Raw genomic sequence first — 110,220 nt, 5'->3', positions numbered from 1 at the left:
CAGTTCTTCCCTGTGGCGCCCCCTATGTGAACAGTATGTGGCAGATACAGCTGCTCCTCAGTGTAGTGGTGTACAGCAGTGATGCAGCCTTACATCACCAAGCACAAGGCCGAGGGTCAGATGGAGTGGTGTAAAGCCGCCACCACTGGACTCTGGAGGAATCGTGTTCTGTGCAGTGACAGATCACACTCCTCTATCTGGTGGAGGAGTCTGGGTTTGATGATTCCAGGAGGACATTAACCCCTGACTGCATTGTGCCCCTGTACAGTTTGGTAGAGGAGGATAATGCTTTGGGCTGTCATCAGGCCTCGGCCTCAGCATCTTACTTCCAGTGATGGGAAATCTTAGTCCTCCCTCAGGAGACAATTGTAGCTTCAGCTTTGTGGGAACAGTTTGGGGAAGCCCCATGACTGTGCCCAGTGCAAAAGATTCAGAAAGTCATGGATGGAGGAAGCTTGACATTATTATTATAGCGCCATTGACATGGAAGAACGTGACCGCACAGAGCCCGGACCTCAGCCCCATCCAACACTATTAATGTAGAGTGAGCCCGGCCTCCCCCCAACATCAGGGTCTGACCTCACAGATGATCTTCTGGATGAAGGGGCTAAAATTCCCACAGACTCCAAAATGTTGTAGAAACCTTCCCACAAGAGAAGCCGTTATACAGTTGGCCTGTTTGCAGCTATATTATATGGAAGCTGCCACGTGATTGATGCTGCGGACACCGCTGCCAGAGACCAGAGTGGCCCGAATCCGCCCTAGTCCTCAGCGTCGCCGCTGCAGGTGACTGACATAGCTAAAAACCGCTCAATGTTTTTCACCCATTCTAACAAATGGCATCAAAAACACACATTTCACACAGTTTTTCCTGCAAACATATCAGAATTTGCAGCAGGTTTTCGTACTGCAAATGCTGTATGTGTGCACATACTCCTAGTGTTAAAGGGCATGTGCACACATTCAGGATTTGCAGATTTTTGCCCTGTAAGGCTGGGGTGTCAAACTGCATTCCTCGAGGGCTGCAAACAGGTCATGTTTTCAGGATTTCCTTAGCATTGCACAAGGTGCTGGAATCATTCTCTGCAGGTGATTAAATTATCACCTGTGCAATGCAAGGAAATCCTGAAAACATGACCTGTTTGCAGCCCTCGAGGAATGCAGTTTGACACCCCTGCTGTAGGGAATGTGCACACGTAGAAAGCTCCTCTGCGGATTTTTCCACAGCGGATTTGATAAATCTGCAGTTCAAAACCGCTGCGGTTTTTCCTGCGGATTTATCGTGTTTTCTATTGCGGATTCCGCTGCGGTTTAACATCTGCAGTTTTCTATTGGAGCAGGTGTAAAAACACTGCGGATTCCGCACAAAGAAATGACATGCTGCGGAAAATAAAACGCGTTTCCGCGCAGTTTTTTCCGCAGCATGTGCACTGCAGAATTCGTTTCCCATAGGTTTACATTGTACTGTGAACTCATGGGAAACGCTGCGGATCCGCAGCAAAATCTGCAACGTGTGCACATACCCTTAAAGTAGGGCCAGCACCTGTAAGCCTTCTGTTACAGCATTCTAGAATACTATGTATATGTCCCCCAATCCACTCCCCATAAAACAAAATACAGCTTTTATTAACCTCACCTACAGGGTGGTCCGGTTCGATGGGCGTCTCTGATCTTTGTCCGGTGCCTCTTATGATCGCAATTCTTTTTGCTTAGTGTGGATGATGCTTCCTACGTAGATATGAGCGAATGTGCTTCGATAAAGTGTTATCTGTGCTCCGGATAAGTCACTCGGGTTCTGAGTGTTTTCAGCTTTCTTAAATAATATGTTCGAGTCCCTGCACCTGAATGTGTTGCATCTGTCAAAAAGCCACGAGACTTGCAGCCGTGGAGACTTCGAATAAGTTTTTCGAGTAAGCCGAAAACACTTGGTTAGCACATGAGCATGCTGAGATAACACCATATCCGAGCACATGAGCTCGTCACTAGTCCTACGTCATCCACACAGTGTCCTCTGCATCACGCTCCTGCACAGACCTCTCTCTGTGCCTCTGTAGGAGCAGAGAGGAGCACGGTGCCGTGGACACTGAGGATGATGTAGGACGCGTCATCAGGAGGATAGCGATCGTAAGAAGAACGGAGGAGCTAGACCAAGACCAGAGCTTCGCACCGGACCGTGCCGTAGAAGAGGACAGTTTTGTTTTATGGAGAGCAGATTGGGAACATATAAAGCACTCTAGAATGCTTTAATGGGGGCTTACGGGTGTTGGCCCTGCTCTATATGTGAAAAATCTGGTGACATGTTCCCTTAAAACTTTTTTTAATTTTAGCAATTTTTTCCATATAGCAATATTTCTTATAAATAAAAATAAGGAAGTTGAAGTCTAAAAAAAACCAGGGGCAAAGTAAATATTTCTGTTTCAGGAAATCCACATGTACAAGCAAAGAACAGACTCTGGATCCTATCTTTTGTATTGATGCATGTAGTGAGCACGTGAAAAAGGTCATTGTGAAAGGAGTCAGCAGGGTCTGCTATGATATCACCTATTGTCATTGTTGTATCCGGTGTTTTCAGCTGTTACCTGTCATTGTTATCCTGCCTCTGCTGATAATGAGCCTGCTGAAAACTCTTCTCAAAACAATAGGAAGTATTAGTCTAACATAGCCCCAGTGGCCACTGTGAAAATTGCAGGATAATGAATTTTATTTTTTAAATAAATATGATATAAACAAAAATTTAAACACCAGGTAATTTTCTGATATTTTCATTGTAAACTTAATTGGAGAAGAAGCAACAAAATGTATTTTTTAAATAGAAGAAAAAAAGAAGTTTCACTTTCTAACAAATAACTTTATTGTCGGCAGATGGAAATATATTTATATATGTACATTTCTATGACATTTAAAAAACTGCGCACAATTTTACACATCGGTCATAAAAGCACAAGAGTTTCAAAAAACTAAGTCTGGTTCACAAAATGACAGCACACACAGGACTGTAGTCACTTTTCCATACAATTACGTATTAAGAGGGTCTCCCATCGTTACTATACTTCTAGGTCAGTTACGTCACTCCGAGGCCGATATTCGGATTTATGGAATCAGATTCCAGCCATTGTATCCGGGAACATGAGGTGGTCAATAATGGTTTGAGTAGTGGTCGATGACATCTTATCCCCGGCACAGACTGGCAACGTTTTACCAAACGGCAAGTGGAGTAGGTAAGATGGCGTACAGTTCGGGCAGCACCGGTTGCTCCAGGAGGAATGGATTAACAGGAACATTTTTGCTGCATGGGGACATCAGAGTCTGTAAAGCGCAGGTTTTTCGCACCGGTGGCTGCTGATTGCTCGTTGTCCAGACTCTCCGACATCTTTTCACAGATGATATCCACAAGCCGCTCAAAGACCTGCTTCACCTGTATGTTCTCCTTGGCGCTTGCTTCGAAAAATTCAAACCCTATTAAACGATGATAAAATATAAATAAATTACCATGTCACATGGTCTCGCACTCCAGAGCAGCATTCATACAGCTTTCACGCTTTTTGTGTAGACTAAGGCTAGATGGCGACTTTGTCCACGTGGCTGCAACATCGTAGCATAATGCAGGTGGATAGAGTTGCATTGCGACCCTTAGGGTACTGTGCTGAAAAATTGCAAAAATGTCAGAACCAATTGGGTTTTTGCAACTTGCTTGTCGCTGTACCCTAGGGGTCATGGTTCTCCTGCAAAGTAGCACTTTAACAGCGATCTTTGGCCATGCAACCTGTGTTGTGGCCAGAATTGACGTATAGCCCCACCCATAACCTTACTTCTTTAAGACTTTCCTTATTAAATTGCTCACAGTTTTGAAGATCTTGTAAGGTTGCCATCATCTATTGGAAAACTTGGATGAGGGCTCCTCGGTGCACCCTTGGTGTGGCCAAAGACTCACTGCACCATTCCACCATCTCAATTACAAGTCCCCCTATGGTGAGTGACATCACTCGCTTTGAAGCCTTAATTGAATCCTCATCCATGAACACACTGACACTGCGGGTGCCAAGAGCACACAGGGTCAGCCTAGGCATGACTTCTCCGCCTGCAGGAGTTGCTCGCTGCACAAGGGATCACAGAGTAGCAAGCGGCCGATGCCGACAGAAGAGGAAGATGAGAGTGTGCAAGGGGCAAACAGGAGAGAGGAAGGAGAGTATCCATGCACGTACACGGTGGGCTCTCGGCTCCCGCAGTGTCAGTGTGTGCGGGGCTCAGGATTAAATTCAGGCAGCGCACCAAAGCAAGTGCTGTCAATCACTACATTGGGATGTGTGGAGGATTGCAATGGGGAGGGCAGAATGGTGCACTGAGCTCTTGGCCTCGCCAAGGGTGCACCGAGGAGCCTTCAGTTACTTAAAGAAAAAATGATTGGCTATGTAAAATGAAATGAGCAAAATCAGTGCTACGTGTCCGATTTGTATAGGGGTCCTCTAATGTGGTTTGATTTTAATTTTGGGGGTGACCGACTACTTTTAAAGTCTACCTTATAGCCAAAATTAAAATTAATATATCAAATTTCTGACTCCCGAAAGTAGTTTAACTTTATAAAAAGGTAAAAATAAAATAAAACATTTAAAAAGATCAAGATTTTAATTATAGAAATAAATAAATATATTCATTTTTTGTAATTAAACCTCATCCCGTGTATGTTCAGCTGCAGGCAAACCTCTTTCCTGCTCGTAATCAAACAGTCATTTAGGATTAAAGTCGTTAATAGGAAAATATATTCCTCCATCCAGTGACTAAGCAGATCCATGTCTACTCTACAGAGAGTCAGTGTGGCAGTCTTGTAAATGACGGGACTGTAAAATGCCAAGGTTAATGGATTAGATTATTCATTACAGTCTGTGCATGGCAAGGATTCACTCCTGCCTGTATCCAGATAAAGACTAAGGCTGCGTTCAGACGCTGTAGTAGTGTGCTGCGTGGTAAAACCTCATGCTATTTACTTTGATTTTAAAATGGAGTTAATGGTTGTGTGGTGAACTTTGAAAGGCTTCTGATAGTGATGAGCGAGTGTACTCGTTGCTCGGGTTTTCCTGAACACGCTCGGGTGGTCTCCGAGGATTTGTAACTGCTCGGAGATTTAGTTTTTGTTGACGTAGCTGCATGATTTATGGCTGCATGTGGGGGTTGCCTGGTTGCTAGGGAATCCCCATATGTATTCAAGCTGCTTATCAGCTGTAAATCATGAGGCTGAGGCAATGTAAACTAAATCTCCGAGCAATTACAAATACTCAGATCACCCGAGAGTGCTCAGGAAAGCCCGAGCAACAAGTATACTCGCTCATCACTAGTTACTGATTTTACACGGGTTATTTCGGCATAGGTGATAACTTTCTGATCGGTTCGGGTCTTATTGCCCTCACTGATCCCAAGATTGGAGCTCTGAAATGCCCTCACTGATCCCAAAAATGGGCCTCTGAAATGCCCTCACTGATCCCAAGAGCGGAGCTCTAAAATGCCCAAACTGATCCCAAAAACAGGCAAAGAAATGCCCACACTGATCCCAAGAACGGGGCTCTGAAATGCCCTCACTGATCCCAAGAACTGGCCTCTGAAATGCCCTCACTGATCCCAAGAATGGGCCTCTGAAATGCCCTGACTGATCCCAAGAACAGGCAAAGAAATGCCCTCACTGTTCCAAAAAATGGGCCTCTGAAATACCCTCACTGATCCCAAGAACTGGCCTCTGAAATGCCATCACTGGTCCCAAGAACTGGCCTCTGAAATGCCCTCACTGATCCCAAGAACTGGCCTCTGAAATGCCCTCACTGATCCCAAGAACTGGCCTCTGAAATGCCCTCACTGATCCCAAGAACTGGCCTCTGAAATGCCCTCACTGGTCCCAAGAACTGGCCTCTGAAATGCCCTCACTGATCCCAAGAACTGGCCTCTGAAATGCCCTCACTGATCCCAAGAACTGGCCTCTGAAATGCCCTCACTGATCCCAAGAACTGGCCTCTGAAATGCCCTCACTGATCCCAAGAACTGGCCTCTGAAATGCCCTCACTGGTCCCAAGAACTGGTCTCTGAAATGCCCTCACTGGTCCCAAGAACTGGTCTCTGAAATGCCCTCACTGGTCCCAAGAACTGGCCTCTGAAATGCCCTCACTGGTCCCAAGAACTGGTCTCTGAAATGCCCTCACTGATCCCAAGAACTGGTCTCTGAAATGCCCTCACTGATCCCAAGAACTGGCCTCTGAAATGCCCTCACTGGTCCCAAGAACTGGTCTCTGAAATGCCCTCACTGGTCCCAAGAACTGGTCTCTGAAATGCCCTCACTGATCCCAAGAACTGGCCTCTGAAATGCCCTCACTGATCCCAAGAACTGGCCTCTGAAATGCCCTCACTGATCCCAAGAACTGGCCTCTGAAATGCCCTCACTGGTCCCAAGAACTGGCCTCTGAAATGCCCTCACTGGTCCCAAGAACTGGTCTCTGAAATGCCCTCACTGGTCCCAAGAACTGGCCTCTGAAATGCCCTCACTGGTCCCAAGAACTGGTCTCTGAAATGCCCTCACTGATCCCAAGAACTGGTCTCTGAAATGCCCAAACTGATCCCAAGAACAGGCAAAGAAATGCCCTCACTGATCCCAAGAACTGGCCTCTGAAATGCCCTCACTGATCCCAAGAATTGGCGTCTGAAATGCCCTCACTGATCCTAAGAACCGGGCTCTGAAATGCTGCATTTGGCTTTCTTCTGCAAGCCCTGGAAAAAAGAATGCTCTGTGCAGTGCATGCGCGGACGCCTTTCCATTCTGACCAAACGTTTTAGAGCCTTTTTTTTTTTGGGGGGGGGGGTCTAAGCAGAAAGACCTCAAACAATCAGAAAGTTATCGCCCATCATGTGGCTAGGATATGATTTTCAATGTTGGGAATAACGCTGTTATAGTGAGTGACAGCTGCAGTCAACGGGGTGGCACACAACTATGTCATTCTTTCTACTATAGCTGTAGCTCAAGTGCTAGAAAATTAATTAGTAGTGCTACAAAAAGTCTCAGTAGAGCCCTCGAAAAAGGGAACCTTGTACCGAGGCCAATTTAGAGCATTTGCTTCTGGCAGTCAGATTTTTACGGGATATGGAAGAGAGAAGAAGGCCTACGGCATCTGCAGAACATACAGACCCAATGTGGATGGTTCGTACGTCCTACAAGTCACAGCAGTTCCCATTCCCCCCATAGAGGTAAAGGTAGGATGACATCATGGTTAGGAGATATTAATAAAGGTGTACTAGGTCTCAGTAAAAGGGTAATGAAAAAATAAAATTAAAGGGATAGAGATCAAAGAAATGCTGCTGCTGCATTTCAGGTTGGTCAGTTGCTGGGATCACCGTCTGATGGCCATTTAAGAATCTTCAGCGGTCCCATAGAGAATGAATGGAATATCTCAGAGCCCTTTTCTTGGGATCAGTGGTGGTCCCGGTTGCAAGACTTCCACTGGTCAGAAAGTTATTCCTTATATCCTGTAGATAGATGATCACTTTCCATGTTGGAAATAACTCTTTAACAGTAGCCAGCCGAGCAGTAGACCACACGGCCGCTATGGGACCCGTGAGTCCTGGGGGGCCCCGGGGCCGGCCTGACTTTCAACTGTATCTACATTCTGAATACAGATACAGCTAAAATCGATGATGGAGGAGCGAGTCATGAGCTGACGTTCTCTCCCTCACCATTTTTCCTGCGCGTCTGATGTCAGCGCGGCAGGTGGGAGAACATCATTACATCGTGACAGACCACAAGCTGTAGAGACTAGAGAAGAGGGAGAATGGGGAATTTTTTTTTTTTAATCAATGAGTATTTTGTGGTGGCCATTATACTATGAGGAAGCCTTTTGTGGGGTCATACTATATGAAGGACTATATGTGGGGCCATCATACTGTGTGGAGTGCTATGGTGGGCCATCATACTATGTAGAGGACTATTTATGGAGCCATCGTGCTATGTGGAGTGCTATGGGTGGTCCATCACACTGTATAGAGAACTAGTTGTAGGGCCATCATACTATGTATGTAGAGGATTATTTGTGGGGCCATCATACTATGTAAAGGGCTATTTTTAGGGCCATCATACTATGTAGAGTACTATTTATGGGGCCGTCATACTATGTAGATGATTATTTGTGGAGCCATCATACTATGTGGATGATTATTTGTGGAGCCATCATACTATGTAGAGGAATATTTATGGGGCCGTCATACTATGTAGATGATTATTTGTGGAGCCATCATACTATGTAGATGATTATTTGTGGAGCCATCATACTATGTAGAGGACTATTTATGGGGCCGTCATACTATGTAGATGATTATTTGTGGAGCCATCATACTATGTAGATGATTATTTGTGGAGCCATCATACTATGTAGAGGACTATTTGGAGACCATCATACTATTTGGAGTGCTATGGGGGGCCATCATACTATGTAGAGGGCTATTTGTGGGGCCATCATACTATGTAGAGGGCTATTTGTGTGGAAGGTTGTGTGGGGGCCATTATACTGTCTTGTAGGACTACGTGGGGGGCCATTATACAGTGTGGGAATGCTAAAGGGATTAAATAGGGACAGAATTACTTTGTAAGGGCTGAAAAATTGTAGTATATGCTCTTCTGTGCCCCTGAATTTATTTTTTTTCTTTTGGGGGGTGGCAATTAGGACTTTTGTTATGGGGCCCCATGATTTCTATGAATGCCCCTGCCATTTAATGTCTATGTCTGGATGTGTAACATGTTGCAAGGTGCCGGTATGCAGCACTGGCCTCCCCAATGTACGGTATGGGTCTGTGCTGCTGGATACAGAGTGTTACAATGTAGATTGATGACTGTGATCTTCTATGGAGCGCTGGCACAATGCACACAATCAACTGGAAGGATCAGAATGAAGAGCCGGAGTTTTCAGCTGACTCAGAGCTTGTAACTTCTATACTAAGCCATCAGCTGCCATTGTCCTCAGCTGCTGATCCGAGCGAGCGGAAGAGGATGATGTGGGGACATCAACCCTGTAATAATGATTCTGAAAGGAAACCAATCACGGCAGGACTCAGGCACCACACAAGTCCATTTGTCGCCCTATTAAATGGGATGACTAGAACTTTTCCCAACAGCAGTGGAACATTTGCAGCGTAGAGTTCTGCAAAATCCTACAAACTCAATGGAAATAACGTTAGTTTATGGCGACTATCAACTTTGGAAAACTTTTGCTCCATAAAAAAGTGAGGCGTCCTGGAGACAAGTCAGTGGGAGTGCAATATAAATTCTGGTTGTCCAGAAAAAGAAAATAGAAGAATCACAGCACCCATACAAAATCAACGGATGTTTGTGGATTTAAAGGGACAGATGTAGCCTTGACAAGCCAAGAAAAGTGCATTATGTAACATTCCGCTTTAGTTATTGGCCGTGGTCGGGGTCCTAAAAAGCCAAGAGGGAAAGATTCATTATTGAATCTCTTTGGTGTTTTTCAATTTACACCTTAGACTTTAAATAAGGCACAAATTAAAAGAATATATTTGATATTTCTTTCACAGGTGTGTTTTTTTTCCCTCCAGAATTGCCATTTTGGATGGAATTTGGGGTTTTTAGATGTTATTAGCTGATTCATTGACCGCTATTTGTTTTAAAAAAAGAGGTTAAATTTGCGGCAAATGTACTCCTCCCCCTCCCAAGGAGTAATTTTTTGCAGATCTGAAATGTTTACACATAAATTACAATATTTTAGCAAAACATGCAACTAAGCAAGTACAAAAAAGTTAACAACAAAAATAAAGAACATTTTTTCTTTTCCAAAAAAAATTTGTGAGCCATCATATTGAATAATCTGGAGCAAAAACAAGTTGACGAATACAACAAGACAAAATAAATAAAAGTGACTTAAAAAATGCAAAATGATGAATTGGGTAAAAAATGCTCAGAATCTTTTGTTGTAAAGGTTCGTGTGTATGAGGGATGTAGCAGTAACATCACACCTCATTGTATGTTCTCAAACCTTTCAGCCACATTAAATGGAGTATATAATTTAATGCTCTAATTATTTATATATATATATATATATATATATATATATATATATATATATATATATCGTATATATAATTGTCTAAGGGGTACTTCCGTCTTTCTGTCTGCAACTTCCGTAACGGAAATCCCGCGTCACTGATTGGTCTCGCCAGCTGCCTGTCATGGCTGCCGCGACCATAGTATCTAACACTGGCTGCTATATACTACGTGTCCAGTGTTAGGTACTATGTGGGCACTGTTATATAACTCGTGGGCTGCGTTATATACTGCGTAGTTGCTATATACTACATGGCCAGTGTTAGATACTATGTGGGCTGTGTTGTGTACTGCATGGCCTGTGTTATATACTACGTGGCCTGTGTTATATACTGCGTGGCTGCTATATATTGTGTGGGCTATGTTATATACTATTTGGGCTGTGTTATATACTGCGTGGCCACTGTTATATATTGCGTGGCCTGTATTAACGCATCGGATATTCTACAATATATATGTATGTATGTATATAGCAGCCACATAGTATATAGCACAGGCCACGTAGTATTTGTCTCCTATATACAGTCATGGTCAAAAGTATTGACACCCCTGCAATTCTGTCAGATAATACTCATTTTCTTCCTGAAAATGATTGCAAACACAAATTATTTGGTATTATTATCTTCATTTATATGCCAAGAGTGTGCAAAGCAGTCATCAAAGCAAAAGGTGGCTACTTTAAAGAACCTAGAATATAAGACATAATTTCAGTTGTTTCCCACTTTTTTTGTTAAGTATATAATTCCACATGTGTTATTTCATAGTTTTGATGCCTTCAGTGTGAATGTACAATTTTCAGTCATGAAAATACAGAAAAATCTTTAAATGAATAGGTGTGTCCAAACTTTTGTTCTGCACTGTGTATATATATATATATATATATATATATATATATATATATATATATATATATAATTCAACGCTGGGAGCGTCACTCTGTCCGAAGCCTTTATAGACTGCGCAGGCGCAGTCTGGCCCCCACAGAGTGACGCTCCCAGGAGATCGCGGTATGCATAAGCACTGAACGCATACCGCGATCTCCACCGGAGAGTCAGGGACCGCCAGGAGGGTAAGTATGTTCACCTTTCCCCGTTCCAGCGCTGCGTGCGGCTCCGTCTCCCGGCTCCTCTGCTTTGACAGTTCAGAGGGCGCGATGACGCGCTTAATGCGCGCCGGCGCCGCACTCTGACCAGTCACAGGCAGAGGAGCCGGAGTGTGTCTTCAAGAAAATGGCGCCGGAAAGCGCGGACTGCGCAGGCGCCGATTCCGGCAGCAGGAGGACGAATAAAATGGGCGGAAAGGAATGGCGTAAGTAACAAATTGCTGTGGCATGAAGCTGTGACACTTCATCCTCGTAGTATATTGCCCAGCCACGTAGTATATTGCCCAGCCACGTAGTATATTGCTCAGCCACGTAGTATATTGCCCAGCCACGTAGTATATTGCCCAGCCACGTAGTATATTGCTCAGCCACGTAGTATATTGCCCAGCCACGTAGTATATTGCCCAGCCACGTAGTATATTGCCCAGTCACATAGTATATTGCCCAGTCATGTAGTATATTGCCCAGCCACGTAGTATATTGCCCAGCCACGTAGTATATTGCCCAGCCACGTAGTATATTGCCCAGCCACGTAGTATATTGCCCAGCCACGTAGTATGTTGCCCAGTCACGTAGTATATTGCCCAGGGGACGTAGTATACAGCACAGAGCCACGTAGTATATTGCCCAGTCACGTAGTATATTGCCCAGTCACGTAGTATATTGCCCAGCCACGTAGTATATTGCCCAGCCACGTATGTCACAGGTTTAAAAATAAAAAATAAACGATCCGAGGACCCCTTGTAGTTCTGTCGCCTGTGCGCGGTGCACGCGGCAGCTTCCGGTTCCAGGGTGTGATGACGTCGCGATCACATGACTGTGACATCATGGCAGGTCCTTATCGCATACCATCCTTAGCACCGGAACCTGCCGCTTGCATGGAGCGGTCACCGGAGCATCGCGAAAGGTGAGTATATAATGATTTTTTTTTATTATTATTATTATTCTTAACATTAGATCTTTTTACTATTGACGCTGCATAGGCAGCATCAATAGTAAAAACTTGGTCACACAGGGTTAATAGCGGCGGTAACGGAGTGAGTTACCCGCGGCATAACGCGGTCCGTTACCGCTGGCATTAACCCTGTGTGAGCGGTGACTGCGGGGAGTATGGAGCGGGCGCCAGGCACTGACTGCAGGGGAGTAGGGAGGGACTAATCAGACTGTGGCCGTCGCTGATTGGTCGCGGCAGCCATGACAGGCAGCTGGCGAGACCAATCAACGACTTGGATTCCATGACAGACAGAGGCCGCGACCAATGAATATCCGTGACAGAAGGACAGACAGACAGAAAGACGGAAGTGACCCTTAGACAATTATATAGTGTGTATATATATATATATATATGTATATATATATATATATATATATATTAGAACATTAAATCATATATATTAGAAAATTCTAATGTATATATTCTACTAAATGTGGCTGTGTACATATATATACTGGGTGATATCTAAATCTATGCCTGGAAAATTCCTGATTTATAAGATCTCCTATAAAGTAACTTAAGAGTCCTATGACATTGGCCCTGATATAAGGGATCCATGTATCGGATCGTGCTTTATTTAAAAATAAAATAAAATGGCCATTATCTATAATTTATAGATTTTTCATGTGCAATAAAGCACCTGCAGACTGACGCCAATGCACTGCACAAGAGATACTTTCAGCAATGACAGACTGTAATGCATCTTGTTCTATGCTGCAGCATAGAACATACCGAGCTGATCCGCAAGGTGCCTCCCTTTTTCAGTCGCTATCACCCGCTCATCCTCCATGTCACATTTATTTCCCACCAAAATGACTTGTGCGTTGTCCCAGGAGTAAGTCTTTATCTGTGTAGCCCTAATAAAACAAAGAATAAAACAAATTTAATAAATGAGGGACTGAAAGCATACAGAAAACTCCTTTAATTTGACATTTAAATCTGGGTTTTAGATTTGCAAAATAATTGCAGTTTACTCGTTATTAAAATTTTCAGCCGTTCTTGAGATTTTAGCATTTTGTTATTCTGTTTACAGCTCGTTGCCTTGGAAACCGACCACTGCTGCTTGACAGCTGAACCTGCAAGTTTATTTTATTGAGCTTCTAAGCATCATTTTGAAGCTGGTGGTCTTGCTGGAAAGTGCAATTCCCTCCTAATCCCACATGGTGCCTACAAGTGAGACAGCAGTGGTGGTCGGTCTCCAAGACAACGAGTTTTAAACAAACAGTGGTAATATCTCAAGATCGGTTGAAAATTTTAATAAGCAGTAAATTGCAAAACAGCTTGTTCAATTACAAACTTTGCAGTATATTGCTGCCATAATTGTTTTAGGGGTTTTTTTTGCATTCTTTGGTAGAAATTGCAGGAAAATATATTTTGTATTTTCTATATTTGTGTAAATGTGTATATGCATAGTTTAGGTTTATGAGAGTATTTGTAAGGTTAATATCAACATGCATGAGTGTGTGCAGGACGGATGGGGTGGCCCCAGACAAGTCCTGCACAGGGGTCCTTGGCCGTCAATATCCGCTCCTGCAATATTGATATATCTACAATATGCACAGGAATCGTATGCCGAACACTGCTAAAAAGGTCTGAACAGAATCTTAGGTGGTGAGTAAAAGTAATGGGACCCCCACTGTGGATAAAAAAAAAAAAAAAACTGGACTCTAAAATCCTGTTCTCGGCCAGGGATTAGAGGAGGCTTCTGACCTCGGGAAATAACACCCAACAGGCTCCTGTTCCAGTGCTGTTGGTGCTGTATATGCGGACTTACCACTGATGGAAATATGCGGCTGCCACTATCACTTTTTTTGTGGTTATTGCACCGAGCAAAAAGTGTTGATGGGACCAAGACAATGTAGGGAAATAAGCCATGATGTACTTAATAATTTGATAAGTTTAGCGCTTAGAAGGAGAAGGGAAAAAGGAGAAAGAAGGAGAAGGGAAAAGGGAGAAAGAAGGAGAAGGGAAAGAGGAGAAAGAAGGAGAAGGGAAAGAGGAGAAAGAAGGAGAAGGGAAAAAGGAAAAAAGAAGGAGAAGGGAAAGAGGAGAAAGAAGGAGAAGGGAAAGAGGAGAAAGAAGGAGAAGGGAAAAAGGAAAAAGAAGGAGAAGGGAAAAAGGAAAAAGAAGGAGAAGGGAAAAAGGAGAAAGAAGGAGAAGGGAAAAAGGAGAAAGAAGGAGAAGGGAAAAAGGAGAAAGAAGGAGAAGGGAAAAAGGAGAAAGAAGGAGAAGGGAAAAAGGAGAAAGAAGGAGAAGGGAAAAAGGAGAAAGAAGGAGAAGGGAAAAAGGAGAAAGAAGGAGAAGGGAAAAAGGAGAAAGAAGGAGAAGGGAAAAAGGAGAAAGAAGGAGAAGGGAAAAAGGAGAAGGGAAAAAGGAGAAGGGAAAAAGGAGAAGGGAAAAAGGAGAAAGAAGGAGAAGGGAAAAAGGAGAAAGAAGGAGAAGGGAAAGAGGAGAAAGAAGGAGAAGGGAAAGAGGAGAAAGAAGGAGAAGGGAAAGAGGAGAAAGAAGGAGAAGGGAAAGAGGAGAAAGAAGGAGAAGGGAAAGAGGAGAAAGAAGGAGAAGGGAAAGAGGAGAAAGAAGGAGAAGGGAAAAAGGAGAAAGAAGGAGAAGGGAAAAAGGAGAAAGAAGGAGAAGGGAAAAAGGAGAAAGAAGGAGAAGGGAAAGAGGAGAAAGAAGGAGAAGGGAAAAAGGAGAAAGAAGGAGAAGGGAAAAGGACAAAGAAGGAAAAAGGAGAAAGACGGAGAAGGAAAAAGGAGAAAGAAGGAGAAGGAAAAAAGAGAAAGAAGGAGAAGGGAAAAAGAAGAAAGAAGGAGAAGGGAAAAAGGAGAAAGAAGGAGAAGGGAAAAGGAGAAAGAAGGAGAAGGGAAAAGGAGATGGAAAAAGGAGACAGGAGGCGAAGAGAAAAGGAGAAAGAAAGCGAAGGAAAAAGGAGAAAGAAGGAGAAGGAAAAAGGAGAAAGAAGGAGGAGAAAGAAGGAGAAGGGAAAGAGGAGAAAAGGAGAAGGGAAAAAGGAGAAAGAAGGAGAAGGGAAAGACGAGAAAGAAGGAGAAGGAAAAAGGAGAAAGAATGAGAAGGGAAAGAGGAGAAAGAAGGAGAAGGGAAAGAGGAGAAAGAAGGAGAAGGGAAAGAGGAGAAAGAAGGAGAAGGGAAAGAGGAGAAAGAAGGAGAAGGGAAAGAGGAGAAAGAAGGAGAAGGGAGAAAGAAGGAGAAGGGAAAAAGGAGAAGGGAAAGAGGAGAAAGAAGGAGAAGGGAAAAAGGAGAAAGAAGGAGAAGGGAAAGAGGAGAAAGAAGGAGAAGGGAAAAAGGAGAAAGAAGGAGAAGGGAAAAAGGAGAAAGAAAGAGAAGAAGAAAGAAGAAGGGAAAAGGAGAAAGAAGAAGGGAAAAGGAGAAAGAAGGAGAAGGGAAAAGGAGAAAGAAAGAGAAGGGAAAAGGAGAAAGAAAGAGAAGGGGAAAAGGAGAAAGAAAGCAAAGGGAAAAGGCGCCAGAAGGCAAAGGGAAAATGAGAAAGAAAAAGAGAGAAAGAGGAAGGAGTGAAAAGGAGAAAGACGAAGATGACAAGAGAAAGATGAAAATAGAAAGAAGAAGAAACAAAGGAGAAAGGTTTCTCCAGCTTTTTATGTCCATCAGTCAGTGAAAAATGGACAGCACATGCACGGCATCCGAATGCAGTCAGATATCGTCACGAACCCATAGGGTAAGTTCACACAGGGCGTTTTGCTGATTTTTTTTTCTGCAGCATAACCTGATCTTCTTGGCAGGAAAGAAGCTGCGCCAAAAATGCAGATTCAGGTGCATTCTATGGTGCATTTTTCGTTGCGTTTTTGGTGTGTTTTTTCATGCATTTCTTTTTTCTCTTTGTTCATGCCAATAAAGTTGAGTGCACACAGAGAAAAAAAATCTTCCTGTAGATAGATAGATATAATGAGTAGATAGATAGATTGATAGAATAGCTAGATTACCTGCGGTAACCTCTTCACTGGCATTTTCCCACGGTCCAGAGGCTACCTCAGGCCAGGCTGTGAGGGAGCGCAGGCCCGGTGACATCACCCCTGGACACTGAAGCATCTCCTCATTCCCCAGTATTTCACAGCCGGGAGCGGTTGCATTAGCAGCGATCTCGGTTGTAAACTTTATCTCCCCAGATATGGATTACTGCGTGGGACACTTGTTATATTGGACTACATCGCAACAGGGAGTATTTGTGTTGGTTTATTATTTTTATTTCAGGAGATTGAGGGCTTCTTTGGAACGGCAGACTAATAAAGATGGCAAAACTGTGTATATTGTTTTATTTCATTAAAACACTTTTTTTTCTTACTGTGTGTGTTTTTTCTAACCCTTTATTACTATAGGATTAGTAATGGAGAGGTGTCTTATTGACACCTCTCCATTACTAAGCCAGCTTAATGTCACCTTACAATAGCAAGGTGACATTAACCCCTCATTACCCCGTTTGCCACCGCGGCAAGGCAAGTGGGAAGAGAAGGGATAAAGCGTGAGAATTGGCGCATCTAATAGATGCAACTTTTCTGGGCAGCTGCGGGCTGCTTTTTTTTAGGCTGGGGGGGCCTATATCAATTCTCCCTAACCAGCCTGAGAATACCAGCCCCAGCTGTGAGTTTTAAAGTGCGAGGACCCCTCTATTCTTGATAACTAGCCTTGCTGAAGCCCCCAGCTGTGAGTTTTGTCTGGTTGGTTATCAAAAATAGGGGGGAACCCACACCGGGTTTTTTTTTTTTTTTTTTTAATTATTTATAGAACAGGAGCAGCAGATGAAAACTCCCATCCACCGCTCCTGCTCTCACTGTAATTAGCGGCTGTAGGTGTCGGATGATGGGAGCTGTAGTCCCATCAGCTGACACCAGTGACCAAAGGTAAACTTTACACCTCCGATCACAGCTGAGCGCTCACTCTGTCTTCTAACAGCGGGGAGGAGCGGCTCTCTGACCGGAGGGGAGGATTTCCCCGTGATCAGAAGCGGTGTTTGCGACGCTGTCATGCATATGACAGCATGTCAAACACCGTAATGTCGGGCCCCCATTCAAGTGAATGGGGTTCTGGTCGGCTCTGCTGGGTGACAGGCTGCATGGACGCATCATCTTGACTTTTCTGCAGCAAATGCGCTGCAAGAAAAGTCAACCTGCGTATTTGCAGCGTTTTTTTCACCAGCAATTCAAGTCAATGGGTGGAAAACTCTGAAAAAAACGCTAGAAAAACGCTGAAAGAAGTGACATGCCCTATGTCAAAAAAAACGCAGCAAAGCACAAACTACTGATCACACAAAAATCCAATGTGTGTGCATGAGATTTCTGAAATCTCATAGGCTTTGCTGGTACTGTAAAAAGCAGCTGAAAATTAGCATAAAAAAAAAGCAGCAAAAACGCCCTGTGTGAACTTACCCATAGACTTGCATTGCTGATTTTGATCCGACACTCAGATCAATATCAGACATTTCTCCGTGATTTTACATGGAACGTTCAGTCTGAGGAAAAACATTTGACATGTGAATGACCCCCATGAACCGTCATGGGTACGAGTGCTATCCATGAAAAAAAAACGGACAGCACTCTGACGAGAAAAACTAATGTGTGAATGAGGCTTTACAGGCAACTAGCAGAATAGAAGGAGCTACCAGGAGGACGCACCAGTCCTGCACGGCATTGTACGACTCCTCATTGGCGATGTCATACATCAGTATGAACCCCATTGCCCCTCTGTAATATGCGGTGGTGATGGTCCGGTATCTTTCCTGCCCAGCTGTGTCCTGAAAAAAAGAAAAAATGTATATATTAGTCATATCCCACGTTAAACATTCCCTAACTTCCACAGTAGGGATATAACAGGATTGAAAGAATTTGCAGGAGGTGAAGTGTGAAACTTTACATTCCGGAAACAGATTTGTAGGTTTACATATTCCAATATGTTTGCGCAAGATAAAAATTGTGAAATGTTTCAAAGAGGTTATCCTCTTTGGGAACAATGTTTTTTTTTTACCTAAGTGCATGTATTTGGGTATAAAAATAATTTTTCCTTTTGGGGTTCATGAGAAGAGCTCAGAAAGTGGCAGTTCAAGTTCTCCTGTCAGAATGGGCTCACTGATGGATTTTCAGTTAACTCGTCCTGCAGACTGCAATGGACAGGGCAACACAGAGGATATAGTAGGCAAATGGTACAAAATATTTATTGAAAAAACTAATTGCAAAAATTAGTTTTAACCCTATGCATTTAAGGGGGGGGGGGAGGAATAAATACTCAAAAAGTGGACAACTTTTAAACTAGATGAACTGAACAGGCAGACCTGCAGTGTAAAGTATGGAGGGCAGATCTTGAAAAGGTGGATTTAACAGTACTTTGTAAGGCCTTTTTCACACATCCATGTCTCCAGTACATGTGGTGACAGTTTTCACACTTATTGGAGACACTTGCACACCTAGACCCATTCAAGTCAATGGGTCTGTGCACATGTCCAGGTACGGACTGGGGCTGAAATTCAGTCCTGGCATTTGAAATCACACAGGCCCATGTTGTCCCCGTCCTCAAGAACCAGATGGGATATGTTACTAATATTACCCTGGATGGAGGAAAGGAAGATTTACTACAAGACCAATATGTCTAATGATACCCGTGGCCTGGTGGGGTAAGTGACAGAGTCAGCGACTTTGTGATCCATCACAACTCTTAATAGTATGGGTATCTTGAGAACACCGATTCTGTCAACAACGTAGCAGACAAGGCAGCCCATGACAAGACAGGCCCTTCTGGCATTTGCCAGATGGCCAGTCCGGCCCTGCACATGTCAGTGTGTTTCCACGGACCTTGTGTCTCTGGGCAAAATATGCTGACATGTCAGGTTTTTTTTTTTTTTGTTTTATGTTTTTTTAACAGCAGCACGGACCAGAAAACCTGCACACAGATGATACACAGGGATGTCCTCCGTGTGACACATTCCAGCACCTGGGAAGCAGCGGTACAGTAAGCGCTGTTCCCCAGTGCTGGGTACTAAAGACGGCTCTCATCATTCTCCCCTGCTCTACCGGCGATCAGGGGAGAATGATGAGTGTAAAGTTCAACTGATAACAGCGAGAGCAGGCTGCGGATGATGGGACTACAACTCTCATCAGACTACACCTGCTGTCGCTAATACCAGTCAGAGCAGGTGGCAGCTGATGAGACTACTACTCTCATCAGACTACACCTGCTGTTGCTAATACCAGTGAAAGCAGGTGCCGGCTGATGGGAGAATACATAAACTACAGTGTGGGTTCCCCTCTATTTTCTATAACTAGCCAGGCAAAACTCACAGCTGGGAGCTGCAACCCTCAGCTATCAGCTTCAGAAAGGTTGGTTATCAAGAATAGAGGGGTCCCCATGCTGTTTTTTTTTTTAATTATTTAAATAATTTAAAAAAGGTGTGCCCCTCTCAACACACATAAATTTTTGACAACCAGCCTTGCTAAAGCAGACCGCTGGGGGCTGGTATTCTCAAACTGGTAAGGGTCCATGGATATTGACCCCCCAACCGAAAAATAGCAGCTCGCAGCCACCCAGAAGCGGTGCATCTATTAGATGTGCTAATTCTGGCACTTTGCCCGGCTCTTCCCACTTGACCTGTAGCGGTTGCAAGTGGGGTTCATATTTATGGGGTTGATGTCACAACTTGAGAACCACTGGTGAATGAGCTGCTGCGAGCGCAGTATCAGTGACTAGTGGTGACGTCATCAAGGTTATCGCCGGTCACTGAGGCTGCGTTCCCAGCCAGGCTGAACTGCGGTGACCTCAGCACCATGGGAAAAAGTCACCGAGTTCAGCTGAGTGAGTTCACCATAGATCACCGTGTGCTGCAGGTATTACACACGGACACATATCTCCGGTAGTTTTTTGGTACCGGAAATATCAAGATGTGTGAAACCGGCCTAAATCAACGCTTCCAATGATAAATCCTGATTATGCAGAGCTAAAAAGCAGCCTAAAAACAAATTGATAAGAACTACTTAAAAAATATACTACGTTCTGAAGCCCATCCATGTCCAAGTTTTGGGAGGTTCCCAGAGTCAAAGAATTTGTTTTGTATGGCAAGATTAGCAGATTGTTATTCATGTAGGTCTAGAATATATTCTGTAAAGTGTCATCAAAACTAACTTCAATATAAAAATCTTTAAAAGCCTAAATTCGCATGTAGCATTTCCACTACGGACCCCACAACACCTCTTACAGCAGCACATTTGCATTGAAAAAGGTGAAGTTTGCACCTACAAGTGCAGCATAAATTAACCTGTTGAGGATCTTAAACCCACAGCTTCAGTCAATTTACCCTGCAGATATATTTTGTAGCATGTGGACGCGGTTCTATTAAAATGTCATACATTATTCTTAGGACTGTAAAAGGATGTTGATTTTTTTTTTTTTTGCACCGTGGGAAGTAGCCTACAGCTTAGACCTCAGTTTGTCTGATACAAAATTCCTCTGCGAAGACAAGAGTTTATTGATATAATTCTAGGTCCATACAGCCACCACTAGGGGGAGCTGCGGAGAGAAATGCATACAGTTCTTCTTGAGATCAGTACGTATGGATCTTCTCATGTCTAGCCGTCATGTTTGTAACATCTCCAATAAAAAAAAACTGGATCTGATACAAATAAAACAAAACAGGAAGCAAGATAAACAAACATTTCCAATGTTGAATGTTTAAAGTATTATCTAAAACCTAATACTTTGTTAAAAAAAAAAAGGATGAAAAACAAATCAAATTCATTTTTACTAGAGGGGTCTGTAAACACCCAGACATGCCCCATGCTTAAAAAAAGAAAAAAAAAGTGTATTAACATCCACAGATATGAAAATTTTTTCTACTTGGTCTACTGGAAATTCCAGGCATGACCCCAAACAATCATTGTAGGACCCCCAGCAATTACTGTTGGAGTCCCAGAGAACTTCATTTTTATGATGATTAAAAAAAAAATAAAAATAAACATGATAACTTTCCAAAATACCAAAAGGGTAAAAGAGACCACAGTTCTCCTTTTATCGTTGCATTTAGAAATTTATAGGAATCAAATTATCTGAAAACGATAAACTCCAAAACCATAAAATAATAAAATCCTCATCTAGTTTTAGTGTCTCCCATAGAAGAACCTAAAAGCAGCAGATTCCCGCTGCTCATCTGCCCTTTCAGAAGTTGTAAAGGTCCCTCTGAATTGCGGCAGAGGTCAAACGGAGCTTTGATGAAAAGTCGTTTTGCTAATCATCCGATACATTTGCGAGGAGTTGAAGCAGAATGATTCATACAGATCCAGTGAATAAACGCAGCAATTAGCAGCCACAGAAAAGACTTTTCCATAGCATCTTAATGATGCCAGGATGACAGAAGAAGTGAAAAAAGGAGCCAAAAATATTGGGTCCATCAGGAGCTGTATTGAAATCGGAAATGTCAAGAAATAAAATAATAGCATAAAAAAAAGAAAAAGTAACAGAATATAAAGAAGAGGAAAAAGGTGAATATTCTAGAGATTGGCCCAGTTGGCACTAGATAGTGGACCGGGTAATATTGGCATGTCCCCATCAGAGGGGAGCAAGGGTCATATCACCCATCGCAAGAGCCGCAATCGATATGGATATACGTTAATTCAGAAAGTACACTGCTCAAAAAATAAAGGGAACACTAAAATACAACATCCTAGATATCTCTGAATGAAATATTCCAGTTGCAAATTTGTATTCATTGCATAGTGGAATGTGTTCAGAACAATAAAACATAACAATTATCAATGTAAATCAAAATGAATATCCCATGGAGGTCTGGATTTGGAATGATGCTCAAAATCAAAGTGGAAAATCAAATTACAGGCTGATCCAACTTCAGTGGAAATGCCTCATGACAAGGAAAAGATGCTCAGTATTGTGTGTGGCCTCCACGTGCCTGTATGACCTCCCTACAATGCCTGGGCATGCTCCTGATGAGGCGGCGGATGGTCTCCTGAGGGATCTCCTCCCAGACCTGGACTAAAGCATCCTTCAACTCCTGGACAGTCTGTGGTGCAAAGTGACGTTGGTGGATGGTGCGAGACATGATGTCCCAGATGTGCTCAATCGGATTCACGTCTGGGGAACGGGCGGGCCAGTCCATAGCTTCAATGTCTTCATCTTGCAGGAACTGCTGACACACTCCAGCCACATGAGGTCTGGTATTGTCCTGCATTAGGAGGAACCCAGGACCAACTGCACCAGCATATGGTCTCACAAGGGGGCTGAGGATCTCCTCTCGGTACTTAATGGCAGTCAGGTTACCTCTGGCGAGCACATGGAGGGCTGTGCGGCCCTACAAAGAAATGCCACCCTACACCATTACTGACCCACTGCCAAACCAGTCATGCTGAAGGATGTTGCAGGCAGATCGCTCGCCACGGTGTCTCCAGACTCTGTCACATCTGTCACGTGCTCAGTGTGAACCTGCTTTCATCTGTGAAGAGCACAGGGCACCAGGGGCAAATTTCCAATCCTGGTGTTCTGTGGCAAATGCCAATCATCCTACAGGGTGTTAGGCTGTGAGCACAACCCCCATCTGTGGACGTCGGGCAATCAGACCATCCTCATGGAGTCGGTTTCTAATCGTTTGTGCAGACACATGCACATTTTTGGCCTGCTGGAGGTCATTTTGCAGGGGTCTGGCAGTGCTCTTCCTGTTCCTCCTTGCACAAAGGCGGAGGTAGCGGTCCTGCTGCTGGGTTGTTGGCCTCCTACAGCCTCTTCCACGTCTCCTGGTGTAGTGGCCTGTCTCCTACTAATGCCTCCAGCCTCTGGAGACTACGCTGACAGACACAGCAAACCTTGCCACAGCTCGCATTGATGTGCCATCCTGGATGAGCTGCACTACCTGAGCCATTTGTGTGGGTTGTAGAGTCCGTCTCATGCTAGCACGAGTGTGAAAGCACAACCAACATTCAAAAGTAACCAAAACATCAGCCAGAAAGCATTGGTACTGAGATGTGGTCTGTGGTTCCCACCTGCAGAACCACTCCTTTATTCAGGGGGTCTTGATAATCGCCAATAATTTCTATCTGTTGTCTATTCCATTTGCACAACAGCATGTAAAATTGATTGTCAATCAGTGTTGCTTCCTAAGTGGACAGTTTGATTTCACAGAAGATTGATTTACTTGGAGTTATATTCTGTTGTTTAAGTGTTCCCTTTATTTTTTTGAGCAGTGTATATTACAAATGCAGAGTTTGCATTAACAGAGGGAATGGATACTTCTGCATAAGACTATATTGGTAATATTTTGGCTGCAAAAAAACAATGTTACAATAAGAATAATAACGAATGCTCTTTGTCTCTCGCTACAGAGATGTGTCGGCTCCGGCGGTCTACATGGCACCTGGTCTTTTGAAGATAAACTCAACAAGAGAAAAAAAAAAAATAAGTGTCTCCTCTGCCGAGCTGCCCTTATCTCCCAGACACACACACTTTGTACAATTGGCGACTGGGCGCCCCGATGAGCCATTTACAGCCAGCAACAAATAACCCGACCTCTTATTCTAACAGATGGCAAATCTGGATCTGAATTAGGGGATGGAGGGTGGAAAAAAAATGCATACAAACTTTATTTGGGAGGGCAGAAGAACGGAGCAAGAGAATAGAATCGTACAGGATACACATTGATGGCTAATTGTTGACTAAATTGTGGGTTAATGAGCATTCCCTAAAATATATTTGGACAGAGCTTAGAATCCCCTGATTTTATTCACACAACTATTAGGCCATGTTCACACTATGCGGTTTTTACTGCGGAACCGCGGCGATTTTGCCGCTGCGGGTCCGCAGCCGTTTTCCATGCAGTGTACAGTACAATGTTACCCTATGGAAAACAGAAACCGCAGTGCACATGATGCGGAAAAACCCGAAAAAAAAACGCGCTGAAATGCTGCGGAAAAAAAGAAGGACCATGTCACTTCTTTGTGCAGAATCGCAGCGATTCTGCACCCATAGAAATGCATTGATCCGCTTACTTCCCGCATGGGGCTGTGCCCACCATGCAGGAAGTAATGCGGATAATGTGCGGGTTATACCCGGGGTGGAGGAGAGGAGACTCTCCTCCAGGCCCCGGGAACCATATTTGTATTAAAAAAAAAGAATTAAAATAAAAAATAATGTTATACTCACCTCTGAAGTCTCAGCGCTGCACGCGGCCGTCCGGTCTCAGGTTTGCTATGCGACCAGGACCTTCGGTGACGTCGCGGTCACATGACCGTGACGTCACCGAAGGTCCCGGTCGCACAGCATCTTTGGAACTGGACCGCCGCCTGCAGCGCCCAGGAGATCGGGACGTCAGAGGGTGAGTATATCATCATGATTTTATTATTTTTAACACTACTATTGATGCTGCATATGCAGCATCAATAGTAGGGGTAAATCCCGCAGCGGAACCCGCAGGACAAACCGCGATAAATCTGCAGGGATAACCGCAGCGGGTTTGCCCTGCAGATTTATCAAATCCGCTGCGGGAGAACCCGCAGGATAAAAAGGAACGTGTGAATGTGGTCTTAGGTTAAAAGGAACCTAGAATTTGATTTTCGCTCTCCTAACCACTACCATACGGCTTTACAAAAGCTTTCCCAAACTTTTCCTGTATGAAAACCGCATTTTAGTATTGTGCATACCTTACAATATAACGTATGCGCTATGTGAACTACAGTCCTATGGGCGGTGGTATTCAGGTGAAGAGTCACTCAGTTCCATGCAGGTCAGACATGGGCAAAAAAGGGCCCTCGTGCAAGGACAATATATGGGCCCCTTGCAATCCAATAACTCATCATAATGCACAATTCCACATGTTTTGGAGGTCCAAGTGGACCCCTTACCTCCTGGACCCCTCTGCAGCTACCAGTGTCAGGCTGAAGAACATTGGACCCACCAGAGGACTTGATTCTGAGGGCCCACCTTTCTTCCCCACTCAAGAGCCAAATTGCAGCGGCAGGTTTGCACTATGTAATCTCCTGAAGGAGAAGTTAGGGCCCACCAGAGGATTCTCCGGTTCACTGGTGGGCCAGTCCAACCCTGGTGGATACACAGGTTGTACCAAGGATATGTCCGCCTCTTGTTCCGTGCTCCACCAAGCTTGACTAACAGGACGGAACATGGAGGAACAAGAGGCGGAATATGGAGGAGCATGGAACAAGCCGAGATTTCAGATACATCATTCTAACCCAGTTATGGCGGCATCCAACACAACCAAACAAAGGCCAGTACACCTAACTCATCTAACTTTACAGCGCATGTGCCAGAGGTCACGGGCATTGACCACACATTCAGAAGCGCAACCTGAAGCTACAGGGCTCCTAATTTAAAAACTTGTAACAGTAGAGGGGTGCAGGTGTAGTCACCATCTCTGCATCTTTGTATCCTCTGCCGATAGCGCTCCACGTGCACGGCCAGTTTTAAGGGGCTTGCACATTAACTTCTAGCAAAGGGAAAATTTTGCACCAACCTTGCCAGTAATTCCAATTAACACCAATATGGAATTCCATATAGAGCTCAGAGTACATCATATAATCATCCCAAATAGTTAACTGCAAAGAATTTTTACAAGAGTTTAGCCACTAGGAATGCCAAGAACATGAGGTTCTGGATCAGGAGAGCAAGTAGCAGATGTCCAATGGTGCCCTCTTCAGTGGTAGCAGCAGGTGATCCGCCCAGCGCTTACCCCTATACAAGGAGGGTATATACAATAACTGGATAGACATGCAAGACAAAAAATAAAATAAAAAAAATAATGAAAAAAAAAAGCTCTTTAAAATCAACCATAATAATAGTCCTTTTTTTGTATTGAAAATTCAGGATAATGTCACATTAAAAGAGAAAGAACACAGAAGAAAGAACAAATGTCTCATGAAAAACAAAATGTCATTCTACTCTATAAATGACACTAACTTATTAGATCTGTTAGACTTTCACAGGTAAATGTTGCATTTTTTTTGAGAAATATTAATGTTAGGCCGGGGTCACAAAGTAGCAAGAGAGTAGAGAAATAACCATCCACAGGACTGCAAGGGTTAAGGATTGTCAGAGATATCACAGGTCCACATACAGTAATGGCCAAAAGTATTGACACCCCTGCAATTCTGTCAGATAATACTCAGTTTCTTCCTGAAAATGATTGCAATCACAAATTCTTTGGTATTATTATTATCTTCATTTAATTTGTCTTAAATGAAAAAACACAAAAGAGAATGAAGCAAAAAGCAAAACATTGATCATTTCACACAAAACTCCAAAAATGGGCCAGACAAAAGTATTGGCACCCTCAGCCTAATACTTGGTTGCACAACCTTTAGCCAAAATAACTGCGACCAACCACTTCCGGTAACCATCAATGAGTTTCTTACAAAGCTCTGCTGGAATTTTAGACCATTCTTCTTTGGCAAACTGCTCCAGGTCCCTGATATCTGAAGGGTGCCTTCTCCAAACTGCCATTTTTAGATCTCTCCACAGGTGTTCTATGGGATTCAGGTCTGGACTCATTGCTGGCCACCTTAGAAGCCTCCAGTGCTTTCTCTCAAACCATTTTCTAGTGCTTTTTGAAGTGTGTTTTGGGTCATTGTCCTGCTGGAAGACCCATGACCTCTGAGGGAGACCCAGCTTTCTCACACTGGTCCCTACATTATGCTGCAAAATTTGTTGGTAGTCTTCAGACTTCATAATGCCATGCACACGGTCAAGCAGTCCAGTGCCAGAGGCAGCAAAGCAACCCCATAACATCAGGGAACCTCTGCCATGTTTGACTGTAGAGACCGTGTTCTTTTCTTTGAATGCCTCTTTTTTTCTCCTGTAAACTCTATGTTGATGCCTTTGCCCAAAAAGTTCTACTTTTGTCTCATCTGACCAGAGAACATTCTTCCAAATTGTTTTAGGCTTTTTCAGGTAAGTTTTGGTAAACTCCAGCCTGGCATTATGTCTCGGGGTAAGAAGTGGGGTCTTCCTGGGTCTCCTACCATACAGTCCCTTTTCATTCAGACGCCGACGGATAGTACGGGTTGACACTACTGTACCCTCGGACTGCAGGGCAGCTTGAACTTGTTTGCATGGTAGTCGAGGTTCTTTATCCAACATCCGGACAATCTTGCGTTGAAATGTCTTGTCAATTTTTCGTTTCCGTCCACATCTAGGGAGGTTAGCCACAGTGCCATGTGCTTTACACTTCTTGATGACACTGCGCACGGTAGACACAGGAACATTCAGGTCTTTGGAGATGGACTTGTAGCCTTGAGATTGCTCATGCTTCCTCACAATTTGGTTTCTCAAGTCCTCAGACAGTTCTTTGGTCTTCTTTCTTTTCTCCATGCTCAATGTGGTCACACAAGGACACAGGACAGAGGATGAGTCAACTTTAATCCATGTCAACTGGCTGCAAGTGTGATTTAGTTATTGTCAACACCTGTTAGGTGCCACAGGTAAGTTACAGGTGCTGTTAATTACACAAATTAGAGAAGCATCACATGATTTTTCAAACAGTGGCAATACTTTTGTCCACCCCCTTTTTTATGTTTGGTGTGGAATTATATCCAATTTGGCTTTAGGACATATCTGACAGAATTGCAGGGGTGTCAATACTTTTGGCCATGATTGTACATTCGGGCCGGCGTCACACTAGGTGTAGGGAAATACGGTCTGTATTTTACATGCGCAATACGCAGAAATGATCCCAAAACAGTGATGCGTATGTCATCCATAGGCAGGGTGTGGCAGCGTATTTTACGCATGTAAACCTCCGTCAGTGAGACACATTATATATATATATATATATATATATATATATATATATATATACACACACACACATACATGCAGTACAGTCCAAAAGTTTGGACACACCTTCTCATTTAAAGATTTTTATGTATTTTCATGACTAAGAAAATTCACACTGAAGGCATCAAAACTATGAATTAACACGTGGAATTATATACTTAACAAAAAAGTGTGAAACAACTGAAAATATGTCTTATATTCTAGGTTCTTCAAAGTAGCCACCTTTTGCTTTGATGACTGCTTTGCACACTCTTGGCATTCTCTTGATGAGCTTCAAGAGGTAGTCTTGATATGAGCAGGATATGAGAGCCACCCCAGCAAAGGCACACCTGTAAGATGCGCCTATTCTGGCACTTAGCCACTCTCTTCCCACTCCCGAGTAGTGGTGGGATATGGGGTAATAAAGGGTTAATGTCACCTTGCTATTGTAAGGTGACATTAAGCCTGATTAATAATGGAGAGGTGTCAATAAGACATCTATCCATTATTAATGCAATAGTAATAAATGGTTAATAAAACACACACACACACATTAGGAAAAAGTATTTCACAGGGTGTTGTAATAGTTTATTATACTCTCAATCCGAATGATGACCCTCGTTCTGTAAAAAAGGAAAAATTAAAAAACAACAATATCCCACACCTTTCCGCCGTTACAGTCATGTCCCACGCTGTAAATCCATCTGAAGGGGTTAAATAATTTTACAAGCAGGAGCCTGCTAATGCAGCCGCCCCTGCCTGTAAAAACTGGAGAATGAATGGGAAGCAGGGGAACTTAGCATCGTAGACTTGCGCTGCTGCGCCCCCTGCTGGCATAACCTCATATGAACTCAAGCGTGGGAATTTTTCTGAATATTTTCTCACGCTACAGTTCATATGAGGTTATGCCAGCAGGGGGCGCAGCACCGCAAGTCTTTCCTTCCCGTTGTATGACGTTATATTTTTGCACATAAGGTTTGGTTTTCTTACGTGCATTTGCTGCAATATAAATGCAGATTTTCTATGAAGGTCATTAAACGGAACAAAATGTAATATTTCTGTAAAAAAAAAAATATATAAAACAGAACTTCAGTGGGTCAGTTTGCTCATCACTATGGAACCAAACTTTTTATATGTTCATGTGCGTGAGACAAAAGACTTTTATTGCATTGGTAGTATTAGCAGTTGAGGACAAGTTACCTTTACTCTTATTTTGCTGCTTTAAAAGCCATGTAAGCGGCCATAAATAATCTATTCAGAGTGCAAACGAGGACGAGTCTCAGCTTATTCTAAGCTGTCTACAAGACAGATCCAAGGAAGCCCAAAGTGTGATTTTGTTTTTGGCAACACTTCATTCACTGTTAAAAAGAAGCCGCCGTGCAGTTTTTACTTATTTGGTGATCAACAGAAACTGTTGAAGATTTTTTTTTTAATTTTTCCAGTCTTGTCAATATAAAATTGGCTGCACCGATACTCTGAAACGAGCTCCTCCAACTGTGTAAGTAAGAAACATATTAAATCTTTTCAGTGGCCTGAATAATAGTGCACCCGTTGGAAGATCAGAGCCCTGATATCAGCAGATCACATGAAGAGGCAGAAGGATTTAAGATCTGTGGTGGGTTCTTCAAGGTGTTTGGAACAACTTCCTGACGAGACCTGCAAAAACTGCATGCAAGAAACTAGAATTGAAGGCGGGAAAAAGGGAGTTTACACCAAATATTGATTTGCTTTAGATTACCCTTTTGTTCATTCACTTTTAAATATTGATAATAAACTAAAGAACACATCCATTTTGGAAAGAATTGTTACTTTGCAACATTTTTTTTCAACACCTACCTACATTTTTTGCACAGTAATATACATATCCCAAAATGCAACAATGGTAAAAAAAAAAAAAAATTAGTAACCAGCTCACCCCTGAGAAGGATATTGTAAAATTCTTGGCACGGAGAAAGCCATTCCTGCCCAGTGTGGTTCAATGAAGATTCAAGGATAAGGAAGCTCCTGCTGTTTTCCAAATAAAAAAAAAAAATGGTAAAAACTTTACGCCAACATCTTTAAAATGGCAACACTTTCCAGTATGTCCAAATAAATTGCATTCTTTTCCCCACGCGTTTCAGACCAATAGTTGGTCTTTATTTATGGATTTTAAAAAATGCTATGAAACAGTATTCACCTACTTAAAGATGTTGGAATAAAGTTTTACCATTCTTTTTGGAAAATGGCGCATGTAGATATCGGTGTGAACACGGACAACAATGCACGAACTGACCGCGGCTCTCCCGACCAGAACGTTACAGGTTCATATATGTCCATGAGGCCGTGACGCTTGGGTCGGGAGAACGGCCGGCCAGTCCGTGTTCAGACATTCGCATGAGCCTTAAAGGAGGAATATGATCACCGGATGAAATGGAGGCATCCACAGCCCAGATCAGCTGCTGACATGTGATCCAGATGTAGAAAGCGACTGACAAACATCGCCGTCGTGTCAAATCATCTGATGTTTGAACAGCTGGGGATTAAAAATGCTCAAAATAAAGAAGCCTGCAGATGAGCACACAATGTAACCACGTCCAGAAAAAGGGGAAAAAGTGGTTTGACTAAAAAGATAGATTACGGTAATTAGGCTAGGGTCACATTGCGTTAGTGCAATCCGTTTAGCGCTAGCGCTAGCGGATTGCGCTAACGCAATGTTTTTAAAGGGTCGCGTTTCGGGGTCGCGTTAACGTCCCCGCTCTCGCAGATCCCCGATCTGCGAGAGCGGGGAACGGACCTCGGGCGCGCCGCGGACGCTGCAAGCAGCGTCCGAGGCGCGCTACAAAAGACCGGCGCGTCGCTAGCGCGTGCCGAAAATGACACGCGCTAGCAATGCGCTGGTACATTGCGGGCAATGGGAGCGCTAACGGACGCGTTGCATGGCGTTAATTTCGCCGTGCAACGCTGTCCGTTAGGCTGGGGTCACATTGCGTTTTGGTCAGAGCGCTAACGGACAGCGTTGCACGGCGAAATTAACGCCATGCAACGCGTCCGTTAGCGCTCCCATTGCCCGCAATGTACCAGCGCATTGCTAGCGCGTGTCATTTTCGGCACGCGCTAGCGACGCGCCGGTCTTTTGTAGCGCGCCTCGGACGCTGCTTGCAGCGTCCGCGGCGCGCCCGAGGTCCGTTCCCCGCTCTCGCAGATCAGGGATCTGCGAGAGCGGGGACGTTAACGCGACCCCGAAACGCGACCCTTTAAAAACATTGCGTTAGCGCAATCCGCTAGCGCTAGCGCTAAACGGATTGCACTAACGCAATGTGACCCTAGCCTTAGCGCTCTGACCAAAACGCAATGTGACCCCAGCCTAAGGCTTTGGGGTATTTTTTTTTTACCTTTAATATGTTGGAGGCACAAACCAGACATGTACCTGAGATTTCCCACTCCCAATGTAAATATATATCAAAGTATAGTATAGAAAACTATTCTATAATCAAAGTATTCTGGCTACAGTCGCCACTCCAGAGCAGGACACTAGCAGATACCTTTCCAATATAAGCCTCTGGTTTTAGACTATCATCTATGACTATAGCGGGGGTAACATTCGTCACACCTGCTGCCCGATGCTTAGAACAGGTCCAAAGGCCGTACAGACACTATATGGATGAACGTATTGTGCCCCCCCCACATTACCCTACAGGGGCTTCTCTAACCTCCCATTTTACATCCATAGACGTTAATATGGATGCAGATATAATGACTACCGCTCTTCTGGGAAGGATTTCTACTAGATTTTGGAGGGGTCTGTGGGAATTTTGTCCCGTCATCCAGAAGAACATTTGGGAGGTCAGACCGTGATGTTGGGGAGAGGCCGGGCTCACAAGCTCAGTTGTAACACATCCCAAAGGTGTTGGATGGGGCTGAGGTCCGGTCTCTGTGCGGACGGTCAGGTTATTTCCACCATACTCCACCAACGATGTCTGTATGGACCTTGTGCATTGGGCACAGTCATGGGGAACAGAAAAGGGCCTTCCCCTGTCCAAAATGTCTTGTGCTGAAGATTTAAGATTTTCCTTCATTGAAATGAAGAGGCTGAACCCTGAAAAGAAAAAAAAAAACAACTTCTTGTATTATCCTCCTCCACCATCTGTACAGTGGACACAATGCAGTCAGGTGGTGATGTTCTCCTGGCATTCACCAAACTCAGACTTGTCCATCAGATGCCAGATAGAGTGTGATCCGTCACTACACAGGACACGTTTCCTCCAGAGTCCAGTGGTGGCGGCTTTACACGTCTCCATCCGACGCTCGGCATTGTGCTTGGTGATGTAAGGCTGCATTCAGCTGCTCGGCCATGAAGCTCCTGGTGGGGGCGCAGTGTTTATGCTGATGTTATACCAGAGGAGGTCTGGACTCTGCAGTTATGGGGTCAGCAGAGCGTTGGTAACTTTTCCGTCCTCTGCTCCTCAACGCTTGCCCCACCTCTCTGTAACATTACGGGGTGGATGAATTGCTGCAGTTTCTTCCACTTCTCAGTAATATCAGTCAGAAGTGATGGTGGAAGATTCAGGAGGAAGAAATGTCATGAACGGACTCGTTACCCCGGTGTCTCCTATTGCAGGACTGTGCTAGTATCAGTGAGCTCTGCACCCCTGGCCAAATATTATACTCTGGGGGGCAGTGGGGCGGGAGGTTATACACCAGAGAAGGGGGGAGCAAGGGGCCAAATGTTATATACCAGGGGTAATTGGGATGGATGAGAAACAAAAGAAAAAAAGTATGATAAATTACCGTATATATAACTACAATACCAGTTAAAGTAAATTTATCCTTGACGTTGGGAGGGGGGGGCTGTGTCTTTGAAGAGTCAGTATAGAACTGTACAGTTTTCTAGACGTCGTGATCAGACCTTCCTGAGACTCATCTTGATTTGGATTCACTACATAAAGGGTTACAATAATACAAATTCATGATATGGGCATTTGTCTCGGCAGCTGTTGAGCTGCACCAATCTGGGGATTCCTGACAATAACCCCGCGGATATCTGACGGCTTAATACACGTCCGCTGTGATCTTGTCAAATAAAATCAAGAATTGATGCAGATCCTCCCATCATCTCTAAACTTTCAGATAGAAATAACTGCAAAATGACAGAACCCCTGGGAACGGGATGTACGAGAGCCGAGTGGAAATCTCACAGAATACTAATGAAGTCAACGTGCAGAAAAAGGGAGAAGATCAAGTGTTCAACCAGCGGGTTAGAACTGATGGTTTGTATAGCCAGGAAATAGAATACCTGCAAATTGTAGAATATGGCTTGTATTAACCAAGACATTCACCTTACAACCTTTTGAGTATGCTCTTGTCTTCGTTATAATTACAGAATCTGGATTTTATCCATGATTATCCTTTGGGCTGGGGCCACACGGCGGCTTCAGGTTATATATAAGGTCCCTTGCACACCCCACTTTGCCCTACATTCAGTGGCTCAGTCGGGACTTGTATTCAAACCCCCGGAAAAAAAAACAGGATTTGGGTGTGTGCGCCGACGGGGCCATTGACTATAATGGTGCTGACCGAGTCACAGTGCGCTCTGCCGCTCTTCATTTTTGGGCATCTTTGCCTACTAGAGGTGGACACACAGATGTAGTAGACTGCGTTGGAGTGTCTGCCTCCAATAGGCGTACACACCCGAAAATGATGTGCAACAGAACACACACGGACTCCGTCAGCACCATTATAGTGAATGGCCACATTGGCACAAATACCCAAATCTCATTTTATGGGGAGGTTCGGACTTAAACACCGGCAGCACCCCTGATCGTAGGACAAAGCACACTGTGAAAATGGAAACAAGCCCTACATGTGTCGACTCTGAAGAGCAAGTGGTGGGCATGGTTTATATACAGAAGCCAGTCTGAAAAAGAAGAGCTGCCAATAACCTATATGCCTAAACACTTCCTTTTTTGGGGTATTTAATGACATTTTTTAAAAATGGACAAGTACAGTTAGGTCCATATATATTTGGACAGAGACAACATTTTTCTAATTTTGGTTATAGACATTACCACAATTAATTTTAAACAAAACAATTCAGATGCAGTTGAAGTTCAGACTTTCAGCTTTCATTTGAGGGTATCCACATTAAAATTGGATGAAGGGTTTAGGAGTTTCAGCACCTTAACATGTGCCACCCTGTTTTTAAAGGGACCAAAAGCAATTGGACAATTGACTCCAAGGCTATTTCATGGACATTCTCAATTAAGCAGATAAAAGGCCTGGAGTTGATTTGAGGTGTGGTGCTGCATTTGGAAGATTTTGCTGTGAAGTAAACATGCGGTCAAAGGAGCTCTCCATGCAGGTGAAACAAGCCATCCTTAAAGCTGTGAAAACAGCAAAACCAGCCGAGAAATTGCTACAATAATAGGAGTGGCAAAATCTACAGTTTGGTACATTGTTTAAAATGCATTGTGGTAATGTCTATAACCAAAATTAGAAAAATGTTGTCTCTGTCCAAATATATATGGACTTAACTGTATATAGATCACAGAAAAACCAGGAACATAACATAGGATAATGCCTCTATACCAATTCTCCAAATCTTCCTTCTGTCTTGATGGGTTTATTTAAGATGATAGTGTACAGGACAATCTCTATAAACTTTTGACAGTTCGCTAGGGGCACTCACTAGTGAGTAGTGCTTTATGGCAGTACATAGGTGGTCCTATAACACAATTAGAGCCCCCTCTTTGTGCTAGTTAATGCCACCTCCTACCCTCATCCTAGGACAGAAAGGATGAGTGCCTCATTTGAACTATGGTAAAAGACATGTACATTAGCGGCGTTATTTTTGGACATTAGCGGCATTATTTTTGGACCTTTCTTTATAATCTCAGAAACACTTTTAAAAGAGGTATTGTCCTAACCATGGACCTTTCTGTGGGTCCTACATTAGATGTTTTTTTTATGTATATACACAACTTTTACTATGGTTGCACCATCTGCCGGGCTGCATTTAGGTTGGACTCGACACAGGGCTTAATATTTCGTTCTGAAAAATATGCTGCGGAAGTTTACACCACTATACGTAGAGTTACCAAAAGTGCAATGAAACTGGAACGCCTGCCAGGGCCTTGAAGTACACGGTACCGGGTCCATTACTTAAAGGGATGTGTCATGGTGGCGCGACCCGGTCCGTGGCCCTGGGTACCCATTTAAAGGGAAAGTCTTAACAGGGGTTTGAATTAAGTTTGTAAAATAATAAATGTTCGTGACGCCACCTGTGGTCCTCGGTCAGAGATGACCGACGCTGCCTAAAGGGGTCCTCTGGGGTTATGTTGTGGCAGCAGGGATGGTATGGCTTCCCACAGGTGAAGCTTGGTCCCCCCCAGGGCTCCTGGTGTATATAGATAAAGATGGTAGATGGTGTAGCAAGGAACGGAGGACACAGGGTTGCAGTCTCTTTACTTTTTTATTGTAGTGTTCAGGCAGCCGCAGTCCAGGGTTCCGGATCACAGGTACTGGTATGGTCCGGCCGGCTTGGAAGCGAATTGGGAATCCCCCTAACCAGGTGGGGTTGGAAGCCTTCCTTCTACCACTGTGTTGTAGTCCCTTGCTGCCTTTGGCCTCTCACAAGGTCCTGACGTTTTCTCTCTGTCCCTTTAGGTAGGACACTAACCCGCATGACAATTAACTCGAGCCTTTTTACAGAATATCATGACCCGGGCTCTATGGGTTACTTGGTCTTCTGGTGTTTATGGTGGACAGGTGACTTGCAATCGGCTGTCCGCCGGTTTCTGCTGTGAGACAAAGTACTGCACAACCTCGGTCTTCCGGCTACCGTATCTGCGCTTCAGCTTGGAGAGAGCCCAATAGCAGCTCTTCTCTAGCTCTTCACTCTCCTTTGCTTCTTTTCCTCCTTCACGCTCTCTACAACTCATTCTACTTTCCTTTCTTTCCAGGAGCTGCAGCACCTCACGTGGCTGCACGGCCCCGCTCTTCTTCTCTCAGACTGCCTGCCTCAGACTGCTGTCTGGCACCAACCAACTACTATCCCTTCAGCCAGAATATACAGTGGGGCAAAAAAGTATTTAGTCAGTCAGCAATAGTGCAAGTTTCACCACTTAAAAAGATGAGAGGCGTCTGTAATTTACATCATAGGTAGACCTCAACTATGGGAGACAAACTGAGAAAAAAAATCCAGAAAATCACATTGTCTGTTTTTTTAACAATTTATTTGCATATTATGGTGGAAAATAAGTATTTGGTCAGAAACAAAATTTCATCTCAATACTTTGTAATATATCCTTTGTTGGCAATGACAGAGGTCAAACGTTTTCTGTAAGTCTTCACAAGGTTGCCACACACTGTTGTTGGTATGTTGGCCCATTCCTCCATGCAGATTTCCTCTAGAGCAGTGATGTTTTTGGCTTTTCGCTTGGCAACACGGACTTTCAACTCCCTCCAAAGGTTTTCTATAGGGTTGAGATCTGGAGACTGGCTAGGCCACTCCAGGACCTTGAAATGCTTCTTCCGAAGCCACTCCTTCGTTGCCCTGGCGGTGTGCTTTGGATCATTGTCATGTTGAAAGACCCAGCCACGTTTCATCTTCAATGCCCTTGCTGATGGAAGGAGGTTTGCACTCAAAATCTCATGATACATGGCCCCATTCATTCTTTCATGTACCCGGATCAGTCGTCCTGGCCCCTTTGCAGAGAAACAGCCCCAAAGCATGATGTTTCCACCACCATGCTTTACAGTAGGTATGGTGTTTGATGGATGCAACTCAGTATTCTTTTTCCTCCAAACACGACAAGTTGTGTTTCTACCAAACAGTTCCAGTTTGGTTTCATCAGACCATAGGACATTCTCCCAAAACTCCTCTGGATCATCCAAATGCTCTCTAGCAAACTTCAGACGGGCCCGGACATGTACTGGCTTAAGCAGTGGGACACGTCTGGCACTGCAGGATCTGAGTCCATGGTGGCGTAGTGTGTTACTTATGGTAGACCTTGTTACATTGGTCCCAGCTCTCTGCAGTTCATTCACTAGGTCCCCCCGCGTGGTTCTGGGATTTTTGCTCACCGTTCTTGTGATCATTCTGACCCCACGGGGTGGGATTTTGCGTGGAGCCCCAGATCGAGGGAGATTATCAGTGGTCTTGTAGGTCTTCCATTTTCTAATTATTGCTCCCACTGTTGATTTCTTCACTCCAAGCTGGTTGGCTATTGCAGATTCAGTCTTCCCAGCCTGGTGCAGGGCTACAATTTTGTTTCTGGTGTCCTTTGACAGCTCTTTGGTCTTCACCATAGTGGAGTTTGGAGTCAGACTGTTTGAGGGTGTGCACAGGTGTCTTTTTATACTGATAACAAGTTTAAACAGGTGCCATTACTACAGGTAATGAGTGGAGGAAAGAGGAGACTCTTAAAGAAGAAGTTACAGGTCTGTGAGAGCCAGAAATCTTGATTGTTTGTTTCTGACCAAATACTTATTTTCCACCATAATATGCAGATAAATTGTTAAAAAAACAGACAATGTGACTTTCTGGATTTTTTTTTCTCAGTTTGTCTCCCATAGTTGAGGTCTACCTATGATGTAAATTACAGACGCCTCTCATCTTTTTAAGTGGTGGAACTTGCACTATTGCTGACTGACTAAATACTTTTTTGCCCCACTGTATATAGGGGAGCCACCCACAAACTGGATCAGAGCTCCCCCTTCTGGCCTGGAGTAAGAACATGTTGCATGTTTATGATTACATGCCAAAAGGGATCCTTCCTCGCTTCCAAGCATGACATCACTCTCCCCGTAAGGAAAGCAATGCCACTGTAACAACCAGGAACCTAGGGTGTTACAAATACATGGTTTGCATTTTTGCGTGACATTTTTGGGTGCAGAATTTAATCATGGTCTTCACAAATCCTGAACAGCGACTCAACTTTTTTGCAGATTTTGTGCTGTATTTCTAGGCTACGTGTAAATCCAGTTAATAGAGAGATTTAGGTAATCTGATGGTAATAAAGGAAAAACCCTTACAAAGGCATTTAATCAATGCTACGAGGTAGGGTTGGCACCTCGAAAGTTGCCATGATGTGACCATTTTGCTCCAATGAGTCAATGTTTTATCTGTGCACCTTGCAGCTTATTCTGTGTACACGGTTATTGTATCCAGAGGTGCGTTATTAGCAGCAGTCTGGGAGGGTTGTCCATAGATCTTTTTGCTCAGGAGCAGTTTCTTGATGACTTGGTGCAGATAAGAGGCTTTGACGTCAGCCCGGCCACAGAAACTGCTGCCTGTTCCTATCTGGGCCCCATCTATCACTTAATATGAGGTACTGGCTTTGAGCCACAGCTAATCCATAAGTTAACAGCAGCTGCCAGGACTAAAAATAAGTCCATTTCCAGAGGCACTCGCCTACCAAACACCTTTATGACGGCAGCAGGTAGACAAGAATCACATGTGACGAGTGCCGCTACCTGCAAGGTGAGACTTGTTCTACTAGACGTCTATTCATTTGCAAAGTAACTGGATATGTAGTAATATTATAGTAAGAGCGGACACTAAACTTTCAGAATTTGTCTGTTCAAACCTGTCACCAGGTTTTCCTACCTCATCTGAGAGCAGCATAATGTTGAAGAAAAAAAAAAACAAAAAAAAAAAACCCTGATTCCAGTGATGTATCTCTAAAAACTACCGTTCTCTGCTGCAGATCTCGGAATGCCGAGCCCTGTATAACTCCGCCCACACCACTGATTGGCAGATTTCTGTGTGCACTGTATATTGACAGAAAGCAGCCAATCAGTGATGGGGGCGGGGTTACACAAAGCAGTTGACTAGTAGGCACCAGACACCTAGTACTGTAGTGATAATCTCCTGTTGATAAAACACTGGAATTTATTGAAACAGCAAAATTACAACCTAGTAAGTGACACATTGCTGGAATCAGAATCTCAGCTCCTACATCATGCTGTTCTCAGATAACATAGCAAAAAGCTGCTGACAGATTCGCCTTTAATTCAAGACTATTGCCCCATCATACACAAGCGTGCTCAGCAGTTTCCACGATTCCATTAATTTTAATGGAGAGCCGAGCATCTCTCTTCATTCATTCATTTCAAGAACCGCCTGGGAAAAGCATAAATACAAAAACTGGTGGTCACAGTTGTTGTTTAGGACACCATTCAGACTGTGATTGGGTTGAGAAGAAAATTATTTCACTTTTTAATTTATTTGCCCACTGCAAAGTTCTTTGTTGACTTTCTGCTCAGGAGCCTTTACAAATGCAATATTGTTTACTTTTATTGTGGGTTTTTAGTCTACATTTGTAACAATTATATTTTTTGCAGCTCTTTGTACTGTGCTCGGATGGTTTTATAATCTAAGGGAGGAGGAGTGAGAAGCTGAGTGAGGAAACACCAGAGAGGCACTGAAAGATGGTCTTATCTCATCTCAGATATGGATTCACTTCTACACTGCTCAGTACTCGTGTATAATGTCCTCCATGCTGCTACTGCTTCTCTCTGTGTGTTAAAGAATGAAGAACAGGAATCTCCATCTGTGTAAGGAATACATCATAGAATCTCATCTTTTCCCACTAGCTCAGACTCATTTAAAGGATAGTGAAGAAGGTAAATGTAGGTGAAAATGTAGGATGCAAGTAATATAATGGCCAGAAACAACATTATTCATTATCTACATACATAGGGCAGCACGTTCTGAAAATTTACTTAAGAAGTACAGTTACCCTTTAAGACTCCTTGAAATATGGCTGCCTATAATCATTGCAATATGACGTTAACAATCTGGTCGTGGGTTCATATATTAAGCTCTTACTGTAATACATTAAATACAATAAAGAATTCCATCTTTCTCTGTAAAGTTTAATGGGAAAGTGAAGAGAAGAGGAAAACTTACAAGAAAGAAAAACAAAAAACAAAAAAAAAAAAACACAAGCGCACTGAACCAACAAGTGACTGGTTATCCTGCTCAGGTTCCCAGGTAGCACCTCTGGGAGACTGAAATGAAAAGTTCTACTTGGCTGAGCCACAGATCACATCAGCTGAGATATCACCAGGCGAAGGTCATGGACCAGGAACCACAATGGGGGTGGAAATGCACCCATTAAACCTTTCCGTGGCGGTAATGCAGCAGTGTCAGCATTTCCGTGTTAGCCCAATTAATAATAGAGGATATACTCACAATGTACAAGGTATAGTTTCTTTACACTCCTCTTGATCCATTCACGTGCTGTGTACAGAGAGCGGCGGCTGTAACCGCGGCCCAGGTACTGACTTAAACAATGCAAAATAATCAACAAGTTTTTGAGCCATTTCTCCATAAAAAAAAAAAAAAAAAAAAACCCAAACACCAAACTAATAAAACAAACAAAAGACATACCATAAAACATGGTGGAGGGGGCTGATTAAGACTGGAGTTGTGGACGACAACCTTAGGCTACGTTCACATTAGCGTTGCGCGCCGCTGCGTCGGCGACGCAACGCACGACGCACGCAAAAACGCGTGCAAACGCACGCAAAAACGCTGCGTTTTGCGACGCGTGCGTCGTTTTTTGACGAAAATCGGACGCAAGAAAAATGCAACTTGTTGCATTTTCTTGCGTCCGACGCTAGCGTCAAAAACGACGCACATGTCGGAAAACGCAACGCGAAAAACGCATGCGTCCCCCATGTTAAACATAGGGGCGCATGACGCGTGCGTCGCCGCTGCGTTTCCCGACGCTGCGTCGGGAAACGCTAATGTGAACGTAGCCTTAATGAAGGGCTCCCTGCACTCTTAGTGTAAAAGCTTTGATCAAAATCCATGCTCAAAAACTGTTGGGCATGCTGAAGTATTTTTTTTAATCCATGAATATCAAGCTGAAAAAAACTGGAGCATTTTTTTCTGTCCCCTGCCAACCAACATGTGCCCTATGCCAATAAATCCAATGTACATTACAATGGGAAAAACACAGAGTATTTGAAGCTATTTTTATGTGGATTTTGGAGCAGAATCATGCAATCCATGTGAGCATACCCATATTCAGAAAAGTGGGAGACAAGTAGGGTAACCAGGCGAGATCTTTATAGCCATAGGTTCAGCAGTAATCAGTGTCACCAGCAAAGGAGCATGGTGGACGCCTTATCAACCCTCTCACAATCTTTTTGTTCAAACCAGCCATATGCATGAAGCGCGCGCTCGTGTGTGTGTTTGTGTGCGCACAGTGGCTTGCGAAAGTATTTACCCCCTGGCATTTTTTGTGGTTTGCTACCTCACAACCTAGAATTTCACTTTTTTCTTGGGGGTTGCATAAGTTCAAACATGCCTAAAACTGTGAACATTTGACTTTCTTTTTATTGCTAAGCAAGCAAATAGGAAAAAATAACTGAGAACTTCAGTATGCATAAGTATTCAACCTCCTAAAGTCAGTACTTTGTAGAGCCTCCTTTTGCAGAAATTACAGCTTCAAGTCGCTTTGGATGGGTTGTCCATATCTTGCCACTGGGATTTGTGCCCGTTCCTCAATGGGCAAAACTGCTCCAGCTCCTTCAAGTTAGATGGTTTTCTCTGGTGAACAGATTGGATTAAGCTCTGGGCTTTGACTAGGACACTCCAGATCATTTACATGTTTTCCCTTAAAGCATTCGAGTGTTGCTTTAGCAGTATGCTTTGGGACATTGTCTTCTTCAAAGGTGAGCCTCCGTACCAGTCTCAAATCACTGACAGACTGAAGCAAGTTTTGCTCAAGAATATCCCTGTATTTCCCACCGGCCATCTTCCCCTCAACAATTGTTCCTGTCCCTGCTGCTCAGAAACATCCCCACAGCAGGATGCTGCCATCACCATGTTTCACTGTGGGGATGGTGTTCTTGGGGCGATGAGCTGTGTTGGTATAGTGCCAGACGTAGCATTTACCTTGGTGGCAAAAAAATTTCAATTTTGGTTTAATCTGACCAAAGTGTCTTCCTCCACACAGCAGGAAAATTCTTTGTCAACCTGGTTCTGGAAAGAAGTGCTGGTTCCAGAGGAGAATAAATCAGATTAGCCAAAACATTCTGGAAAAGCATTCACAGGTTTTATTTTAAGACACAATATTACCACACTCACACAAAATAAGAATAAAATAAAGCAGTATACATTAGTAAGCACATCAACATAATAAAATTTTGGAAAACTATAAAGGGACACAGGGCAGAACATATGGATTATACTGATGTACCCATGCTTCTTTTTCTATTGGAGTTTTAGAATTAAAAAAAAAATATATGAAATAAATCTAATATGTCTGTTCCTGGTTTTACACTATATTTACCCTACTCTAATTTATAGAGAATGACGGTTTATTTGGAGAGGTACATCCGCAAGCTAACATCTGTCCTAACGGATGCTCATTGATTACAAGAACCGCCTGGGCACCACATTAATACAAAAACTGATGGTCTGAGTTGTTATTTAGGACACTACTCAGACTGTGATTGGGTTGAGACTTTTATTGTGAATTTTTAATCTACACTTGCAACAATTATATTTTTTTGCAGCTCTTTTGTACTGTGCTCCGATGGTTTTATAATACAGGTCCTTCTCAAAAAATTAGCATATAGTGTTAAATTTCATTATTTACCATAATGTAATGATTACAATTAAACTTTCATATATTATAGATTCATTATCCACCAACTGAAATTTGTCAGGTCTTTTATTGTTTTAATACTGATGATTTTGGCATACAACTCCTGATAACCCAAAAAACCTGTCTCAATAAATTAGCATATTTCACCCATCCAATCAAATAAAAGTGTTTTTTAATAACAAACAAAAAAACCATCAAATAATAATGTTCAGTTATGCACTCAATACTTGGTCGGGAATCCTTTGGCAGAAATGACTGCTTCAATGCGGCGTGGCATGGAGGCAATCAGCCTGTGACACTGCTGAGATGTTATGGAGGCCCAGGATGCTTCAATAGCGGCCTTAAGCTCATCCAGAGTGTTGGGTCTTGCGTCTCTCAACTTTCTCTTCACAATATCCCACAGATTCTCTATGGGGTTCAGGTCAGGAGAGTTGGCAGGCCAATTGAGCACAGTAATACCATGGTCAGTAAACCATTTACCAGTGGTTTTGGCACTGTGAGCAGGTGCCAGGTCGTGCTGAAAAATGAAATCTTCATCTCCATAAAGCATTTCAGCCGATGGAAGCATGAAGTGCTCCAAAATCTCCTGATAGCTAGCTGCATTGACCCTGCCCTTGATGAAACACAGTGGACCAACACCAGCAGCTGACATGGCACCCCACACCATCACTGACTGTGGGTACTTGACACTGGACTTCAGGCATTTTGGCATTTCCTTCTCCCCAGTCTTCCTCCAGACTCTGGCACCTTGATTTCCGAATGACATGCAAAATTTGCTTTCATCAGAAAAAAGTACTTGGGACCACTTAGCAACAGTCCAGTGCTGCTTCTCTGTAGCCCAGGTCAGGCGCCTCTGCCGCTGTTTATGGTTCAAAAGTGGCTTTACCTGGGGAATGCGGCACCTGTAGCCCATTTCCTGCACACGCCTGTGCACGGTGGCTCTGGATGTTTCCACACCAGACTCAGTCCACTGCTTCCTCAGGTTCCCCAAGGTCTGGAATCGGTCCTTCTCCACAATCTTCCTCAGGGTCCGGTCTCCTCTTCTCGTTGTACAGCGTTTTCTGCCACATTGTTTCCTTCCAACAGACTTACCATTGAGGTGCCTTGATACAGCACTCTGGGAACAGCCTATTTGTTGAGAAATTTCTTTCTGGGTCTTACCCTCTTGCTTGAGGGTGTCAATGATGGCCTTCTTGACATCTGTCAGGTCGCTAGTCTTACCCATGATGGGGGTTTTGAGTAATGAACCAGGCAGGGAGTTTATAAAAGCCTCAGGTATCTTTTGCATGTGTTTAGAGTTAATTAGTTGATTCAGAAGATTAGGGTAATAGGTCGTTTAGAGAACCTTTTCTTGATATGCTAATTTATTGAGACAGGTTTTTTGGGTTATCAGGAGTTGTATGCCAAAATCATCAGTATTAAAACAATAAAAGACCTGACAAATTTCAGTTGGTGGATAATCAATCTATAATATATGAAAGTTTAATTGTAATCATTACATTATGGTAAATAATGAAATTTAACACTATATGCTAATTTTTTGAGAAGGACCTGTATAAGGGAGGAAGAGTGAGAAGCTGAGTGAGGAAACAGGCAGAAAAACACAAAGACTGCGTGGAGCTTTCTAACAAGTCTTGTCTCATCGCAGAGATGGATTCACATCTACACTGCTCAATAAATACTGGTGTATAATGTCTTCTGTGCTGCTATTACTTCTCTCTGTGTGCTAAGGAATGAAGAACAGGAATCTCCATCTGTGTAAGTAATACATCATAGCATCTCATCTCCTCCCACTAGCTCAGACTCAATTGCAAATTCAGGGATAGTGCAGAGGGGAAAAGCTGGTGCAGGATGGACATAATATAATGGCCAGAAGTGTTATTCCTTATCTCCACACACAGGACAGATCGTTATGAAAATTTACATGAAAGTACAGTTACCCTTTAAGACTCCTTGAAATACGGCGGCCTATAATCATTGCTATATGACGTTAACAATCTGGCTGTGGGTTCATATACTAAAAAGGTGTTCCTGTAATACAATAAATACAATAAAGAATTTAATCTTTCTCAACAAAGTTTAATGGGAAAGTGAAGAGAAGTGGAAGACGTGAATCACCGAATAGAGTACCAAGAAGAGGAAGACTCACAAGAGGAAAAAAAAACAAAAAAAAAAAAACAAGCGCACTGAACCAACAAACGACTGGTAATCCTGCTCAGGTTCTCAGGTAGCACCTCCTGGAGACTGAAATGAAATGAGAAGTTCCACTTGGCCACAGATCACATCAGCTGAGCCCCGGTGAGATATCACACAGGCGAATGTTGGGGAGTCTCCCACGTCTTTTGGCAAACTCAAAACGAGCCTTGCAATTTGTGTGTGTAAGTAGAGTTTTTTTTCTGCCCACTCTTCCATAAAGACCACCTCTATGGAGTGTACAGCTTATTGTAGTCGTATGGAGAGATACCCTATCCTCTGCTTGGGGGCTCAGCAGCTCCTTCAGGGTTACCTTTGGTCTCTGTGCTACCTCTCTGATTACTGCCCAGTTCTCCGGTTGGCCAGTCCGAGCCTGCATGTACTTCTCAACAATTTTGTCCCTGGCTTGTTTGAATATCTCCTTGGTTTTCATGGAGATCTTTGGTTAGTGATGCCTCTTGTTAATGGTGTTGCAGCCCCTGTGACCTTTCAGAAATTGTAAAGTGTATAAACCGACTGACATGTGACACTTAGATTGCCCACAGGGGGACGTCCGGTCACTAGGCATGCAACTTGCTTGCACTAGAAAATTTTAGGGGCTTCATAACAAAACGGGTGAATACATATGCACATGGTATTTTATACCATAAATTTGATTTATGCTTATATTTTTCTCACTTCACCAATTAAGACTCTTTAGTGCTGATGCATCACATACAAATCAGATGTTTGGACTCAAGTCCCAACGGGACCCACAAACGTGAAGATAAGCGGAATGTCAAGGCACCCTAATAAACGGCATTCAACCTTCAAATAAAAAAAAAAAAATATTTGAAGGAAATCAGCAGGAAGAGAACAGATCTCGTCCACCATGTTATCACCATGGTGCATTACATGGAGCTTTACATAAGACGTTATTATCTCTGCGTTAATATCCTGGCTGCTCGGCCTAAAGCAGTGACGCCTGTTTTCGTACATTCGGCCATTAGCCATTTTGTCTTATTTACACTGTTCTTTTATCTGCAGGCACACAGAGAATATCTTCACGTATTGTTCAGCCTTCGCTGCTGTGATACCACATATTAATGTCCTTTATTTTTATTTATGGGCATTAAAACCATGGCTGTGATGGGGCCTGAAGTGCCCACATCAGAAAAGCTTGTTCAACAAGCTTTATTCGGGCAGTCTAACCTGAACAATAACATGGACTTCCAGAAGAAGTCAGTGTTCGGGGTTCTTGTGCTCCTCGAGAACCCGGGTGCTGTGAACTGAGATAATGTCATTAAGGTTACCTTAGTTCACAGCAGCCAGTCGCCCTCACAAGGGCTGTGCAACTGTCCGGCACTTACCCTGCACTCGTGAGAACTGGCGCATGTGAACTGAAGTAACCTTACTGATGTCACCTCAGTTCACAGCAGCCGGGTGTGGCAGTGGCCGCTGCTCCAGACTACAGACTATGGAGCTGCGTTCTCTGAACCGAGCTCCATAGACTGAAGACGACTAGGATCGTTGTGTGACCTCCATTTGGACTACAGCGGACTGGTGTGCATCTAATTTTTTTTAAATAAATGGGGGAAAGAGGGAAATTGTTGGTGAGTTAAAGTTTAATTTAAAAAGTCTGTTTTCAAATATAGTTTTTTTTCCCAGTGTGTTTTTTTCTCTTTTTACTTACTGAGTTAGTAATGGGGGTGTCAGATAGATGCCACACCATTACCAATCTTTGGGCTTGATGTCAGCAGACATTAACCCCAAAATATTACCCCGCTTGCCAATGCACCAAGGAAAGCGGGAAGAGCCAGGCAAAGCATCACACACCTAATGTATGTTTTTTTTTTCTAGAGTGGCTGAGTGCTGCTATTTTTGGCTGGAAAGGGCCCAATAACTATGGGCCTGCCGATCCTGAGACTACCATCTCCCAGCTCCCTGCTTCAGTTTGGCTGGTCATCAAAAATGTGAGGAACCCATTAAACCCATACATTTATAAAATAACAAAAAAACAAAACAAAAAAAAAAAAAAAGCATCATTTATACCCCTCTCTTTTTGATAACCTGCCAAGATAAAGCAGACAGCTGAGGGCTCCAGGTCGCAGCCATCTGCCTAACCTGCGCTGGTTATCAATTTTTTTTTCATTATTATTTTTTTACATGGTTCACCGGCCAATAACAGCCATGTCAATACTTGACATGGCTGTGATAGGAGCAGAAGTCCCCACACAGCCTTTCAACGAGCTTTGTTCAGGCTGCCAAACCAGAAAAGTAACACAGACTTCCGGGAGAAGTTCTTGTTCAAGGTCTGTGCACAGACACTAGGTGTCCGGTACAGACCTCAAACTTTATCATTCAAATTCGCCCATCACTAGTTAAACAGGTTCTTTGGCATTAGAAAAAAAATAGTTGCTTTTTCTCCCCCCCCCCCCCCCCTCAAAAAAAAAAAAAAAATAGAGCCACACCTATGATTGCCGGGAATGCTTCTGAAAATTTGGCCTGTTGGTACCCAACATCATGGGATGGCAAGGGGGGGGGGGGGGTTGTTTTAGGCTATGTGCACACGTTCAGGAATTCATGCAGAAAATTCCTGTGAAAAAACGGACATTTTCTGCATGAAATCCGCAAGAAAACCGCATGCGGTTTTTGCCGCGGTTTTGACGCGTTTTTGCCGCGTTTTTTTCCGGACACTTCCCAATGCATTTTGGAGTGGGAAATCCGCAAAAAAAACGCAAAAAGATAGAGCATGGCCGGATTTTGTGCCTGATGCGTTTTTTATGCGGAAAAAAACGCATCATGTGCACAAAACATGCGGAATTCATTCTAAATGGTGGGATGCTTATTGTATGCGGTTTTTTTGCGGTTGTATAGCGTTTTTATCGGGAAAAACCGCGAAAAAAACAGAACGTGTGAACACAGCCTAATAATACAGGGTCACACACCGAACCTGCTCCAAACCTGCCAGGTGATCGGCTGTTTAACATTGCAGGCAACCATTGGTTAGTGCTGCGTTAGCAGATAACTCTGATTGCAGAGGTTTAACCCTTTATATTCCGTGGTTATCAGTGACCATGGCATCTAAGTGGTTAGACAGAAGGGCCCAGTCTCTCGCTCCCACGATGTTATCAGTAACCCCTTGGATTGTGGTCAATAGACCTCCATAATAAGTGTCCAAATTCATAGAAAGGGAGATGCAATTCAGACTTTTACATGATTTTTATGTACATTCCTAGAAATAAAATAATTAAATTCTTGTTGCAGAAAATATATGGAAAAAAAGGCACAAGATCCAGATAATTCTGTCACTACCATTAAGGTTTAATTAAAGCAGAAGTCGTCTGTTTATCCAGTAAGTGAGCACCTTCTGCCGGAGTAATTTATAAATTGAACCGTTCATTAATATTCGTGTGTTCCTGGCTCTGCTTTCCATCCGTTGCTACAATTATGGCTCTGCATAATTAAATGTTCCCGGAAAGGATAACACGTGTGACATAAGAGCATAGCCTGTGCTGTAACACGTAAAGTGGTGCGGAGCGCGTCTAACACATAAAGAAAAAGCTTAACCCCTTCATCACTGGAAGTGTGGCGATGGAGCCTCATAATATAATCACTGTCCAGTCTACCAATAAGTAAAATAAAATGAAGCCCCTTCCGAAACCTTTACAACATTGGTCACATGAATAGCATGATGGAAAATTTGCACTATTTGCCATGGATTTTTTAATGAGATTTCCCTTTGGCCCCAAATACCTAATAATAATAAAAAAAATTAAAAAAAATTGGGATGCAAGTTACCCGGGTGCTGATGCTGGCCCTGATGCCAGATAGTTTAGTCTTATCCTAAAGATGGGTCATCAATTGCAGAAAACCCCCTTTAAAAGTTCTGACTTCTAAAACTCTAGACTTCGTATTAAAGATATATTCCCATTTGAACATTTATGGCCTGACCTTAACTAATTCCATAAATGCCAGATAGAGGTCGGTCCTACTTATCTAGATTTCGCTCAAGAATTGGGCCCAGTCATGCACCACCAGGAAAGAAAAAGTGGATGCGCATCTCTCTTTAACTTTTGTTCCAATAAGTATGATTTCAGAGACCCGTGCTTGTGTGGCCACATCTCCATTCCCAGCAACACACATTAGGGCCCCGTTCTCAAGAAATAGAGTATATGGGTCCCTGCAGTGGTACCTGCATTTATGGTGTATCCTGTGCCTTTTAATTTTCAAGTGAATGCCAGTCCAGCTATTCACAGGTGGCATCTTTTCTGAATTAAGTCCTTAATTTTCACTTATCTTCTTCATCCTGCACAGACCTCCATGACAACTTCTCCCAGCCTATCTGAACATTTATGGCATTACTGCAGGATATGTTATAAATGCTGATAGATACAGCTGGCTCCCAGATTTCTCGAGGACGGTGCTTTGTCTTGCACCATCGGGAATGTAAAAGTGGTTGCTCATGAGCTGCTCTCAACATTCAAAGTTGTTAACATACAAGAGTGTGTTAGCGCCTCACACGTATGGCCTCCTCTCCATTCCTGGCAATAAGTCCCTATTTGCAAGAAAGATGTGTGTTCCATCAGTGACAACTGCATCTATGAGGCATATCCTGCATTGCATACCCTTCGAGGAAATACAGTATTGGTAAATCCAGGGACATCTTCAAATTCATCCATTTCCCCTTATCTTCATCCGACACAGACCTCAATGACAACTTCTCCAACATTTTAGGCCACCTGCATTAATGCCATGGATAATGGGCATCAATATCAATCCCTTTAGTAGTTAATATCTGCTGTAGTATATCCAACTGTGTGGGATAATAAACTATTACGATCACCAACCACCCCATGTCAATTTGTGTGACGTAGAACATTTAGAAATTTAGCAATGTGAAAATAATTAGTTAGATTTTTAATGACTCGATCGTCAGCTCCAATGTGTTTGATCCCAGAATAAGTCACTTCCATTCGCTGCAGTTTGCGCTTCACCATGAATCTATATACATAATTGTCTAAGGGGTACTTCCGTGTTATGAAAGGCAATTCAGTTCCACAATGGACATAGCGGTCAGAGCACATACAGTGATCTGACAATAACCCAAAATCATAGAACGAGCTCTGAGACGTGGGAACTCTGCAGACCGCAATCCCTAATCCTCTCCAAACAACACTAGAGGCAGCCGTGGATTGCGCCTAACTCTGCCTATGCAACTCGGCACAGCCTGAGAAACTAACTAGCCTGAAGATAGAAAATAAGCCTACCTTGCCTCAGAGAAATACCCCAAAGGAAAAGGCAGCCCCCCACATATAATGACTGTGAGTTAAGATGAAAAGACAAACGTAGAGATGAAATAGATTCAGCAAAGTGAGGCCCGACTTTCTTAACAGAGCGAGGATAGGAAAGGTAACTTTGCGGTCTACACAAAACCCTAAAGAAAACCACGCAAAGGGGGCAAAAAGACCCTCCGTACCGAACTAACGGCACGGAGGTACACCCTTTGCGTCCCAGAGCTTCCAGCAAAACAATTAGACAAGCTGGACAGAAAAAATAGCAAACAAATAGCAAAGAAGAACTTAGCTATGCAGAGCAGCAGGCCACAGGAATGATCCAGGGAAAAACAAGTCCAACACTGGAACATTGACAGGAAGCCAGGATCAAAGCATTAGGTGGAGTTAAGTAGAGAAGCACCTAACGACCTCACCACATCACCTGAGGGAGGAAACTCAGAAGCCGCAGTACCACTTTCCTCCACCAACGGAAGCTCACAGAGAGAATCAGCCGAAGTACCACCTGTGACCACAGGAGGGAGCTCTGCCACAGAATTCACAACACTTCCGTCTGTCTGTCTGTCCTTTTGTCACGGTTATTCGTTCGCTGATTGGTCTCGGCAGCTGCCAGTCATGGCTGCCGCGACCAATCAGTGACCGGCACAGTCCGATTAGTCCCTCCCCTACTCCCCTGCACTCACTGCCCGGCGCCCGCTCCATAATCCCCTCCACTCACCGATCACACAGGGTTAATGGCAGCGGTAACGGCCCGCGGTGTAACGCACTCTGTTACCGCTGCTATTAACCCTGTGTGTCCCCAACTATTTACTATTGATGCTGCCTAGGCAGCATCAATAGTAAAATATGTCATGTTAAAAATAATAATAAAAAAAAACCTGCTATACTCACCATCCACCGCCTTTCTCGCTCCTCGCCACGCTCCCGGGACCGCTCCATTGCAAGCGGCAGCTTCCGCTCCTAGGGCTGGTGTGCGACAAGGACCTGCCGTGACGTCACAGTCATGTGACCGCGACGTCATCATAGGTCCTGCTCACACCAGCCCTGGGACCGGAAGCTGCCGCTTGCAATGGAGCGGTCCCGGGAGCATGGCGAGGAGCGAGAAAGGTGGCGGACGGTGAGTATAGCAGGACTTCAACGGGCTATAGGTGAGTATGTGTTTATTTTTTTTAAAGTCTCAATACTACGTGTCTCTGTGCTGGGCAGTATACTACGGGACTGGGCAATATACTACGTGGCTGGGCAATATACTACGTGGCTGGGCAATATACTACGTGGCTGGGCAATATACTACGTGGCTGGGCAATATACTACGTGACTGGGCAATATACTACGTGGCTGGGCAGTATACTACGTGGCTGGGCAATATACTACGTGGCTCTGTGCTGGGCAATATACTACGTGGCTGGGCAGTATACTACGTGGCTGGGCAGTATACTACGTGGCTCTGTGCTGGGCAATATACTACGTGGCTGGGCAATATACTACGTGGACATGCATATTCTAGAATACCCGATGCGTTAGAATCGGGCCACCATCTAGTTATTAGATAATTGTCTAGTGGAGGAGGAGGAAGCAGAAAAGACATTTGCTCTTTGCCAGAGGGTTTCTGTAATGCACATTTCTGACAGGTGCGGTGTATGCAGTTCTATCACGCGGATTTGTCTTTTTCCTATTTTACAAGGCGCAGCAGTAAAACTAATGGAGGATGAACAGACACATCCGCCGCAGAATGACTCATCCGCTATATTACAATGATAAAGGGTCCTGGGAAATCTCATAGGACATTTCAGTGATGTATAAACTGCATCAAAGACGTAAAACATGGCTCCGGGTCACTGCCTCGGAGCACGAAACCCCATAAATACCGGGCTCATCACTAATTAATGGTAGGGGGATGCAGATCATTTCAGAAATGGAAAGAAGCTCAATTTTATGGCCCAGCTTTTTTATTGCAAAAAAGTAAACCTGCTTCTAAGGTGGGGGTCCCTCTCCCCCCCCCCCAAATCGCTTTGTTAAAAGGTGACCATACACATAAGAACAAAGTTGACCATATTTACCAGCTTTGCCTGGAAAAGTCCACTGTCGTATGTGTGCCAAGTCCTCCCGATTTCTTCCCTTACAGAAATTTTTGGGGGTTAGGAAGGATTGGGCATTATTGTTTTCAACATGCCCAATCCTTTGCTATCTTGATAGATAAACGGTCGCTAGAGGTGTCAAGTAATGGTCTACTCCCCACTCCAGAAATAGCCCGAGATCGCTCTATGCCATCGCGGCAAAATGCTGAAGAATGGGGTCTGTATTGTTACCAACCAAGAAAGCTGAAACTGGTTTAGGACTTTTCGTAACTCTCTCATCACCACAGTGGCACAGCGCAGGTTGCAAAACGACCCTGTTCACCTCCAATTTTACAGCAGCATAGAGTGATCTTTGGCCCCATAACCGATCAGTGCCCCATCCAAAAGGCATTTTTGCAAACTCTTCCAAAATGAGAGGATAATCCCAAACTTTTGGAAAAATCTCCAGGGCACCATGTAATTCCCCAATAAATAAGCATGTCTAAAAAAAAAATATTTATATTATATATATATATCTTGTGCGTTTACACAGAACTTTGGGGTCCAACTGTGCTGTTGAAGGGGTCCAGAATAGGACATGGCCACACGTTCTCTATTCCGTGCTGCAAAATATGTTGCCACGATACAAATCAATAGTAAGTAAATCAAATAAGATGTAGTAATGTGATTTTCTGGACTTTTGGAAGATGAACAACACTAAACTAAAAGTCCTGAAATTCCAAGCATTCTCTGCTTCCAGCCGTCTGGTCAGCAATAGACTGTATAACAAGCAAAGGATATTAAGAAAAGCCACTAATAGCTGCGCTACATAAAAGCTGAAATGGGACCATTAAGGGCCACTTTATTTTCCTGCAAATTACCATATAAGTCGTCTTAGTGGGTCCAAATAAACCACCATGTTCATAGTCATCCAACAAATGTATTACTTCTTCTAGAAGGAATTTTAAAAGCAAAGTCATACAAAATTATTTGGAAACAGAATAAAACTAAATTCACCCCCCACTATCACAAATGGGTTTCCAGCATATTCAAGTAACTGTGTCCAAGATGGATTATTAATAAGGAACATATTAGATCTTATTCATGTCTGCAATTTAGTTCTTTGGTCTAAAATCCTGTGCGGTTTACATCTATAACATGCCCGTATAGCAATGGTGCCGTTTCTTATTTAAGGCTACATTCCCATGATGAGATTTCGGTGAGTTTTTTATATTACAGATTTTCTGCACCCATTAAGTAAAATAGGTAACTTGCATTAAAAAAAAAAAAAAAAACAACAACAACAAAAAACAAAACTTAAAATGCACCAAAAACTTATCGTACTTCATACTTGAATGCATTTTTTTTTTGTACAGAATGGTCACAATTTTTTTCAAACATAAAAATAAACTTGTTTTTGCCCTAAACTTGATCAAAATTGTCATTGTTTTTTTTTTTTTCTCACATACATCTCACATTGGTGGACAAACACTTTGTGTAGTACCGGCTTGCAAGGTAGAAGCAAAGCTGAACTTTGGTATACTGAAAAAAAACAACAAAACCTACTTTTTGTAAGCAGCTTCTTTACTGCCAAGAGAGCAGGTTTTGCCATCAGAAAAAAAAAAAAGCATAAAAAAATACAGTATGTTTGTATCGCTTCTACTTTGTATTCTTGTTTTTGCTCCCCAAAAAATTCTATGTAATAAAAATTTTAACTAATTAGCATGAAGTCACCATGAGTGTGCAGTGAAATTATATTATACAGCCCCTGATTGGCTGGCGGCTCCTATTGCAGTGCAGGAAACAGGTCCTGCATGGCAATAGATTTAAACTGAACGTACATCAGAGGAAGCAAACTTACTGAGAAAACAGTTGAATACTGTCCCTGTGGCCTGGTGCGTCCTGGCCCCATATGCCAGTAGGGGCAGTGATGCCCTGATGGTAGCCCTGATCAAGGTTACAAGTCCATACCTATATATCTTGATGTTCTTTTGTCCACTGTGCACAACATAATCAATAAGGATATAAGCCATGGCGCTGTAGCCAATCTCCCTGGACGTTAGAGAAAAATTGACGAAAGTTTGCAATACAGAATAGTCTGGATGGTGGATAAGCAGCCCTTATCATGTTCCAAAAAAATTCAAGCAAAATGTACGCAAGCCAAAATCTTTCTGGGAAAAGCATCTTGTGGACAGATGAGACCAAGATAGGGCTTTCTGGTAAAGCACATCATTCTGTTTTACTGAAAAAGGAATAAGGCCTACCAAAAAAACAAACAAAAAAAAAAAAAAACAGTGCCTACAGTCAAATATGGTGGAGGTTCAAAGATGTTTTGTGGTTGTTTTGCTGCATCTGGCACTGGGTGCCTTGGATGTGTGCAAGGCATCATGAAATCTGAAGATTACTGTTGAATTGTAAAGCGCTGTGGAATATGTTGGCGTTATATAAAAATTATTAATATTATTATTATTACCAATGGATTGTGAGTCGCAATGTAGTGGCTAGTGTAAGGAAGCTGGGTTTGTGTCTGAGGTCATGGGTCTTCCAGCAGGACAATGACCCCAAACACTTCAAGAAGCATCCAGAAATGGATGGAAACAGAGAACTTAACATTGCTGTTGGGAGAAGGCGCCTTCAAATATGAGAGGCCTGGACCAGTTTGCAAAAGAAGAGTGGTTCAAAATTCCAGTTAAGAGGTGAGGGTGGCAACAATTTTTATGGCTCATTTTGGGAGGGTTGTGTGAAATTATGTCCAATTTGTCTTTTTTTCCCCCTCTTTTTTTGTGTGGTTCCAATACACACAAAGGAAATAAATGTGTGTAACAAAACATGTGTAATTGGAATAATTTTCTGGGAGAAATACTTCAATTTCTGGAACAATTTCAAGGGTGCCAACATTTTAGGCCATGACTATATATACAGCGGGTACGGAAAGTATTCAGACCCCTTTACATTTTTCACTCTTTGTTTCATTGCAGCCATTTGGTAAAATCAAAAAAAGTTCAATTTTTTTCATTAATGTACACTCTGCACCCCATCTTGACTGAAAAAAAAAAATAGAAGTGTAGAATTTTTTGCAAATTTAATAAAATAGAAACTGAAATATCACATGGTCATAAGTATTCAGACCCTTTGATCTGACACTCATATTTAAGTCACATGCTGTCCATTTTCTTGTGATCCCCCTTGAGATGGTTCTACTCCTTCATTGAAGTCCAGCTATGTTTAATTAAAATGATAGGAATTGATTTGGAAAGGCGCACACCTGTCTATATAAGACCTCACAGCTCACAGCGCATGTCAGACCAAATGAGAGCCATGAGGTCAAAGGAACTGGCCAAGAAGGTCAGAGACAGTTGTGGCAGGGGCAAAGAACTGGCCAAGGTTACAACAGAATTTCTGCAGTACTCAAGGTTCCTAAGAACACAGTGGCCTCCATAATCCTTAAATGGAAGAAGTTTGGGACCACCAGAAGTCTTCTTAGACCCGGCTGTCCAGCCAAACTGAGCAATCGTGGGAGAAAAGCCTTGGTGAGAGAGGTAAAGAAGAACCCCAAGATCACTGTGGCTGAGCTCCAGAGATGCAGTAGGGAGTTCTACAAAGTCAATTATCACTGCAGCCCTCCACCAGTCAGGACTCCCAGAATATGAGAAAAACGATTCTCTGGTCTGATGAGACGAAGATAGACCTTTTTGGCACTGCTCGTCACCTGCCCAATACAATCCCAACAGTGAAACATGGTGGTGACAGCATCATGCTATGGGGGTGTTTTACAGCTGCAGGGACAGGATGACTGGTTGTCATCGAAGGAAACATGAATGCGGCCAAGAACAGAGATATCTTGGATGAAAACCTCTTCCAGAGTGCTCTGGATCTCAGACTTGGCTGAAGGTTCACCTTCCAACAAGACAATGACCCTGAGCACACAGCTAAAATAACAAAGGAGTGGCTTCAGAACAACTCTGTGACTATTCTTGACTAGCCCAGCCAGACCTGAATATGGCTGTCCACCAACGTTCACCATCCAACCTGACAGAACTAGAGAGGATCTGCAAGGAAGAATGGCAGAGGATCCCTAAATCCAGGTGTGAAGAACTTGTTGCATCATTACCAAGAAGACTCATGGCTGTACTAGCTCAAAAGGTGCTTCTACTCAATACTGAGCAAAGGGTCTGAATACTTATGACCATGTGATATTTCAGTTTTTCTTTTTTTAATAAATTTGCACATTTCTGTTTTATTTCGGCCAAGATGGGGTGCAGAGTGTACATTAATGAGAAAAAAAAAAGAACTTTTATGAATTTACCAAATGACTGCAATGAAACAAAATGACAAATTTAAAAGGGGTCTGAACACTTTCCGTACCCACTGTATATCTCCTAATATAAAAGAGAAATCGACAAGTAATGCGAGAATGTTGCTGTGTTGTCAATACCAGATATAGCAATCTGTCAAGTCTGATGGCAAAGTGATGAAGTTATACAGCCCATGTCATCAGGGAATCACAGCAAAAGTGGCAACTAATGATGATTAATTATGAATAGGTAATGGACGCCCCCACATGAGGCCAGAGGGGAGCGTCTGAGTGACCTCGCAATGTTTATTATGTGCATGAATTAGTGAGCATTCGTTAAAACCACAGAAGGGGCAAAATTTGGATATTCAGACTATTTTAGGACACAAAATCCAATCATTTCTTAACCATTAAGAACAAAATCCCATCAGCTGTTAGGACATGCTGGGACTTGAAGTTTTGAAAAAAGGTTAGGGAACTTTTATCTACTCCGATAGGATAAATAATATCACTAATTATTGTAAATGCACCATGTCTATAACTCAGCGATGCACAATTGGCAGACAATGCAGCAGCTTAGGATGCAATGCACTTCCCTGGCTCACAACCAGGCCATTTTTTTTGTGTGTGAAGGCTTTTTTCTTCTTATTGGTACCATTTTTGAACACATAGAACATTTTGATAGGTTTTAGCATTTTTTGGGTGGGATGCAATGACCAAACAAAGTCAGTGCCAGGGTTTGTTTTTTTTAACAAAGTTTATCGGAGTGGCGTCGAGAGCAGAAGAAGACGGTGACCATTAACATTTCTACTGCAGGTGGGGAACTAACCACCTTGGAGGTGAAAATAAAGAAAAATAGCCAGAGTTGGGTTTTAAATAGTCCTGCAGAGCCCCTTTAAGTTTCAGGTTGTTGTGATCTACTGCTTTTAAAGACGATGATGTTGTGGTTCTCCGAGTCACTGCTTTTAAGTAGAGGTTTAGTTTATAAATCTAGATGTTTGGCCTCTGCTCAAAGTACACTTCTCAAAGTACACGTCAGGGTTAGAAATAAAACAGATCCTCAAAAGATTGTTCAGCCAAGGCCACACTTACACGTGCAAGAATATAAATAGGAGCTACAAAAACAGCGTCTCGCAGTCATCCTCGGCTGTTTTTTGATCTGCAACTCCCATTGTAGGAGCCTAGATAGGGTCAAGGCCACCATCAGGGCATTACTACCCTTACTTGTGTATGGGGCCCAGTGAGCTTAAGCAAAGAGGGGGGGCCCAGACTTAGTCCGGGCCCCCTCCTCTCTTTTGCTCACCGGTCCCCAGGGACAGGGATGGGTTGCGTTATACATCTGGGAGAAAGAAGCTTTCTTGAAGCTCCACGACCATTAAAACAGAATCACAGAACGGCTTTGGGGAAACTCGCTCTGCCTTTTTAGTGATGAGATGATGACGACAACGTCTACGATATTTTTTTTTAAATAAAATGAATTAAATGGGTGTATAATGTTGAATAATGATGAATTGAGTGTGGTGGAGAGCACAGCATGATGAATTGAGGGTGGTGGAGGGAAAATGTTGGTGTATTGAAGGGGGGTGAGAAAATGCTTCTGAACTGAAACTGGGGGGTGGAGAACAACAAATGATGAACTGAGGGAGGGATTTTGTTACTGTGCAAGGCATCACTATGTCACTTTTTTCATGATCATAGTGTAGAAGTTGGGGAAAAGTGGAGAATGTGCTTTGGAAGCGCTGCTCTAGGTAACTTATTTTCTGCAGAGACAATTCCTGGCTGGAAGAAGTGATGGTGGCCTGTGATGGATGAAGAAAAGCGAAGATGAAGAACTTCAACTAGAGACATCACCAATGAGTCAGTGTGCTACCTGTACACTTACAGTATACACTGTATACTATGTACAGGGCTCCTGTGTATAATGTCACTGGTGATCACTGTATTACCTGTGATCAGAATAAAAAAAACAAACACAGGTCTCATCTCTATATTCAGGATCCAACCACAATAGGTAATGTCACAGGTCACCTCCTCTCCCTCCATTCACAGTGACCTTTACACGCTCATTAGATGCTTCAATAAAATTGTGGCCAATGTACATGTGAATTACCGGAAAGACCAGGAAATTAGAAAAAAAATCCCTAATGGCTGGTGTGGAGAATGCAGCTTTGTTTAGCAGAATAATCATCCACTCACCCAGATCTGTAGCTTCACTCGCTTATCGTTTCGATACACCGTCTTCACCTTGAAGTCAATTCCCACAGTACTGACGAAAGCCGACGTGAAGGTGTCATCCGCGTACCGGAACAGGAAGGAGGTTTTCCCCACGCTGCTGTTCCCTATGATTAGCAATTTGAACATATAATCAAAATTCTGGTCCGAAGCATCTCGATGTCCGTATTTAGGATCAGTGGCGGAGGCCATCTGCAAAACAGAAACGGTAGGATTTAGCCCACTGGTCAACTTCAAAGGAGATCTTGAGGATCTGGTTAAGAAAATTAGCAGACCATGCCAAGACCTTCCTGGGAGAGGGTGCAGCTCCACAGGTAAAGAGCGAGGAATGGAGAAAACACCTTCCCAGTGGGTCTTCACCCAGTGACTCTCCAGCTGTTGTGAATGGACAGGTTTCAGCATGCAGTAAAGCTGTAGACTGTGGTAATGCTGGAACTTGTAGACTTCCATCAGTCATAGATTACTATTTTTGTGGTGTGCAAATGGGCATCTTTTCCAAAGTTAAAGCAGATTAATCATCATATTTCACAGTGCATTAAAAGGGGGGGGGGGGGGGGGGGGGAGGGGAAGAGGGATCTTTCAGACCTGATGAGGCTGGTGTTCTTTTTTTGAAAAGCCAAGGCAGGACGGCTGTATAATGCCATTTTAAAACGTTTACCTGTCTGATATTGAAATGAACTAGATAAGAATGCTCATTTAGTATCAGAATAAAAGCAATGCTGATGATTTTCACAGTAAGTTCACCAGCCTCATCAGGACCACGATCTCTGTAATCAAGTATGCAGTTTGTATTGCGAAATCTGCCGATACATCCCCGGGTTCACACGCTGAGTATTTGGTGCTGATTTTACACTTTACAAATCTGCAGCATTTTACAGAACCAGCAAAGTGGAAGAGTTTTACATTAATTTCACACTTTTTTTTTTTTTTTTTTAAATCCTTGACATGTCAATTTTTGTAGTGCAGATTTTACACATTCATTTAGTTGCATTTTATTATTTTTCGTGTCTCACATATTTCCAAAACACATAAAAAAAAAATGGCATAAATAAGTGTGTAAAACCATCCAGAAACGCTACGGACTTCAATTTAGAAATCAGTGCATAAAATCCGCAGCAAATCTACAATGTGCGAGCCTAGCCTGCAGACCGCCCTGTAATAGAACCTGCTTTGGTTATACCCCGCTGGTTTTCACCCCAATACCACAGCATATAAATATGACTGAGAATTTGACCTTCTGGTGAGAAAAGTGGTAAAACTTCAGCCGTCATGAAAAATACCGTAACTAAAATTCATCTATTTTAATGAGCTTTTTAAATTCACGATTCTCCATCTAACGACATTCATCAGCTCCGTGGAGCTTCCATCCATAATCAACAGCTAATTTACAGGACCTGATAATGAAGGATCAGTTAACCCCTTCCATGCAGTGCAAGCTTATAAGGATTACTATAACTGTATTAAAACGGGGAAAAAAAAAATTATATAATATATATATATATATATATATATATATATATTTTTTTTTTTTAAATTTCTTGCAGTACCTATCGATCAGAGGAGGCTGAAACGAGTTGATACAATTTGATAGGGGCACATCTAAAACAAATACTAGGCAAAAGCCACAATTAAAACGGGTGGAGAAAGGACGCCTGCAGACTACAGGCTCATTGACTTTCAGAGAAGGTCACACAACTTCTCAGAAGGAGGCAATGAACCACTTAGAAATTTCAGCTTCAAGTCTGTCTATGGCCGGTTTCACACGTCAGTGGCTCCGGTACGTGAAGTGACAGTTTCCTCACGTACCGGAGCCACTGACACACGTAGACCCATTGAAATCAATGCATCTGTGCAGATGTCATTGATTTTTTGCGGACCGTGTCTCCGTGTGCCAAACACGGAGACATGTCAGTGTTCGTGGGAGCGCACGGATTACACGGACCCATTAAAGTCAATGGGTCCGTGTAAAACACGTACCGCACACGGACGTTGTCCATGTGCAGTCTGTGTGCCGTGCAGGAGACAGCGCTACAGTAAGCGCTGTCCCCCCACTGGTGCTGAAGCTGCCATTCATATCTTCTTTGCTGTAGAGAAGATATGAATATTCCTTTTTTTTTGTTTCTCATGTTTAAAATAAAGATCCATGTACCCACCCCCCTCCCACCCCCTGTGCGCCCGCCCGCTGTTCTTAAAATACTCACCCGGCTCCCTCGCTGGCGCTGCTTCCTGTCATGGCCACACCTTCTACTGTATGAGCGGTCACGTGGGGCCGCCGATTACAGTCATGAATATGCGGCTCCACCTCCCATAGGGGTGGAGCCACATATTTATTACTGTAAATGAGCGGCCCCACGTGACCGCTCATACAGGAGAAGCTGCGGCAAAGACAGGAAGCAGCGCCAGCGAGGGAGGCGGGTGAGAATTTTAAGAACAGCGGGCGGGCACACAGGGGGTGGGAGGGGGGTGGGCACATGGATCTTTATTTTAAACATGAGAAACAAAAAAAAAAAAAAGAAGGAATATTCATATCTTCTCTACAGCAAACGCTGCTGCAAAGAAGATATGAATGGCGGCTTCAGCACCAGATGCAGGGGACAGCGCTAAACTTTAGCGCTGTCTCCTGCACGGTGCGTGTGGTACCCAGTGGGCACACGGGCGGCACACGTGTGCCGCACGTGTGCCACACTGATGTGCCGCAGAAACGCACGGGCACACTAACATGGATAATTCCGGTACCGATTTTTCCGGTACCGGAATTATCTGGACGTGAGACTGCCCTAAAAGGAGTTGTCCAGTTTAAACAGATGTGTTGGAGGACCTGATTCTGTGACACCTAAAGGGATTCACCCCCCACCCCGAAAACAAAGTACACTTTAAATCAATAGATCTTGGAATAAGAATAAAAGTTTCACAATTAGAGGAGTTTAAAAATAATGTTCCTGTGCTGAGATATTCTTATTAATGTGCTCCTGCTATTTACTGTGTAATGGTCGTGTCCGACCATGCAGGAAAATGGTCTGATCATACCACAGCTCCTAGGCATGGGGAGGGAGGAGGCAGGTGGACACAAATGAGTATACAGACAGTACAGAATGGGATCACAGATACCGGTATATTCACTTCTAGGCAGTTTATTTTATTTTTTTTAACGTATTCACATTAGTGATGAGCGAGCATGCTCATGTGCTAACAGAGTGTCTTCAGCATGAGCAAAAAAAAAAAAATTAAAAAATGTCCGAATCCCTGCAGTTGCATGTCTCACCACTGTTCGACAGCCGCAACACATGCAGGGATGTCCTAACAAACAGGCAATGATACCTTATTTAAGCACGCTTGCTCATCACTAATTCCCATCTCAGGATCCACATAAAATGCCTTATCTATTACAGAACACTTTTTCTCCAAAGACACATTCACTAAGCAGCAGTTTCCATTTTTTAGTTACTATTACTTGCCTAAAGCAGAATTATATAGTATAGTTATATGACACAAGAATAGCCGCTTTAACCCCTTCACAACATAGGATGTAAACGTACACACTATGTTGTGTTTCTGCCTCTGTTGTGCATCTTTCCCCCCCCCCCCGGCACATGATGGCTGATTTAATCAGCCATCATCCGCCTCTAGCAGCCACAGCTGGAGTGAAGCTCCGCTGGTGGCTGTTAACCAGTTAAATCCCACTGTCAATCTCTGACAGCGAGATTAAAGATGCGCCAGCCAGCCAGGGGCACGTCATTTCACTCTCCCATCGGCGTGCCCGTGATGTGATCGCTGGGCGCCGATGGGTTGTCATGACAGCTGAGGGGGTGGACCAGATGACCGCTGTGCCTGTCATTACAATCCTCCTGAGAAAGTCTTTTTATGTGGATCGCCTGACGAGTGTTGGATTATCCTCTTTCCTTCATATCAATAGTTTAATCTGGCACAGATTTTACATTGATGATCAGTAACTTCATCCTTCGGGTGCCCATATATATATATCAGTTCAAAATGGCCAAATTAAAAAAAAAAAAAAAATTATATATATATATATATATATATATATATAACACATAATGGCATGAAAGGTTCTTTTGGTCAATGAGCTGTTCGGGTTTCAGCAAACCGTGCTTCAGTGCAGGTGATCATTTGATGTATTTGGACGTTTGTGTGGGGACATCACCAAAAAACGATCATCACCTCATTTTCATCTAGTATGTACGGCCATGTGTAGAGTATGATGGCACTATAAACAAAAGAAATGTGCCAAGGAAAAGCAAAAACTGCAACTGACCCTGTCAATTCCTGTACAGACTAGAGATCCTGACCCCGCAGTCCCTATTGGTTCCTGTCTGAGCCAAGATAGCCATAACTACAGACTAGACTATGGCAACTTGGACCTATACTGCCTGAAAGGCCTTCGAGCACTTCACATTCCTCCTAAAGAAAGGGAGGGCAGAGCAGAGTGTGAATTACCTACAGAAGGGAAAGTGTGCTGAAATAGAAAGATCCCAGAGTGAGTAAACCACCACAAGACACATACGTATTTTAACCATGTGTGGTCCCTGGCACGTTCCTGCTTCCTGTGCATGTGCGCACCACAGCTCCCAGTGGCGTGCCTAGTGCATGCCCTCAGCATGTAACAGAGTTATTTAGTTTAAGTTAGTTCACCTGCAAGATGGCTCCCAGTCAATAGCTGGGGGGCATCTTGCATAAAAGACTCCACTGGTCAGGGTCCTGAACCTGTATCCCTGGTCCAGGTGTGGCCAGTCCTGTATCCGAAGTCCTCTGGTGGAAGTGTGGTCAGTCCTATTTCCAAAGTCCCCTGGTTCTCAAGAGGCCAGTGTCTGAACCTCGTCCCCCCTGTTCTGGAGTGGCCAGTGTCTGAACCTCGTCCCCTGGAGTGACCAGTGCCTGAACCTCGTCCCCCTGGTTCTGGAGTGGCCAGTACCTGAACCTCGTCCCCTGGCCCTGGAGTGGCCAGTGCCTGAACCTCGTCCCTTGGCCCTGGAGTGGCCAGTGCCTGAACCTCGTCTCCCTTGGCCCTGGAGTGGCCAGTGCCTGAACCTCGTCTCCCTGGTTCTAGAGTGGCCAGTGCCTGAACCTCGTCCCCCTGGTTCTGGAGTGGCCAGTGCCTGAACCTCGTCCCCCTGGTTCTGGAGTGGCCAATGCCTGAACCTTGTCCCATGGTCTGTGTGCGGCCAAACCCTGACCCAGTATCCTAGCGTGTCTAAACTGAGCCTGAATCTGTTTCAGTAACCGGTCTGTAGAGGTGCAAGAACTTATTAATCTTAACAGAGATCTAGCCCTAATCAGTGTCAGCGTACCTGACCCCAGGGGTCAACACCTGCAGTACCGGGCTCTGCCCAGGAGTGGTCCCTCGTGGCTACCTGCAGCCCAGTCTGTCTCCACCATCAGGAGCTCCAGTGAACACCACGTTACCACTTAGCTACTCCCCTTCCTGTGCAGGTCCGGCCCTGTGGCGCACTGGGTTCACAAATCCACATGTGCCACCATTGGGCGTAACAACCTGAAAGGTGATAGGGCAGATAAATGTGTAAATGAAAACACTTATTACCCTAAAAAGGCTGAAGCAAGGACATCAGAAACTTAAAGGTTTATCTGCTATGGCTCGGCAGACAGAGAAGCCGACCACAAAGCACAGTCTCAAGGGTTCACCAGTGGCGTAGGAAGGGGGGTGCGGGGGGGGGGGGCGGTCCGCCCCGGGCGGCACAATGCGGGGGGCGGCCGGCGCTGCAGGAGAAGAAAAAAAAAAAAAAAAAAGACGCCCCTTTAAATCTTCGGGCGGCGCCGTCCGCCGCCACGGCCAGGGCCAGCTCCCCCCACCACCGGACCCCGCCCCCCGCTCTATACTCACCTCTCCTGGTTCCTGCGGCGCCGGCAGCTGCAGCGTCCTCTGACTCTGCGACGTCTCAGAGCAGAGGGCGCGATGACGTCACTACTGTGCGCGCCGCTCTGCCTCTCTGTCCTGAGCGTCGCAGAGCCGGAGAGACGCTGACTGGCTGCACCGGACCTGCGCTAGGAACGGAAGAGGTGAGGATTTTACTTTTTTTTTTTTTCTTTATGTCTGACTGTCTGGGGCTGGGGCAATGCTGGACACACTGGGGCAATACAGGAGACCATGGGGCAGATTGCTGGACACACTGGGGCAATACTGGAGACCATGGGGCAGATTGCTGGACACACTGGGGCAGTACTGGAGACCATGGGGCAGAATGCTGGACACACTGGGGCAGTACAGGAGACCATGGGGCAGATTGCTGGACACACTGGAGCAATACAGGAGACCATGGGGCAGATTGCTGGACACACTGGGGCAATACATGAGACCATGGGGCAGATTGCTGGACACACTGGGGCAATACATGAGACCATGAGGCAGATTGCTGGACACACTGGGGCAATACAGGAGACCATGGGGCAGATTGCTGGACACACTGGGGCAATACTGGAGACCATGGGGCAGATTGCTGGACACACTGGGGCAATACAGGAGACCATGTGGCAGAATGCTGGACACACTGGGGCAATACAGGAGACCATGGGGCAGATTGCTGGACACACTGGGGCAATACAGGAGACCATGGGGCAGATTGCTGGACACACTGGGGCAATACTGGAGACCATGGGGCAGAATGCTGGACACACTGGGGCAATACAGGAGACCATGTGGCAGAATGCTGGACACACTGGGGCAATACAGGAGACCATGGGGCAGATTGCTGGACACACTGGGGCAATACAGGAGACCATGTGGCAGAATGCTGGACACACTGGGGCAATACAGGAGACCATGGGGCAGATTGCTGGACACACTGGGGCAATACAGGAGACCATGGGGCAGATTGCTGGACACACTGGGGCAATACTGGAGACCATGGGGCAGAATGCTGGACACACTGGGGCAATACAGGAGACCATGTGGCAGAATGCTGGACACACTGGGGCAATACAGGAGACCATGGGGCAGATTGCTGGACACACTGGGGCAATACTGGAGACCATGGGGCAGAATGCTGGACACACTGGGGAAATACTGGAGACCATGGGGCAGAATGCTGGACACACTGGGGCAATACAGGAGACTATGGGGCAGATTGCTGGACACACTGAATACTGGAGACCATGGGGCAGATTTCAGGACACATTGAGGCAATGCTGGAGACCCTGGGCAGACTTCTGGACATACTGGGGCAATACTGGAGACCATGGGGCAGATTGCTGGACACACCGGGGCAATACTGGAGACCATGGGGCAGAATGCTGGACACACTGGGGCAATACAGGAGACCATGGGGCAGATTGCTGGATACACCGGGGCAATACTGGAGACCATGGGGCAGAATGCTGGACACACTGGGGCAATACAGGAGACCATGGGGCAGATTGCTGGACACACTGGGGCAATACTGGAGACCATGGGGCAGAATGCTGGACACACTGGGGAAATACTGGAGACCATGGGGCAGAATGCTGGACACACTGGGGCAATACAGGAGACTATGGGGCAGATTGCTGGACACACTGAATACTGGAGACCATGGGGCAGATTTCAGGACACATTGAGGCAATGCTGGAGACCCTGGGCAGACTTCTGGACATACTGGGGCAATACTGGAGACCATGGGGCAGATTGCTGGACACACCGGGGCAATACTGGAGACCATGGGGCAGAATGCTGGACACACTGGGGCAATACAGGAGACCATGGGGCAGATTGCTGGATACACCGGGGCAATACTGGAGACCATGGGGCAGAATGCTGGACACACTGGGGCAATACAGGAGACCATGGGGCAGATTGCTGGACACACTGGGGCAATACTGGAGACCCTGGGGCAGATTTCTGGACACATTGAGGCAATGCTGGAGACCCTGGGGCAGACTTCTGGACACACTGGGGCAATGCTGGACACTGGGGCAGATTGCTGGACACACTGGGGGTAATATGCTGGACACACTGGGGCAATGCTGGACACTGGGGGTAATATGCTGGACACACTGGGGCAGACTGCTGGACACACTGGGGAAAGGCTGGACACTGGGGCAGATTGCTGGACACACTGGGGGTAATATGCTGGACACACTGGGGCAGATTGCTGGACAACATGGGGGTAATATGCTGGACACACTGGGGCAGATTGCTGGACAACATGGGGGTAATATGCTGGACACACTGGGGCAGATTGCTGGACAACATGGGGGTAATATGCTGGACACACTGGGGCAGATTGCTGGACAACATGGGGGTAATATGCTGGACACACTGGGGCAGATTGCTGGACAACATGGGGGTAATATGCTGGACACACTGGGGCAGATTGCTGGACAACATGGGGGTAATATGCTGGACACACTGGGGCAGATTGCTGGACAACATGGGGGTAATATGCTGGACACACTGGGGGCAGGACTTGAGGCATGGGCAGAATGTAGATACGGGGCATGATTGGAGACACGGGGCAGGATTGGATCATGGGGCAGGACGGATACGATGGAGGATGGTGGGGCAGGATGGGGAGATCATATGGGGCAGGATGGATACTCATGAGGGCAGGATGCGAGAACATATGGCTGGAGCCAGGAATGAGAAACGGGGCCAGGGTGGGGAATATTATTACCATAGGGGCTAATTAAGGGATATTATTACTGCAGTGATGTATTTATTTTATTTTTTGAGTATACTGTTTTAAATGGGGGGGCGGTCCTGTTACTGTGCAGAGTGACACTATATCACCTTTTTTTCTTCATGTGGTGTAATGTAGAAGTTGTGAAAAATTAAGTAATGTGTTCTGCAAGCGGAGCTCGAGATAACTGTGTTATTTCCTGCAGAAACGAGTCCTGGCTGGAAGGAATGATGGCGGTCTGTGCTGGATGAAAGATGAAGGACTTCACCTAGAGACGTCACTGGTGAGTCAGTGTTACCTATACACTGACACTATACACTGTATACTATATAGAGGTCCTGTGTATAATGTCACCAGTGATCTCTGTATTACCTCTACACAGACACTGCATACTAAGTACAGATCTCCTGTGAATACTGGCACTTATGGTGATAGTATTGTGGGTTTTTTTTTATTACTGATCAGTATTGTAGTATTCAGTCACTATGTGGTGGTAATATGTGGTCTGGAAATGGTGTTGTGGTATTTGTCCCTTGTATGTAGTATTATTCGGTCACTATGTGGCCTGGTCATGGTGTGGTGGTATTAAGTCACAGGTGTGGCATTTGGGGGTGACACCATTAGGCCCAGTTTAAGTTCTACAAAACAGGAAAACCGTTTTTGGTAACCTTTGTGTGTATTGAGCACCGCTTTTTTGCTTTTTCTCTGTGTTATTTATTAGACCGATCTGCACAAATTTATTGTCGAATAAAAGTACCGTAAATATAAATTATCGAATTTTACTGTCCTTTTGACCAACTTGTTGTCCACTGCCTGTTGTCGAGTGTAATCCATCTAGCAGCAGAGATGCCAAGAGAGATAGTAGTAAAAAAAAATGGGTAGCCGCCATAGACATAAAGGAGAGCACTTTAAGTCCAGGACAGGCAAATTATTGGATGATAGAAGGCACAATACATGCTATGGAAGGAAGTTCCAGGACCTTTAGTGCTGGCAGAATGCTCATGAACAGGAAAAGAATAATCTAAATAGCATGGATTGCAATTTACAGACCTGGAGAATCAGGACAGTTCTTATTTAGACTGTGGAATGGTTTGCACACCAAAGCAGTTTTAATGTGTTACGAAGGGTGGGGGAAAAGGAAGCAATATTTTTTTTTATAGATTTCACTCCCTTTCCACCCCTACCCCCATTGGTATGTATTAAAATATTTACCGATCATTGCCTTCTACCATTCCCAGCACCATTTTGGCCGTCTTCTGCATTATGACATGGCCACCGATAACCCTAGCGAGATCACACAGCATCTTCCTTATGACCCTTAAGTCGCTTTCCCAATAAAATCCTATGTGAGTCTTGAGGTAATTCTCATAACCCAACATAGAGAAAGTGACTTTTGATCTGGGCAGATCTCATCAGTATCCTCTTATATTGCAGAGGAGTCTTTGGCACCAGACACCAGTCCATGTGCCACCGCCACCTCTACAGCCACGTCAGCGACGTCTCTGCACACTCGAAAATCTGACATCTAATAGCGCATATTCCTGATTGGCGGTCCATCCCCCCACCATTTACATACAAATTGATATTAAGGATATTTAGAGAAACCATATAGAATTTCCATCCCTTTCCTGATTAAGTGGAGCAACGTAAGACATAGACTGGGGAATTACTATTTAAGCATTTTTCATTCTCCAAACTGCTGCTGATCTGGGTCTTATCTGTGATTTTTTACTTATGGCTTGTGACCAGTAAGGAGCGGCCGGGTTTATGTCACCTAATGATCACGCGCTCTCATGTACACTGCTCAAAAAAATAAAGGGAATACTTAGGAAGCAACACTGTTTGACAATCAATTTCACATGCTGTTGTGCAAACGGAATAGACAACAGATGGAAATTATTTGCAATTATCAAGACACCCTCAATAAAGGAGTGGTTATGCAGGTGGGGACCACAGACCACATCTCAGTACCAATGCTTTCTGACTGATGTTTTGGTCACTTTTGAATGTTGGTTGTGCTTTCACACTTGTGGTAGAATGAGACGGACTCTACAACCCACACAAGTGGCTCAGGTAGTGCAGCTCATCCAGAATGGCACATCAATGTGAGCTATGGCAAGAAGGTTTGCTGTGTCTTGTCAGCGAAGAGTCCAGAGGCGCTACCAGGAGACAAGCCAGTACACCAGGACACGTGGAGAGGGCTGTAGGAGGGCAACAACCCAGCAGCAGGACCGCTACCTCAGCCTTTGTGAAAAGAGGAACAGGAGGAGCACTGCCAGAGCCCTGCAAAATTACCTCCAGCAGGCCACAAGTGTGCATGTATCTGCACATACGGTTAGAAACTGACTCCATGAGGATGGTCTGAGTACCCAACGTCCACAGATGGGGGTTGTGCTCACAGCATTTGGCATTTGCCACAGAACACCAGGATTGGCAAACTCACCACTGGCGCCCTGTGCTCTTCACAGATGAAAGCAGGTTCACACTGAGCACATGTGACAGACGTGACAGAGTCTGGAGACACCGTGGAGAGCGATCTGCTGCCTGCAACATCCTTCAGCATGACCGGTTTGGCAGTGGGTCAGTAATGGAGTGGGATGGCATTTCTTTGGAGGGCCGCACAGCCTTCTATGTGCTCGCCAGAGGTAGCCTGACTGCCATTAGGTACCGAGATGAGATCCACAGACCCCTTGTGAGACCATATGCTGGTGCGGTTGTCCCTGGGTTACTCCTAATGCAGGACAATGCCAGACCTCATGTGGCAGGAGTGTGTCAGCAGTTCCTGCAAGATGAAGGCATTGAAGCCTGACCGTTGAACACATCTGGGACATCATGTCTCGCACCATCCACCAACGTCACGTTGCACCACAGACTGTCCAGGAGTTGGTGGATGCTTTAGTCCAGGTCTGGGAGGAAATCCCTCAGGAGACCATCCGCCTCTTCATCAGGAGAATGCCCAGGCGTTGTACAGTAGGGAGATCTTATAGGCAAGCGGAGGCCACACACACTACTGAGCATCATTTCCTTGTTTTGAGGCATTTCCACTGAAGTTGGATCAGCCTGTAATTTGATTTTTCACTTTGATTTTGAGTATCGTTCAAAATCCGGGCCTCCATTGGTTAATACATTTGATTTCCATTGATGATTTTTGTGTGATTTTGTTGTCAGCACATTCAACTTTGTACAGAACAAAGTATTCAATGAGAATATTTCATTCATTCAGATCTAGGATGTGTTATTTGAGTGTTCCCTTTATTTTTTTGAGCAGCGTATTTTAGTGTAGAGGGCAGCATTAGCTAAAGGGAAACATCTTGGGGGTCCAAGAATGACAAACCAAAACTGACTCTAGGATGTGATCCTTCGTGCTAATTGCCCTTTACTGTGCCTGGGTGGTCTCGCCTTCTCCATTAATGCCAAGATGTATACATTTTACACATGAGCACTTTTCTTTGCTCATGGACTGGAAGGCAGAAAAAGTCATTAGGAATCACTCACAATTACATCCGATACACAGAAAGTAGGGCAATAATTTTCAAAGTAAAAAATAATAATTTGGAGGTTTGTTTTTCCTGATACAGACCTCTAAAATTGGCTTATCAACTTGAGTGGAGACCACATAAAAAAAAAAATAAAAAAATAAACAATGGAGTTCGTTCTTATTTACTTCAATAGGACCGTTTGGCAGAACTTGGTAACTGCCATCTATCCACCTCCGGAGCTGATAACATACGGTCGGTGTGGATTCTGGGGGTCAGACCACTTCCAATCTGACATTTCATTAGGTTAGAGATAGGTCATTAATATCAAATATGTTAGTAATGGACAACCCCATTAAAGTGCACCTGCCCTATGTTTTGGGATTCTAAACCACAATCATCATGTCATCCATACGCAACATGTTTTTTTTTTTTTTTCTACAGCAGCTAGTAATAATTTGCTAGACTATTTACAGTTTACCATGTTACAGAATTGCAACGTGTCCGTAGAAAATGGCTCCTATAATGGTTTTTTTTGCTTTTTTAATGCATCCATACACTTGAATGCACTGGTGGACACAGACAGAAAAGGGCCCCTGTGCACGAACAATATATGGGCCCTTTGCCCATAGAAATTGGCTCGCTTACCTCTTGGGCACCAATGATATGTCTGCCCCTGCTTGAATGGGGGAGACTGATCCAATTTACAGGAGAAACTAGTGGGTGCGGTGATTAAAAAAAAAATAAATACAAATTTTAACATTCAAGTTTTGTTATTGGGGCGGAGTCGGAGTAAAATAAAATGCTAATCCGCAGTGCATCATTGATTAACTGGTCTGAGTGCTTATCCCATGAAAAGTGAAGAATGTGCGATTGCTTGGATGATCCTTAGAACGAGGGTCCCAAAGTCTAATATGTAACCGGAGTGCCCATTCACTTCCATGGTACAGAGAGAGACGGCCATTCAGAAGTGTAGCATGCTAACCACCTCTCTATTCCAAGGTGAACTTGGAACTTCCATTCTACATTTTCATTGGGGGTCCGGTGTATAAGTATATATAGTAGAAAGACCCCTTTTAGATGCTGCTGATGGTGCAGATAGGGTGCTGGGTGGTCCCGAGTCTCTGCAAGCCATGCTTTATATTGACAAAAAAAAAAAAAGTGTATTTTTTAAGATATCATCTGAAATAGACCCAAAGCCTGTGTGGTCCAGATCTGCATTATGGCACCCAATGGACCGTAAAGTTTTTTTTTTTCCTAATTGATTCTAACATACATCATCAATGAGAAGAAAAACTCCATTCTCCATCGCTCGGAGAGTTCGACGTATCCGGTCTTAGGAGCAAACAGCCAGTGCCTCGGTTCTATGACCACGGTTGGCCCCTTTGTGAACAAGGCCAGATAAAGCTGTACGATAGCCGCTTACCGAGCAACAGACTAAAAGGTAAATCCAGTTCTACAGACACCAGATGGGAGGATGAAAAACTCGCCAGCTAATCACCTGCAGGAAGCGAAAAGCGTAAAATAGGACGGTGCAGAGTCACAATGGAACAAAGCACGCGCAAAGCGAGGCAAACACATTTATCAGAGTCTGCTGTGTACACACGGAAAGGTTTAATAAGTAAAGATATATAAATACCCACTGGAGCACAAGGTGATTGGAGTTTTTTTTTTTTTATTGGAATCGGTGAAAAAACTCCGCACATGTCACCGTCATTCCAAAAACTGGAAAGGATCCTAATTTACGCCCCAGCTGTCGCCCAAACTCATTCCTTAACGTTGACATTAAAATGAATGGTAAATTAATCACAGACAGACTAAACCCTCTTCTTCCGAAGCTCGTACACCCAGATCAGGTGGGCTTTGTTCCTGGCAGGGAGGTCCGGGACAACACCATAAAATTCAGCGTAGCTTTAGTCTCTTTGTTCGCTCCTCGGGTTGCCCCAGAATTAAATCTAACATATTAACCAGATCTAGGGATATGGGTGGTACAGGAATGCCAGATTGGCGCAGATACTACTGTCGAGTTCTTGACATGATCCACTGCTCAACCTCCAAACTTTGGGTCGCAATCGCTCAAGACATTTACCCATTCTCCATCCCGTCGATGAAAAGTTTGGGGAATAATGAACCAAGGTAAGGCTGGGAATCACAGATTATGTATAAGGCACCATAGAAAAGGTCCTACAGCTGCATAACGTTCCAGGTTATCCCTTACAAAATCATACTCTAGTGAGATGGAACTTTAAATGCAGTAACGGTATCCTAGAAGATGCAGTAGTGCGTAGTGTGCAAGGTCAGCATGGGTATAAGCTATAACTCCCATGGTATTAATGAGATGGACCCCGGCCTGCCGCCTCTATGCGCGTTTCGCCTGTCTTCATCAGGCGACAGAAGGAGACACATGCTCTGGTGACACCTTCATTTCAAATGTCCCACAATATCTCTCCCCTACAATGTAACACTAGGTCCTCAAAGTTGAAATAGACGTTGAGGTTTAGCGAGGTCCTTAACGGGTTGTCCATGGGCAAAAATTATGGTGTATATCTGGGTTGCAAATTGGATGCAGAACTTACTAATATAGTTGTATTATGAATACTGCACCATCATCACCATTATTGGTCCCATTGCCCAGGAAGGTTTGCTTATGTATTTTTTTCCAGTATAACAGACTCCCCCCCCCCCCCCCCCCATCTTCCTACCGGATATTTGGCAATTGGTAAACAGGCGGGCAGTCTGCCTCAATTCATTAGCCAAGCCAGCCTCCTTCCATATGCATAGCCAAATAGGGAGCTGGCTGGACTAAAACAGAGCCAGATAGACCCCCTTCATCACATCACTCTCTAATAGGGTCTGAAGAGCTTGTCTGTTAGCTCTGAGAATTTGTAATCATTCAATTAAAATTGTACCTTTGGAGAATCTGTTTTTTTTTTTTGGACATTTAAGATATATCCGGAAAGTTTGCATCGATCTTCAGAGTAGGGCTCTCCTTCTAATGGAGGCACGGTTGCGCCGGCCCGACAATTATTATTATTTTTTATTATTTTTTTATTTTTTTTTTAACGCCCATGCAAAACCACCTCTTTATTCCTATAATTGCAAAACAGAATGCCACTTATAAAATGGATGAGGGTCCCTCACCTACAACGTCAGACACTGATCGATGTCCGAAGTGGAGCACTGACACATCCCTCCGTATGTGTGTACAGCAAAGAGACCCGTCACCATAGGTGAGCAAGAGGGGACCTGCATTTTGGACTTGTCACCTTGTCCGTGGCAAGAACTTTAGCAAAACACAGCCATTTAGGATGCAGGAGCCGGTCTCCGATTCCTGATGTCCATCGAACTGGGCAGCATAAAGCGACTGACAAGTTCCCTTTAAATTAAAAGGGAAGTACCGCCATCCCTATTTAAATTGAATGGTTCCGTACTGCAATACGTCAGATCAAAACGTTCCTATAACATACTTTCCATAACATCCGGCCAATCATAAGCACTTAACAGTTGGGTCCCCAGCGGGGCGCTGCATGCAGGTACATCCGGATTACACAGGAATAGAGATACACTTCTGCATCAATGATTTACTCTTCTGTACCTGTAATGGCCTTGATCCCGAGGGACTGATTCCTTCATCCATACACTCATCAGTTATAAAATCAGATCTGGTTGTGTCTCCAGTCTGCGAGTCTCTGAGCATTTCGCATTTTCATTTATTTTAGATCAGACCCGGCTGTTAAAGTCTGAGAATCTGAAGCGGAAACAATTTACACTTCAGAATTCCATTCGTTTATTTTAACTGATACATTGGAAGGAGTCCATAAATTAAAATAAAGGGACATTTTTTTTTTACCAAAAAAAACACTTTTACACGGATATAAAAATAGACCCGGATGAGTCTTAGGCTAGGTGCACACCACCGTATTGTATCTCAGCCGAGAGAATCTAGGAGATTATGCAAATCACACTCTGATGAGATTTTGATCCAATTTTTTGGGATGAGGAGAAGATTGGAAAAAAAAAAAAGCCGCCTTCTTTTTCATTTTGTTTGACAGTGAAAATCGAACTGCACTCATATGTCATCCGAGTGCAGTCAGATGTTTTGCACAGACTCACCGACTCGCATGGCCGAGTGCGATCTGATAATCGGATCAAACTTGGACATTCTGCAATATTTTTTTTTTTTTATCTGAAGATAAATAAATCTGACATGTACACAGCCCCATGGAATTAAATCGATCCATCAAAATGACGGATAGCTCTCTCGTCCAATTGTTACATTCGTCTGCAGGAGCCCTCGGTGTGTGACCCCTTTAAGAAGCGAAGTCGCATAACGCATCTGATCATTAGACCATGTTCCGCTTCCATCAGGAACCTGACAAAATGATACAAAATCAAGGTCCATGATATCCTACTGTATGATAGTGTATCACAATTTATAGGATTATTGCATAGTCCCCATCAGACAGTGTTCACATTACGGTGTCATTAACCCATCGTCACCCTGCAGACTGCGAGGGAGCGACGGTGCAGAACCCAGGTGCCAGCAAAAGTAAACATGAGGCAATTTCCTTAGAGGTTACATACAAGCTGATCTCAAGGGAGGAGAGGGGTGAGAAACATAGGAAACAGCAGCATCAATAAATGTATCATGGACCTGGAGCACAAAGACCAGAAGTGCAAAGAGTGCAATGCATCACTAGGACTGCAGATCTGAAGAACCTGCTGTAGCACTACAAGTCCCAGCCAGCTATTGGCATGCTGCTGAGACTCTCCAATGCCACCTATGCCAGAAGTGAAAGAATAGATGAAGTGTCAGAAGTCCCTTACCTCTGTCAGCTGTGAGGCACCTGCTATTAACCCCTCACTCTCTGGCTTTCTTGGTGTGCCCTCCTTTCTCCTGCAGCCTCTCAGCGCTCAGCTCTGGCCATTGTCTTCTGCACAACTTTCCATGCTCTCTCCCTGGTTAAATCCCCTCCACTGACAATCATCAGCTCAGGTTTAAAGGGACCAAACACTTCTGGGCGTGGCCAGCTGTCATGACGTCAGAAGGGTGTGTCCAAGGGCCAAGTCTGCATCCCAGAGAGGAGAGAGCATGCATTATTAACCTCTTGGTTACCAAGTGCTGGAAATCTTGCTGTGATGATGACTCATGCTGGCAATAAAAAAAAAAAAAAGACAAATGCATAGAACAGCATGGGAGTAAAAAGAAGTGAAAAACTATATATATTTTTTTATCATTAACTTACAGATTAAGTAACATCACTTCCTTCCCTTTAAAATGCACCTATATGGTTAATATTACTGATACATTTGTATCTCTGGTTGCGAAAAAATTATTATTACCAATCAGATTTTTCTTGATTACTGGAGCTGATTATTATTACTCATTTACTGCAAAGTAACTAATCCGACAATCCTCTTAACCCTTCCCATGCAGGGAGGCAGCTAAATCTAAATGTCCAGATCCTTTTTTTCCCCATTGAGATTTGGCATCGGGAAAGTCAGTACACCCCCATACACATTAGATGGTTCATGGTATTGGTTACCCGACTCTGTCAAAATCTGAAAAACTCATCTAACGTGTATTGTGGGTGTCAGATGTAAGACAACTTGTTTTTATATTTGTATTTATTTTTCTTTTTATTATTTATTGTATTAATTATTTGTTTTGTAGTTACTATTTATTATTTATTTTATTATGTATTATTTTACTATTGAAATGCATGTATTTGGGGCAAAAAATTTTTTTTTGTTTAAATATGTTGCAGCATTCAGCATTTACAGGTCTTTTGTTTCCCTGCACACTTAATGATGGTGTTATCTCTGGTTCTAAATCAGCTGAGAGGAGCTCAGAGAAAGACAGATAAGGGAGATACTAACTTCCCATCATAGTGAGCTGCCCGACGGATTCTCAGTTAACTCATTCTGTAACCAGCGATAGACAGTACAATGCAGAGCAGGGGTGTCAAACTGCATTCCCCGAGGGCTGCAAACAGGTCATGTTTTCAGGATTTCCTTGTACTGCACAGGTGATAATTTAATCACCAACTCATTATTTGTGTAGGTGATTAAATTATCACCTGTGCAGTACAAGGAAATCCTGAAAACATGACCTGTTTGCAGCCCTCGAGGAATGCAGTTTGACACCCCTGATGCCGAGGGTGTAGAAAGCAAGCTGTGAAAAACGATTAATGAAATTCAATTGCAAAGATTTTTTTTAGCCTCAATTCTATACATTGAAATAAAAAAATTAAAGGTGGACAACCCGTCAAAAATGACATGCGATTGTCTGCTCTCTTTCCCTGTGAATTGGTCTTTCATGGAGGGTTGTTTGTATACAGTCAAATGTTATGGATTATAGCAGCCATCACTTTGCATTGTAACAATCTATAACCTGTATTAGTGAAGTTAGCCAGTTTGCCTCCTAAAAGGCAGATTTTTCGTGAATTAGTTCTATTTTTACCTAGGATTGCATGTTATACTTTTTTTTTGCAATGATTTTACATTTGTAAAGCCTGCATATATTACACTGCATTACAAGCTGCTCAATAACATTCACTGTTAATCCCGACGCCCAAAACCCTGTTGGGTCAGTCTGTAGCCCATCTCTCCTGAATGTTCTATTAAGCTCAAATCTATCTAAAAAAAAAAGAATAATTTGAGCTTAGATTGACTTACAGGAGCAGACAAGGGTGACTGGAGACTGAGCCACAGGGAGATTGGCCATCAGCACTGACACTGAACAGCATTGAGCAGCTTGCAATGTACTTTAATACATGCAAGCTGCAAAAGTGAAATGGTTAACAAATTTTAATTGACATCAATGATAATTTTTTTTCTTTGTAATTCAAGCTTTAAGATGCAATGGTGTTCATAGTGAGTTGTATAATTGTATCTGTAGGTTCGGTGTCCCTTTAAGATGTCGATAAACATTACTTTCCGATATTCCGAAAGATCTGTCCACAATTTAATAGCCAATGTGGGTGGCAGGTGTCTGGATTGTTGATGAGGGAACAGGGATCGAACACGATAGATTTTTCCGGTCTGATCGCTTTGTTTTTCGCAGAGATAAGTGATGCTCGAGTTGTCTTAGCAATTGCTTCTCCGCACTGTATAAGTAAAGCTTTGTATGCAGCTCGGGATGAACGATCTATGGGACCAGATTTCAATGTACGTGAAAAAATCTTGTCCATAAATCGGTAATTCAGGATACATTTGTTAGGCCTCTTTCATACGTCAATGTGTCTGGTACGTGTGGTGAGTTTTCACACGTACCAGAGACATGTACACACTTAGACTCATTCAAATGAATGGAATGGGTCTGTGCACATGTCAGTGAGTTTCCATGGACTGTGTGTCCGTGGGCAAAACACGCTGACATGTCCGTTTTTTGCCGTCATCACGGATGGCAAAACGACCCGCAGACAGAGAACACACTTTGATATCCTCCGTGTGACACGGACGGCCGACGGGGAATAAGCGCTACTGTAAGCGCTGTTCCCCGGCGGCTGGTGCTGAAGCCGGCTGTCATCATTCTCCCCTGCTCTGTCGGCGAGCAGAGAATGTTGAGCGTTAAATTAAAGTCCAAACAACAGCAGGTGGGGGCTTTTGGGAGTGCTACTCCCCCATCATCCGACACCTGCTGTTGCTAATAACAGTGACAGTAGGTGCGTAGGATGGGGGTATTCCTCAGCTGCCGCCTGTGATCGTTCGGAAATAAATTAATGAAAAACCCGACATTGGTTGCCTCCTATTTTATTAACCAACCAGACAAAACTCACAGCTGGTGGCTGCAACCCTCAGCTGTCAACTCCTGCAAGGTTGGTTATCAAGAATAGAGAGATCCCCACACTATTTTTTTAATTATTTAAATAAATAATTTAAAAAAACCGGCATGGGGTCCCCCCCTTTTTTTTTTGACAACCAGCCTTGCTAAAGCTCACAGCTGGGGGCTGCTATTCTCAGACTGCTAAGGGGCCATTGATATAGGCCCCCCAGCCTAAAAACAGCAGCTGTCCAGAAAAGTCACGTCTAAGATCCGCCTTTTCTGGAGCTTTGCCCAGCTCTTCCCACTTGCACTGTAGCATTGGCAAGTGGGGTAATATTTGTGGGGTTGATGTCACCTTTCAGGTGACATCAAGCCCACGGCTTAGTAATGGAGGTGTCTGTAAGACAGCTATCCATTACTAATCCTATAGTTGTTACATGTTAAATAAAAAACACACATCCAGAATAAATTATTTTAATGAAATAAAGCACCACACATGTTGACAATTTTATGATTTCTCCTAATCCATGTGACGCCCTCGATCTCCTGTAATAAAAATAAAATAATAAACCAACAATATACCATACCTGTCCATCGTTCTGTCCCACGCTGTAATCCAAGTCTGGGGGCTAAATCCTTTTCAACCAGGACAGTGCCAAGATGCGACCGTCCCGGCTAAAAACCACTGGTGAATGAGCTGCAGAGAGCGCAGCATCATTCACCAGCGGTGAAATCATTGCTAAATGAATAAGATGTCGCCTCTGTCTGTACATAGTGATTTAAGTATATTGTGCCAAGTGTTGCTCATATAAGAGTCTTGCACAGGGGCCCACCCGATGATTCTCCTTTGGGTCAGTCCAAGCCTGGCTGTCACCCTGTGGGCATAATTATGTGACCAAATAAGTCATGTTTTTATTCTCTTTTTTTTTTGTGTAACAGATTTATGGACTTTTCCCATAATAGAGTAATTTCATAAAATAAGCAGCTGAAGAGCCACTTCTGGGACATGCTCTCAACAAAAGTACCATCTTCTCACAAGTGCTGCGATGCAGATGGTTTTGTACCACAGCCAACACACAAAAAAGTGGATGATGTAAAATTATATATATATAACTTTTGTTCTCCAATTCCACAAGAGTTTATGCCCCATGGTCACAGATACTAAACTAAAAAAAACCCCATCTCTTATAATAAAGTACCGTATATAACAAGTGCCGCTTCCATAAATGTGCTAAAATTATTCGACAAGTCTGTGTTAGAAATAAAAAAAAAAAGTGCCAATGACGCAGACAACGATAATGATTTGAAATCTGAAAGTGCAGTTTTGGCAGAACACAGGCTCAATTTGCTCTGAAAACACAAATCTATATATAGAGCGGTCAAAGATAAGAACGCGTGGTTCAACAAGGTTGTTTATGTACGGCTGAATGATTGTTGGCCATCATAGCGATGAAGGTTGCCGAAAAAGAAAGTGTTTGTAGGATAACATGCCCAGCAATATTATCAATTTTTGTGAGTTTGTAAAGTATGGGTATTATTAAGTATTCACACCTTTTCCAGGTGTCCTCTATTATTGCAAATCTGTCACACAGAATGATTTCTGACATTTAATCACTCAAGGATGCAGCAAATTTCATTTTATTTTTTTGGGCTTCTTCAGAGTCTTCACTGGGGGTGTGCACTCTCACACCTCTCTCACAGCCAATCACAGCTCAGCAGCTGATCCAGCAGCCTATCAGTCTCAGATGCTGCTGTGCTGTGATTGGCAGCATCTGGGAGAGAGAGGTGAAAGTGCACACCCCCTGAGAAGACTCTTAAGAAAAGTCTAGCAGAGATTTCTGACACTGCGCTCCAAGAGCAAAAAATGTAAATATATCTAAAATGGAGTTATGCAGCGCAAAACAAAAAAAAAAGCAGAGGCAGGGGAACTTAAAGATTTTTTACAAAGTGTTTGAGTTGATATTAAAGAACACGACAGGTCATCTTTAGCAGGTTAATCCCATCTTCGTAAATGGGTATTGTCGGATAGTGCTTGTAAATACAAGCAATTTTGCAATTTACTGCTTATTACATTTTTCAACAGTTCTTGAGATGTTAACACTTTTCTTTTGTTTACAGCTTGTTGTCTTGGAGACAGACCACTGCTGCTAGACAGAACGTGCATAATGCTTACAAGCTCTTTTTTATTGAGCTTGTAGGTACTGTTTCAAAACTGGTGGGATCACTGGAGTGCACGGTTACCTCCTAATCCAGGGCAGCTTCAGAGCAGTGGTTACAAACTAGACTGCAGTGGTGGTCGGTCTCCTAGGAAACGTAACGTAAACAAAAGAAAAAAACAGTTAATAGCTAGAAAAGGGCTGCAAATATTAATAAGCAGTAAATTGCAAAGTTGGTTGTATTTACAAACCTTATCCAACACTATCCATCTGTGAAGCAGAGAATAACCCTCCAAGGACAACAAAGTGAAGGTAATGGCGCAGCAATCACAAAGCCCTGACCTCAATCACATAGAAAATTTATGAGCAGAAAAGAAAAAGCCTGTGTGAGAAGGGAGGCTACAGAGCTGACTCAGTTACACCAGTTTTTCCAGGAGAAATTAGCAAAAACTCCAGCAATTTATTACCAGAAGCTGATGGAAGGCTGCACGAGATGTCTGACCCGAGTAAAACAATTTAAAGGCAACACTACCAAAAACTAAGCACGTGTATGTGAACTCCTGATCCGCTGGGAATGTGAAGAAAGAAATAAAAGATGAAATAAACCATTATATCTTACTAGCTATTGAACCCGTTCTACGCTCGGGTGGCGAGCATTTATATTGGTATATGGTCTCCATCCTGGTATGTGCTGCTCCATCCTGCGTCCCCATCCTGTCATGTGCTGCTCCATCCTGCGTCCCCATCCTGTCATGTGCTGCTCCATCCTGCGCCCCCATTCTGTCATGTGCTGCTCCATCCTGCATCCCCATCCTGTCATGTGCTGCTCCCATCCTGCGCCCCCGTTCTGTCATGTGCTGCTCCCATCCTGCGCCCCCGTTCTGTCATGTGCTGCTCCCATCCTGCACCTCCATTCTGTCATTTGCTGCTCCCATCCTGTCATGTGCTGCTCCCATCCTGTGCCCCCGTTCTGTCATGTGCTGCTCCCATCCTGCGCCCCCGTTCTGTCATGTGCTGCTCCCATCCTGCGCCCCCGTTCTGTCATGTGCTGCTCCCATCCTGCGCCTCCATTCTGTCATTTGCTGCTCCCATCCTGTCATGTGCTGCTCCCATCCTGCGCCCCCGTTCTGTCATGTGCTGCTCCCATCCTGCGCCCCCGTTCTGTCATGTGCTGCTCCCATCCTGCGCCCCCGTTCTGTCATGTGCTGCTCCCATCCTGCGCCTCCATTCTGTCATTTGCTGCTCCCATCCTGTCATGTGCTGCTCCCATCCTGCGCCCCCGTTCTGTCATGTGCTGCTCCCATCCTGCGCCCCCGTTCTGTCATGTGCTGCTCCCATCCTGTGCCCCCGTTCTGTCATGTGCTGCTCCCATCCTGCGCCCCCGTTCTGTCATGTGCTGCTCCCATCCTGTGCCCCCATTCTGTCATTTGCTGCTCCCATCCTGTCATATGCTGCTCCCATCCTGCGCCCCCGTTCTGTCATGTGCTGCTCCCATCCTGCGCCCCGTTCTGTCATGTGCTGCCCCCATCCTGCGCCCCCGTTCTGTCATGTGCTGCTCCCATCCTGCGCCCCAGTTCTGTCATTTGTTGCTCCCATCCTGTCATGTGCTGCTCCCATCCTGCACCCCCGTTCTGTCATGTGCTGCTCCCATCCTGCGCCCCCGTTCTGTCATGTGCTGCTCCCATCCTGCGGCACCGTTCTTTAATTTGCTGCTCCCATCCATATGCCCCATACGCTGCTCCATAAGATGCTCCATAGTATATGCCCCGTATCAGGTGGCGTAAGTAACAAATAGCTGTGGCATGAAGTGCCACAGCCTCATGCCACAGCAATTTGTTACTTGCGCCACCTGATTCCTTTCCGCCGCCATTTTCTTGGTCCTCCTGCTGGCGGAATTGGCGCCTGCGCAGTCCGCGCTTTCCGGCGCCATTTTCTTGAAGACACACCTGCAGTGTGTCTTCAAGAAAATGGCGCCGGCAGTGTGTCTTCAAGAAAATTGCGCCGGAAAGCGCGGACTGCGCAGGCGCCGATTCCGGCAGCAGGACCAAGAAAATGGCGGCGGAAAGGAATCAGGTGGCGTAAATAACAAATTGCTGTGGCATGAAGTGTCACAGCTTCATGCCACAGCAATTTGTTACGCCATTCCTTTCCGCCCATTTTCTTCGTCCTCCTGCTGCCGGAATCGGCGCCTGCGCAGACTGCGCTTTCCGGCGCCATTTTCTTGAAGACACACCTGCAGTGGAGCCGGAGTGTCTTCAAGAAAATGGCGCCGGAAAGCGCGGACTGCGCAGGCGCCGATTCCGGCAGCAGGAATCGGCGCCTGCGCAGTCCGCGCTTTCCGGCGCCATTTTCTTGAAGACACACCTGCAGTGGAGCCAGAGTGTGTCTTCAAGAAAATGGCGCCGGAAAGCGCGGACTGCGCAGGCGCCGATTCCGGCAGCAGGAATCGGCGCCTGCGCAGTCCGCGCTTTCCGGCGCCATTTTATTGAAGACACACTCCGGCTCCTCTGCCTGTGACTGGTCAGAGGGCGGCGCCGGCGCGCATTAAGCGCGTCATCGCGCCCTCTGAACTGTCACAGCAGAGGAGCCGGGAGACGGAGCCGCACGCAGCGCTGGAACGGGGAAAGGTGAATATACTCACCCTCCTGGCGGTCCCTGACTCTCCGGTGGAGATCGCGGTATGCGTTCAGTGCTTACGCATACCGCGATCTCCTGGGAGCGTTACTCTGTGGGGGCCAGACTGCGCCGGCGCAGTCTATAAAGGCTTCGGACAGAGTGACGCTCCCAGCGTTATATTATAGATATTATTCTCACATTTCAGATTCTGGATCTACAGTAATGATCCAAAAATACCCAAAACATGGAATGTGTACGAGGAGTAAGTGTCAGGAATTGTGAAAAACTAAGTGTTAACCAACTTTAGACTGGACCATTATATATATATATATATATATATATATATATATATATATATATATATATATATATATATATATATATAAAATCTTTTTTTATGGAGGTGGGGCTGAAGTTTTCTTTTCATTTGTTTTATTTCATTGTTTTTTCCCCCTTTATTTCACACATTGTTCTCTCTACAAGAACCTGTGTGAAGCATTTCAGAATGGAAATACATCTTTTTTTTTTTTAATGCCGATTTCCCTACAGCTGGCACATTAGCCCCAGTTCCAGGTGAAATTCAGTTTCCTGTCTGCACTGCTGAGATGACCTGGTCTTGTTAATACTCAGTAGCTTCTGCTCCCTCTGTTAGGCTCACCTGGTGAGGTGAAATCTCCATGCCCAAGGTCCGGTTGGCCACATGGGCCACGGGCGTCGGTGCAACATGAAAGGGAGGTGAGCGGGAAACAGATGTCAGAGGTACTGGAGATTGCAGGCAGACAGGGAACAGGTAACTGACGTAATGGAAGATGCAAGCAGGCAGGAGACATCCTGGAGACAGCAGAGAGGTGGCAGAGGTACTTCATAGAGTTAAAAGGTGCTGGAAGTCGCAGACAGACAGGAGATGTCCTGGATATCGCAGACAGGTAGCAGAGGTATTGGAAGCTGCAGGTAGACAGGAGACATCCTGTAAATCACAGACTGGTAACAGAGGTAGTGGAAGTTTCAGATAGAGCGGAGGCCTTCTGGAGACCACAGACAGGTCTCACAAACAATAAAGTCTCAATACCGAGATATAAGTGTTTGTCTTGGTGAGCCTAAGGACAGGTTCACATTGCGTTAAAGCAGCCCGTTCTGTTGTGAATTCTGCTTTTGGGCTCCCTTCGGTGGTTGTAGGTGGTAATGCAGTTGTCTCTGGGCTGCAGTCCTGGACAGGTGTATCTGCTGATTGCAATTCTGACTGGGGTATTTAGGTTTGCAGGACTCATTAGTCCTTGCCAGTTGTCAATGTTTCTTGGGAAGTGTTGGATCTCTGTCTGGCTTCTCCTGCTTAGCTGCCAATTCAGCAAAGATAAGTGTCTGTTTCTTTTTATTTGGCACACAAGCTGTGTGCTTGTTTTTTTATTGTATTCCTGCTCTGAGTGTAGGAGTCTCTGGAGTTGCAGATATACGTTCCACGTCTTTAGTTAGATGGAGGAATTTTTTGTATAATCTGCTGTGGATATTTTTGGAAGGGTTTTAATACTGACCGCACAGCACGCTGTCCTATCCTTTCCTATTTTAGCTAGAGTGGCCTCTTGTGCTAAATCCTGTTTTCTGCCTGTGTTTGTCTTTCCTCTCCTACTCACAGCCAATATTTGTGGGGGGCTGCCTATCCTTTGGGGTTCTGCTCTGAGGCAAGGTAGTATTCCTATTTCTATCTATAGGGGTATCTAGTCCTCCGGCTGTGACGAGGTGTCTAGGGTTTGTTAGGTACACCCCACGGCTACTTCTAGTTGCGGTGTTAAGATCAGGATTTGCGGTCAGTATAGTTACCACCTACTCCAGTGAAAGTTTTCATGCTGCTCCAAGGTCACCGGATCATAACATCGTTCAACGCATAGCATTGACAGGCTGCGTTAATGCTATAGCATACACGCCATCGCGTTATGCTATACCGCTAGCGCAGATGACGGCACATTGCTAGCGCATGCCAATTATGGCATGCGTTGGCAATGCGCCCGATAATAGGGGTTAATGGCAGCGTTAATGGACTGCGTTACACCACGTTATAACGCAGTCCGTCTAACGGACTGCCATAACGCAGTGTGAACCCAGGCTGTAAATTCAGGCTGGGAGATCTGCGATCAGTCTGGATATTTATGTCCGTATACGGACTGTACACTACCCAGTCTACGGTGTACGCAACATATGTATGATTTTCACTGTATATAGTGCCGATATATTTTGTATTTAATGCCCCAGAGTGAGGAGCATGTTACACTAGCCATGTCACATGTCTCACTAGCCCCGGCACATGTCTATCGATGGTGGGCAGTCAGCAACCGGTTGGAGCTCCCATTCATTAAAGTTGGAGGTCTGACATTACAGCTACATTTGCTGTGCAGTTGAATGCAACCATCAATTTATCAATAATTACTGACAAATCGACCAACTCCAGTGCCCTCTAATGGGATTATGTGTATAATAATGGACACAGCTGCTGAGGAAATTACAGTCATTTTGCATTCGGCCTGTGCATTTACAGCGTGCAGCCACAAAATAAGCTTCATCCCGCTAATAAGTCTTACAAAATAGAAAGGATTATTATCAGACATATTGACACGTGAAATGCCCTGAAGGGCCATCTTTATGATCAGCTCCTAACTGCACCGACTGCCTGTTATAGTATTACTCGCAATGGCCCAAATGTATTGGTATTTTCATCTACATTTTTGCTGAAATTTGTGCAATTTGTTTGCAAATTTCTCCTTGTGTGCCAGGATTGAAAAGTGACGAGAACGTTGTACGTTGAGTTTCGAAAAGTTTAGTTTAAAAGAAGATTTGCTCCCAGATTCCATTCAATTTACACTGGGGAAAATTAGTATTTGATACACGGTCGAATTTGCAAATTTTCCCACCTACAAAGAATGGAGAGGTCTGTAATTTTTATTGTAGGTACACTTCACCTGTGAGAGACAGAATCTAAAAATAAAATCCAGAAAATCCCATTGTATGATTTCTTTTAAAAATAAATAAATTGCATTTGATTGCTTGGAAAGAAGTATTTGATCACCTACCAACCAGCAAGGATTCTGCCTCTCACAGAGACCTGTTCGTTTTTCTTTAAGAAGCCTCCTACTCTGCCCTCATTACCTGTATTAATTGCACCTGTTATAACTCGTTACCTGTATAAAATACACCTGTCCACTCTCAATCACACTCCAACCAACCTCTCCACCATGGCCAAGACCAAAGAGCTCTCTAAGGACACCAGGGACAAAATTGTAGACCTACACAAGGCTGGGATGGGGTACAGGACAATAGGAGAGCAGCTTGGTGAGGAGGCAACAACTGTTAGCACAATTATTAGAAAATGGAAGAAACACAAGATGACTGTTAATATTCCTCAGTCTGGGGTTCCATGCAAGATCTCACCTCGCAGATAAGGATGATTCTGAGAAAGGCCAGGAATCAGCCCAGAACATTGGAGGACCTGGTCAATGACCTGAAGAGAGCTGGGACCACAATCTCAAATATTACCGTTAGTGATAATGTGTGCAACCTGTAAAGCGCTGCGGAATGTGTTAGCGCTATATAAAAATAAAGATTATTATTATAGTAACACACTACGCCGTCATGGATTAAATTCCTACAGGGCATGCAACATCCATCTGCTCATGCCAGCACATGTCTAGACCTGTTTGAAGTTCACCAATGAGGTGAATGTGGTCATATGAGACCTAAATAGAACTTTTTGGTATCTACTCCACGCGCCGTGTTTGGAGGAAGAAGGATGAATACAACCCCAAGAACACCATCCCAACCATTAAGCATGGTGGGGGAACATCATAGTTTGGGGGTGCTTTTCTGCAAAGGGGACAGGATGACTGCACCTTATTAGAGGGAGGATGGATGGATGGCGTCATGTATCACAAGATTTTGGCCAACAACCTGCTTCCCTCATTAAGTGCACTGAAGATGGGTTGTGGCTGAGTCTTCCATCATGTCAATGACCCGAAAGACACAGCCAGGGTAACCAAGGAGTGGCTTCGTAAGAAGTATTTCAAGGTCCTGGACTAGTCTAGCCAGTCTCCACACCTGGGCCCAATAGAAAATCTTTGGACTTTGGAGGGAACTGAAACTCAATGTTGCCCAGCGACAGCCCCGAAACCTGATAGATTTGTATGGAGGAGTGGGCCAAAATCCCTGCTGCAGTTTGTGCAAACTTGGCCAAGAACTACAGGAAACGTCTGACCTCTGTAACTGCAAACAAAGATTTCTGGACCAAAATATTAAGTTCTGTTTTTCTATTGTATCAAATACTTATTTAATGCAATAAAATGCAAATTAATTATGTGAAAATCCTACAATGTGATTTTGTTTTTTTATTTTTAGATTCTGTCTCTCAAAGTTGAAGTGTACCTACAGTGAAAATTACAGACCTCTGCATTCTTTATAGCTGGGAGAACTTGCAAAAATTGGCAGAGTATCAAATACTTATTTTCCCCACTGTATATGTAGGACCAGTTCTAATTTGGTTTCAACCAATGACTCTGGTTTTGAGTTTTTTTCTGAGGACTTTTCATGGCTTCTTCCTGCGGCGTTTGGAGTCTGCGATTCTCAGACGTTCGCTGCACAAATTATTCATAATCAGACCTGAGACGGAGAAGAAGCAATTCACTGTGGAATTTATAATATTCATCCATCAATCAACAGAAGGCAGATGGTAAGAAGAGCAGGTCGTGAAGGCAGCCTGAAGTTGGCAAGTCAAAAGTAGAGGAGGCAGTAATAATACAGCCATGCCGGGGACTCTGCGCCAACAACCAACAGGAACACAGTAATGATTTTTTTCTCCCTCCAGATTTTCCAGAACGGTCACTATACACGGAGTGAGGACCGTATCATAAGACCTCCTGCTGTCACACACTTATACGTCATTCTAGAGGTTCTCAGAATTGGAGATACCTCCATGTCGTCTAAGTATTTTGCCCCCTTCACATTACACCTACAGGAGCTTTGCATTTTAAAGGATGAAATCAAAGTTTAAATTTTAGTCCAGTTAATCGTAAAATATCTGGTACCTCACTTTTATTTTTTTCATATTTGATAGGTGGCACAATGCCGTCAGACAGGTAACTTTTTCTTACCATTTGCCAAACCCATACTCGCCAGAAAGTGTGATCCATCACTGCACAGAATACATTTCTTCCAGAGTGCGGTGATGGCGGCTTTACACCACTCCATCTGACGTTTGGCATTGTGCTTGGTGATATAAGGCTTTAGCAACCGCTCGGCCATGAAGTTCCTGGCGGGGGCACAATGTTTGTGCTGATGTGAATACCAGAGGTCTGGGGTGATGGGCCCGGATGTTGTACACCAGGGACTATGGGGCTGGATGTTATACACAGGGGGTGAGGGTCTTGAAACCGGGGAGAAATGAATGTGGAAACTGAATTAAATCATTAAGACACGCAGCTCAATACTTTTTGACCACATAGTATTTGAGAAAAAGGGATCATAGAACGTGGACTTATAAAGAGCACCAAAGTCCTTAAACCTCTTGATGATCTTTGGGTCATCGGACCTTTGAGAAGTCCAGATGTTGTGTCTATGAGGATGAAGGGCACATTTTCTGTAAACTAGCCCTGTAAAATCAATAACCATCACAAAATTTACCATCAGGATATAATATAGGCAAAGGAAGAAGTACATAAAGTTCAAAAATAAAAAGTAATATTTTATTGATAAACAGAAAATAAATTATTAACAAAAAAAATATCAAAGAAAGGTGTTAGATAAAAAGATGGGATTCTATTTATATCATCTTATGGTAATCAAAAAACATACAGCAACTGCATTCTGCAAATCATTAATTGCCTTCAAACCAAATTGCAGAAAAAGATAACACCTTATGTTTGGGGTATGTCCGAAGGCCACTAACAATATGCCTTAATATAATATACCGTAATTCAAAACCTACAATAAATGCCTACAAATGAAAGGTAAGGCAGGGGAGGGGGAGGAGGGGGGGGGGGGGGTATGGTGCAGATGCAAAATTTACAAGGCTTTAATATAACACACCAGACAAAAATCAGCACTCTGTGTAAAATGGCCGCTACATAAGCATGCCTGCAAAGAGCATTAGTGTAAATGCCTAGTTAATAAGACCCCTGTCGGGGACAACTGTGGATATCATGTCCTGGCTAAACAAGGAAAAAAGGTAAAATTGCTACAGTGATTGTGTGAGGACACACTGTATTGCACAAGCCAGGTGGATGAAATGAGGCCCCTCTGCCCCGACGCGCGTTTCGCTCTGCTTCTTCGGGAGGCGTCTTGTAAAATCAATGTAACATTGACTTTCTGGTAAGGGTGTATGGCAGCTCACAGTTATTTAATTGAATGGGGCCGATTTGCCTTACCATACACATACCCCTGGCAGGAGCGGCACTGTTTTGAAGAAAAATCATTCTGACCTCATAAAACTATTTCTAAAGAAAAAGGTAAAATCCCATTGAAATATTTGGATTTGCTATCAATTACTGAATTATGGACTCAAGAGGCAATGAAGGAATGGCATTACTTATTTTGCAAAAAAATAGAAGAAAACATACCTTAAAAGCTGCCAAGGACAGAGCCGCATAGATGATTAGTCAAAAAGGCCGGTCCTTGGCGGCTTCTTCCCGTTCCCTGCCAATGACTGACAGCTATACATACAGGCGGGAAGAAGCCGCCGAGGACTGGCCTTTTCAGCTTGGTACTTGTGCAGCTCGGTCTCCGAAACGCCGCAGTGTCCAACACACCTGGGTGAAATCACACCGGCAGTGTCTGACACGCGCTGCCCGGAGCACAGCAGCATGGATCCGCTGTCAGGGTCCCTAAGTATTTTACCTTCTCTCGAATGGATGCGGATTGCATTTATATATCCTAGTGATACGGCCGAACAGTAGAAGATGAAAATATCACTTTAATTGCACACAAAAAAAAAAAAAAAAAAATCACAATTATGAACAACACGGTTTTTACTCTAAATATGTTATAGTAAATTTTTATATGTTTTTTGGGCATTTTTCATCTAAGCCTCATGGGCACACAGGTGTTCCCGCACTGTCACCCCAGAAGGGGACGCTGCAGCTCACCGCCTCCGACTGATCCACAAGATTATAAATAGATTTTCCAGGAAAAGCCTCTTACCTGCGACCTTTTGTACAGAAGCCGCTCGGATTAAGTGCAGGTTTCCAGGCAACTGATTTATTTCTTTATTTTCACGTAGATTTTCCAGCGAGATCGGAGAAAAGAGAGCAACCGAGACGATGAATGAGCGTGTAAACGAATGAACGCTGCGCTGCCCACACGTGCCGATGACTGCGAGCGGGTAACGTCTACTTTCTGCAACTTTTCTGTGCAGTAAAGGTCAATGCACGTAGGGGGGTACGACGGGCACAGATTTCAGGGTGGGCAAGAGATGCAGATTCTCTGAACTCCATTTATACTCAGCAAAAAAGAAATAATTCTAAATTGTTTCATTCCGCTATAGATCCTTTCTGTTGGCTTCATGCACGTTATCGTCCGTTTTACCCCCATATGCCTCCAAATTTCTGAGGTTTTTCATGGGACCAACATAAAAAAATAAACCTTGTAGCAAGTTTACTCTTTTCTGCTCCCCAAGACTGTGCCCAGTGCATAAGGTCCATACAGACATGGTTGGAGGTGTTTCGTGTGGAAGATGACCGGCCGCACAGAGCCCGGACCTCAGCCCCATCCAACGCCCGTGGGGGCGTCTACAAACTTAAGTGCGAAAAAGGAAGAGTGGTGCAAATTGTGCCCAACATAGTAGAATAACACCATGAGATATCAAACACCGACAACACAATATAGGGATTTTTGTGTACTCACCGTAAAATCCTTTTCTCCGAGTCATTCATTGCGGTCTGTGTCCCCCAATGAGGCAAAGGAGAAAAATGGCATAAACTTTTCAACAACTTTCCATTTTCGAACCAGAATTTTTTTCTACCTAATGTATGAATGCGACAACATCCAAAAAATATAAGGTTCCACCAAAGTCGAAAATGTACAATGTTTTGACCCCCATGGGGTTTTGTTACGCGCTGAGGAAAGACCACTCACTTTCTGGGTTGAAATACTGCAGATTTTTGACTGTGTTGTAGAATTAAAGATGCATAATTGTTGGGTGTCAGCACGTTTCTACAGTCTATAGCTGGAGTTCTAGCTGTTCTTGTGGACCATGTAAAATTTGGATTCGCCGCTGGTGCTAAAGTTTTTTTTTTTTTTTCACTTTTTTTTTTTTTATTTAATCAAAACGTTTATTTTTTTTTTCAATAATCAAAACATTACAAATCTCATATGAAGCTCATTAATGAGAACGGGAAAAAAAAAAAAGCAAAAAAATAACAGATCACAATTAACATGCAAGAATCACACAGAGCAAAATAAAAAATAGAGGTTTACGTCCAGCTTCAGGAACAGGTGAGAATTATTATGGCCAGCATTAAAATCCAAAAAAACCAAAAAACAAAAAAACAACAACAAACAAACGAGTTGTCCCTTCAGTTCTACCAATATTGGGAGGAAGTGAACAATCAGGTGTATTATATAGTGGTATCATTTCATAAAACAGTGAAAAACCCCCCAAAAGTCCAGGTCTCTGATCATCTCATCATCATCTATGTTTGAGGGTCAGTAGACAAAGCGATCGGTCACATGTGTACGGCCGTGAAAATATCCTGGGCAGTTTTTACCAAATCCCTGATGGTAAAAAACGTAGTGTATCCAGTCCCTTACCACCGACGACCCATCTTTAGGATAATGAGTAACCTATCAGCCCATTTCACAGCTCCATACATGGCTGTGAATGTGCCTCCCACATGTTTAAAGGAAACCTTTCATGTCCAAATGAGAGCCGACGGAGCCAGACTTTGTAGGGACATGCCCAGATATACAAGTTACTAGCTATTGAACCCGTTCTACGCCCGGGTGGCGAGCATTTATATTGGTATATAGTCTCCATCCTGTCATGTGCTGCTCCATCCTGCGTCCCCATCCTGTCATGTGCTGCACCCATCCTGTGTCCCCATCCTGTCATGTGCTGCACCCATCCTGCGTCCCCATCCTGTCATGTGCTGCACTCATCCTGCGTCCCCATCCTGTCATGTGCTGCTCCATCCTGCGTCCCCATCCTGTCATGTGCTGCTCCATCCTGCGTCCCCATCCTGTCATGTGCTGCTCCATCCTGCGTCCCCATCCTGTCATGTGCTGCTCCATCCTGCGTCCCCATCCTGTCATGTGCTGCTCCATCCTGCGTCCCCATCCTGTCATGTGCTGCACCCATCCTGCGTCCCCATCCTGTCATGTGCTGCTCCATCCTGCGTCCCCATCCTGTCATGTGCTGCACCCATCCTGCGTCCCCATCCTGTCATGTGCTGCACCCATCCTGCGTCCCCATCCTGTCATGTGCTGCACCCATCCTGCGCCCCCATCCTGTCATGTGCTGCACCCATCCTGCGTCCCCATCCTGGTATGTGCTGCACCCATCATGCTTCCCCATCCTGTCATGTGCTGCACCCATCCTGCGTCCCCATCCTGTCATGTGCTGCACCCATTCTGCGTCCCCATCCTGTCATGTGCTGCTCCCATCCTGCGTCCCCATCCTGTCATGTGCTGCACCCATCCGGGGGCCTGAGCAGGCGGGGACACCGGCGCGCTGTGGGGGCCAGGTGCCGGTATCGCCGCCAGCTCAGGCCCCCCAGCACTTACTATATTCACCTGTCCTGCATTCCACCGCTGGGCGCCGCCATCTTCCCGGTCTCCTGGCTGTGACTGTTCAGTCAGAGGGCGGCGCCGGCGCGCATTAAGCGTGTCATCGCGCCCTCTGAACTGAAGGTCACAGGCCGAAGACCGGGAAGATGGCGGCGCTCAGTGGTGGAACGGAGGACAGGTGAATATGGCCGATACTCACCCTCCTGGCGGTCCCTGACTCTCTGGTGGAGATCGCGGTGTGCGTTCAGTGTGAACGCATACCGCGATCTCCCGGGAGCGTCACTCTGTGAGGCCCAGACTGCGCCGGCGCTTGCGCCTGCGCAGTCTATAAAGGCTTCGGACAGAGTGACGCTCCCAACGTTATATTATAGATTACTATAACCAACATATCAGAAGAGGAGGCAGATCTCTTTTTGAACTCAGAAAGCAAAAAAAACAAACAAACAAAAAAAACAAAAAATGCATTAACGCAAAAAACGGCCACCACCATGTCTACCGGTCCCGCACAGAAAATATCCCAAAAGTGGAGTACCCACATTATAAAAGCTGGGGATGAATGCTGCAATATATATTATAGAGGAATCCTTGGCATCTTTTATTATTATTTTTCTTAATATTATAAGAATAATATAGAGTATTTTAGAAATGTAAAAATATATCACACCATCAAGATTAATAGAAATGTTACAATACTTTATGCATTTACACCGTGGCATGGCGCCAATACTGGCCACGAGGCTGGATATTATATATCTATGTATGAAAATTAGTCTAGATTTATTAAAAAAGTTAATTACGGTAAAACTTTTCCCAGTGTTATTGCTGAAATTGGTCCACGCTTTAAAAGGGGGGGTCTCTAAAAACAGCGCCACACCTTCCACTGGACATGTGTGGAATTACCGTTTAGTCCTATGCAGTTCACGGAAGTCGAGATGCAATATCACACCCAATACTGTAGTGCAGGGAGTGAGCAAACTTTTTTTTAACCATGTATAACACCGCCGCTTATCTTATGTCATCATTATCACCCAGTTTGTGCCTGGTAAGTCAGTTCCCAGAATGCACTTGTTTAAATTCAGCTTCTAATTTGTGAGAAAACACTGCATCTACCTCAAAAGGAGTACAATGACAGTAAAAAAAAAAAAAGAAAAAAAAGTTTTCAAAGTTACTCCCAACATATATGTTAATTGTAATTTTGGAAATTGCATTTTCCTTTTGAATTTTTTTTTTTTTAACAAAGCTCACAACGCCACCTACAGGAAAATAATGAGTACTGCAAGTCTACATTTTCTTTTTAAGATGAATTGTTTATCGCTGCCATTTTTAAGTGCAAGCTTTATAAAAAAAAAAAAAGAAAACCTATTGCCTAATTAAACATACCAGCATTGTTATTGAGCTAAGGCTCCCGGGCATCTTTTAGAAGAAGGGAAACAAAAGTATCAGAGAAAAAGCCAAAGGGGAACAACGCTCAACTAATCACTTTTGCTCCCGAATGTCAGTGATTAGCAGGGGTCTCAGAACCAGGACCACCACCGATCAAAATGTCTGACATGTCATTGTGACAAAGCAGAAATCTTTCACAAGTCCACACAAGATTTTAGATCTGGGCTACGGGAGCGCGGGTAGTAAAATTATACACAGGTACTTTGGTCGGCATTGGTTTTTGAAATTCTTAAGGCATTAAAGGGTAATGGCCATGATCGTAAGAATGCCTCTCGACAGGATAGTGGATGACATACTGATCGCTGGGGGTCCGATTGCCAGGACGCCCACAGATCCTGAGTAAGGGGCTCCGCCAAATCAGTCTTCAATGGTGCTCAGGTGTATATCATCGCTTGTCTATGAGAGCACAGAAGTGTCACAGCAACATGTCTGATGATTTGATTGGTGGTGGTCCAGGTGTGGAGACCCCTGCAGATCACAGAAACGATCTCTAACATCCACCATCAAAAGATGGGGATCCGGTTCTAGAGTTGTCAGAATTTCTGGGGGTCCTAGCAGTCAGATCCTCAGCGCTCAGTTAGGTCCCCCTTAGTTCGCCCCTATTCTACGGCCTTACAGTCTTGGAAATAAGGATTTGTCCAAGCTTAGAAAAAAACATTATGGCTTTCTTCTCAAAACAGCACCACACTCCTAGCTTTCAAAATTGGGACCCAAGCTGCACAATATGCACGAAGACTATAAAAGTCAGGAATAAGAAACAAGGAGTCGGGCCAAGAAGGCTGAATGCTATATAACGTCCATACTGTCGTATGTGCCCCAATGAATAATCCATGGACATCGCTCCCAGTCTTATTACATCTCTTTGTAGAAGTATATATTCAGAGCCAAGGAATAGGTCGTCCTGTCCTACAATCACAGGACAGGATCCAATTCAGTTCGAAATATGCAGCGCTCAGCAACAACAATAATCTTAAAAAAAAAGATAATAAAAAAATAATAATACATTTATATCCCCTATATTTGAAATAACGTAAACTGACTTGTTGCAAAACCTTCCGAAAACAAAAGGCCAAGAAAATAGGCCGAGCGCCATTTAACCAGGCACGGACCTGGTTAAAGAATATAAGCAATAAATATCTGGCAATGTAGGTAGTATATGGATGCAGGAGAAACCCTCCTAAGGTCTCACATAACACATCTGCATGTAATATGACCGATCCCGTGGATGCACTGAAAATTCCAAGCTCGTAGGAAGAATATTAGGTGATTTGTATGGTCATCAAAGAAAAAAAAATGTGAAAAAAATCTCTTTCATTGAAGTGAACAGAAAGGGGTGAATAGAGGGTGCGTACTCCAGACCCAAGAGTGGGAACGAATCGCTATAACCCCTGGGGGCACACAGCCTCAGGGAGGAACAGTTTGGGATGGGAAATCTAGCGGTTATAACTCATCTTCAATCTGTTTCTTGACAAAATTTCCAGTAAGTTTTTCCTGAGCTTCCTTCATACCTTCAACGACTGGATGGCGAGAAAAAAAAAAAAAAATAAGAGAGATAGAGAAATATTAAATATTCACAATCATATAAATTATAAAGATGTACTGGCGACAGCTTTTAGAACTGACATTACCATTCCTTTTAAAAGGGATTATCCATTATCTAGCACTTTTGGTTGCCATATTAGAAGGGGATAGGCGCTACGGATGTGAACCCTGACGGTCGCCTACGGGCAAGTATCATACACGTGTCGTATTCTAATTACTATGCTGGATGCACAATACCTGCTCACCACGCAAAAGACACGTCAGCAGCACCGCTCCACTTAGGAGGTGTAAAAGGGAAGTGCTGAAAAAAACCACTTTAAGGCTAGGTGGAGATGAGCGATTTTTTTTTTCCCATGCAAGAAAATTAGATCAATTACGCAAATGACACTCTGATCAAGTTTCATAAGAGTTTGATCCGATTTTCTCAGATGAGGAGGTGATGGAGAAAAAAAAATTCTCTTATTTTCAGACAGTGTCCAAGGGAAAAAAAAAAATCAGACATGTGCATGACCTCATAGCATAAAATTTGTTGGAGGGCGAGCCGGACGTACTGTCGGAGGGCGAGCCGGACGTACTGTCGGAGGGCGAGCCGGACGTACTGTCGGAGGGCGAGCCGGACGTACTGTCGGAGGGCGAGCCGGACGTACTGTCGGAGGGCGAGCCGGACGTACTGTCGGAGGGCGAGCCGGACGTACTGTCGGAGGGCGAGCCGGACGTACTGTCGGAGGGCGAGCCGGACGTACTGTCGGAGGGCGAGCCGGACGTACTGTCGGAGGGCGAGCCGGACGTACTGTCGGAGGGCGAGCCGGACGTACTGTCGGAGGGCGAGCCGGACGTACTGTCGGAGGGCGAGCCGGACGTACTGTCGGAGGGCGAGCCGGACGTACTGTCGGAGGGCGAGCCGGACGTACTGTCGGAGGGCGAGCCGGACGTACTGTCGGATGGGCGAACCGGACATACTGTCGGAGGGCGAGCCGGATGTACTGTTGAATGGCGAGCCGGACGTACTGTCGGAGGGCGAGCCGGATGTACTGTTGAATGGCGAGCCGGACGTATTGTCGGAGGGCGAGCCGGATGTACTGTCGGAGGGCGAACCGGACATACTGTCGGAGGGCGAGCCGGATGTACTGTTGAATGGCGAGCCGGACGTATTGTCGGAGGGCGAGCCGGATGTACTGTCGGAGGGCGAGCCGGACATACTGTCGGAGGGCGAGCCGGATGTACTGTTGAATGGCGAGCCGGACGTATTGTCGGAGGGCGAGCCGGATGTACTGTCGGAGGGCGAACCGGACACACTGTCGGAGGGCGAGCCGGATGTACTGTTGAATGGCGAGCCGGACGTATTGTCGGAGGGCGAGCCGGATGTACTGTCGGAGGGCGAGCCGGATGTACTGTCGGAGGGCGAGCCGGACATACTGTCGGAGGGCGAGCCGGATGTACTTTTGAATGGCGAGCCGGACGTATTGTCGGAGGGCGAGCCGGACGTACTGTCGGAGGGCGAGCCGGACGTACTGTCGGAGGGCGAGCCGGACATACTGTCGGAGGGCGAGCCGGATGTACTGTTGAATGGCGAGCCGGACGTATTGTCGGAGGGCGAGCCGGATGTACTGTCGGAGGGCGAGCCGGACGTACTGTCGGAGGGCGAACCGGACGTACTGTCGGAGGGCGAGCCGGATGTACTGTTGAATGGCGAGCCGGACGTATTGTCGGAGGGCGAGCCGGATGTACTGTTGAATGGCGAGCCGGACGTATTGTCGGAGGGCGAGCCGGACGTACTGTCGGAGGGCGAACCGGACGTACTGTCGGAGGGCGAGCCGGATGTACTGTTGAATGGCGAGCCGGACGTATTGTCGGAGGGCGAGCCGGACGTACTGTCGCATTGCACTCGGACAGACAATATGGTCGTCTGCACCTGCCCTGAGAATAACTACCTGACGTCTATGACTAACTTTGGTTTCATCAAATACTAAAGTTTTTAAGGATGACACCAGCAGGAGTATTATATATATTTATTATCTGGCAATCTGATTTCTTGCACAGAAAGTTTCATGTAACTTTATCACTTCATAGAGGGTCAAATTCTATCCAGAGGATGCAATAAGGATATGTCACCCACTATTATGCCTCTTGCTAAGATTGATGTTGAATATTAACCAAAAAACTAAGTTGGTGTATTGTGTGTACACAAACCTCTTATAGAGGCCACTCTTGCCTAGAGAACCGTGCACACGACGCATCATTGCCTCAATGTCACTGACACGGTTTTCGGTGGCGTCACATAAAAGAGGCGCCAGTGTGAACAGATTCCCTTTAATTAATACTAGTTTACCCCAAAGTTAATACTTCGTAGAAGAAAGCGTTGGGGTCTTCACATACCTTGTTCTGCTGTGCTGTAGAAATACTTGTAGCTGGGGTTTCCTTTGGAGTTTATGATCTCAGGATGGATGTGTCCACTGGGATCTGCAAATGTAAGAAATGGAAATTCTGTAGCCCTGGGGAATATCTAACAGATAATCTAGCTTTGCGCGTTAGCAGGGTCATTTTGGGTCATTTACAGGATGAAATAATAACCAGATGGAGTCAAAAGTCATTAAAATGGACAAAACTGTAAACCCGCCTAACATGCCGAAATATCAGTCTTACAGAAAGCTCACCAAGGAAGAGAATTCTGGGAATGTAAGCACCGTCAGGGCTGAAGGCATCGTCCTTTGGTTCCTCCTCATCCTATATGAAAACAATAAAAATTAAATGAGTGGAAAAAAAATGACGTTGGGTCCCCATTTTTGGGAACCAGCAAAGGTAGAGCAGACAGCTGTGGGCTTATATTCTCAGGCTGGCTATTGGGTCCTTCCCATCCTAAAAATTGCACCCCGAAGCCGCGCATCACATGAGATGCTACAATTCTGGCGCTTCCCTGGTGCGTTGGCAATCGAGGTAATGGGGCATGGGGTTGATGTCAGCTGTGAATTGTGCGAAGACACAGCTGATATCAAGCCCTGGGGTTAGTAATGGAGACACCCCTATTACTAACCCAGTAATCAAAAGAAAAACACACACACAAAAAAACAAAACAAACAAACAAAAAAAACACAACAAAACTTTATTTAAATGACCAATCCTTGACTCTTTGCCTTGTTCACCACTTTATAAAAAAATAAATAAAAAATCCCATGCAGGTCCAATGTAGTCCAAGAGAATCAAGCAAAGTCTGTCGAATCCTCCGTACTAAGCCTATGGAAACTCATTTTCCACCAGCGACCCTGCCCTCTGCTAGACCCGGCGGCTCACCCTGCCCTCTGCTAGACCCGGCGGCTCACCCTGCCCTCTGCTAGACCCGGCGGCTCACCCTGCCCTCTGCTAGACCCGGCGGCTCACCCTGCCCTCTGCTAGACCCGGCGGCTCACCCTGCCCTCTGCTAGACCCGGCGGCTCACCCTGCCCTCTGCTAGACCCGGCGGCTCACCCTGCCCTCTGCTAGACCCGGCGGCTCACCCTGCCCTCTGCTAGACCCGGCGGCTCACCCTGCCCTCTGCTACACCCGGCGGCTCACCCTGCCCTCTGCTACACCCGGCGGCTCACCCTGCCCTCTGCCAGACCCGGCGGCTCACCCTGCCCTCTGCCAGACCCGGCGGCTCACCCTGCCCTCTGCCAGACCCGGCGGCTCACCCTGCCCTCTGCTAGACCAGGCGGCTCTGGACAGCAGAGACGTCATTAACGTTACTGCTCATCAGAGTCACTATGTAAGCAGAAGGCAGTATTACCCGGCAGTGGCCATTTGTAAAGACTATAGAGCCTCAGAACAAGGCTGCATAGGCTTTATATGGAGGATTTGATGGACTTCGCTTGGACTACATCAGATTTACAGGACTATGTCGGACCTGCATGGTATTTTATTTTGAGTTTTGATTTTGATTTCAAATGGTGAACCAAATAAAGAGTCGGGGAGTGTTTATTTAAATAAAATATTTTTTTTGTGTGTTTTTTTTCAATTTTTTATTACTGGCTTAGTAATGGGGGTATCTGATGGACACCTCTCCATTACTAACACCACTTTCTATTTAATGCTGCGTTTTCATTTTTCACTTCCCTCCTTCCCAGAGCCATAACTTTTTTATTTTCCGTCAATATGGCCATGTGAGGGTTTATTTTTTTGCGGGACGAGTTGTACTTTTGAACGACACCATTGGTTTTACCATGTCTTTTACTAGAAAATGGGAAAAAAATTCCAAGTGCGGTGAAATTGCAAAAAAAGTGCAATCCCACACTGGTTTTTGCTTGGCTTTTTTGCTGGGTTCATTACATGCTAAAACTAACCTGCCATTGTGATTCTCTAGGTCATTACGAGTTCATAGACACCTAACATGTCTAGGTTATTTTTTATCCAAGTGGTGAAAAAAAATTCAAAACTTTGCTTAAAAAAAAAAAAGTGCCATTTTCCGATACCCGAAGCATCTCCATTTTTCGTGATCTGGGGTCGGGTGAGGGCTTATTTTTTGCGTGCCGAGCTGACATTTTTAATGACACCATTTCGGTGCAGATACGTTCTTTTGATCGCCCATTATTGCATTTTAATGCAATGTCACGGCGACCAAAAAAACGTAATTCTGGCATTTCGGATTTTTTTCTCGCTACGCTGTTTAGCGATCAGGTTAATGCTTTTTTTTTTTGATAGATCTGGCGATTCTGAACGCGGTGATACCAAATACATGTAGGTTTTTTTTTATTGTTTTATTTAGGATGGGGCGAAAGAGGGGTGATTTAAACTTTTATATTTTTTTTCATATTTTTAAACACATTTTTTTTTAACTTTTGCCATGCTTCAATAGCCTCCATGGGAGGCTAGAAGCTGGCATAGCCTGATCGGCTCTGCTACATAGCAGCGATCATCAGATCGATGCTATGTAGCCGAAATGCAGGAGTGCTGTGAGCGCCGACCACAGGGGGGCGCTCACAGCAGGCCGGCATCAGTAACCATAGAGGTCTCAAGGACCTCTATGGTTACCTTCCTGATGCATCGCTGAGCCCCCGATCATGTGACGGGGGGTTGGCGATGACATCATTTCCGGCCGCCCGGCCGGAAGCGCCGGTTAAATGCCGCTGTCTGCGTTTGACAGCGGCATTTAACAGGTTAATAGCGTCGGGTGAATAGCGATTTCACCCGCCGCTATTGCGCGCACATGTCAGCTGTACAAAACAGCTGACATGTCGCGACTTTGATGTGGGTTCACCGCCGGAGCCCACATCAAAAGGGGGTGACACGGCATGCGCAGTAATAGTACGGCGCATGTTATGAAGGGGTCATGGGTAGTAATGCAGAATAGAGGGATTTTTGGTTCTTACCGTAAAATCTCTTTCTTGGAGCCTTCATTCGGGGACACAAGTAACCATGGGTGTATGCTGCTGTTGTTAGGAGGCTGACACTATGTAAATTAGGAAACGTTAACTCCTCCTCGGCAGTATACACCCTCCGATAGGCACAATGCAACTCAGTTTGGTGCTAAAGCAGTCGTAGGAGTAAGTATAAGGAACTTACTATGTACCACCCCAAAACAACAGCACGTTGACCAACATGGTACAAAATAAAGGGAGGGTGCTGTGTCCCCCAATGAAGGCTCCAAAAAAGAGATTTTACGGTAAGAACCAAAAATCCCTCTTTCTTTCTCGCTTCATTGGGGGACACAGGTAACCATGGAACATCCAAAAGCAGTCCCAAGGGTGGGAAAAAAATAGTCCGAGAAAAGAAGACAGGTCGGCCAGAGTGAAACCGCCACCTGCAGTATCTTCCTACCCAGGCCTGCATCCACAGAAACCTTGTAGAACCGTACAAAGGTGTGAAGGGACGACAAGGCTGCAACTTTGCAAACCCGCAAAGCCGAAGCCTGGTGACGAACGGCCCAAGAAGCTCCCACAGCCCGGGTAGAGTGAGCCCTCACCCCGGGAGGAGGCTGTTTATCCTGAATGCGGTATGCCTCCAGAACCGCCGAACGAATCCAACGAGCAATAGTGGATTTAGAAGCGGGCAGCCCTTTTCGACAACCTTCGGAGATGACAAACAGAGGATCGGACTGGCGAAAAGAAGCAGTTCTGGTAAGATAGACTTGGAGAGCCCTGACCAAATCCAGATTGTGGAGAGATTTCTCCAAGGGATGGACCGGGGAAGGGCACAAGGAAGGAAGGACGATGTCCTCGATGTGAAAAGCCGAAACTACTTTTGGTAGAAAGGAAGGAACAGGCTGCAGGACTACTTTGTCCTGGTGCAGAATTAGGAAAGGATAATGCCGCTAAATCGGATACCCTCCTAATAGAGGTGATGGCGACCAGGAAGGCCACCTTCCAAGATAGGAGAGAAAAGGAAAGGTCCTGGATTGATTCAAAAGTCGAGCGTTGGAGGGCGCCGAGAACGAGGTTGAGATCCCATGGCTCAACCGGGGAATGATAAGGAGGTGCTATGCGGGAAACACTTTGGAGGAAGGTCCTGACTTGTGGAAGGGAAGCTAAGTCCCTTTTTAAAAGGATGGACAGGGCGGAGACCTGCCCCTTTAAAGTACTCAAAGAAAGGCCCGAATCGAGACCCGCTTGAAGGAAGCCAAGGACTGAAGGAAGGGAAAAAACCATAGGGAACATGTTGTTGTCGTCGCACCATCAGAAAAAGGCCTTCCAACATCAATGATAGATGCGAGAAGAAGCCAGTTTCCTAGCTTTTATCATGGTCTGTATGACGCAGTGAAAAAAACCTCAACGGCCATACCATTAGATTTTGAGACCGAGAATTCCGGTGGAAGAGGGGCCCCTGCGATAAAAGATCCGGATGGTCTGGGAGTCTCCAGGGGTGTCCGACAGAATGTTTACTAGCTCCGAGTACCAAGCCCTGCGAGGCCAATCTGGAGCTATTAAGACAACGGGGACCCTCTCTGCCTTTATCTTTTTTACGACCCTTGGGATCAAGGGAAAAGGAAAAAGATAGGGCACGTGGAACTGGGCCCACGCGATCACCAGGGTGTCGTAACCGACGGCCATTGGGTCCCGAGACCTGGCTACATACTGGGGAACCTTGTGGTTTTCGTTCGGGAGGCCATTAGGTCGACGTACGGAACTCCCCATCTCTGACATATTTGGTTGAAGACGGTGGGATGGAGAGACCACGTGCCTGACGCGAGGCCCTGACGGCTGAGGAAGTCGGCTTCCCAATTGTCCAACCCTGGAATGTGGACAGCTGTGATGGCGGGAACGTGGTTCTCTGCCCAGCGTAGAACGTTTGACACCTCCCTCATGATCTGCTTGCTGCAAGTCCCTCCCTGATGGTTTATGTAAGCCACGGCCGTGGCGTTGTCCGACTGAAAGCGGACCGGATTTCCCGTGAAGAGGGGCTGCCAGCAGAGGAGGGCGAGGAAGATCGCCTGAACCTTCCAGCGACCGTGCGGTGTGTGATGGTGAAAGACCGCACCCCACCCCTGAAGACTGGCGTCGGTGGTGATGATCTGCCAGAGGAGGGAGAGAAATGACCTCCCTCGCAGGATGGAGGAGGAAAGCCTCCACCAAGTGAGAGACTGTCACATTGAGAGGAAGGCGAATTGGGCAATCTAGGGAAAGTGGGTTCTTGTCTCAGGCAGACAAGAGAGCCAGCTGGAGAGGGCGAGAGTGAAATTGAGCGTAAGGTACTGCTTCCATGGAAGCGACCATCTTCCCTAGAGCTTTCATATAGAGCCGTAGAGGCAGAGGAACCAGGCGCTTTAAGGCTTTGATGCCCTGGCGGAGAGAGAAGAACTTCTCTTTTGGAAGGAAGACCCGAGCTTGGATGGTGTTGAATTCCATGCCCAGGAACTCGAGGCGTTGAGTTGGAATCAAGGTCGACTTGTCCTTGTTGATTATCCAGCCGAGGTGGCTCAGCGTATCCAGAGTGATCTGGGGACTCTGGTCGCAGTCCCGGTGAGACGGACCCTTGACCAGAAGGTCGTCGAGATAGGGGATTATGAGGATCCCCTTTGAACGAAGGATGGCCATGACCGCTGCCATTACTTTCGTAAAGACCCAGGGGGCGGACGCTAGGCCGAACGGGAGAGCTGTAAACTGGTAGTGTTGTTCCTGGATCTCGAAACGAAGGAACCTCTGATGCGGCTGTCAAATCAGAATGTGCAGGTACGCATCCGGAATGTCCACAGAGAACAGATATTCCCCCGATTCCATGGAAGCGATCACCGAGCGCAGTGACTCCATCTTGAAGTGTTGAACCAGAAGGTGGCGATACAACTGTTTGAGAACCAAAATAGGGAGGAGAGAGCCATCTTTTTTTTCTGGAACAATGAACAGATTGGAATAAATACCCGAAAACCGCTCGCCGTAAGGAACAGGAATGATCACTCCTGAGGTGAGGAGGGCATTGACGGCCTGGAGGAGCCCTGGGGCATGGGACAGCTGTTTGGGTGGATGGGAGAGTAAGAAACGTCTTCCTGGGGGCAAAGAAAATTCTATTTTGTAGCCTGATGTGACGATCTCCCTGACCCAGGCGTCGTCGACTACCGATAACCAAGCTTCTGTGAACAGAAGAAGTCTGCCTCCCACCCTGGAAAGATTTCCAGGTGGGGGTGACACATCATTTTGAAGAGAATCTGTGGCCGCGAGATCCAGAAGGTTTAGAGGAGTGGATGTTTCCACCTGAAGAAGATGGCGTATGCCGTTGAAACGTGTTGTGGTTCAACCCAAACTGGTGTCTGTGTCCTCTATCCTGCGCTCCTGTGACCGGTTTTCCTTTTTAACTCGCTGTATCTGAATCAGACTCTGACTGCGAAAGTACATCCAACCCGACGTCCGCCTCAGAGGAGGGGGAATGGGTGGAGAGGGGTATTCTAGATGGTGCCGCGGGTTACGTTGAGCTGGATGAGGAGCTAGACAGAGTCCTCTTTCTGGACCCTTTCTCCAATCTGACCTTGTGCGGGTCATGGTCAGGTGCGAGCGAATCGCCGTGGGAGGCCTTCGTGGCACTGGTGGCAGAAGATAGAAGCTGCAAGCGTTCCAGGACCTGTACCAGGGACTGGGACACTTTTGTCAGGTCTGAGACTGACTGAGACATGGCAACAGCCCACTCCGGGGGAGTGCACTCATCCCGAGCAATAGGAGCTTCCTGAGGGACGGACATGGTGGAAGGACTGCAGGAAAGAAAGGCGACGGCTGGCCTGAAGCCCGCTTTCTCTCACAGCGGGCACAAGCGTAGTGGGTCACCGTGGGTCTGTAGCCGGAGGCCTGTGTGGGGTTGGGCATAGGTAGAGCCTGAATGAGGACTGCAGCAGGATGCTATGTCGGCGATACTGCTGAGCCGAGGAAGGAGGCAGGGAATGCAGAGCCTACCAGACACCCAGGGACTGCAGAAGCAGTGCAGGTACTGTGTCCCCCTCCGAATCCTGAAGACGCTGCAGAAGCCCGCCAAGATGGACGCAGTTCTCGCTGGGTTCGTACACAAGAAAAAGAAACTGACATCCTGATAGACTGACGCGCCTGAGGAGGCGTGTCGGAGTGGAGAGCCGAGGCAGTGCCCGGCGCTGGAGAAAATGAAAGTGCGGCGCTGATAGGCCTAGACCGGCAAGGGGGCGTAGCCTATCGAGGGAAGGAGAAGGTTGCAATATGCCGGGAATCGTGCGATTAGGCGGAAAATTTGAAATCTAGAGACCAGTGAGCGCTGCCATGGGGGAGAGGGGAGTCTACTTGCTACCTTGCTTGAATCCGGCTCCTTGGTGTCTGAGGATCGCGTCCGAATCCCTCGGAGAAGAAGAGGGTCCTACGAGTAAGATCCTCCTTCCCGCACCATCTCCGGACGGTGCAGAAGACGGCGTCAACCCCTTACAAGAAGGGGGGAAGTCACCATAGATGACCACCGTCTTCCTCTCAGCCCTTTCCGAGGAGAGGGGTGAGGAGGGGAAAAGGCGAGGACTGGCCACCAAGAAGTCACCCTGAAACACCCGTATGGGTGACAGGGGACAAAGTCCTGCCAGCGGGTCCGAGAGTGGGCAATGCGGGGAGTACCACACTGCTCTCTCGGTCGCTTAAATGTGGGAAAAACAGGGTGAGAATCTGCACCCTGTTACCCGAAGGAGTGAATCTGAAAGAGAAAGGGAAATGATTAATAAAACACAAAAACCCTGTAAAAGAAAATAATGCAGATCTGGTGGTTAGATCCAGGTCTGCCTCCTACAGACACTAAGCAAAAACTGAGTTGCCTGGTGCCTGTCGGTGGGTGTATACTGCCGAGGAGGACTTAACATTTCCTTATTTGCATAGTGTCAGCTTCCTAGCAGCATACACCCATGGTTACCTGTGTCCGCCAATGAAGAAAGAAAGAAAATATATATATACCGCGCTCACCTCCACATTCACCATGATGAAGTTATGAGAAAGTTCGGAGATCTCCTTGGACTCGGCAAACTTTGGTTTCAGCGCTGCACGAGAAATACAACAACAGGTAAATGTGAGAAGTCCCTTTGCTCGACCACATCTTTCATTGTCCAAGTTGCATTTGGTTACCTTTGCACGCCCCACACCAGGTTTTATGGATCACAAGCATTATTGGCAACCCACTGCAAAAAATGAAGAAAAGATCAGCTGATGTGGGTCATATAAAATGGTACAACTCGGAATAAAGTGCGGATTTTCCATGCAGAAAATCTGCTGCATAATACCGTAACAGCCACATAGAGGAGCTCATCAACACACAGCAGATATTTTCTATGGGTAAATTGACCTGCGGTGCACATTTTTCAATCCTCGACATGTTAATTCGTTAATTTTTTTTTTCCTGTTGCGTTTAGAAAATCAGCTGCATTTAACAGTTTAAGCAAAATGAATGCCATTTTATGAAAACGACGCCGGGCTCATACATCCCTGATCGGACCATGATGCACGGACTGGCGCCAAGGGTCTCCTGACACGTATTCAATAGCCTCGTATAGTCTATGAAGCTGTCAATCACCAGACCGGCGATTGGTCCATGCATCGTTATCTGTCTGTGGACTGCAAAGCACAGATGTCGGAACTTGGCCCATGAGGGTAAAGATACATTTTTTAGGTGCCTTTTTCCTGTGGACCTCCATGGGGAGCCGGAAAAACAGGATTTTTGGTTGCTTACCGTAAAATCTGTTTCTTGAAGCCTCCATTGGGGGACACAGGAACCATGGGTGTATGCTGCTGCCACTAGGAGGCTGACACTATGCAAATAAAAAAATTAGCTCCTCCTCTGCAGTGTACACCCCACCGACTGGCATTAAACTCTTCAGTTAGTGAGAAAGCAGTAGGAGAAAGAACAAGGTTGAAAAACCATAACCACAAACTTGAGAACTGTAAACGTGAGAACAGTCAGAGAACATATAACAAAAACATTGGGAGGGTGCTGTGTCCCCCAATGGAGGCTTCAAGACACAGATTTTACGGTAAGCAACCAAAAATCCTGTTTTCTTTATCGCCTCTCATTGGGGGACACAGGAACCATGGGACGTCCCAAAGCAGTCCCAAGGGCGGGAAAAACAGACTTCCATCAGGTCAGAGGACTCACCACTGCCGCCTGCAGGATCCTTCTGCCTAGGCTGGCGTCCGCCGATGCGTAGGTATGGACCTTGTAAAATTTGGCGAACGTGTGGATGGAAGACCAAGTTGCCGCTTTGCACAGCTGTAGGGCGGAAGCCCTGTGGTGCACCGCCCAGGAGGTGCCGACTGCCCGGGTAGAGTGAGCCTTAATCCCAGGAGGGGGCACTCTGTTCTTGACCTTGTAAGCCTCCAAGATTGCCATTCTGATCCATCGAGCAATAGTCGCTTTAGAAGCCGGCTGGCCTCTGCGCGTGCCATCAGGAATGACGAAAAAGGAATCCGTCTTCCGGAAAGTGGACGTTCTGTCCAGATAGATCCTCACAGCCCTGACAAGATCCAGCTTGTTCAATGATCGCTCCAGAGGATGAGTCGGAGCTGGACAAAAGGAAGGTAGAACGATGTCCTCGTTGAGGTGGAAGGTGGAAACCACCTTAGGAAGAAAAGAAGGTGGGGGCCGGAAGACCACCTTGTCCTGGTGAATGACCAAAAACGGAGGACGGCAAGACAGGGCCGCCAGCTCGGAAACGCGGCGAATGGACGTGATGGCCACAAGAAAGGCTACCTTCCATGATAAAGCTGATAGAGGAATCTCCCTAAGAGGTTCAAAGGGAGAAACCTTCAGAACGTCCAGTACCAGGTTTAGGTCCCATGCCTCCACAGGGGCCCTGTACGGCGGGACGACGTGGGCTACCCCCTGAAAGAAGGTCTTAACCTGTGGCCGAGAGGCCAAGGTCTTCTGAAAGAGGATGGAAAGCGCAGCGACCTGACCCTTCAGAGAACTAAGAGCCAGGCCCGAATCCAGTCCTGCCTGAAGGAAGGCCAAAAGAGAAGGCAGGGAAAAAACCATAGGCGGAAGGCGGTTGGACTCGCACCACCGGAAGTAGGCCTTCCAGGTGCGGTAGTAGATCCTGGAAGACGAAGGCTTCCGAGCCTGAATCATGGTGTGAATCACCCGGTCCGAAAGGCCCGACGCTCTCAGAACCGCGGTCTCAACAGCCACGCCGTTAAATTGAGCGACCGAGAATTCGGGTGGCAGATCGGACCCTGGGACAGCAGATCGGGCCTGTCTGGAAGGCGCCAGGGAGCGTCCGCGAGAAGGTTGACGAGCTCCGCGAACCAAGCTCTCCTGGGCCAATCCGGGGCGATCAGGATGACCGGCACCCCTTCCGCTTTGATCTTCTTCAACAGTTTGGGAAGTAATGGAAGGGGTGGGAACAGGTAGGGCAGCTCGAACTGTGACCAAGGAATGGCCAGAGCATCGACGCCCACTGCGAGAGGATCGCGGGACCTGGAGACGAACTGCGGAACCTTCCTGTTGACTCGGGACGCCGTGAGATCCACATCCGGAGTTCCCCATCGAAGACAAATCTGATGGAAGACCTCCGGATGTAAGGACCATTCCCCTGCCGCGAGGCCCTCGCGGCTGAGGAAGTCGGCGGCCCAGTTTTCCACGCCGGGGATATGCACCGCGGATATCACCGGAACCGTTGCCTCTGCCCAAAGGAGGATCTTGGATACCTCGGCAAGGGCCAAGGAGCTCCGAGTCCCCCCCTGATGGTTGACATATGCCACAGCCGTGGCGTTGTCCGTCTGGATCCGGACTGGAAGGCCCCTGAGAATCCTTTCCCAGTGGCGGAGGGACAGGAAGATGGCCCGAATTTCGAGGACGTTGATCGGCAGAGAAGACTCCTGCAGCGACCAGCGGCCCTGGACCGTCAGGTGGCGAAAAACCGCACCCCAGCCGAGCAGGCTGGCGTCCGTTGTCACCACCTGCCAGTGAACTGGAAGGAAGGACCTGCCCTGGGAGATGAGAGGTGACGTCAGCCACCAGTTGAGAGACCGCCTGACCCGAAAGGAGAGTTTGATCTGTCGATCCAGGGAGAAGACCGACCTGTCCCACTGAGACAGAATGGCTTGCTGAAGGGGTCGCGAATGGAATTGGGCGAAGGGAATCGCTTCCAATGTAGCTACCATCCTCCCCAGAACCTTCATGGCCGAACGGAGGGAGGGAGGACGAGGACCCTGGAGCAAGCGTATGTCTTGACAGAGAGTGGATCTCTTGTCTGTGGGAAGGAAGACTCTGCTCTGACGAGTATCGAAAAGCATGCCCAGAAAGATGATGCGCTGAGAAGGAATAAGGCAGGACTTCTTCCGGTTTACCAGCCACCCGAAACGGGCTAAGGTGTCGAGAACAATGGACAGGCTTTCGTGGGCCTGAGCGAAGGACGGAGCCTTGATGAGGATGTCGTCGAGATATGGAAATAGGACCAGGCCTCTGACTCTCAAGATGGCCATCAGCGCCGCCATGATTTTCGTGAACACTCTTGGCGCGGTTGCGAGACCGAACGGCAGGGCGACGAACTGAAAATGGTCTCGTTGCACTGCAAAGCGCAGGAAACGGTGATGTCCGGGAAATATCGGGACATGGAGGTAGGCGTCCTAGATATCTATTGAGCATAGAAACTCCTGAGCCTCCATGGAAGCAATTACTGAACGAAGGGATTCCATCCTGAAGTGTCTCAGGCGAACTCTCCTGTTCAGCAATTTGAGGTCCAGAATGGGGCGAACTTTGCCGTCTTTTTTCGGTACCACAAAAAGATTCGAGTAGAAACCCGTGAAGCGTTCTTTTTCTGGGACGGGAACGATTACCCCGGATTTGAGCA

The 110,220-nt window shown here is 45.1% G+C and overlaps 2 protein-coding genes across 2 annotated transcripts in view; both read right to left on the bottom strand.

Moving 5' to 3' along the window:
* Nucleotides 1–2,827: 2,827 nt before the first annotated feature.
* On the bottom strand, nt 2,828–75,861 carry RAB3B (RAB3B, member RAS oncogene family). Its single transcript, XM_069737912.1, has 5 exons — nt 75,537–75,861; nt 58,571–58,798; nt 17,823–17,941; nt 12,910–13,034; nt 2,828–3,456 (listed from the first exon to the last, which is right to left on the bottom strand). Exons 2-5 carry the CDS (start codon nt 58,796–58,798, stop codon nt 3,269–3,271), a joined length of 660 nt encoding a protein of 219 aa, XP_069594013.1. The 5' UTR covers nt 75,537–75,861; the 3' UTR covers nt 2,828–3,268.
* Nucleotides 75,862–93,680: 17,819 nt separating this feature from the next.
* Nucleotides 93,681–110,220, bottom strand: part of TXNDC12 (thioredoxin domain containing 12) — a 26,795-nt gene continuing 10,255 nt past the window's right edge. The window contains exons 3-7 of the mRNA XM_069737911.1: nt 106,502–106,554; nt 106,343–106,416; nt 98,645–98,714; nt 98,367–98,450; nt 93,681–95,965 (exon numbers count right to left, since the gene is read on the bottom strand). Coding sequence (XP_069594012.1) covers nt 95,889–95,965; nt 98,367–98,450; nt 98,645–98,714; nt 106,343–106,416; nt 106,502–106,554 — 358 coding nt within the window. The 3' untranslated portion in view covers nt 93,681–95,888. The remainder of the gene's footprint in view (nt 95,966–98,366; nt 98,451–98,644; nt 98,715–106,342; nt 106,417–106,501; nt 106,555–110,220) is intronic.

Source organism: Ranitomeya imitator, chromosome 8 (genome assembly GCF_032444005.1).
Source record: "Ranitomeya imitator isolate aRanImi1 chromosome 8, aRanImi1.pri, whole genome shotgun sequence".
NCBI lineage: Eukaryota > Metazoa > Chordata > Amphibia > Anura > Dendrobatidae > Ranitomeya > Ranitomeya imitator.
This window is presented reverse-complemented; position numbering and strand designations above follow the sequence as displayed.

Excerpts from the sequence above, each read along its gene's own strand:
- RAB3B (XM_069737912.1), bottom strand. The coding sequence starts at position 58,798 with ATGGCCTCCGCCACTGATCCTAAATACGGACATCGAGATGCTTCGGAC. Across the intron at positions 17,942-58,570 it reads GAGTGAAGCTACAGATCTGG|GACACAGCTGGGCAGGAAAG; the intron begins GTGAGTGGATGA and ends TCTTTTTTTCAG. Across the intron at positions 13,035-17,822 it reads TACAATGCCGTGCAGGACTG|GGCTACACAGATAAAGACTT; the intron begins GTGCGTCCTCCT and ends TTGTTTTATTAG.